Raw genomic sequence first — 114,767 nt, forward strand, 5'->3', positions numbered from 1 at the left:
GAGCCATATGGTTTTGTAACGAGCCTCTGTGCCTAAATCGGAAACCAGGTAATGTTCAATACTAACAGGTCATTTCATGTAAAGTTTCCGTTCTCATACAAGCAAGAAACGCGCGTAGAACACAATGTTATTTGAGAGGTACATTTGATCTCGTATGAAGCTAGACTATGACGATATGGCGCCAAACACGGCACAGGTCTGCAGCATAACGTGGAGTATAAATATATAATTATGTAAATCATGATGCGAATATAAAGTACTGAAATTACCAGTGCATGAAGTCGCTAACAAAATCATCTTTCACTGTTTCTCTGGCACTGATGAAGTTCAACCAGCTTGATTACAACAATTTTGGCTTCACTTACCTGGTTTCAAATTTTGATGCAGACGACGTCCTATGTATGTAGTATGTAAGAGTAGGCCTGGGTTTCCTTAAATAATCTTATCTTCAGAATTTCCTCAAGTCCTGTGTTTTTCCTCAAATTTTCAACTTCATGTGATCTGATTGGTCGAAATTTGATTTGAGGACGGATTTGAGGAAAATCTCAGTTTGAGATATTTATGAAACTGGACCCATAATTATGAATGGCTAAAAAAATATTCTGACGGAAGCGACGAAAATTTTCGAAACACAAGCAGACTCACCGAATGCGGAGGCGCTGTTTTGTCTAAAATACGACACTGACCTCTATCATAGATAAAGCCTAAAATTATATTAAGAAGAAACAGTTAGTTTTAGCTTCAGTCCAACTAGAGAGGTTGCTTCTAGAAACAGATGCCCAAGAGGGTATTTCCATCAATAGCCCACGATACATTGAATAAGTAACGGAACGATAGCGCCGGTCAAGAAGACTGCGCTGGAAAGAGTGTGTCGGGTGACATTCATCAATGCCCTGAGGTGTTCCGATAGACTTTTGATTGACATCTAATTCGGAAGTCTTTATTGTGTATATAGTCCGTTGGTAATATATACTACAACGGTGATAACAGAAAAGCTTCTCAAATTACATCTTAACTCAAAAGGAGGCAAACTTTTAGTTCATAAGATGTGTAAATTTGAACATTTTTTGAGTTTATGGAGATTGTATAGTTAATTTGCTAGGCTAATGAGGGAATTCACCAGTATCAGAATCACACCGACCTCCAAGCTCGTCTTTTTCAAACACAGGAAGAGTGTGGTAAATTCGCCCTATACATAAATAACTGCTACCGAGAATACTACCATGACGACCCATCGGAGTCCCTCGGGAATCAGTAGGGAAGACGATGATAACTCCTGAAAGCGGCGAAAGTGTAGAAAAAAAACGATAATTAATAATTAATAGGAATACTAATTGAGTGTGGTCACTTGCGTCCGTCACTCAACCAGTTCACATCAATGGTAACTTGTTTATTCCCTCACTATTCCTCTAGGAAGTATATATGTACATTGTATCTGTTCGTAGATATCTGGCAGTATTTTTGTAACTGAAATGGACAGCATTTCTATGCCGTTGCAACCAACAGAAATAGCTGTGTTCCTGTTTTCTTTGTTTTGTTTTGTTTTGTTTTGTTTTGTTTTTTTTTTTTGTTTTTTGTTTTTTGTTTTTTGGTTTTTGGTTTTTGGTTTTTTGGTCCAGGTTTTCATATGACTGACATATCTCAGCAACTGTATTTACAAAGGCCAGTTAAAATAGCATTGGTATTGAACACATTACACAAATGGTGAAACAGAAAGGCATGTATGCATGATATATTTTAATTGGTATAATTTAATGGTGTTGATTAGAAGCGTAATTTGATATACTTCAATTTTTGGGATAATTATTCTGTTTCGGGAAAATTCCAAGGCAATATACAGTGGGTTTAGTTCACGTGTTGATTGATTGATTGATTGTTTGTTGGGGTTTAACGCCCAAGCAGCAATATTTCAGATACATTCTTGCGATGAACAAGAAATGGATGATAAAATGAACATAAAATGATGATGAAAAAAAAGGAATGGGACACAAGGATAATCAGGTCGACAAATTTTGATTGCCACTAGAGAAAAGGGAGGGATGGGTAGGGTCGGGCAATTTAGCCTCCTGTGGCGGTACGCAAAGGTTCCTACTCCTATCGAATACCACAGCAGGGTTCCTTAACGTGAGAAGAAAGTGGCACCTTTCCCAACACGGTGCACCACTATGGTTTGCGGTCAGGTTTTCCGTATTATAGCCTGACAACCCCAGCATGTAACACGCCAGGTGTACCCCATTCCACCACCTGGGGCACACAACCCAGTTGCTCAGTGGGCAGAGCGCCTAGCCCCCGGCTAGGTTTCTGAGCACTATTTAGTCGCCTTTTACGACAAGCTTAGCGCTGCTGCAAGCCTATTCATTTGACACCCGGACCTGTGCGGGACATGTGTTGAGAAATGTGTAGTTGTACTTTAACCTTCTTGCACACAATAACAACACCGTCAGCACCATCAGGTTATGGGTGACTACAAGGTATCGACCATTTTATACCGAAGGTGGGATGGGGGCTGGGATTATTTTGAAAAAAATATTCCGAATTTGAGCATTTTTTACATGGATAGAAAATGTTCTTTTATCACTGGCTGCCTATGAAAATAAAATTTTATAAACTTTGATTTAAAAAATGTGTATAATTCTACATAAAATCCCAGGACCCCTCCCCCAACAAAAAAAAAGAGAAATGATCTATGCCTGACGGGTCTTTTTTCCTAGCTGCATCTTAACGTTACATCCCTACATATTTACTATCACTGTGTTTATTTTATTTATTTATTTATTTATTTATTTATTTATTTATTTTTGATTTGATGCTGTTTTTTTTTTCTTCATAAGACTCAGGCAAAATTATAACACTTGGTTTCATATGTTTTAAGAACAGTATCGTAAAAACATGACTGTTTTTGTGCTTTTTGTAATAAATGAAACCGTACGTTTTGGAAAAAAATATAAAAACCATGTTTTTTTTTTTACTATGGGGCGCTGTATTCGACAAAAATTTGTAAATAAAATACGATGTAAAATTACACTCTCAAAATGTTTATTTCGCACTCAAAATTTCTAATTACACACTCAAATTTTCAGTTATGCACTCAACGTTTTTGTTTTCGCGCACTAATGCATGAAATGAAAGAAACATTAACGGCTCTCAAAGATCGGAATAACACAACCGAAATTGTGCGCAGTTTTCACATATTTTGGTTATGTTCTTCATTTGTGAAGCTGGGCGTATCTTTTCATTTTGTATTACTGCTCGGACGTCAAACCACAACAATTAATCAATCAATCAATCAATCAATCAATCAATCATTTTGAATTGTGTTTGCTTGAACATGGAACCTTATAAAGGCACGTGACAATAAGTCATTTGCATATATGAAGACATATATATATATGTAAACATTTCTTTCTTTTCTTATCTTGCTAACTTTAGATATTCAAATACTTACTTCTTTGCCACGATGGTTTTTTGTTGGTAAATCAAATTAATCAATTAGTCTCGGCGATGCCTCAGAACCAATACGTCCGCCTCGACCAATATGACAGGGCCAATATGAAATTACATATTTATTAACATATATTATTATTAACTAACATTCGAATATTGGCCTAAATATGATCAAAACTGCCAATACAATACAAAATACAAAAATGCGCCAATACGGGATATAGCGATCCAATATGGATTTAGCCGTCCAATACGGGATTTAACGGTCCAATACGGATTTTACCCGTCCAATACGTCATATTGGACTGGTTAAAATCCATTTTGGCTTAGCGTATTAGATTAATTAGTCAATAAAGGTATAATTGCGTAAGGTTTTCTATATTGGCTGACCAATTGGTCCCCGGTTAGAAATATTGGACTTCGGCTACGCCTCATTCCAATATAGTTACCCTCGGACCAATAGATCAATAATTAAGCCAACATGGAAAACCTTACGCAATAATACTATAATCTTGACAACAATGTGCTATCCAGAATAATGTTAAATGAATAAGAAAAAATACATAACGTGGAATGGATATGATTTTTTTTAAATCTAAAGATTTTTAATAAAGAAACATTTCTTCTATAAACTGTTTTTTTTTACTTCTAAAATTCCTGATTTTTAATACGATTTTGGGTAGGATCGAAGAGAAGTTAAATTGTGATACATGTATATGTATATAAATATGTAGTTCATAATATCAAATTAGGTAACATGTTTTTTTTCAAAATCCGTAGGGGTTGATGGTATGTAAACAAAACAAAACAAGTAATAATAAAAACGGGACAGAAATAAACATGACATTAGTTAATGAAATGGACGATTTTGTTTTTATATACACTTCATTACTCATCTAGAAAGATCAGATCTAACACAACTTACATTTGTTGAACTGAAGCACTCCTTTTAAAAACAATACAAATAAAACGAAGGCAAAAAACCTAGACACATTGACAGTAGATGATCACTTAAAGCTGGATTAGCTGTCAAATTTGTTCAGTTTTGATTCTACTGAATTTTGCTGATAAAATGAAATAAGTATGTAGTAATGCATTTGAAGCAATAAATGTCGATGATACCTTCAGAATATTGTGAAAACAACCTTTTTTAATCAAAGAAGATCGATAGCTCATATCTAATTTTTTTTCGCCATTACTTCCGAAGATTGCCGACAGGACATTAACCAGGGTTAAAAATACTTTAGCCTTGATAAAAAAAATAAAAATCATAACGGATACACAGGTAAGCATGTGTCTTGTTAACAATATATTTCATCTTTTTTTTATTAGTTTTCAAATAAATAATGACAGTTACTAACAATATGTGTGCCACATTATATCACAATACCTAAATTTTAAAAGGATCCTTGCATTATATACAGGCAAATGTGCCACACATGAGAATCATATGGTTTGCATCATATGATTATAATATAAATCGAGCACCATAATATAATCATATGTTTTGGTATGCATATGATTATCATATGATAATCATGTGTTTTTCACAAACATATGATTGTCATATGTTTTTAAGTCAAAATTACCGTATGAGAATCATATGATAATCATATGACTATCATATGTTAAATATCATAAAATTGTCATATGATTACCATATGATTATCATACGAATCGAGCACCATATGATTATCATATGTGGCACATTTGGTTGTGTATTCGAACTTTTGTCTTTTACGGCTTGCGTCCGTCGGTCTTCCTTGCCACTGATTACCAATTTCGCATTGCAATCAGATTTGTTTTAAAAAAGAGACCCTTTCAGCACATGCGTGGATTAGGGTCACCAGAAGTTACATGCATACGGATTTATCGGGTCGATTTTTTTGTCTTGCAAGACCATAAATATATAGACACCAATTTCATGTATTTAACACATTTTATTTGTGGATATGAAATGAAATTATACAGGAAAAGTACAATTTGGTAGAAGTAATTCAAAGTTAAGGTATATTTCAACAGATCCAAAAATTTACGAAAATGACAGCTAATGCAGCTTTAATACATGTATATGTACTTAACAAATATACCAATGCAACAACAAAATATATTAGCTTGGCCTAAAATGATTAGTGATTTAAATAGGCCGAAATCATTGTTCAGTATACACGTACCCAACTTCGCGCCAATTCCTGTGCACGAGGTCCGTGCGCGGGACAGAATGGAATGTATAAAAGAAGAGATCTCTCCTTCAATAGGAAGTCATTTATACGTGATTGCAGGATGAAGGTATCTGTAGTGCTGGTCGGATTTCTCCTCTTTGTCGGTAAGTCAGCTGTTTAGTATTGCTTGTTTCCTATAAATGGTTAACATATGTTTTTTGCGTTACAGTAAGCAGTTTCCTTAAATCCCGCTGATGCTTTCCCTTTTATAGAATCACAGAAAATATAATTCTATCTTTTTCAACTTTTTTTTGGATTGACTGAAAGTAAGTGTTCATGCGTGAAAGTCGAGTTGTTACTTGGTCAAATGTAATTGTATTTAAAATATATTTTGACGTTCATCAGTTTTATCCCAGCTGTTAAATAGTTATGTTCCAATTAAATAAGCCGCTGGAAAATTCCAGTCTAAAACAGATCGAATTGTTTTTTTTCAATTATTTTTTGAATAAAGTACCTATACTTAATTTCTAAAATTGTTCTGTGAAGTAGTGAAAAGAGAGTAATCATATTTAGTACATTTTTACCAGAAATGTTTTTAATGCAAAACTAGGGTGAATTTTACCGCCAAATTATCATTTCTATAACAATTACTCTTACATGTACATGTCCAAATTTTGGGACACTGTAACCGTTTACACTTCCATGTCCTGTATTGTATTCTGTAAACGACTGTTTTATGAAATGGGACCCAGGTTTATTTGACACGCACGTGAACTTTAAAAGGAACTTATTGAATGACAATGGAATTTTTTTTATTTGTTCAATCCAACACCCCCTCCACTTTTGTAAGTTTTGGCAAAACTGGCTTTGAATTAAGAAAAATCTTATCGAATGTCGATGCTATATTTTATGTTCAGATCTAACCCATAAGTGACTTATTTTGTAGCTGTTCATGGCAGTCGTCCTATTCGAGATAATTGGGACGACAAAGGCGACGATGTGTCGAATTCCATGGACATAGATGACAACGATGACAGTTCCGACAATGATTTGGACAAAGGCTATGAAATTGAAGGTTCGGAAGAAACAAAACCAAGGCGGGGTTACGGTAAAAAAGACAAGGATAGGCCTAAACCAAAACCAACGGAGGATTGCTGGTGGCCAATGCTCGACAAAACAGTAACTAGCTTGAGAGGATTCCCTCTTGATGATAGTGGTAAGTCATAATTGTTATTTCATCTGGTCGCATATCACACCGACATATCACACCGACTTGAATTTTAATATGCTTATTTGTTTAATGGCGTTTTATTTGCTGGTATTTTTTTTTTTTCGTTTATGCGAAATTGTGTCACATTTCACAAACTTTCCAGTGAATGTCGGCAACCGTAGTCAGTTGTACCGCTAAATACTTGTACATGAAACACTATCCCGTAACTTCCAACAGTGTTCGTCCATTTTTTATGAGAATGTTCCATTTACCATATGTGAGTATACAGGCTGTTCAGAAATAGCACGAACTGGTCAATTCTTAACGAATACTCTGACATTACATATTTCGTGAAGAATTTACACTTCATGTTGGCTTAATTTGTTCATCTGGTATTAGTTATGGATGACATGAACTTCGACCTTGCAACATATGAGCCTATGCTAGAGAGCTTCTGGAATAACAAAGATAAGGACAGAAGTGAAGCACAGAAAATGTTCCACACAGAGTTCGTCACCCAGTTACTACAACAAAGATACAAATGCTCTGGTACAAAGTTCAACCAAATTCTCCTATGTAAGTATATATTTAAGAAAAATAATAATAAAATTAGTGAGGCCCTGTGAATGATTTCTTGTGAAGGGGTGTCCCTAAAAGAGGAATTCTGCTGTGTAGTCTGTGAAAGTTGATTTTTTTTTGGGGGGGGGATGTCCGAAAATGATTCCGTCCGGGGCAAGTTAGGGGGAGTGCAGAAGAGGGATTTCTTCAGTAAGATATGTGAAAATTGATTTTTGTCCCGAAATGATTACGTCCTTGGGAGGGTTCCGGGGGCAGGAAGGTGAATTTTTGCATTGAGATATGTAAAAGTTGATTTCTGATGACGGTTGCCCGTAATGGTGACTTCTGGTTGTGTGGTCTAGAGGAGTTCCAGTTTTGGTCTGAAACTTATTATTGTGAATGATATATAATCAATTTAAACAGCATCAAACCTCGCATACACAATATATATGTAAACTTTTTTGGTATTACACCAGTTATGTTATCCGTGTATGAACATAATTAACTTCAGTCCCTTTGGGTTAGTAATGCTGATAAATCTTCATTAATTAGATGTTTTGGAAAAGGAGGGAAGGCCATATATTAACAGAATAGTGTCCGAAACTTTGAAACAAGTGCTAGCGAAGTTACCGGGATTAACAGATCGTGTGAATGGCTTTGTACAGAGGATATTCGATGATGATATACTTGGATTTGTGGAGGAAGAAGAATTCGAAAGTAAGTATTTCATACACAGGCAAATATGCCACAGGAGAATTATATGGTTTGCATCACATATCTAAATATATGTATCGAGCACCATATGACAAGTTCCAGTGTACATATGATTATCATATGCTACATGTAATATGTTTTTCATGAACATATGATCATGTTTTCAAGCCAAAATTAACACGTGAATCGTATGATAATCGTGCAAATATCAGATGATCAATATCATATTTATCATAAAAATCAAACACTAAATGATCATCATATGTGGCAAATTTGGCTGTGATGTTACTACCGAAGTCAATAAGACTTTTCCCATGCACATGCACTTATAATTTTGAAACTTCAGTTTAGTTGGGAAACTATTCTCAGATCAAGTTTTATTACTGAATTTCTTTTTGTTCAATTACTTCTATAGCTGCCACATAATACAAGTGAAACCCGTATTTTAAACCATGACGTATCTCAAAATCTGCAGTAATCCTGAACTTCTAGGTCACTTTTTCAAAAGTCTCTTTCAATCAGTTCGAATGTATTTTAACCTTTGTAAACCGAAAACCTGTCCAACCCGAACCAATTTTGAAGTTCTTAGTGGATCGGTTCAGACATTTACTACATATGTGTATTCTTGTATGCAATTTGATTAAATATGACTTGATGATCATATTCAAGCTGTTGTTACTTTATTGTCCCTCGCCTTTGCGGTTATTTTACTAATATATCCTTTCTTATATATATACATACAAATATCTATAGGTATTGGATGTTTCCTTCGCGAGTTGAAACAGAACGTATTTTCCAAAGACGTTGCCAGCCTCGAGGACTTGAAGTCGAAGTTCAAGGATGCTGCCAATCAGGATGACAATGTATTTACCTGTACTGACCCACAAGAAGTGTTAGACTACTACAAGAACGGCCTAGAAATCCTCAATACCCCAGTGTAAGTAGAGACATAAACCTGCCGAAACTACGTTTGTTGGATTTATTTCACACCAAGTGCATGGTGGTCCAGAAGTTGTGTCCTGGAATTTCTTTTTGGTGCACTACTCAGCCAAAAAATCAAATTGATATCTCCTATGAAAACCTTTCAAATATTTTACGGGTCTATTGTGTTAATTCTAATATAGGAGAAACTAATCCTATATCAATCGATAGTATTGAGTGTGCTACCGACTCTTCACCTGACTTTCGGAGTATGCTCATAGGTTTGAATACAAGTAATGGGGCGCTTTACTCTGTTGTCTTAGGTTTACCCCCGAGATTGACGTTAATATTCTGTAACCATGCCGTTTTAACTTGAATATTTTTTTTGTCTACTTACAGTCGTAAAAACCTCTTTTACCGACACTTGTATAGACTTCTCAAGGGGTTGCTGAAAAAAGCTTCAGGAAAGGAACAAGGCAAATCCCTACTTATTAAGAAACTCGTCAAAACACTGGCATGGAAATTATTCAGTATATTCAAAGAATCGGTGAAACACTTGACACCAGTATTGGACTATGCTTCAGAGAGTGACCTGTTCCAATTCCTCGGAAAGTTTATGTGTAAGTATGAAGTAAAACGTTAAGTCTGTTACTTACCCTACCGGTGCACTTTGTCCATTTTTTTCTCTCATTTTCGTTTTTTCCGTTTTCTTTTTGTATTTTGTTGGTCATACATGTATTTGGATGGATGAGTTACAGTGGTTTTATTAGAACTACATGTATCCAACGTTTTTACGCTGTCTGTTATCTCGTAACAATTTTCTCTGCATCATCTAGTACAATGCAACATTCACTTGATATGTTGCTATATTGGGTATGGCATATCGTGGTCTTTTTCCAGCCCAGTGCTATTGGAATGCTGGGCAATAGCGCAGATTTTTCCTGGATTATTTTTTTCCTTAACATTTTCAGCTGATGAGAAGCTAAGAACAGCCAGAGCCATAATTGAAAAGTTGGACTTGTATAAAGGTTAGTGTTCATAATCTTCACTAAACGAGAAGGGATATGGTGAACATGTCGGACAATCCCAAGTGGATGGAAAATATTACCTAAAGGATACCCATGGGTCTTCAATGAACTCGCACCACAGGGCAGGCTGTAGCTTGCCCCAAAACATACTGGTACAGCGAAATAATTGCCCTTGCGGACTCCAGCAACATAAATGTAAACTGAACAAAACATACAGAAGCCTGAAATTCTGGACTTAGGAATATTAAATATTGTCCAAATGAAACTTGTATTTTTTTTTTAACTTTGATTGTTTATGAGGATTTCAGATCATCTCAAATTTAAAAAATGTTTCATTGTTAGAAAACGATGATGGAAGCGGAAGTATAGAGGACGACGATAGTTTGAATCTAGATGACAATGATATTGATGTTCCTCCGGCCAAACGTGCTATGGATCAAGGTGTGTTCATTAACTTCGTTCCCTATAGTTCTTCTGTATACATAATCAGTTGTAGTGTTTAACTTTTTTTCCGGGTTCAGCGGCATTTTGGATGCGTTTGTCTGTCCGTTCATTTTGTCAACATTCGTTGTAAACGCAGCTCCTCCTAAACGCGGAACGAATTTTGATGACGCTATAGGAAACGTTGGATAATACATTTAATTTTGTATTTGAACTTATGTTGAAAATCGTAAGCACACTAAACACGTATCCCTCGTAAGCAACTGCTTAACCACTAGGTGATTTTTATGCAATTTTATAGGACGGTTGCTTGGTTGTATAAAGGAATATAATTGAACTGGGGTGTTTAGCATTTCAGTTTTGTTCTAACTGATTGGTAGCGGGCAGGCATTTTTGTATTCTATTCTAGTATTTTGCGGCGGTTTATTACTTTTCGGGTCAACTAAACATTCAGTGTGTTTTACTTATAGGTGATGACGATAGTATGGATCAAGATAATGGAAGCGGAAGTTTTGAGGATGAAAACGACGACGGCAGCCTGGATCAAGAGGACGACGACGACGGAAGTATGGACCAAGATTGGGATGATAATGGTTTCCCAAGCACCACACCATCTCCTGTCAGACGTGATTTGATAGAGAAACTTAAACGTGCCCTGGAGCAATTGCGAGAGGTTGGGAATGACGATTTTGATGCTGAAGATCAATACAGACCTACACCAGGAACGGCAAAGCGAGGAATGTGATTTCAGGTAATATAGTAAAATGATCACGTGATCATTCATGGGTCATAGTATGTTTGACCAAATTCTTTACACAGATTTGATACAAATAGATATTGCATTTTAAAATGTGTTTTTATTTATCAATTTACATACTAAAATATCTTTTGTTAACCATTTCAAAATGTGACAAGAGTCTTTGAATGAGCTCTGTCCTTTTATTATGATTATGATTGTCAACAAGTATTTTATGGACAAGCTAAATATCTCATAACAGCTCTGGACAGTTGTCTAAGAAATTATAACCCTTTCAACATTGCATGTACCTCAACCTATTCTTGAACCAATGAATTAAAATGCAACCGAAATAATGCAACTTGATTAGACTAACATCAAAGGTTTTTATTAGGCAGTTGTCCCAGCAATTACATACACATGCAATATATTTTTATATTAATTTTTTTTTTCAGAACTGAACCTGAAAAGATCTGGGAACGTTCAGAGATTTTTTAAATAAAAATGTAAACTAGTAAACCTATTTCGTTATTTATATGACATGAAGTGGTGGTACATACTAATTAAGGTTTGAATGAATTCTAGAAACGTCACACTCCCTGGCAAGTTGTCAAAACATAAGGCACAGACCATTGTTAGAAAAAAAATTCGCAAAAGCGGCGATTTTTTTCTATTTTTTTTTTGTCTACATTTAGTTATTGGAGGTCTAATGAAACATTTTATTCTGTCCATGGCTGAGTAAAAGAATTTTTTGCTCAAAATTTGGAATGTCTAAATTTGTTTTTAAATCCCAGCCTCTCCCCCAGTATAAAAATTGTGATTTTCAAAGATTTATTCTAAAGCGCGCTTGTGATAAACATGATAATTGGCGAACATATAATTTGCCATAATTCATTAATCCAGCTATTTATCACGTACCTGGTCTCTTAGTTACTCAATACACTGATTATGGAAACTTTAATTACCCGTCTTTACACGACAAATTAAAATTCGTCGGTGCCATGTCTTGTTTCGTTACTTCGCCCTGTATTGTGAGGGTTTCCTCATTACTCATTGAATACCCATTGGTAGCCATGAGTTGACTATTTTCATCTCGGTAGTGTTTTTCAAGGTACCATGCTCTTCATATTCCTGTTCAAATTTAATGATTGTCTGGATTCAACCAATTTTGACAATTCTAATGGCATGTTCTGTCAGTTTAATGTGCACACAAGATGGGCGTATTTGAATAATAATGTAAACTCAAATTGTAATCGAAAGTAACCATGCACTGTTCAAGCGTTATCCTGAAATTTAAAAACAATCCGAACAGACATATACACAATGAGCACAATTAAAAAATGACACAAATATGATAACTTGTGAAAACGCATATTGTGGTTATCTGTTTTACACGTATTGAACGTAACTACATGTAGCACAAGTATTATATTGCCCATACATGTAGGAGTGGGTCATAAATGATAACACCGTAGGAACTTGCTCACACTCTCAAATATGCAGCCCCATTAGTATATAATAACGGAAAAGTGATCCCAGGTTTGAGGATGTCTTTTTTTAACTTAAAAAAACGATATCACTACTGCTGAGCAATCACTTGACAAACCATGAATCTAATGAATTAAGACGGGTATCACCATCAATTTTCTTAACTCTACACAATGATTTGACAATTCATATTGCATATTTCTACAATTTGGACCGAAAGTGAAGCTACTGCGATGCCACATCTAGATAATTTAAGTACCATTCTGTACAAGAATCAGGCAAGGCAATGGATGGAACATCATTATTCTTGTTTTTGCTTATATTCAATACATCTAATCATGAACCATCTGCAACTTTTCCTCTATAAACAGTAATAACTACGTATCGGAAAACTTGCCTGCCATTTTTCCATGGTGCATTTCAATTCGATTTGATCTACCAATATTTTACGAAGGCGAAGTTTACAAACTTTGATGGTTATGAGGTATAATTACTTGGACAATGCAATAAAATCATTTTTTTTCCCTTCATGTGCCACACCTTATTCATAATTCAACCGATTCTTATGTATAGAAGTACTTAATCGTGATATTAATATAGGAACACAAGTTTTCCCGCGCTTTCTATTTTCTGTCTAGCGATGTCAATGTCGCAGTAGTTTGCCGTCATGGCAATTGAAGAATTTGAATGTTCAAATCATTGTCTTGAGTTAATTAGAAGTATTTGATGCTTATTTATTCATCATTTGTCAAGCGATTACTAAGCAGTAAATAGTGACATATTCGATTTCACTAGAACAAAAATGAGTTGAAGCGAGGCAACCGCATCCCCGAGATCACTATTTTCGTTATTATAAACTAGTGGGCTGCATTTTTGATAGTTGGAGAAAGCCCCTTTAGTTACACTTCTACTACAAACTAATTGCAGCTCTGGTTTCTGAAGTAACCAATCAAATACGACCAATTACGAACTAATTTTATTGGTAAAAAATTATAAATTAACAATGATATGGATTTACGATCATTTTCTTTAGCGGCTGCATAACAGCAATTGTCAAAAATCACGTGACTATAGTACATTCATGATCAAGAATTAAGACGCCTGTCCCCTGCGTTGTTTTTTTTTTTTTTTTCAGGGATATGGGGAAATTTTCTCTACTGTTTATCAATCATAAAGTTGATTCAGACTAAATCTCTCTTTAAAGACTCTGGAACACATTTGTATACGATAATCTGAAGAAAAATAAAAACAAATTATATAGTAACATCAAAGGTACTTGACTGTAACAACTGAACAAATTTGTAAGCTTATGGAGGTCAGTGATATGTTTGTATCATTCAATTTCACCAAAGGCTATCAAGCTTTCATTTGACACAGAAAGAAAATAATCTCAGTTACTTTGATGCTTACATGACATTGATGTAAAATACCGAATTCAAACGTTCCAATGATTTTTAAGAGTTGTGTCCCTTACACTAGGTCTACCTCCTTGTAGGTTACAATAGGGCAATTATGTCTCCTCGGTATCCAGACCTTTACCCAAACATGCAGCCCAGTGGAAAATACAGAAACGTTCACGATTGGTGGATAATAAAAAAGATATTTTCATGAAAAAATTTTACGAACAGTAAGGAACCAAAAGTATCGAAATTGAAAGCTAGCAGCCCATATGTGTGTATTTTATGGAGCACTTAAAGCTTAGGTGGCTACTGAAAAATTGATGTTTGAAAAAGTATCTCCCTTTTTTTAACCTTAATTTACGGACAGAAACGCCACCTGACATGGTGGTTTTTATTTCAAAATTTAAAAGCTATATGGGTGTATTTTAGCAACATTGCGTTAGATTAGAGAAATTTTACCCGGATCTATTTTTAGATTTTAGTTGAAGTGTGGACACACCCATACGGAAATTGCATTGTGAATAATTGCGCTCTTGTATCCTAAAACAACCAGAGTAAAATATTAATCTACTGGCATTACAGAATTACAAAAAAAACATCAAATTAGTCTATAAAAAAATAATGATATAAAATGCATAGTAAAATATTAAATATTGCGAAACTGTGCACTGTGCTAAGATTTCTCATCTTTACGACTTATAGCAAGTAGAATCTTCACGGAATAGAGTTATCATTACTTCTAGATGAAATATCTTAGGTAGTAAACTGGGCACTTGACATCAAAGATTTCATGCAACATTTTAACTAAAAAGTTTAAATCTCCTTGTCCTGACAACTACCAAACACTTTTCATCCAGTAATGGTCACTCTATCAAGGGAAGACCAAAGCCTGAAGATAACTAATGTACATGCTGCATGGTAAATGTTATAACGACAACATTATATAACTACATACAATAATTTGCAGCGCACCAGTATGCTACTCCTGGTGTCATAATCTTGTATCTAAACTTACATCATCAAGTTGACCTTTGAACCTTGGATAGTTATCACATGCTCCAAAAGTTAAACCTCGCCTTTGTTCAATATATCCTAAAAGAAAAGTTAAAAAATGAATATGAATTTGGTGTGTTATGCATACAATCTAGAGCTTAAATTCATTTCCATGGACTTTAAGAGTCCGAACTTTTTTTCTCGAAAAACCGGAAGGGTATTGTCAATTATAATCAGATATATCATATAACCCCTATCTAGATACTTAGGGGAATTACGTCTGTCCATTCTTCATACAGTATGGCTGACTATTTGTAAACAGGGTGTTTCTGAAAGCAAAATCCAAAGCTCATAATTCAATGAAGTAAAAAAAAATCTAGATGAATAAACTGTGCTCATGGAGCACAAACCAAATCCACAGGTAGGGTAAGTATCCGTCTGTTCATGTCATATACAGTTACACTCATACAACGCATGGACCAATCCTTTTAACAAGTGAAAGTTTTTGTAAGAATCGGACACAAAGGGAAAACTCAGACACATGCATGTCGAAAACCTACCAATCTCACCATAAAATTTCACTAAAGGATTCTCTCTTTATTTCAAAAGATCATTATTTGACATCTGCATTCATTGATTTGCACAGAATTTTTTCAATAGAATGTAAGAAAAATGAGGAGTTATCTGCCCATGAAATTTTCATTTTCAGAGCATTTCAATGAAACTATAACAACTCAATTTACGGAAATGATATGGGAAATCTTGTTTGATGGTGTTTTTCATAATACCCCGATTCATCCACTGCCTAATTCTTATAGAGACTGACACTTACATTTATACCTATAAAAGGTAGTAAGATAATATATTTATACCTGAGAGGGGTGTCTTTCTATGCTGTTTTCCCTGCCAGTTCTGTACCAAACCGTGCATGTTCTTTCCATCGTATGCCATTGTTACTTCGTTCCATCCCTGCGTCTGAAAAAAAAATCACAAGAGTATGTACATAGGCTGTTCAAGCTATTTTAACCAATTTTGGGGGTATCACTCCCTCCCCCTTCAAGTCAAAGTACACTCTATATTTGGGTGAAATTGCTATTTGGTAAAGTCCATATTCCAAGAAACTTTAAGTACAAAGTACGGCTATTTTGAAATGTTAAGTCCTTGTTAAGTTAACTTGTGTGCCTAAGTCTAAAGTACACTCTTCAAATGACCAAAATCACAAGTTCAAAAAGGAGTTGATACCATCAATTTTAATAGAATGATGTTAGATCGAAATTCAAAGTGACAAAAACAAAGCAAAGTTACTAGAGACATACATCAAATGGCAAAAAAGTCTTGACTTATTTTGTACATGAACGGAATAAGACGACACATAAATTAAGTTTACAAATGAAGGGTTATAACAGAATTACCGAAGTGATAAAATCTAGACAGTAAGTCAAGAGGAATGGTCAAAAGGAAAGTCCGTATATCAAATAGCAATATATCGGTAAAAACCATAAAGTTGGAAACACCCGCATTGGTCCTGACTTGGTACAGGTATTTCATAATGAAAGGTATGTTAAACCACTACGTAGTTTATCATTTACTTGCTGTACATGTACGTACGTTAATAAAAATGAAACCGAAACACTCTTAACGCCGTATGTTTTTCAACAGGGATTTTTATATTTGCTTCACGTTATGAGTTAGACGTGTATCTAGTAAAATACGAACCAGCGGAACTTCCAACTCTGTTGGCTTCCGACCCTGAACAGTAAGTGACAGCTTGACATTTTTCTCATTTGCGGTGACGGAAACAGACGGCTTGACATTGTTGTTATTACAATTTGACAGTAGAGCAACGTGAGCCATCTTGTCAATGACAGCTCTCTTTGACCTTGTCCTTAATGATCGTTTCTTCCTAGAGAAACCGCCATCAAAGTCCCATTCAACAGGCCAGAAAAAGTCACTCCCGCCGGAACTGCTACCGCCATAGCCATAACTTCCGGAAGATGATGTCCCGCCACCACCACCAAGACTATTTAAAATAGCGTCCAAAGATTCGGATGATGTGCCACCAGTTGTTGCAATGCCTCCTTGAAAGAGAATGCAATTTTTACAACAGATTTTCCTCCATCATTTGAAAATTCATATTATTTAATAATATGTTAATTAGTAAAAACAAAACGTTTGTATTTTGCTTTTTACCATGTCTGCACGCGTTTCATCTGTAATTAGGAAACCATAAATGTCTCAGACCGAGAACCCGATATTTTCGTTTTGAAAGTATTATGTACAGATGTGGAAGTATTAACAATCAGGATCATACATTAATTTAAGCATGTCTAACTAGTTCATTTTATGGATTGATTTGTGCAACCTTATTACAAAATCAACATTTGACTTCATTTATTGCTGTCAAAAAAGATTTTTTTTTTCTTCCTTGATATTTCTAATTGAAAGGAAAGTCGAAACAACCGGGATTCGAACGGTTATCAAATTACTTATAAAATGTGACGATCAGGGTTGACAAAAAAGAAATCTTTGGTATGACGAATAGTTCGACTCAAATAGTGCAGATGGATACACCATGACGATTCACGAGGTTAATGCCAGTATTGCTCGTTTTTAATAAGTACATTTGAAGATTTTTGCTTGGTAATAAGAAAGAGACAGATCAGCAAATAAATCATAGTTTACCACCATTGAACATTATATAACTACACTGTATTTAGTTATTCGGGTTTACGCAATACTAAACTTACTCACCGCCCCATGAAGCTGTTATGTCATGTCCATGCAGGAAAGCTATCCACTGATTTCTAATGTATTCATCCATCATCAGTACCGTCATTTCGTTGAACAGGTGCAAATATTCCTCTTGATTAAGGGCACCAGGTATGACATTAAGAGTCCACCATAAACTATCGGCCCACTGGCCATAACCCAGATTTCTATCGTACACGAACTGTATCCAGAGATTTGCAAGAATATCAAGAGGAACTGACAATCCGGAACTAATATAGTGCCATAACCAACCACCGGAAGACGATGTACTTGAACCAACATCCAGAATCATTCGGAACCAGTTTAGCCAGACTCCGCCCACATCATGTTGATTGAGGTACCGGAACCACATGTCACGGATTGTGGCGTTTTGGAGAACGCCAACGACTTCGTTAGACCAGTCAATGTATCGATCAGTTCGACCACCACCAAGACTCCATATCAATATTTTTGCCCAGTTTTTCCCTGTCAAATTCAATCCACCAATGAACTTAGTCCAAATATTCATTATAAAAGGGAGTCCGGAATTGTCTGCTGTAGTACCCGTTGTTCCAGTGTCACCGGAAATAACACGGAACCAGTTGATCCATTCGCTGCCTATGTTGTTTGCATTTAGAAAGTTCATCCAATTATTTCTCATTGTTGGATTGCCGAGCAATGCAATTACTTCATATATCCATTCAATATATTCTCCCTCTCCTCCCTGACTACCACTGCCTAAAGTCCAAACCAACATTCCGTTCCATTCCGGACCCAGTCTAAGCTGACGTATGAAATCCCTCCACAATCTAATTATTTTTGTTCTATCAGTAGGGCGTGTAACAGTGGTGTTTCCAGTTCCGGTATAGTCTTTGTGCCGATACAAATACCAGTACACCCAATTTTCATCGAATGGTCCACCTTGATCGGAAAACAAGACTCGTACAAACCATGACGCATCAATTCCATTGTTTGTCAGGAATTTCATCCATTCGCTGTCGATCTTATCATTACCCATTAGAACCGATTTGATTTCATGCAAAAGAGCCTTGACATCGATTTTGGACCCAGGTTTAAACGTTCGGCTCCAGGTAAGGAGCTTATCCCATTGCGGTCCCTTCAGATTCATTTGAGTAATGAAAGTTCTCCAAAGATCTGCAAGCTTGGTAATACCAACTGATGCTTCTCCGCCTGTTCCAGGCTGGGAACTCCCCCCACCTTGTCCAAAAATGAGGTTCCAGAATAGTTCCCCTTTAGGTCCTGGCTTCCATAGTTTGGAATGAGTCTGTCCCGGTCCTCCGTTGGAATAATGGGCTGTAATAAAGTTAAGCCATTTCTGTTTGGTATTGTTATCACCAAGAACGGCTTTAATTTCTTTAAACAGGTCATCTTCAGTAGCATCAGGTCCGCCCAATGTCCATGTCAATTTAGGACCCAATTCTTCAAACGGTAGTTTGGCCTCTTCGACAAACTTTCTCCAAAGATCAGCAATGATGCCTACTGACTGAGCGTTATCGATTCCAGGAATCGCATTTACACTAGATGAAACACCGAAGTATTTCTGCCACCATTTTGCAATTGGGTTAGATGTATCAAAAACGAGATTGATATTCTTGCCTGAAAGGAAATTGTGCCAGTTACGCATAATAGTATCGTTACTACCGAGAACATTCTTCATCTCGTTAATAAAATCGATGTCAAGACGTCCTCCATCTCCGATAATACCAGTACCGAGTGTAATTTTAAGAAGGTCTTGCCAGTCTCGTCCGTCCATACCCATAGTGTGAACAAAGGTGCGCCAGAGATCGGCGATAATTGCTATAGAAGACATAGTTCCGGTACCAATTTGGTCTGTAGGCGTGATCCATTCGATTTGTCCCGTTTTCCAATCACTCTCCGGAATGAGAAGCGATTCTAGGAAACGTTTCCAGTTTCTCATGGTAATTTCGATATTGTCTGAACCAACGTTCTGGATAATCCACGTCCGGAATTCCGGTCTGGACAACATTTCTCGAAGCGTGAGTCTCATGTTGAATGGGGTATTTTGTTTTTCCAAAGCCATGATTATCTGTCTGAGGAAATTGGCGCCATTTCCGTTGATCAAAAGCCGAAGTATTTGCATGCCGTTTGAGGTATCGGGGACAAATCCAAGCTGATATAGGAGAGTTTTAAAGTCAATTGAGTTCGCTATCTTCCACATACTCTGCTGCATCTGTGCTTCCGACTTGGAGTCGATTAAAGTCCGGAAAATTTTCACCAGGTTTCGAATATCCCATCCGCCGCCGACAGTTATATTTCTAGTCCAACCAGATTCGACGTCATACATCCACTGAACGTCGCCACCTTTACCCATGTCGACAATGACACCCCCGTAATCGAAACGGTCTGTCCATCTGTCGAGCTTGAACTTAAACCGGATGACAAACTGGTTGCCGAAATCTAAATTGAGATCCTTCCATAGTTTCATTTCGCTGTTTCCACCATAGAAGTGTGCCGTTCCATACCTAGTTCGTCGTACATCAATGTAAGATGTGGGAACTAAGGCACCGGATTTATCCTTCAAATCCACATCGAAGTTAAAGTGAGCGTCAACTCTGCATTTGTCTACAATGAAGAATACCACAAGCTAATTACAATACAGCAAACAAAATATTTTCATGCTTCTCTTTATCAATATAAATTTTTTCTAACACCCATATTTCAAGGACAGTGCAGCTCTCCGATACACACCTTTGTCATCAGGTATACCAATCCGTAGGTTGCAGACTCTTTGATGCAGTGCATTCAAAAATCCCATGTTTATTTTGAAACCACAAGAAGCCAATATTGTAATGGTTTATATAGTCATTTCATCTTGATCATGTCATGGAATGTTTAATCGTTATTATTGACATCATCAGTGAGGGGAAAACAGAGCCAATGCTTGACAGATAAAGAGACCAGTAGAACAGTAAAAAGCCCATGGACATACCTAAACATTGAAAGGACCCCATTTAATTTAGATATATCAATATCAATGTTAATAGTTAAACAACGTGGACAGTCATATTCCCTCTCAGTCTCAAAATTTGAAGCTAACATTGCATACACCAAGTAAATATTCATGGTTCCTTAAAATAAACCGTAGAACAGTAGTTAAGTACAGTTCGTATAAAAATCAGACACTGTCAATGGTAAATTCATTTCCGTATTCAGATCTGCACTTTTGAGGAAAACATTCATTCATCTCGCACTAAAATCAACCAAATCAAATTAAATAAAGAACGATAACTCTTGCAAAGTACCAATTACATGTACAATCTACATGTATATGATTTTTATCTCAAAGCACAAGGACTAAGTAAAAAGCTAAGTCTGATCATTGTAATCAAAAATGTTTTCTGAACAAAAAGTAAAAGTGAGTACGGTGGGTTTTTGACATGAATGAATCACCTTCTGTCTGATTTGCTGTCTGATGAAGACTGCTACTTAAATGTGTCTTCAAAGAATCAGGCAAAATGGCAAAAAAATAGAAACATGCATGGCAAAAAAATAAAAACATGCATGTCAAAATCCCACGATCTGATTTCACTCAAAGATGATTTCTCTAATTGAAAATACCACTATATGATCTCTGCATCGCCGGATTTGTTCATAAATTTTTCAATAGAAGGTCAGAAAAATGAGGTTTTAGACAGAGTTATCTGCCCTTAAAATGTTCATTGTCAGTGCATTTCAATGAAATTATAACTCAATTTACCAAAATGATATGGAAAATCTTTATTCTAATGGTGCAAATAGTCAACTTACACTTTCAAAACGGTGTTTCATACCATGTTTTATCCACTGCCTGATTCTTACAAAGACTACCACTTGATACAACTTACCTCCAGGGAGAATCGGGAAAAGACCATTTTCATTGACAATACAGGCGCAATATCTTTTGGAATACACTGTGCCTGGTGAACAAGGACGGACAACTTTACCGTATTGAGGAACATTCTCAATGTAGTATCGTTGGTCCCAATGTTCATCTTTGCTACAGTCGGCTGTAAAACACAACATTTTTATTAGTCCCTTTCGTGTTAACTGTGGGACTGTGGGTGAGATCTACTTCCGCAATTAAGATAGAGCTTTGGGTAGAACAAAAGAATTATCCTCACGGAAGTGTATATTAAGCATGCTCGTCCCAAAGTAAAAAATTCAACATACAATTGCATCACGTGATAAGACTCAATTCAATCACAGTTTCAGTATAACATGAATTTATTCTATTCCTCTTTATTTTGTCCTTTTTGTTTTTGCTTTCAGATTCTTATTAATGAAATGTGTGTAAACAAAGAAGAAACATTATCTTTTCTAATTTAAGTAGGTTTTTTAGCAATTACAATATTTATAGTTACATCTAAACCTGAAAGTCCCTTATTACAATGTATTTGAGGAAAATTATTCCTGAAACAGTTGACTGGTCCAACTTCAAAGGAACTCCTGTTTTATTAAAAAAAAAGACATTCTTACGTGTTACGAGAATACCGCCATCTGGTGGACATGGTTGCTTGCATGCCATGCCTCTCATACAACCCATTCCTTCAACGTAGTAGGTACCAGTAGCACAACAAGAGCCAACGCTGTGGCCATTAACACACAACCAGTACGATCTGCATCCCTGGCCTGGCATACCATACGTAAACCCGTCAGGTGAATGTCGACATTTGTCTGAAAGAATTTTCAAAATTATAACAATATAAAAAGATTGGGAAACCATCACGTACCGTATAGTTCCCATACATGAAAAATTTTAAATTTAAGTTTATGGTTAAAGGTTATAGACAAAAAAATATCCAGTGATCATCATAGGTTTTATTTTCATCGATTCTTAAATCTTTTGTTTTGCGTGGCCTTTTATTTTCTTTTTAGAATTTGTTTGATGGGTTATAGTCATCATGTCCATCAGCAGATTCAAAGAGCAAAACAAATTTCCTTTGCACCAAGAGTTAAGTGGGGACGGGGTGTCAACGACGTACTATAATGCTGAAGCATGGCTACAATCGTTCTGTCGGAAATGGCGCGTGTAATTCGTAATTCCGAAGTGATTGTTTGAACTTTTAAGGCAGATGCAGTGTGGTGCATTATCTAGGAAGTCTCGCTTATCCCCGTTGGTCGCGTCATCACCCATCAACACAAAAAAGCAAAGCAAAGCCTACGATTCATGTTATTGTACAAGTATAGCAGGGGCGGATTCAGGCGGGGGCGTGGCGGGCGTGCGCCCCTCCCTATAATTTGCCAAACATGGGTTGTCAGGGGTAGATTTAGGCGGTTTTAGGTTGAAACTTTAATTTCTCGCTAATTTTATCACAAACGATATCTACATTGCACCCCCTCTAGAAGAATATTTCAAAAATTTAACCTCAAAAATATTTTCGCCTCTCTCCGCTCGGCGAAATTTTAACTGCGCGCCCTCCCACCCCAATCTAAAATCCTGGATCTGCCCCTGGATAGAACCAAATCTCACCGGCAGGACACTGAACATTGAGAGAAGGTTTACAGGCCATAGCATTCCTGTCCCAGAACTGTCCAAAGGCACACGATTTTATGGCTCCCATTACTCTATTTTGCTCCTTCCAGCACTGGACGTACTTAGTACAGTCTCCGGGGTAGGGGTTGAATCCAGAACCCTTGTCTACCAGACATCCTGAACATAGCTCTGAAATTAAAAAGAATGTACTGGTATGTCAGTCGTCAATGTCTCTGAATACATCAAGACTTTTTATCTTTCTGTCTGAGTATTGGATAAATGACACAAGATACATTTCCAAGGCTCTTGGTGTAACTTGTAAGTTTTATTACTACATGCTGAAATTGAATTTTTCATTCCATGACCAAGTTTTCTGTGAGACTTTTAAACAAAACATTTGTTCAGACATGGTATTAAATTCTAACTTAATCATTCATATGTGATTATACATGTAGTTACCTGTAAAATCTGTTGGTCTTGTAATAACTGAAACAAAAATATAAAAAAATATTTATCTAACATGTTCTTGTAAATATAACCTACAGTTTAACATTCGATTAAAAAAAAATGAATTTAGACAAAAGCAATAATACCATTATAGGAGTGGTCTTGGATATTCGTACTTTAATATTTTTTTCCAAACATCCTGAAAAGCAGAAAATAACTTGTATTGTACCAAGTTCCAGCGGTCCTTTTCACAAAAAATCTTAAGTGTAAAATTTTAGTCGTAAGTTACGATGTCATAATAGCGTTAAGTATTGTGACGTCACAACTTACGACTAATTTTACTCTTACGATTTTTTGTGAAAAGGGCTGCAGGCGTCGATTTCACAAAAAGTCGGAAGTGTGAAATTGATCGTGAATTATGACATCACAATGATATTTTAGGTTGTGACGTCATTACTTACGATCAACTTTACACTTACGACTTTTTGTGAAATCGAATAAGCCCTGGAAGGCCCCGACAACAAAAGTAATACAACCCACGGTAACAGAACGATGAAAATTCTTCAAAATCAAACTAAAAAGTAACAGAATGACACAAAGACACATTAATGCCCAACATCTCCTGTCTGTGGACACACGCATGGAATCTGCCGTGTAGTTGAACTAATTTAATAAGGCCTAAACCATACCCAATTGATATTAGGTCAAATCAAAATAATCATGTTCTGAATCAATTTATATCGATCGTTTGAATTTTGACGTCTCAAATAATCGTCAAAGTGCAAAAATATAGAATAAAAGGAAAGTACGGGGATCGAACTCGAACGTATCTCAACACAAGCTTGATGTTATAAATGGTTAATATTGAACTCTTCGTTTTATTTTTAAATTCACTATTCTGATGACGAAGGACATTAAAACACACACACACACACACACACACACACATACACCAAAATTCATAATGTCTGTTAAATCATTCAAACTTAAGCCACAATCATTGAAATAAATCATATTCTTAGACACATGATCCCCTCAACTAGCTACATATCTCAGTTGGTAAGTTTTATAGCTCAAGTGCTACTAGTTATTCCATAGACACCTATGTGTCATGAAAAAGCGCTTATTTTTTAGACTCATAGTTCCAAAGACACGTGTATTTACATACTCGTAAACAATAAAGTCTTGGAATATAATTTAAACAATTGTGCCTAGAACAGGAACAGTAGCCATGCACCTACAGCTTTATGATAATAACATACACATGGCAAAAATAGACAAATAGATTTAGAATTATTAAGAAAAAACAATAACACCAGCCAAAATAATGACACAATTTCCGGGAAATGCATTATCGGAATTCCTATGCTATCGTCTATGCATAGTTTCATTTTTATTTGTCAACTCCGGACTACTGATGTCCGATGCGGTTACCGTAATGAAAATACACGATATAGTGCATGGGTGATACGTGAGGATGGTTTCGGGGGTTACGTGTATATGCTATTCCCCTTTTAAAAAATTGCCAAAATATGAGCGGAAAATAATACCGTGAAACCCTTTTTTATACAAGTTTCTTGATCGGAACCTACTACTCTTTTAACCGCCAGGGCCTGCATGAAATATTTGAGGACAGCTATTCCAACTAGTACTCAGCATTCCTTTTTATATTTCAATTCTATATTTGATAACAATTTATAATCCCGCTGGGTTTCATTTATATCTTAACATCAAATTATTTATTATGCGTCTAAAAATAAATAGGCAACTTTGATTATCGACACTGAACGACTGGTTTAGTCGAGTAAATGCATAAACATGTACTGATAAGAGGTTAGAGGTAAACTATTTTCACTTGAATGGTTGTTAATTCAAACCATAGTAATTAGCATATTTAGTTCGCAGTAAAAGATGTTTCTTGGGTTTGTTTATAGCCGTAAATAACACAGAGTTGAATTTGATATATTAGAAATACCTACAAAGGTGACCTTTCTGCATTTGAATCTTAACAGGGTATGCCAACGGGACTATTTTCCTGTGGTAGTGTAAGATAATTGCAGATGCTATCAGGCTTTACAAATTCAAAAGCTCTGGCGACTGCTATATCAATTCTGATCTTCGATCTAAATTGATAAAACGATCTGAAACCACAGACAAACACGCCATAAAATTCACTCAATAATCCAATAATCTCGATGGAATACCTCAACATACACCATATAGACAAAATGAAATATCCAATGAAAGAACGCTCGCACTTACTGAAAGCAAGTTCAGGTCATATTAAAGAATGGCAATACCATCAAAATCACTAGCATTATAAACATAATCGGTCACTACAATTCCAGTGGACTGGATTTGGAATAGTAGCGTCAGGCACTAAATAGGTAAGATTCGATGTACATGTAGTGCAGTAACTAGACTTAGTTGTTTACGTAGGGATGCAGTTAGGGATCGAATATCTCTGTCTGTGAAGATAATGCTCAAATTAAACAGCACATAACAATTGAAAATAATACTAATAAATCTACTAAGGGCAGTCGATAAATTCATCAGATTATGATTATAAGAATGTATTTGACGCACCTTCACATATCACACCACAAACATTCACAAATATAGCCACATAATTACATACCTTCACATATCACACCACAAACATTCACACATATAGCCACATAATTACATACCTTCACATATCACACCACAAACATTCACACATATAGCCACATAATTACATACCTTCACATATCGCACCACAAACATTCACACATAAAGCCACATAATTACATACCTTCACATATCGCACCACAAACATTCACACATATAGCCACATGATTACATACTTCACATATCACACCACAAACATTCACACATATAGCCACATAATTACATACCTTCACATATCACACCACAAACATTCACACATAAAGCCACATAATTACATACCTTCACATATCAGTTGTCTAACTTGTGGCATCAGTGCCTCCAGACCATCAAAGGAACTGACTCGGCTGATGAACCGCTCACCAGACGATAACGTCTGCAACTCACGTGGGTTGATACCGTTGCCAATGCCAACCGATAACAAATGAATGCCATCATTCTTGGCTTGTTCTGCTTCCCTCTTGGTAGCTTCTGTATCAGTTGATGTTTGGTCAGTGATAACAATACCTATATGACAAAATATAGGGAAAATGTCATGAATGTGAGGCAGGTGTAACCTCAGTGTAAGAGATCGAAACCTTAAGTTAGAATGCCCGATCAAAAAGATAGGTCACTTTATTTCAAAAGTAAATCATAAAATATTCAAAATATATTTGTTTGTTTCTTACTAACCAAAATGTGAGCTTTCAACCCTAACGCAAACAATTGTGAGCAAAGGTCCCTAAAAAGTCCTCCGGGGCTCCACCCGAACAAACATGTCCTCAAAATATACATAAAGTTGTCAAACTCAAAGTTTGTTTTGCTTCAGTCTAAAACCGTATTATCCAATATTGCGTTACTATGTAAAACTTTTGTCAATTATCAAGACTTAGTGGTTGTGAAAAGTAGGTTCGAAAAGGTTATGAACGAACAAACGAACGGACGGACACCATGATCACTACATTCCTCTCACAGAGCTAATGGTATAATAATGGTGTAATCACATACTTTCCTGATTTATTTAACCAGTTTGATCATACATTTTGCGTTGATTCAAGCTAACAGAATTTTAGAATTGTACTGTACCTATTCTAGGTGCATTAGTTCTCCCCTGAGTATTGAATACTTGTCTCAGTTTCTTTAGTCCTGTGAAAGAAAATTAACAATTATTGATCAAATAGTTCGTACGGTTTGTAAGAACTAAAGGACATATGTAATTTTATATACTAGTATTTTTTTTTTTAATTACAGCTTCATGTAGTAATCTATTTGTCTAATATTACAAATTTCCTAGATTTTGACAAATATCGCAGTGCTTTATAACATAACAGCTATTTAATGTTCTCATGGAAATAGCATACTTCTATGTACATCAATAATGATCGAAAATGACAAAAAAATTAAAGTATAGCGTGGTACCTTTCTCTAAAGTACTATATCATAACTTTCTAAGAGGAATAAACGTAACCTAGCAATCACGATAAGATTCTAACCATTCGTTTCTATGACAACAGTCTCTTACCTATTGCAGTATTTGCGCCGTCTCCAGGATGGATCAGACCATTAGCAAAATTGGTCAGATCAAACGAATCTTTGTACGGATCGAGACCAATCGAGTCACCGACACTTGTGCTGTATACTACATATCCCACGTGGTGCTCCTGGCGCCCAACAAACAGATTCCGAACGAGGTTGGTGAGGAAATCCTTGTTTTTATTCCAATTGTAATCGTTGATGTTCTCCGATCCGTGAGTGAGGAACATGATCTCGGCTGGGACGTCACAGCCGGGTACTTAAAGTATAATTACAAAACTTTACAACTTTTCAAAGAATTTATCTAAATAGCCTAAAACATTCTGTAAGTTAATTCCTGTTTTGAAATGATAGAATGATTCACTTCATAGCAATAGCAAAATCACTACAATTATACACTATACGTTGCTTGTTTTTTTTAATAAAATATGTCCAGAAATCCTCAGTTTTTGTAGTTTTTTTTCATGTTTTTGCCCCCCCCCAAAAAAAAACAAAAACAAAACAAAAACAAAAATGATTTTTAAACAACAGTAAAATTATTCATTTTACATTTAAATCACAAACTAAATTAACTATACCTTACTTGTAGAACTTTTTCATGAAATATTTTCAAAAATCCTCAATTATTGAAGGTTTTTCATGTTTTTTTTTCTTTGTCCCGAAATGAGAAAAAAATTAAAAGGACTTAAAAATGCCATTATATACCAGAGTGATTTTATTTATACCAGATTACCTCAAAATACAAGTTTTTGAGATTGGGCCAAAGACGGCCCGTATTGCCATTCATCATTTGTGTTTGTACCTATAAATGAATTTCAAATTTGTTCTTTAATTTCACTGAAATTGTCTTGTAGGGGAAAAATTTCATTTTTTTTTAAATAAGCTGTAAGTGATTGGTTATAGCTTTTATTGCTCGAGCTTAAAACCGTTTCACATATACCTACATATAGCTTTTGCACATAAATGTCTATTTGTGACTTATTTATTTTTTTTTTTTATTTTTATTTTTTTTTTGTTTGTTTGATAAGGTAGACTATCTTTCTAAAATGACTATCAAAAGATATCTTACTTGGCGGTAGAACTGGTGGAAGCGGTGGAGTGGTCGTCGGTGCTGGCTGAGTTGTAGTTATCACTGAAAAAAAGTGTTTAATCCTTGAAAAAAACACAAATTAAAATTTAGTAGATACTTGTCCTTAAACGACAAAAATCCGGTTAGTTCTTGAATTTTAGCAGTTCTCTCAAGCTTTGTTTGCGTGTACGTATGTCTTACGAGTGCTTAACGTGCCTTAATTGCTAATAAATGTACTTAACATATATGTTCAAATGTACAATAAGAATTTGATGTTCAATTCTCGTATGTTGTATGCGAACCTTAATTTACCCAAGTGTATACAGATCTAAAAAATAAACAGTGTATACATTTTGGTTCTTTTGTGAGCAGTTTTTTTAAGCTAAGAATTTGACTATCTTCATAGATTTTGACACCTGCAATATTCCACTAAGGCCCAAAAAATAATAATATGTGTGCTTCCGGTCACCAAAAAAAACAAAATTTTTAATTTTTGGTACGTTTTGTCTTCTTGCGGTCGTAATTACGTCGTGGTTATTTGTTGGATCTTAAAACGTGGTTCCAAAAGCGCTTTATAGAAGCAAACTTGATATCATTATTGTAAAGCGGAAGAGCGATTCTGATTTACTCCGAACGATTTTTACCTCATTGCGTTGGTAAAGTCAAGAGAATCTCGAATATAAAAACTACGATGGCCTGCGTAAAAGTGTCAAGCTCGGTCATCGCTATTAAAATAGCGAAATGTCATCACATGGACGCAAACAACACATTATCGTGCTTGCGAAATAAAATATATTTGACTCTATAGATATGGAAGGCTAAAGTACCTGATGAGGATGTACGGCCTTGGTCATCTTGACCTAAGTGATATCCGAAACACAAGGTGAACAGATAAAAATATTAGTTCCTACTGACTAAATATAAAAAGAAAGGTAACTGCTACCTTTTATCAGTAAACTGAACATTACAGAGGGAATAACATTATTAAAAAAATCGTGTGTAGAGAAAATTAATAAATAAAAACAGACAATCAACTCCTAAAACTTAATGGAAATATGCAGCAAATAGCGAACTCGAAACTCTGTTGAACCCAACAAGTGAAAATAAATATTATGAAACAATATAAGAATCACAATAAACATAAATATGTTACAGTTCAATACTTAATCCTAGGAGGAATAAGACAGGATGTTTATCTATTTAAATAAATGCAAATCATGTTGAAAGGTATTGGTATTGAATTCTACTGGGATAGGAATATGGATACCTTTTATTACTGCAGTTTATATAATTAAATAACTGCAACGCATTTCGAAAGGCATTGGTTTTGAGTTTTGCTGGCATAGGAATATGGACATGTTTATTCTTTAAAAAAAATATAACATTTTATTGAAGATGATAAATAATATAATAACTGAAAATTTACAATATAAATGAGAAAATTCAGTAAATTTAAAACGGGTAACTAATTTTTTATTGATATTATATAAAACACACAATTCTGACACAAAACTTCTAGTTTCAGCTACAGACCACACTTAAATTACATCTTGAGATGATTTTATGTCTTAAGAATTGTCTAAGACAAGGTGTTTGTCTTTATTGAAGACTTTACTTAAACATATGAAATTGTATCAAGATGTCTTTGGAAACTGTAGATCATTTGCTATCCAAACATGAGGATCAGGGAACTTAAACCATTAAAAAAGCATTATACAAGAAAAAAGTGTTTTTTGTAAAATAAAAACTTTTTCCGACCTACCTACCTACAGTCAAAATATTTAGGTGATAGGAAACACACATATCATTTTTTTTTTTTTGGCCTAATGATTCTAACTCGTTGAATACGCTAGATATTGGACCACCTCAGATTACGGTCCACGGGCTTCCATATTTACATACTGGTCCAGTGACCTGATTGTGTTCGATTTAGTTCCCGTTTGGTATGTTTAAGAATAGGTTATATACAGTTAAATGTGAATCCTATAATTACATTAATTACAGGTCTATGATGTGGATAAATATTCCGTTGACAAAATGAAGTAAATAATAATGATTGAATTCAAAACCATTAAATAATGCTTGCCTATTGAAAAAGTCACACATTATTATTATTTTTTTTTTTTTTATATATATATATATAGAAATTTTGAAAGTATAACACACACATGTACATAATTTTATCTACAAGGCATTCCCAACGCAATTATTCAATTTGACATTTTTTATTCCGAGCATTGAAATAGTTTAGCCTTTCACGACGTTAATCATAGATGCCCTCCGAGAAGACGAAAACAAGTACGAGATTTGATTGTAATTTACTGAGTTCCTGTGATCATGTGACACAATATCAATTTATTTAGGTGTGTCTTGTACACAGAATATTGTCAGTATAATTCTCACAGGTGATTCAGGAGAAATGTATCTACCTTTCAGGGATCAAATCCACATCGTATAACATCTATTATATAACTGAACACGTGTTCTCCTAATTTGTTACATCCTCATACAAAATAAAATATATTAGGGTTTTATAGAAGGTCACATTTTGAGTAATGGTTTAAACAATGTACGATGTGAGTTAATTATTTTTGGTGAAGTTAAAATTAATACCCATGATGTTATTAGGAAACATAATAACTTTAATTATGAGCGCATTAAAACTGAGTGTATTATCACTTGCTCCGTGTTAAAACTGAGTGAATTATCACTTTCTCCGCGGAGCCGATTTTGGAGTATTCACACACAAACATTGCACGCATAGTAATCACTTTTGCATGCGTTGTCGACACGATTGTCAATATTTGTTTTAAGTTAAGTATGCTCCTCATTCATTAATTTGATTCCGGAATTTTGCCTGTTTTTGCAAACACGTAAATCGCGTAAAATAGCACGTATTGATCATAAATTTTACAAGATTATGTACAAACGGGACAAATGAGTTTAACTATCAAGCACTCACAAAATCTTTGTGTTCATTTCAATAGAAAAAACGTAAAGAAAATATCCACTGCATGTATAATATATCTAGTTAGTTATGGTCTCAAAGTAGGTCGTATTTAATAAAACTCTTCCATGATGTGAAACTAAGAATGTAGAAACTAGCCTGAGTTTATATACACTACACGCATTATATGAACATACATATCATGTTGCGTTTTATGTTTATGATGACAGAACCAAAAAATATGTAAATCATTGTACCAGAAAAATGAATACTTACCGCTGCAAATCAAATCTCGAAGTTGTTGAATAATTTGTGTTAATGATTGGTAGTCAGCCACTTCAAAAGCTTTCCCATTCGTAGCAATGGTGTTAATCTCGTCCTTAAATAGATGTGTACCGCCGATACCAACAGTGATAATGGTAGCACCTTCGGCCTTCGCCCTCAATGCTTGGTCTTTAGTGTCCTGTGGGTTTGTCGATTTGCCATCGGTAATGATAATCATGACTTTAGGAGCGTTTGGACGACTTCCGGAACTTCGGAACATTTGTCGCATCGTATCGATACCAAGAGCAGTGTTAGTTCCTTGTCTCGGTTGTTTTAGGCTTTGAGTCAAAGCCACCAACAATGGTTTGGGTTTAAACGGCGCTAATGGGACCGTGGCTGAAACCAGCGTGCTGTATACAACTATTCCGACGTGTATGGCATGTGGTGTAATGAATAGGTTGTTGATTAGATTTGAAATAAAATTTAATCCTTTAGGCCAATCAGCAGGAGATATGCTTTTGGAACCATCGATAATAAACCCGACATCAGCAGGTACATCACATACTAGACCTTAAAGAGAGAATAAAACGCTGCAGTGCCTTTTTCTCTACATATATACGAGACCGTCATACGAAACCTGCCTGAAAGTCCAAACGAAAACGTACTAAATAAAGTGAATAATTTGATCCGAGAAAGAAGAAAAAGAACCTTGAAAGATTCTCGAAATTTCAAAGATATATTTATCTCCAAAAGCACTGAGTATCATCAATTCGAATATCCGGCATATTGTGAATGTTATCGGAAATAACAAGCTTGAGATGAAACGGTGTGCATATAAATCTCCAAAAATACATCGAATACTCCTGAAATACAACACGACCCCTAAAACAACGAATAAACAAGTGCTGGTTTGAAACGGCCGAAATTTTATCGAAGTGCGGGCCGCGGAAACCGTATAAATCGAGAAAACGGTAATCGTGGAGGTGGATCGAGGTCGAGGTCGCAATTATGTTGGATGTGGATGTGGGAATATAAATGGTTGGTATAGTGATGTAAATAGTGACAAATATAATATTTTAGTGTCAAGTATTAATCAAAGTGGATATATTGGGCATAGCGGGATCGCATTTAATCAAATAAATAGTTATAGATATAAAAAAAAAAGATTTAGATGGTACGGTTATAATAGAAGAAATGTTCAGATTCGAGCTTTATTGCGGATCAGACGGCGCGGTATTCTGATGCGAAACAAATTATTTATGGATTATAACGTAAAGATAATAAACAACAGAATATTTTGAATTTTGTGGATTCAGTTTGAAGACAAACAGTGCGTATCAAACGTATTCTGTGTATGAGTCGTTTATTTTACGCCGAAAAATTCCACCCGAGCTGTCAATATACATGACTTCTTGGATACTATATTTACACAAATCTATACTATTTCAAAGATTTTATCTCTGTGGTGACTGGAATATACGTTGTTCGGGCCTTCCAGAATATATTGAAGGAGTCGATATTCTTCAAGAGGGAAACGTTGTAGACTTCCAGCACAACTCATATGGAACCATTTTCTGTGACTTCTTGATTGAGATTGGTTGCTGTCTGGTAACCGTAATAAGTCTCTGCGTCATGCATAATTATGTAGGAATCGGGAAAGATCTCGATCGACAAACTTGTAAACAGGGCAAAGCGTCAACATTGGTAAACAGTGCAGGAGGATCTTGTGAATTCGACGGATAATCCTTAGGAATTTTGGCGTAAAATAGGAAAGAGAGATGACGGCAGTGAAAGTTGAAATAAAATTCCATTGGAAGTAAAATTGAGTGATGGGTCAATATCATGTGATAAAAATATTGTTATGAAGAAACGAAAAAGATGATTTCTGTAATATGTTGAAACAAAATCACAATAGGGATAATGTGAATTTAAATAACAGTTTGTGATGAGATTATAAATAATGAAATAAAAAGTGAAGAGGTATTTAATGTGTTGAATATTTCTAAGAGCAGCAAATCTCCAGGTGTAGACGATATTTACGTTGAACTGTACTAACATCCCACTCCACTTCACGCTTTGACTCGTATATTTAACATATGTTATGATACTGGTAAACGTCCAGATATGTGGAGCAATGGTAACATCACACCAATACCTAAGTAACCCACTTCTGATCCAAGAGACCCAATGTCATACTGTGAAATGAATCTGGCTCCAACGTCATACAAAATGTACTGTGGCATGTTAAACACTAGATTAACTAATAAACTTGAAGAACTTGACTTTACAAACGATGAGCAGAATGGCTTTAGAAACAAGATGCTCCAAAAAGCCTGAATCGCTCACCTGTTTCATTTTTGCGTTTTAAGGGCAATAACTCTAACAAGGAGTTGTCTGACAATTTTAACTTGAAAGAAGACTAATGTAGGACATAACATAAGGACCATTTCATCAATTGAAAGTTTCTTCCTGTCCATTATAGTTTCCAAGATAATGCCTGAAAGCTGCTAAAATACATCATTTTTCACCTTTCAAGGGCAATAACTCTTCACAAGGAGTTTTCGGACATTTTTGATCTACATTGTAATGCAGGCTTCTGTAGGCCTTATCATAAGGATCATTTCAGCGATTGAAAGTTTCTTTCTATTACAATTTTCAAGATATTGGCTAAAAACTCTTAAAAAATCGTCATTGTTTGCCTTTCAAGGGAAATAACAAGGAGTCGTCCGACATATTTGATCCAAGGAAGACTTTTGTAGGTCTAATTATAAGGATCATTTCGGCAATTGAAATAAATTGGCTACACCTAACGGTTTTGTAGATGCATTGTATATGAGAAAACTTCTGTCTGACCCTTATATTCTATTTTTAGTAACGGCGGCCATGTTTTTCTCCGGATCGAAAATCCCCATATTAGTTCTATACAGTAGACCCCAAGAAACATTTATATTGAGTTTGGTTTCTATTGCATTATTCCAATAGTTTCAGGGGAGAAGAGTTTAAAAAATTGCTAGCGACTACGGCGACGGACCCTAAATGATGGCAATAGCTCACATGGCCTATGGCCAGTTGAGCTAAAAAGCTAAATACCAAAGACCATGTGTCTACTTTAACATCCATTATAGACAAAAAATGTGAAAAGGCTCTTTTTTTAGACTTTAAGCAAGCATATGGCTGAGTAAATAGAACCATGTTGTCCTCTAAGCTGGAATATATTGAAATTAGCAGTAAAATATTAAATGCATTGTATTCTATTTACAATAATGTTTACTCGTGTGTCAAATTAAATCGTACTTGAAGTAACCTCTGGTTTAAAGACAGATTGTATACTGTAACCGCTTTTATTAAGTCACCGACCATAAAGTGACGGTGACTTGTTTTTTATTCCGTTTTTTATAATTATTATTATCAGTTCACCAACCACGACGTGTTGGTGACTAATATGTATTATTATTATTATTATTATTATTATTATTATTATTATTATTATTGTAATTATAATATTTTTATTATTATTAAAACAACCAGCCACGAACTGTCGGTGACTTAGCAGTGGCGGATTCGGAGGGGTTTTGGAAATTATGCCATTTTTGTGGGTTTTTTTTTTGTGCTTTTTTTTAATATCTTTATTAGGTCGTCGCCCACGAAGTGTCGGTGACTTATTATTTTTACTCCGTTCTTCTTCTACATATTAAAAATAATAATAATAATAATAATATTTCCGGAGAAATTCTGAAAAACCGCAAGACATTACAAAACTTTGCACGCATATCCAGTACAATCTGCAGTTGTACCTTAACTTTTCAATACTCCGGAAAAGGCGGCAATTTTGAAATGACTGCCAAATTAGGAAAAATAGATTAAAATGTAGAACATGGAAATATCTCGGATTAGTACAGGTGTAGAGTATGGCATGCTGAACAATATTATGCAAACGAAATGGAAATGTTGCCAGTTGCCATGACGACTGATTTTTCCTGCCAAAATTTCAAATTGCTCCGATTTGGATGAAATTTGTTGATTAAGGTGAATATGATACCAAATCTAAATTTTTAGGTTTCAAGACCATTTGAAATTTTCTGTTGCCATGGCGACTGATTTTCCCGCCGTAAACTTTAATTTTTTTTTATTATTACTAGTCTCATGGGTGACATCAAACGTTTAAATTATTGGTGTTAAATTTGACGGTGATATTATTTCTATACCTTTATATTCAGATGATGTGGTATTTTTAGCAGAAAATGAAAACGATCTGCAAAGTTTATTAGACAGTCTGAATGTATGCTGTGTCACTGTTACCAATAATCTGGTTGTGCATTAAAAAAATAACTTTCAGTTTTGTATTTAATGATAAAATCTTAGATCCATGTATTGTAGATAAATATACCTACTTAGGATTAGAACTGAATGTCAAAACTGTGGCAAATCCACAAGTCTGTCACTTGGTTTGTTAATAGCAAGGTATAAATCTAATGATTGTATGAATATTCTGTTTTTTACGACGTTATTTGATACACTTGTTATCATCCTCCCAAGTCAGGGTTTCGAGTCCACGGTGGACTCAAAACCCTGACTTGGGAGGATGACTTGTTATATCAGTAATAGAATATGATGCATCATATTTGGGGTGTAAAAGATTTACATGTACAAATGCTATTAAAAATAAAGCCATGATATTTGTATGGGAGTTGGAAAAATTAATATACTCCAAACTTATCATTATATGGAGATATGGACTGGATGCCAATGGTCTTTTAAGGACTTGGTCGAGGTATGCAAAAAATGTGTAACAATAGAATCAATAAAAATGTATTTTTATGGTCTAATAAATGTTGTAAAACTGGAATTTAAGAATTCGCAGTAAATTTAGAGAGCTTGATATACCTCATTTAAGTAATACAGAGTATTTTTAAAATAAAAATGTTTTAAAATATATTAAAAATTAATCTTTCGTTTTATATCAACAAAATTGGTATAACAAAGTAATGTCGAATGACCATAGTAAACTTAAAACATATAGATTGTTGAATATGAGTAAGGTAAAGAGAAATGCATGTATTTAGGCACAAATATGGCGGGAAAATATAGAAGTGCATATGTTAAATTTAGATATGATGTGGCACCCATAAAAATGAAAACTGGTAGATATGAGGGTTTATCAGTGGAGAATAGAGTGTGTTTTATGATGAATTTGATTTAAATAATTGTATAGAGAATTAAAAACATGTTCTACATGTATGCACTTTATATGCCAAATTACGTAATAAGCTATTTAAAAAGGAAGATGACTTTTTATATGTTTTTACACTGCCAAAAAATGATATTTTAATTGATAGAGAGAATGTTTAATATAAATAGTGTAAATACTTATGATGTATGTACAATCTTCACGTTGACGTACTCCAGTTAGAGTTGGAAAACGCTCTCGGGCCCACGTATTGTCTGGGAGCAGGCCAGAGCATCAACAGAACATCCCAGCCGCTAGTAGGACATACTCTGACTGAGTTCTTCTGTCAGGTAACCCGAAGGCTGGGCTCCACTACCTCCAACTACTCCAACAGACATTTACTAACACAATCCCCACAAGGGGCGGTCGTGCGAGATCCGCAAGAATAGTCAATACCGTAAAAACCACCAATCGGGCTGATGTATATAGATTTATCTCTCAGAACTCTTTATATTTATGACTTATGACGTCAAATTGCCGTGATAATATCAAATTGATAATGATTAGCTGTGTGCTATTATTTAATTAAAACACTGCACCCGGTAATGATATGACTGTCTGGAGATTTAACGGAGTACCGTAAAGTGTATTACATGTATGAATGAAACATCACCACAACACAATGTTTAACAGATACACAAAATGTAGTGATTTCTATTCTCCTTACATTTCCAATATTTTTATTTCTTTAAGCACTCTTTATTTTCATGAAATTTATATCAATGTAGTATGCAGTAACGAAAAAACCATGCCGTAATTTATAGCGATAAATAAAACTGACATATTATGATGAATTTTTCAATGAAAGGAAGTGACTTTATCTATACTCACCAGGTGGATACGTTACAGTAATGAGAGGTGCTGGTGTCGTTGTTGTTGTCGTCGTCGATGTCGTGGTGGTGATAGCTACAAAACAAAATATGCTTTAGTAAAAGAAGCATGTTTTCAGTAACGCGTTTTTTACCAGTGGACTGTTGAAAAAAAGTGAACGCTACTCTGTTTTAGTGTATCACGGGGAAATGTGATTATTAACTCAATATCATTAAAATTGGACTAGCTACATGTTTAAATATTAGCTTAAAATGTGCGAAATTACCACACCAAAACTATTACATCGTGTCACAAAGTACCGCATTAAGGAAATAACATTTAATCAGAGTCTATTAAAATATACCTCGGCTCTTAAGAATGTAGTGAATCACACACTAGAATGCAAAATTTTAGACAAAACCAAAAAGACTAAAATGTCTTACACTGGCAGATAAGATCTCTTATAGAGTTGATGATGAGCTCTAAATCTTTGAAATTTGTTACTTGGAATATCTTGCTTTCGTCACTGGCTATGTTTTGTAATTCTTTTTTGAAAATGGCACTTCCGACGCCAATGGCTACCAGAATATATCCTTCTGCTTTGGCTAGTTTTGCCTGCAAGGCAGTCATAGCAGGAGACGACGATTTACCGTCTGTGATAACAACAATGATTTTTGGCGCGAAAGAACGACCTTCTGCTCTCATCATCTTCCGGACATGCTCAATGCCTAAAGCAGTGTTTGTACCGACTTTCGGATGTCTTAAATTTTTTGTGAGAATTTTAAGTAAATCCTTTGATCTCGTTGGCAGTAAACGAACTTCATCTCCAATCATTGTACTAAAAACGACAATACCAGCATGAATATACTCTTTGCCAATTTCAAAATTGTCAATCATGTTGGCTACGAAATTTTTCTGTCTTCTGAAGTCCATATCATTGATACTGTCGGATCCGTCAATCAAAAACACAACATCTCCTGGTACGGCACAGATCTTTCCTAAACATAAAAAAATAAGGTTAGTTAACAATCAAATAACCACAAACATTGGCCACAACGGCGCACTGTTTTAAGCTGAAGCTGTACGGTCGATCATCGAAAGTACTTAATGTACATATGAGACGGCAGTTCCAGAACTGCTACTGAAGCAAGCTCCACGCATCGGCAGACATTCGGTTCCTCACTTACTGGAGTAAATTTCGAACGTCAGACGCGGTTCCTAGCTTGCTACCCAAGGACATAAAAACGACGGGAATTTTAAAGTCTTCCGCCTTGTCCTTGCGTAAATCGAAAAATATTTACCTAAATCTTACTATTTAGCTCCCTTTTTAATTCCTGCTGTAACTTATTCTGTATCGGATAATTGATTTATTATCGTCGTGTAATGACGTATGTTTGTAAATTTTTAATTTTTTTTTTGTGCTTTTCCGGTCACGCAACAAGACTTACACCTCACCTTCAGCAACAGGCACGTGGATATTTGGCTGTGTCGGCATTGGCATGGCTGTTGTTGATGTTGTTGTCGTCGTAATAACTAGAAATAAATTTGGCCAATACTGATTATTATTATTGCAAAGTGTAATATGTACATGTAACGTAAATCCAAACTAATAAAACAAAAACAAAAATCGTGGTTGAGCACCTATGGGTGTTGGTATATAGTCTGAAAAATAAATTTAGATATACCCTCATTATCTGGCTTTGCTTGATAATGATAACCTATTTATATGGTTCATGTGTAATGAAGACATTGCATTTAATTCCAAGATGAATGAGTTTATATAACACTTTTATTATTTAAGAAATTCTACGTACTAAACGATAACTTAATTAATTGAATTTTGAATAAATGTTACAGAGTTATCTCTCTTTACCGGTACACAGTGGGTTGACTCTCTCCCAGTTTTTAGTGGAGTCCGAGTTGCTCATTTGCTTTTGTTACTTTGTATGTATGATTTTAATTACTTTATATTCTTTGTGTATGTCTGTTTTCCATGTCTGGTCTTTGTCCCTGGATTACATTGTTTTGATTACCGCTATAACCTTGGTTCCCTTGGTTACTCTTTCTACTTCTCCATACAAGTTATTGTTTTGTATTACCGCACATTTCTTTATATGTTTAGTATGCTTGAGATAAGCGATGTTCATTTTGTTTGTGAGATAAATCTAAATTTATTGTATATCATTTAAAGAATTTTAAATTTTAAAATTTCAAATTGATCACGATGACAAAAAAAAAGAAACAAGATATAATTAAAAAAAGAAAGAGAAGTTAATCATTTCACAGAAACCTATAACAAATGACGTTTGTTGAAAAGAAAAATATGTTTTACCTCCAACCTCTTCCCTCCCTTACTTTGGATATTACATATGAGTGTGTTTCACTGATTGACCGAAAAATACACAGTAAACTAACTTCAAAATGAATACCGCTCCTATCATGTATTGTATGTCAGGAAATTAATCGAGCACGCCGAGACGTCATTGATAATTGATACAGTTTATAAAACATAAAATAAAGTTGTAAAATGTCTTTTATGGTGACGTCTAGCAAACGCCTCGGTTAATATTTGAATAAATTCAGCTGTTAGTTCACATAATAAAGTTACACATGAACATGAAATCAACATGCCACACGTGAAACGCTGTTTTATGTTATTGCATAATAAACACTATATTTCTTCATGCATCGTCAGAATATTCATTTATTATATTTATCAATTTTAAATAGAATTTCCTGCCTTTCAGCTGTTTGTACTCCTTTTGTCTTCCGATTGAATCAAACGGTTTGGGTAAAGTCTTTGACGGGGCATAGAAAAGTCTTCAGAATTTTTTTTTTCTTTGGCGTAAGTTAAGATCGGGCTTTGTAACGATTTTGTCGACTTTACCTTAGTTTTTTAACCGTATAAAAACCTATTTAAACTATAAAAGGGTCATTGGTAAACACCCTAGAATAGTGTATTGAACATATTTAAAAAGGCCCAGTTTCATTGTCGCTTGTGCTATTTTTTCTATGTAAACTTTTTTGTTCTTTCGTGTTTTACGATTTTTTTCTTTGTTGTCCTATTGGTGTCCCCCGTGTTGTCTTGTCCAGGGATTACTCGTGTTGTCTTGTCCAGGGATTCCCCATGTTGTCTTGTCCATGTGCAGGGAATTCCCATCATTTGTTCCCGTATTGCCTTGTCCAGGGATTTCCCCTAATGTGTTCTCCGTGTTGTCTTTTCCAGGGATTTCCCCTAATGTGTTATCCATGTTGTCTTTTCCAGGGATTCCCCTCATATGTTCCCCTGTTGTCTTGTTCAGGTATTCCCCCTCATGTTTCTCCCGTGTTGTCCCCTGATTTGCTCATTCGATATCATTCTTTTTTAAATAAAGTTGAATATATCTTACCTTGGCACACCATATTTCTGATTTCGTTTACCAGACCCTGTAGAGTAATGAAAGACGTTGCTGTATAAACTTTTCTGGGACTAGAAGCAATTTGTCTCAACTCATCTTTGAACGTATGTCCTCCCACACCAACAGCCAACACACGAACACCTTCAATCTTAGCTAGTTCCGCTTGACTGCGTGTATTTCTTGGAGAATCTGAACTACCGTCTGTGATAACTATCAGAATTTTTGGCACTCCAGGTCGACCAGACGTTTTAAATTGTGTTCGTGCAAACTCAATGCCTTTGGCAGTATTAGTCGACTGTTTAGGATGTCGTAGAGCACCGGAAATTATTTTCAGCATGTTTTTCTGTTTGAATGGTTTAAAACTAATATGGTCCCCAATATTGGAGCTGTATACAATAATGCCCATGTGTATTGCATCCTGAGCGATGTCAAACTTATTCACAAGATTTTTCACGAAAGATTTAGCGCTTGTCCAGTCTCGGTCTTGTATACTATCTGATCCATCAAGAAGAATTAAAATATCGGCGGGAACATAACAGTTAAGACCTACAAAAATAAAACACGATCAACTTACAAGAAGAGAAATAAAACACGATCAACTTACAAGGAGAGAAATAAAATACGGTCAACTTAAAAGGAGAGAAATAAAACACGATCAACTTACAAGGAGAGAAATAAAACACGATCAACTTACAAGGAGAAAGAAAGAGGGTCGTATTGATTTATCAGTTTATTGGCAATGATTTACAATTACAATATATTTAATCCACAAGGCAAGTAGCAAACTTTATTAAGGAAAACCTTGTCTGACACCTTTGAAATAAAATTTACGTCGTTGGTGCTATCAGCATTAAGAGAGAATTAAAACGTTAAGAAACAAATGAATGATAAATTGCATGTTGTGGAAATTTCAAGACCAAAATTGTATACTCAGCAAATTTAAACTTTTTCTATTCTAAAGTATTATAAATGTATCCTGTGAATACTGCATGTGTGTTCATAAACTTCCTCTTTTCGAAGAAAACATCATGAATCATTTTACCTAAATTTAATGTTTGATGTCATCAAATGTTGTTGCTTTGATTTTAATGTGACCTTTATTCACGATAAAACTTGTCAAGGGAAATCATATAACTTTAATGTTTGGTTCATCTCATTTTAAATTTGGCAAATAGTACGTACTTCAATTTTGGTATCTGTTGTGAATGTTCGTTTGAATTTGCTTATTATTTAATTTCGATTTTAACCCGCATTCGAGAAACGAACCAACGATTTAATGTATAAGTAATACAATTGTATATTGAAAGATTCGTTTCGTGCCTATTTCGGTCTTTTATAAAAAGCCTTTTACGACATTATGCCACCAATTTTTTTTTTCGGAAATCGTCGGAATCAAGTCCGTTGAAGCCTAGGAATAGATCTGCAAAAATTTTCGAAATCGGAATTCTAAATTCACGTGTACTTTATAAATATATGTAAAGTCGTCCATATTTTTGATTGGCATGTTGGTTGGTTAGGTGGTTAATTAGGGCCTTTAATTACTTATCCGTGTATCCATCTTATTCCATGTCAAAGACAGGGTAGGAGTTCATGTTCGGACATTTTTGGCTTTTCCTTCGGACATTTTTAAGGAAGTTTAATGAAAGCTTTACATTTCTTTGAGTATACTGGTACGAAAGCTTTATACATACCTTGTAGATGAGCATTCTTAATGATGAGACACAGTAATAAAATGACTATAGGAATCTTCATCTGAAAAGAAGATACGGAAATTACAATATCAAAATTAGAATTTAAAAAATTATGTGCCTGCTTGGTGAGAGCTCTGATCATGGTGTAGATACTACGGGATAATGAGTCCATATAATGAAGTATTTCATCAAAACGGAGATAAGAATTTGTATCATTGTGATGATGAGTTCTTTACGTGGCATGCATTTTCTATCTATTATAGGAGGCAAAGACTGTGATTTGCAGCATAGCAGCAATCTAAGTAATAGAACGAGTTACTTCTATCAAAAGTATTTTAAAAATGATTATTTTAATGCTTGATATTGGATTTTCATGAAATTTAAAATGTCTATGTATAACAAAAACCTACTTTAATAAATCAGGATAATTCTTTTTTCTTCGGTGTTCTTCAAAGGTTTTCTTATATACAAGCTTTCTGTAAATACTTTACTATATAGATCTTTTCATTTTATTGCGAAAAATATTTTTATCACTATTGTGAATAAAAACGGTTTGAGGAAAAATGTTTATTCCCTTTAAGCTTTTTGTACTTTTTTTAAATCAATAGACATTTTCAAACCAAATGACGATAAAAAAAAAAACATAAGTTTTTCTTACCTCGAAAAAGCGTTTATTCCCTGTCAGCTTCTCATGATAACTACACGCTATCTGCCTCTTCAACACCACTTTGACCAATAACTACTCAATCATTGTGTATCCACAAGGACAATCACGAACTACTTTGATGCGGAGCTGCTCAAGGCATGACAAATTTGTCGTCTTGTCGAGATGCTATTTAGCCAAAAGCAACAGGACAAGATTTTTCTCCGTTTTTATTGTGAAAGGCAGTAGGGCATAAGAGGTTGATTGTAAATTTGTTTGAACTTGTTAAGAACGATGTTCATATGTATACATCATAAATGTACTGGGACAAATTGACGTTCTTAGATGAAAGTGCTTGAAATATATGTAGACATTCATAGAAATTTTTCAAAATATACAATTGTTACAATAACCTCGACATTACTGATCATTAATATTAAAATGTGAATGACATTAAGGTCGTGTCGCATGCCTTGCGTAACGGAGAAATAGAGGGTCATTGTGCATGGCATGTTTACATTGGTCGTTATTTCACTTACATTGCAATAGCCTGTTTTCTATACATGTGTGCTTTAATGATATCAACATTATAATGGATAACCTTGGCACATTCCTTTACTTTTTACTTATTTTGTATCATACATGTATAAAAATTTCCTGAAGATACATCCCTCGACCACTTCTAAAACTCCAATTCAAATTCTGAAACAAAATATACGTTTGGCTGTATTAAAGACATAAGGCGGAAGTATAAGAAAGGGCGGTACAATGGATAACCTTGTCTCATACCTTACTTAAATGTTTTGAACTTTGTCATTATTAGAAAATCTTTGTTTCCTGAAGACAGATTGTCGTAGTTTTAACATAAAACATGTTGCGAAGTGTTTTCAATACTATTTATTGGTTGATTTTTTTTTTTGTTTTTGTTTTTGTTTTGTTACCAAACGATCAGTGAGTGGTAATAGGTACATAGTTTAATCGATTTTTCATGACTTTTAAGTAAGTAGTACATACATTGTCTAACTGGTCTGGAAAGTTATTGGTTAATTTATAAAAGCACACATATTTTTAGACATTAAGAATACAAAATGCATGTGACCATTGTATTAATATTGATGTGAATTTTGTGTAATTTAAAGTAAAAGTAAATAATATTTGACGTGATTCAGAGCTTCCCTTACTGTTGCACCTCGTCCATGCGCCCAGTTTTCATTTTAGTGGAGTCCGATTTGCTCATTTTTTTTTTTTTTTTTCTTTGTACGTATTATTTTGGTCATTTATGTTCTTTGATGTGCAAGTCTGCTTTCCATGTTCCATGTTTGGTCTTTGCCCCTGGATTCCATTCTTACAATTTTCCCTAGAATCTTGGTTTCCTTGATTACTCTCACAGAGCAATGCGGAAACTGAATCTTTTTTTTTGTTTTTGTTTTTGTTTTGTTTGTTTGTTTTTTTGTTTTGTTTTGTTTTGTTTTTTGCTTTTTTGTTTTATTATTATTATTATTATTATTATTATTATTATTATTATTATGCCTTTTTTGTTGAATTAGATAATACATTGATTTCATAAGATGTCTAGTGTGTTCACTTAAATATATCATTAAACTCGTACTGGATGCTTCATATTTCAGCAGCGTTGTCATGAGTAATGAACGTTCGATTTTTTAAAAGGTTTTTATTGATATAATCTCGCCAACCATAAAATAATGCTATAAAACCGGCCCGGTTCCCTTTCATGTAATTAATCACGTAAACCCATGCGTTGATACAAAAGTATCACCTGGAATGCAATTTGTCAATGCTAAAAAAAAAACATCGTTGATATTTCTAAAGAATTGCTATTTTTTGCATAAGTGTAAAAAATTGCACTTAAACTTCGTTGAGTTTAGAGTGATTAAGAAAGCGGTTGTAAGTACATGTTCTATTACATAATGTTTAGTTTCTGTGTATTGAATCATACAAGTAATCTTATATGTGGTTGTATTGACGTCCAAAACATTTAAATGTGGTACAAGGCAAGGTTATCCGTTGAATCGCCTTTTGTTGTACTTCGTCTTGTGCTATTACATGTAATACAGCCACATGTATATTTTGTTTCAGAAATAGAATTTTAAGTTAAAAGTGATTGAAGGGGTAAGATTTATAACATGTATGAATCAGTTTTATAACATGTATGAATTAGTTTAAGCAAAAGTCAAAGATTTTCTACTCAATTCTAAGTTGACTACACGAATTTCTACAGGAACCTTGGATAGCTATATTAGCATGGGTTCTCTTTTCAACTGAATTTTTAGTATATGATTTTAAGGAGACAGATTTTATATGTGTGATAAGCCTTTACAAACTATCCATAACTATGATTCACGTGAGTAATGCGGAGGTTGCTACTAAAATCTGAATTACGCAGTTAATAAATTTCACATTTATATTTTTGGTGCAGCTTCCCCTGGGGATAAGGTGTAGTACACACACAATAACGACTGACAATTATATGACAAATGTACATGTATTATGTGATTATTAATATGTCTCTCGCGAAGATGATGTTATCCATGTAACGGTCAACCGTGGGAGTTCATGCGGTATTACAGGTAAAAAATAATGAAATATTTCAGAGTATTCAATGGTGTTAGACTTAGTGCTAAGTGTTTTTGGTTCCAAGTTACTGTTCTTAATCCCCCTAAAAACCAATACAAAGCAAACATACAAAAACAAATATTCTCCTGGAGCGACTTAATTCACTCGTGCCAAGAACGCATTAAGATTTAACTCGTGCACACTCGTTAAATCTAGGCGTTCTTCGGCACTCGTGATCATAGGATCAGAGGAAATTTGCCGTCCTGTCAAAAATGTGAATTTATGTGTGTGAAATGCCCAAGAAAGGCATAAAAAGGACAAAACAACAAAATATCAGTGACAATAGTGTATCAAATGACTCTCAAGATCAAAATAATTCACGGAAGAAGTCAAAAAAGAAGAAAAAGTGTGTATCGACAGGTGATCATACAGGTGTAAATAAAAACGTAAACAAACCCACTGACACTACTCAATATGAACAGTGTACCGATTATCTGAACTTTACATCTATAAACAATAATAGTCAACTGGACACATACAATTTATCACAATACAGTCCATTTCCTAACAATATGTTCCCGATGCAAAGCCAGCAATTTTGTTCCACTCCAAATAACGGAATGATGACCCCACAATGTCCATGCCTATGCCTATGCAACATGTATCACCGCCAGTTCAGCCCCCTCAATCAAACTTTCAAAGCAAACCCCCTTGGGTAGATGAACTTTTTCGGAGAATGGACACTTTTGAAACGAAATTGAATAAGATTAACCAAATCGACGCAATAGTCACAAAATTAAATGAAAAGGTTTCAAGACTTGAAAAAAACACGGAAAAATTAGATCAGATTGAGCGTAGTACACAAATAATGAGTCACGAGTTTGAAGCCCAGAAAAATTCAATTGCCGATTTTAAACGCGATATTGACAAGCTCACAAAACAGTTTAAAGGTATGGATTCTGAATTTGAGGGGGAAATGAAGGAAACGGTAAATGAATTAAAAAGGGATAATGACAAACTTAAAGAAGAACTCATTAATGTCAACATGAATTCAATGAGAAATAACTTACTCTTTTATAACCTTCCTGAAACACAAGATGAAAACTGTGAAAATGTAGTAACTGCGTTCTGCGGCGAAATGTTAAAAATTGAAGAACCAGAAACAAAAATTAAAATATCCGAATCATATCGCCTTGGTAAAGCTGGTGACAATATTAGACCTATTTTAGTAAAATTTCATTCTCCTGACATCCGCGATTTAGTGAAAAAGAATGCCAAAGAACTGAAGGGACCAAACTTTGGTATCTCTGAACAGCTTCCCATTGAAATACAAAAGCGCAGACGTGAAAAGCTACCTTTGCTCAAGCAACTGAGAGACAGGGAAATAAAAGCTTACTTTGTGAGGGACAAAATTTATGTCGGAGGTAAAGAGTATACAGAATAGGGTGTGTGCAGGGACCAATCTATTAACTTGAAATGTTTATCATGAAATACACATGGACTGCTATCTATTCATGAAGACAATAATTTTTTGAATTTAGTAAACAATTTTGATATCTTATTTTTGAGTGAAACATGGTTGAAAAATACCAATGAAACTGATAATGAGGTTGATGGTGATGTTGATATAAAAATTGAAGGTTTTGTAATTTTAAATAGAGATTTTAATATTGGTACTAGAAACGAGGGTGGCATTGCCATATTTTGTAGGGATTTTTTAGTAGAGGGTATTAAGGTTGAAAAACAAATGAAGTGTGGTATTGTTGTTGTTAGATTTTGTTAAATTATTATGAAATCTCCAATATAGACTTTCACGATACTATCGAAAAAATTGTTTTAGAGTATAGTGATATTAACTCAGTTTTTGTTTGTGGTGACCTGAATAGTCGAGTTGGAAATGTTAGTGATATATTAGCGAATGACAATCTAGACAGATTCGTTCCAAGTGCAGAACATTTGGAAAACCTCATAATCCCGAAGCGAAAATCGTTAGACAATATAACAAATGCATTCGGTCGTAAACTTATACAGATGTGTTATAATACTGGGCTTACGATAGCTAACGGTAGACTAGGAAATGACACGACCGGAAGGTTTACATTTTGTTCAAACCGAGGTAGAAGCGTAAATGACTATCTGTTATTATCACCAGAAAACTACCATCTTATTTCGTACTTCGATGTTTTAGATTTTTCAGAACTATCTGACCACGCACCTTTAAGTTTTGAGTTTGATTTTGATAATGTACAGCCTAGAAATGTGACACCAACTGTACGTAAACATTTGAAATGGGATGTCAATAAAACTCATGTGTTTGTTGAGAGAATTCAGACGCAAATAGATTCTTTGTATGAATTAGTAGATAATATTTCAAACATAGACGAAATGAATAATGCTGTGAAGGAAATTACTGAAATATTGTATGATAATGCATTCAAAGTCTTTGGTCGATCAATTCTGATTCGTGATAATTGTGTTACAGATAGACCGGACAATGACTGGTTTGATGCTGCGTGTAAGACAGCTCGTCAAAAATTTAACAACGTGCGCAATTTCTATTTTCGCCATCCATCCGATATAAACAGACAATCGTACATAAAAGAACGGAATAATTACAACACGGCGATACGAAAAGCAAAAATAAACTTCAATCGACGGAAGGGAAAAGAACTGTGTAATTTAGCGAAAACCGAACCGAAAAAAATTTGGTCAGCCGTTCGAAACTACAAGAAAAGTACAAGTTCTAAAGTTGACAATGAAGCAATGTTCAATCATTTTGAGTCAATATTAGGGGACAACCCGCCGAATTTGTGTGAAGAAGTTTTAGATTTAATAAACAATACCAATTTCGATGACATTAATATAAATGACTTAGACACTGAAATCACTGAAGAAGAAATTTTACGAACAATAAAAAAACTCAGGTTGGGTAAAAGTGCTGGTAATGACGGTATAATTAGTGAAATGCTAACTTCGTGTCAAAATTTATTAACACCAGTGTTGAAAAAACTATTTAACTTTATTTTTACATCCGGGATATATCCAAATCATTGGACAGAGTGTCTTGTAATCGCAGTTCCTAAGTCCGGTGACTTGTCAAATCCAAACAATTACCGTCCGATAGTATTGGTCAGCGTGCTATCTAAACTTTTCACTTCTATATTGACAAATCGTTTATTATTATGGGCTGAAGAAGAGGGAAAATTAATTGAAAATCAGTTCGGCTTTAGACCCGGGCGATCTACAACCGATGCTATATTTGTGCTTCATGGGATTATATGTCATACGCTTCAAAACAAGGGAAAACTTTATAGCGCTTTCGTTGATTTCCGCAAGGCGTTTGACAAGCTGGATAGACGAATTTTGATATATAAACTCTTAAAAGATGGAATTAGTTCAAAATTTATATCAATTGTGAAGTCCGTGTACTCATCAATCAAAATGCGATTGAGATCTGGTGATACTTTATCCGATTCATTTAATAATCTGATGGGAGTTAACCAGGGTGAACCTTTATCCCCTTTTCTTTTCCTGTTCTTTATAAATGACCAGATCGAGGATATTAACTTAAACAATCAAACTGATGTCGTAAATATCAACAGCTTTTTGATGTATTTGATTCTGTTTGCGGATGACACAGCACTTTTTGGAAAATCACCAGAAATTTTGCAGGAACTTTTAGATAAACTACTGATTTACTGTAATAAATGGAGTATCGAAGTTAATACTGATAAAACGAAAATAGTAGTGTTTCGGAATGGATGGCAACCGATTGACAATAGTTTTTTCTACAATGATAACGAAATTGAAATTGTGGATTCTTATGTATATCTAGGAATGTTGTTACATAAAAATGGGAAGTTTCAACATACACAAAAACGACTGTGTCAACAAGGATCGAGAGCGTTATCCGCAATGTTTAATTCAATCAAAGATTTATATTTGACTAAAAAGAAACAAGTAGAACTATTTGATATTATGGTGTCATCTGTTTTGTGTTACGCTTCGGAGATATGGGGTTTCCATCGTGGAAATGATATTGAAATATTACATAATAAGTTTTGCCGTCGTATCTTAAAAGTAGGTAGAACCACACCAAACTGTTTTCTTTACGGGGAACTAGGTCACCTTCCAATGTATATAATTAGACAATTTAGAGTTATGAAGTATTGGTCTAACATTCTAAAAAAGAAACAACCTATTGTAGTTGACATTTATAATGTATTGTTAGAAGATGCCAACAATGGCAAGGTAAACTGGGTTTCAAGAGTTCGTGATTTGTTGTCTAATTTGGGCTTAAATTATATCTGGTATCAACAATTTGATGTAAATTTTGATACACCTATAGACACTATTATTGCTAGAATTAGGGATAACTTTATACAAAACTGGTATGCATCTATAGAGAATTGTGAAAAGCTTATTATATACAAGGACTTAAAGCTAGAATTTGGTTTTGAGGATTATTTAGATGTTAGTTTTAACTCACATTTTTTGACAAGATTGAGAAGTGGTACACTGAAGTTGAACATTGAAACTGGGCAATATATTGATACTGATAGGCACATGCGTATCTGTAAATGTTGTACCATGAATTGTGTTAAAAATGAGTACCATTTTTTACTGGTTTGTCCTGCTTATAGAATTTTTCGTACTCATAACTTACCAAAATATTATTGTTCCTGGCCAAATACAACAAAGCTTAAAACACTGTTGAAATCAACGTCTGTTACTGTCATAAGGAACTTATGTAATTTTATCAAATCTGCTTGGTCAACTAGGTCACATATTGTTTCATAATTATACTTAATTGTGTATTGTTCTCTGCAATTTGTCATTATGTCACATTGTAATATATGTTTATGTTGCTATAGCATAATTATGCTTTTTTGCAATAAAGTATTCAAGTATTCATATTTTGGTTATTCAAGCTTTCCAATTAATTATTCTATTATTATAGTGACTTTTCTGTAATTTATGGATAAGAAGGAGTTCAGTATATTGACGATTGCCAACGTATGCTCATCAATCTTGTGAGAAACACATCCACGTCAACTGTGATTTATTAAGGTGCTATATTTTACTGTGCATAGAAAATAACTATACGTTCTCCTACCCACGGTTTTACTATACGTCCTCCTACCCACGGTTTTACTATACGTTCTCCTACCCACGGGTTTTACTATACGTCCTCCTACCCACGGTTTTACTATACGTTCTCCTACCCACGGGTTTTACTATACGTCCTCCTACCCACGGTTTTACTATACGTTCTCCTACCCACGGGCTTTACTACATGTCCTCCTACCCACGGGTTTTACTACATGTCCTCCTACCCACTGGTTTTGTTGAAAAAAAAATTGTAAAAACAAAAAGGATAGTAACTATAGCCACAGATGAAGTCATAAACAGATTACAACGATGTTTTGCTTTGTTTTGATAGAGCTTTTGCGTGGAGAATATAAAAAGAAAGTGAACGTACCGTAACATACACTGCTTCTTTTATCTGGTTTGACATGATATAGAACTGAGCCCGGCAAGACTCCTCACTCTATTGGAACTAGCCCTCTCCCTCTCCCTCTATGATAAATGCACGTGTACGATTTGAAGGAAAATTCGGTTGTTCAACGTGCAGACGGTTTCATAAAAAAAAATCATGTTGAGATTTTCCTCAAATCTTTAATTTCAGGTGATCTGGTTGTTTGTAAGGATTAATTTGGAGAAAACTTCAATTTGAGATTTTGGTCCTGTTATTCTTGAAGTCGCGCCTGTTGCAGTGGATTTGGTGGTGTTTTTTTTTTTTTATTGTCGGGGCATTTCAGATCTTACTTGAAGGTGTGTTTACACTTATTGAAGACCTTTTGATGACCTCTGTAAGTATTTACTATTTGTATAAAGGTTAAACCATGGTGCATTTGTTGCCTTTCACCATATTTGTTCCTTTTTCTATTTTATCTTCATGGACCATAATGGTTTTCATCTGTTATACATCATGATTAAACAGAGACAGAGATTGGCTTATCTTTTGTTCTTGAAGAATGAATGAAAATCGATTAAACATAAATTGTCTTAAGTTGTCTTGATGCAATAACCTTTTTATGGTTGGAATATAGGAAATGTTGAAGCATGTTGTCAAAATCTCCTGCAATGAAAAGGTTTATGAAATCAGAGACTTTTTATATACACTCCCCGATGAAATCAAATGTTTGTCATCTTCCTTCCATCTGTGACAACATCCCTTCAGCACCTACGCAGACTTTTTGTACCGTGCTAGCTAGACTTCTTACAATTAGGCTTCTGGAACAGGGTTATGTTGCTACAAGATAAAAGTCATCACTACTATTCTAACCAATCCGTTAGGTTTATCCAAATTATTTCAATTGCTGAAATGATCCATATTATAAGGCCTACACAAGTCTGCGAGAGACCAATGTTATCAGACCACTCCTTTTAAGAGTTATTGCCATTGAATGGTGAAAAGTGACGTTTTTTCTGCCAGTATTTTGTAAACCATGGTAAAAAGAAACTTTCATTGAAAGGCAAATATTTAACCGGATGAGTAATTCAGGCTCCTGGGAGCCTCTTGTTTAAAGGTACATAAAGTATGATTTGTCATTGAATGTTCGTGAAAACTATTGCATTTATTAGGATGAAATTAATATTAAACAAAAGAAAAAAAATCTGCTGAATGGCAATGGCTATTTCTAATAAGTGTGCTTTGAATAACAATAAAATGATATCTATATGAATGAAATGAATGTACCTATAGCTATGTATTCAGAAATAAATATCATTTTTTTTATTTTCCTTGTTAATCATCGTGTCTTTCTGTTCATTTGTTTATGAATTTACTACCAATTATTAGATTAAAGAATTTATTTAATTTTTATTACATAATAATGAGTTTGAAATACTTAATCAACAGTTAGAAGTTGATCAATTTCACTAATTTTCCCTCTGTCAATTACTGACAAATAATAATTATTGATTTTTACAGGTAAATTTTGATATTTTTATTATATTTTAGTGTTTTAAGAATACACCCTTCCTCAGTATTTTCACCATAACTTTGTCATTATCCATTTGTCAAATTTATTATAACTGATACAACTAAAAGCCTGAATAATTTATCTCCCTACTGTCCATATATCAAATGTAAATCATATAGGCTTTAACTTTAACCAGTATAAAGACCGGTGAGGCACAATTATTTCTACACGTTATATAGACTTTGTAAGGAGCGACCCAGTAGTATAAAGTCCCCGTTTGTACGTATCAATTTGGTTATTTTATGTTCTTTATTGTTTGTATCTGTTTTCCATGTTTGGTCTTTGTCCCTGGATTACATTCTCTTGATTACCACTATAACCTTGGTTGCCTTGGTTACTCTTAAGTCTTTTCAAACGGAATTTTACACATTTTGGCTCAACTTTGTCAAGGATCTTTATAGTAGATAGAAACTCTTTAAATTTGTACTTAAATTTTTACGGGGGTGAAAAGCAGAAATGTTTTGTTGCCAAAGTAGGCCAACATTTTAACTAATTTCTTGGCACTGCCAAATTTGATATATTAAAACCGAATACACCCCTTTTGTTTGGAAATGATACACGTAAGGGTCGAGAGTGTTGTGTGATGACCTAACCTTAATGTAACTTCGACCGTCTGGTTCCCCTGTACAAAACAAACTCTTGAATAAATAAAATATTCTTATAGGGCTTCGGTAAGATCGTTATTTTGTTCGTAAAAAGCATGAACTATCTCCGAAATCTTAACACAGGGAATTCATAAAGTCTCTTCCAAACTTTTGATCCGTTTATTTTGACGAATAGGTTGGGACGCATTCAACTAGACACTGTGTTATATCTGTTATGGCTCTAGGCTCTACGCCTCTAGCCTACTGAATCTAGCACTGTGGTCAATATTAAAATTCACAATTATTAAATGAAAAGTCGCAGTTGGTAACTAATAACCTTAATAATTCGCCTCTTTCATCATTCAAATGTTCACACAGATCTTAAGACAGTTTATCACACGTGCATGATCATCCTCCCAAGTCAGGTTTTTGAGTCCACCCTCGCTCCCTCAAACCCCTGACATCACTCATTCATATTTAGTGGGTATTGTCCAGCCAATTCCGATTGGTTGCTTCTCCGGGTGAGAAGCACCAATGAAAACTGATTTAATATAAAATGTCGGTGGAAAGGTAAACAATAATACGAAGTAATGGACGATCCGATATAGTAACTGGAAGTTGTATGATGCCACAAATGATGCAATATGAGCAAAAATGATAACTGTGGATTCTTTTTACGAGTCTTTACTAAAAAAAATGACGTTATGTGTAGCCACTTTGTAAGTTAATTTGAAAGAGTTTCTATTACGAGTGATTTGATTGGATTTTGGATCCGGGTTAAATTTAAGTAACTCACTGGATGGCACTGGACGATACCCGCTAAATATGAATGAGTGATGTCAGGGGTTTGAGGGAGCGAGGGTGGACTCAAAACCCTGGCTTGGGAGGATGATGTATGATGTACTGCTTATCAATTACAAATTTTAAAAAAATGAATTGACTACATAAATGATAAAATGTGATGCACACACATACATTAAAAGCACTACACAACTGTCAACACAAATAAATTTTAATTTCTCCACTCTCCATAGTGGAGACATTTTGAGTGGAATCACAGTGTCTTCACTCTCCAAAGTAGAGTCACCATTTCAAACATTGTCTGTAATTAACTTATCCTGTCTTTATACCAAAGTATATTTAATGGGTCTAGCAGTTAAATAACATTTCAGTAAAGGAAAGAAAAAAAATATTTGAAAACTATTGAAATGGATCAATTTTATCCAAGTTTTTACTTTGGTGGAGACACAGTGGAGGACCTGAGTGATTCCACTGTGAAGAGCAGAGAAATTAAAATGTGTACCTTAATTCATACCAGGGAACACCTTGAAGAAAATTTGTATTTTACATTGATTTATGTCGGAATTATGTGATTGCCAGCTATGTTTTTTCACTGGAGTAAAGATTTGCTTGGTTTTTATCTTAATTTAGTTGATTATCTGACATATGCATGTACACTATAAACACAAACATATTTTGACTTAAAAATGGAAAGTTGTGTATGTCCAATTTGCTTTTATATGTTTATTTTGTAGAGTAGTATGTATACAGTTACAGTTTACATACATGTAATGTAACATTGCAGTGAAAGACTTGAGTAAAAATTACTTTTTAATGTGACATGATTTAAATACTGCACACTTTCAATGAGAGGTTAAATTGACAGATCTAAGATGGCCACAGTTGCCACAAGTGTGGACTCCTTGGTAACTTTGAATGATGGAACATCTATGCCTTTATTTGGACTTGGTACAGCTTGGACAACAGACTGTGAAGAAGCAGTTCTGTATGCTATTCAGCAAGGATATAGAATGATTGACACTGCTCAGAGATATGGGTACGATTAGGCCATTACTGTGATTTGAGGGGTATAATGCAAAATTTAACACATTCTAGCAGAAAATGTCTTATAAAAATTAGAGATAATAACAAAAAAGTTAGAAAATGAAAAACCAAAATCTGGGTATCATTTAGAATGATAGAGTCTTGAATTTTAAACCTGATCACTACAATAACCAAGAAGCTTTACACTTATCAATACACTTTTCCTTTTTTAACCCCTGAAAAATATTTTTATCAATCAAGTTTTGTCCTGTGAGATTTTCACATTGGCTCATATATTGTATAAACAATATGTATTGCACAAAAATATTTTCTTCTTTTAAAATATGCATGGCTAATGACAAAATGTAATACTTGTATGAATCTGAGTTTGAAAGGTACATGTAATTTATGTCCTACAGTCAAACATGTATGTCATAACCATGTTAATCACAAAAGATTTTTAAGAACAACATGAACATTTATTTCATTAAAAAATGATAGAAATGAACTTAAAATTGATTGAGCACGTTTGAAGTTTGGAAATTTTGTACAAATAACTCCCTTTTTGAACCCCCTTTTGAATTACTTTTTACAGTATAGTGGTAAATATTGTTGGTCTTGAAATATTTACTTCATCTTTATCAGAAACGAAGAAGATGTAGGCAGAGCAGTAAGTAGAAGTGGAGTTGATAGAAAAGACCTTTTTATTGTAACCAAACAATGGCAGAATGGATATGATGCCTGTATACAAGGGCTACAGAGAAGTTTAAATAAGTATGAAATGCTCTCTATCTTCCTTATTATTGTTCTTTATTTATTTTGGACACTGAAATAATCAGTCCCACTGTTCTCAATTTCTGCTTCTGTTGGACAAGTAGACAATGATAGTGTATTAACTTAAAATAAAAACAATATGCAGATGAGACTTAGAATCAGGGTAAAATTCGAGCTTTTTTTTTTCAGATTCATGCCGAATTTACATATTGTATTTATTTCAGGTCAATACATTGTTATTGTCTTTTTATATGAAGTATTTATTTCATTTCCTCTCTACTGTGGGCCCTGATAGTCACACTACGATAAACAGGTAGTTCATGCATGGGTAGGAAAGTAGGCGGAGCAAAAGTGTCATATACTATGAAAATTGGAGATGTGGTATGATTGCCAGTTTAGATAGTACCCAGTACACCTTATACACTACTGTCAACACAAATTTTAATGTCACCACTCTCCACAGTGGAGATAATATGAGTGGAGTCACAGTGTCTCCACTCTCCACAGTGGAGATAATATGAGTGGAGTCACGATTTCAAAAATTGTCTAAAGTTTGCTTTTCCTATCTTTCTACCAAGGTATATTTATGTTTGTAGCACTTTGTAACATTTCTCAGTTATGGACAGAAAAATGAATTGAAAAGTAATTCAATGGAATAATTTTATCCTGTTTTCCACCTTGGTGGAGACACAGTGAAGTTACAGTAGAGGACATGAGGGATTCTGCTGTGAAGAATGGAGAAAGTAAAATTCACAGGTGCATAATTCAGTGGAATTCACAGTTACGTAAGTCAGTGGAATCCGTAGGTATGTTATTAATGTTATGAATAAAAGTATATTTAATGAGAATACTGACCTATCAGTAATGAATTATCTCCCTTTACAGATTAGATACAGATTTCATAGACTTATTTCTAATACATGGACCAAGAGATGGGAGAAATATAGAGACATATAAAGCGATGTTAGAACTGAAGAAACAGGGTCTAGTCAGGTGATTCCTTATGTGCTGGTCTTTCCTCATGAGTTTCATAGACCAGCCAGATTAATTTATTTCTGAACTCCTGTATTATTTTCAGTAAAACATCAGTGAGATATTTGTAAGCCTTTTATGATATTTAGGTAGTCATTTATCGCTGTATTTGAAACTACTCACTGGGATCTGATGGAATCTTGTGGCAGTGTCAGATATGAAGCTGTGTGTAATATAAGAAATTAGGTTTTGAAATTTATTGATTTTGGCAGATTTCAAAAAAGTTGTGTTTTTGGTGGCAGAATGCTTTTTAGAGAATTTGACTGAGTTTGTGCAGAGCTCTGTTTGCTGTCTTACTAATGTCTATAACCTTACTAAAGGGATTCTCACATAACGTAATGATGTAAATGGGAGATGCATCTCACCAAGCAAAATAAGGTGAAAATATTTCTTGATTAATTGCCCTACTTCCTTCATTTTAACATTGCTTATTTTATGGAAGGGCAGACACCTGCCTATATCCCTCCATACCAACCTGTGCAACCCATTGTTTTATACTTTAATTACAGATCTGTTGGTGTATCTAACTTCAATGTTCAGCATCTTGATGGTTTGAGAAAATCAGGCCTACCAATGCCTTCTGTGAATCAGATTGAACTGCATCCATGGTTACAGCCAAGGGAGATAATAGATTATTGCAATAAGCATGAAATTAGCATCATGGGTTATTCCCCTTTAGTTAAAAGTCAAATGTTAGATGATAAACATATTTGTGATCTTGCCAAGAAGTAAGTATATAAATTTTAATAACAGGTTAACAAGGTTCAACTGATTCACTTTATACATCTTGTATTATGTTTCATATAGGGGGGGGGGCATTTTTTAACCTGCCTTTACAATAGTCTTGCCAGATTTACTGTTGTAATTAAAGACCACTTTTTGATGTTGTAGTGTTAAAGGTGTGTGTTTTTTTATGAAAGCATAATGCAATATTTCTGTCTTTGGGTCAATTTCTCTGTCCTGTGGTAAAAATAAATATTGTAACACTAAAAATTAGTATGGAATTTAACTATTTTTTTTTCATAGAATTTATGTTTTAAGTAGGAGGATTTTCATATTTTTCTGCTTTCTGTAATGAACTTAAAGTTTTTTAACACCAGAAGGGACAGTCATACTGTTTGAGTTTATTGAGTATTTGTGAATTACAATAATTCATAGTAAGACTGTTAAGATTTGTTTGTTAAGTAGACCTAGGATAAGGGACATAACTCTTGAAATCAGTGAAATGTTTGTATCATATTCAATTTCACCAAAGCCTTTCAAGCTTTCATTTGAAACAGAATAAAGTCAATCTATGTTATTTAGATGCTTACTTGAGATTTGATGGTAAAATGCTGAATACAAACCCAGTGATTTGTAAGAGTTGCGTCCTTTACCCTAGGTCTACCTCCTAAAATCCAGCAAGAATGAATATTTTATGAATAAATAAGTTATTTAGGAAATACTAATATTATAACTTAGTTGAAAGATCTGCCTAGAACGAAAGGGGATAATTTGCTTTGATAACTGAACTGACTTGATAAAAGGAAGATAATATGTCCATACAAATAGATTGCCTTCAACAAAGAGATGTAACTGGCTGAACTACCAATCAGAACTACTCAGTTTTCACAGATCAAGAATCTTGATGCAGTGGTTTGAAGAATCTGTTGGGAATTTGTCAAATTCGATTCTAAAATTATAGCTGAACTGGTTGAACTTCTTAACTGCTCTCCTTGGAAGGCTTACTTTCTTTATTTCTAGAGAAATTTAAATAAAATTCTTAGCTCCACCTAGTGGATGGAAATACTTTGACCTGCGTATCATTAATAGAATTTCTTGTTTGCATCTGAGGTATTTATTTTAATGTAGTGGAAATGGCTGAGAATTGCGGAATGACAATATAACTGCCTTAATCAAAGGGGGAAAATTTGCTGAGACAACTGAACTCCTTTGATCAAAGGGAGATAATTTGATTATGTCTTTTTTATAGGTACAATAAAACTTCAGCCCAAATATTAATAAAATGGAGTGTTCAACATGGATTCATAACGATACCTAAGTCATCTAAAGCCTCCAGAATCAAGGAAAATATGCAGGTTTTTGATTGGTCACTGAATGATGAAGATATGGAACTACTGGTACATGTATAAGATTATCACTTGACAATGTTCTTATTACATTTAATATAAGATTAAGTTTTGCAGTTTTTAAAGAAATATTGTGCTTTGTTTAAAAAATGATTTTTCACTTTCCATTCAAAAACATGTCCTTACATGTATTGGCTTTTTACCAGAAAATTTATTTTTTATATAGAACAAAACACAAATGCTTTTCCCATAATTCATACAACTTTAACTTAATGAAGATTTTTAATTTTCATTTGACTTATATCATTATGGTAGATCATACCTAATATTTCAAGTAGACAAATTTTCCTATTTTATCTCAAAGATGACCATGAACGAACATTCTTTAGAATTTAGTGTAAAAAAACAAAGGCAGTTGAACTTGATTCTGAGGTCATTTAGCAAAATGTAATAAAAATAACAATAATTGTCATATCGCTATAAATATTTGATTGTTTAGCACTGAGCGACAGCGAGGTGTAAAATGAGAATATAAATGCCGTACCATGTTAAAATGAGTACAAATCTACCCCCTCCATGAATTATTTCTTCAATAACCAAAATAACATTGACAGAGACACAGTAGTAAATGAGTAACCTTCACTCCACTAAAAGACATGGAGTAGGTGCACAAGTAGTGTAACAGCATTCTAGGATTTTTGAAAATGTTTGCGTTTCATGTATAAACTCCAAATGAAGATTAACTTTCATACAATTAAAGTCTGCTTTCCAAATTAATCAGATCCTTATTTTAACTTGCCAAAGGGAATGTATAGTATTATAAACAACATTCCTGCACCAAAATTGTACTTGCCCCAGGTGATGGAAAAGTGGAATCCTAGAACAGTGGGTAAGTGTCCTCTGCTTTTCCTGAAACACCCACTGAGTTGCTCATAAACTGTCATATCTAGGGTAGACTAAAGGGGAATAACTGACACTGTCAACCAGTTTGTTCCCATGAGGCAGATGGGCACTCATAACGATCCAATAACTTGTTATAAAGTTCTTATGGATGCAGTGGAGGACTACACAAGAAAATGGATAAAACGTGAACAAGAAGACATTGATTCTCTGTCAGATTGGGTAAAGGCTGTGAAGTCTTAAATTTTGAAACATATGAAAGTTTTAAGTAGGTCAATGAATGCCAAGGCTACATCAGTTTTTAAAGCAAAAACATTGTCTATTATTCATGACAAATATGTTGTTGTACCAGCAGACAAAGCCAAAACAACATGGTTTTAGTCTGCAAAATGTAACACATCCAATGTTTATTATCAGAAGTTGACGTAGAAATAATAGCAGTGTTAATATCTATACTGCCACTACTCTCTCCAAAGAAGAGATTGTAGAAAATCATAAATCTGTGCTATCCTCTTTTGGTCTCTCTACCAAAGATGATGATTGTGATTTACTGTCTATACACTGGTTAGAATCCATACAAACAACGCTACATCTGCAAAATGTACCACCAAACCTCTTTAAAAACATTTAACTTCTATACCCACAGCAGTCAAAGAGGGTCTCCAGTCCTTCTGCAACACTTGTTACACCCATAGTGGTATTAATTCAATGTGGATCCTGAAAAATTTGAAAGATCTTCTGGAGACCCTCAATTCAAGATTATTGTCGACTTTAATAGCATTGAAACCTATGATTTTTCAACACTTTATACTTCTATCTCCCATACTCAATACTCAGTTAAAATCCAGACTAAAAAAAATTATACATCGTTGTTACTCTAAAAAAGGCGGTACCCCTAGATACAAGTATGTAGTTCTTGGTAGGAACTCTTCATTATTTGCAAAAAATTATTCTAAATCATCTTTCCAAATATACCGAAGATCTTTTCAAAATACTGGAATTTTTTATTGACAACATATTTGTCCAGAGTGTGATGGACATGTTTTTCAACAAACAGTAGGCATTCCAATGGGAACAAATTGTGCTTCTCCACTTGCTGATCAGATCCTGAAGAAAGAATGTTTAGCTAGATCCTTTAATCTCAGTTTGCTCTATATAGGTGACATATCATTAAACAATCCTAATTTTGAGAATGTGATATATTGCCTCTACCCCAAAAAACTTGAGATAATGTATGCTACAGACACTGTGAATTCAGCTTAATATCTTGACCTACACTTAAAGATTGATGGTAAAGGAAAACTATTGACTAAATTATACGACAAATGTGATGACTTTTCATTCAGTATTGTCAACTTCCCTTTCATCTGTGGCAACATCCCTTCAGCACCTGCTTATGGAGTAAATCATACTTTATGTCTTAACTATGCAGACTTTTTGTATCACGCTAGACTTCTTATAATTAGGCTTCTCTGGAACAGGGTTATGTTACTGCAAGATTGAAGTTATCACTACAGAAGTTTTATGCTTGTCATCATGAACTCGTGGATTGTTACAGTGTATCCGTATGCACCATGAAAACTGATTTGTTCAACTTATTATAGTTTTCCTTTCCTCTTTCGTCTACACCAGACTTTTGTTGTTTTTGTTTTGTTTTAACAACTCAGTGCGTGTTTCTAGAAAAGCAGAGGACACTTACCCTACCGGTGAACCTGGTCCATGCTTCCAGTTTTTAGTGGAGTCCTGTTGCTCATTTATTTTTGTTACTTAGCAAGTAATATTTGGGTTATTTTATGTTCTTTGTGTTTTTATGTTTTCCATATCTGGTCTTTGTCCCTGGATTACATTCTTTTAATTTCCGCTAGAATCTTGGTTTCCTTGATTACTCTTCAAAATTCGTTGAAAATGACATAACAAAGATGATTTATGAAACTTTCTCTATCACACGATGTCATAGTGTGTCCTATTTTGTTTTTCCATCTGAATGACTTATGGAGTTTCCAGTATGGTTTCTAGGGATAAGAGGAAGGGGTATCACTGAATGAGCTTTGCTCACAACTTTTATAGTTTTGATAAACATCGTCTATTTCTCCACAGGATGGCAATAGAACAGAAGAACTAAGGTGTGCCTGGAATGTTATTAACTCTGAGTGGCTAGGATGATGGACTCATTGGACTGGTTTGATAAAGTATGTATTTTTTCCTATAAAAGAAATCATGCGATTAGTAACATTTCCTAGGTAAAGAAATTTAATGATTTGTTGTAACAGTAGAATAAAGGAGATTACTCCATAGTATAAACATCATTTGTTACATTCAGATGGCATGATGAGTAAATGCTATTTACTCTGATGGACTTGTTGATGAAGTATGTGTTTTACCATAAGAAGCATGGTATTTATATTGAAGACTTAATTAGTTCTATTATTGGTATGGATGTCACAAAGAGCTGAAATTTTTTTAATCATTATTTATGTCGCCATTATACTGTAATCATAATAATTTTTACACTGACAACTTTTTTTGTGAAATCAACCATAACTACAAAAGTGTAAAAAATATACCTAGGTACAATACCATAGCTAATGTGAGATTCTGGTATTATAAATGTCAATTTACATTATTTTTTGGACTTAATTTACAGAGCTTTGAAAGTTAAAGTGATGAGGAATAGAAAAGACTGTTCAGTATGTGGTGGAATGGAGAATTGAAATACCACATGTGGAAAGCAAACAGAATGATATACAATAAGATTCTTTAATACCTGTATTTCAACAAGAGTCCATAATCCTTATTGTGACAATGTCATTTAGTCATTTGTATAATGTCATTCAATCATTATGACAATGTCATTCAATCATTATGACAATGTCGTTTAGTGTTTGTGACTATGTCATTCAGTGTTCCATTTATTGAAAGATATGCTAAGCATATGTAATAAGTTACCATGTTATCCTTGGTGCATGTACAATATTTTTTCCCTGTATTGTAAGTTTTTCTCTAGAAACATGAACATTTTTGTTCATTTTAATGACAAAACTATTTCATTGGTTGTATTGTGAATCCTTGTCTATATCTGTTAGAATGATGTAATACATTAAATGTTTTTTATACATTGTAAGATGGTTGTAGTGAGAATGAGGTTTTTAATCAATACATGTATTTTATCATGGTTTGATTGGTATTTATACATGTGCCCCCATTCAGCAAGGGAGTACCTTGTCCATTTATCTAATTTCCATCACAAAAATTTTGTCTCCAATTGGACAGATTCATTCCAAATTTAGTATACATCTGTATATAGATGGGGCATATGTTGCAAGTGATATAAGGTTGTAGACCTAGGGTAAGGGATACAACTCTTAAAAATCATTGGAACGTTTGTATTCAGCATTTTACATCAATTTTATGTAAACTTGGATTCATTTTATTCTGCATCAAACGAAAGCTTGAGAGGCATTGGTGAAATTGAATATAATACAAACCTATCACTGATTTCACAAGTTATGTCCCTTACCCTAGGTCTACCTCCTTAAGTTGCTGTCTGATATTAACTTCCTGTTTTGTTGTACTTCATCATTTTCTCCTATATTCATTGAATAGAAAAATTTTAGACACAAAAAACTCGCCTCCCACTGGGCGGATTCTTTTTAAAGTTGGTATATGGCTTTATACAAATTTGGCATATGTTTTACGCCATTTTGGTTACTGTCTGATATAAATTTTCTGTATAATTTGTGGTTAACCTAACACGGTAACATGTGGAACTTCATGACTTTATGTGCCCCAAATATTTCAATGATTCGGTTGTAAATTATCACCTTGCAATGTAATGAAGAACAAAGAAAAGATATGAAAATAATGAATTGAGAAATACCATAATAACTGGTAAATAATTACAGTATATTACAATATTTTATGTAATCTGAGTTGCATATTTAAGCAGCAATCTTTATAACACCTTTGGCCAGGTGAGCTAAAAATTGGCCAGGTGATTCATGCATGAATTCACTTTTATTTCTTAATTAGAAACAGATTCAGACTATATAACCAGTCTTAGTTTGTCATTCAAATGTTGTACTTCTGAGATAAAATTATATAGATTGTATATAAAATTGGCAGTTTGCAGGAGTTATTGTTCTTGGTTTGCTTAGATTTGGTTGATTTGAACTGAAGATGAATGAATTGTCATTACATAAAAATACAGCAGATGTAGACCAAAAATGCATTGTTTTCTACACCCTGAATCACCTCTTCCATAGGCAGTGTCTGAATTTTATATGGACTGGTACTTCAGTATATCTCTGCTTTAAAGCTAGGCATAAGGTAATGATTAGTGATTCATGCATTTCTCAATCCCAACATTTTGTTGATTGGAAATACTTAAGCAGTCTTCATAGAAATTGTATTCAACAATAAGAGTTCAATTGAATGTTGGTCAATGCACATTTTAACACTTAAAATTTGGTCGCATTTTACAACGTAAATGTAAGAGAAAATTTCTGCCAGAATTTTTACTCTATATCCAGTCAAAAAATATTTCAAGATGTATAGCAGATCCAAGGAAATAGTTCATTTCCGACTTTATTCAACCAAGAATGACAATTAACACAGCACGCCAATAAACAATCTATATAAATTTTGAATTAAAAAGTTCTACAATCAAATGACAAACTGAATTCAGATTACATGTAATATGGTTTGTAAATATTTTTGAGTTACACAGGCAAATATTTTTCACATGAAATTCATGTTAATCGAGCTTCACATGAAATTCATGTGAAATTCACATGAAATTAACATGATTTTCATGAGAAATTCACTAAACACGAATTTCATGTGAACATTTTGTGTGAATTTCACTTGAAGGCTCCATTCACCCGAATTTCACAAGAACTCTGTCACTTAGTTTATTTGCTCAATTCAGGTGAAATTCATGTGAAATTCGTGTGAAAATCATGCGAAATTTTGCCTGTGTAGAAATAAAAGTATCACCGTGATCACTCCCTGACTGATATTTATAAAGACTGATACTTTTAAGAAAACCATTGAAAACATTAGACTTAGTTTATTTCTTGAATAAATATAAACAAATCTTTGTTATAAATGGGTTAAAAGAGGTCTTGGTTAAAACTGAAAAGCATATTAATATTCTATGAACACATTTGATAAGACAGATTCACTGTTGGGCAAATATAAATCCAGAAAGGATTCCATTTACATTGGTTAAGGTCATGTTACAACAGAACTAAACATTCATCAATGAATCAGCTACTGTCTGATTTATATAAAGACTGACACTTAATTAAATACTGTTTAAAAATGTAGAAAAAAAATAATAAGAGTAAATTATACAAAAGACAAGAGAACTAACTTTATAAACTGTACACAGTATTTAAGGAATGATTATAATATTGTTTAGTCTATGAAGAAATAACCTCTTAATGATTTGCATAGTGACGCATGCGTTGAGGTTATTTAAAATAGACTAAAATTATTACAATCATTCCTTGCAATTTAATTATCAATTTATGATTACACAAGTAATTCAGCAAACATCATTATAATGACACACAGCACATGGTAAAATAATAAACAAAAAAGGTGTCAATCAATCAGAAGAGACCTTACATCCAAACTTAATTATTAAATAATAATATAACATATTAATTTTCAGCACATAAAGTTTAACAACCAAGGCCATCATAAAAAATCCCTAGCTCCTCATCCAACACTTTCAAAATTGGGGACAGACGGGCAAATTTTATTTTTTTTAATTCTTATTTATTTAAGTGAAAAATGCTGTCAATTTGAGAGAAACTGACCTAAATTGAGAAAAAAAAATCATAGTAAAATGAATAATGTAATTTTATCCTAAGTACATTTATACTGAAAAATATATTTTATCAAGATGGGACTTCATAATCTTCTTTTTTCATGTTCCTGCCATTATCAATTGATAAGTTTATTGTGGTAATTTAAATAGATATTGTTTAAAAAGTGCTTTTAAAGTATCTGTAAAAATGAGAAAACAGTTTTGGAAAACAGGGAGCCAAATATTGTCCCTTCCAAAACAGGGAGCCAAATATTGTCTCTTCCAAAACAGGGAGCCAAATATTGTCCCTTCCAAAACAGGGAGCCAAATATTGTCCCTTCCAAAACAGGCAGCCAAATATTGTCTCTTCCAAAACAGGCAGCCAAATATTGTCTCTTCCAAAACAGGCAGCCAAATATTGTCTCTTCCAAAACAGGCAGCCAAATATTGTCTCTTCCAAAACAGGCAGCCAAATATTGTCCCTTCCAAAACAGGCAGCCAAATATTGTCTCTTCCAAAACAGGCAGCCAAATATTGTCTCTTCCAAAACAGGCAGCCAAATATTGTCTCTTCCAAAACAGGCAGCCAAATATTGTCCCTTCCAAAACAGGCAGCCAAATATTGTCTCTTCCAAAACAGGCAGCCAAATATTGTCTCTTCCAAAATAGTTTAAATTGATTGTTTATTTCTCATCTATGCAATATTTCACATTAAACCAACTTGGTACTGTGACCTCATTAACCACTGTAATCTGCAATTTGAATAATTCCAAACTACATCAGAATTTTGATGAGAGGACAAATCTTTTTGACTTTAATCAATAAGAAACTAAATTATAAGAATTGTTTTTAATAAGTTATGCTCGCATAACCAATTTTGGGGCAGTTTTTGCATGTTCATGAAACACTTCATGATTCATGAAGATTAAACTGCCCCAAAATTTATTTTGCATAATCTAGTCAAAAATTAAAAACAATCCTTAATAGGATAAAAAAAATAAAAAAATATATATATAATTTGATTGATTTTTCTCATATGTTTTTGATTTTATAAGCTTGTAAGCAAATATGAAAGTTTAAACAAAATTTAGAACTTAAATGCTGAACAGAAAGAATAATAATCAGACCCCATTTGTTATTAAGAGAGAAATCAAGGCAACCGGAATTAGAATACTGTAGTAAAATGGGTAAAAGATAGAAATGGCTGTGTTTTGTTAAACAAGATGTTGACAGGTCTAAAATCATATCCCAGGATTTTGTATCTGATATCAAGAGGCTGTGATTAATAGTTGCACCACACTAAAACCCAAGTTTTACTCTGTGAAATAAAAAGTATGATCCAGACTTAACCACTAAGACTAAGAAAATAGACATCCAGTAAATCTAGAAAAATTTTACCCTTAATCTAAAAAACAGAAGATATTTAAGTTTATGCCCAAAGAAACAGAAAAAAGTGTAACGAATTTAACATGCTTATTATAAGTTTAATGATTTTTTTTTACTTTTTTCTGTGTATATATGGGGAATGGTTCTATATATTTGAATCGAAATATTTTCTATTGCAATGTGTTTAAATTTAAAATTTATTTTGAATGGACTGACACACACGACAAAGACCATAAAAATACCAAAAGTACATCCACATACTGGTAGAAACAAAAGTATAAAATCAATAAAAATGATATTGTCACAATTCTTTAAGTCGTAGTCTTGGTAACAATCATGTAAATTCTGTAATATGTGATACACACCAAAAAATGTCTACACATTTTTATTTTTGTTATTAAGTTACTTTACAGATCTTTATGATGAAATGTATAATTATTCACTCCAATTGGTTTGCTCTTAGGAGATAATTCACACTGAAAATCCAACAGTTTGTATCGTATTTCACAGAGTTAATTTCCCTTAATTTTGAACTCTACAGTAGATACTGTATTATTTTTATCTCTAAGAACAAGGGTTATTAGAAAAGCCAAATGTTAATTCCAGTTTTCTGTTTCATTTTAAACAAAACATCAGAAATAAAAATATATAAGCTTTCCAACTTAGCATGATTCTTAGCTGGAGTACTACGTAATTGAATGCTCAGATCTACAATCCAGGAACTAAAAGATGAATGTCACAAAAGGAGCCATGCTATAACAAAAATGCTACAGTATATGTTTGGTGATGACTCCTAAAAAAGGGCTTTACCGCGACCATTCCTATTTCATAGTGATTTCTGTGCCATTTTGTATTTTATATCTTTCAACCTAAAATATGAACATATATCTATGCAGTAGAAACTATTGAACAAAGATATTTGAAAGTATGTGCTCAATATTCACAGTTTAGACAGAAGCCTAACTTTAACACTATGTCCATTCCTCGATAGTTTCTCCGCTGCCTCAACACCTTTACAGATCTGATCCAGAACATTGAAAGGGACAGACTTATTAATAGGGAGGTAGATCACATGATCAATCAGGTAACGTGCCTCATGTGGATAGTAGTTGACCAACGGGGCAAAGAAATCAAGATGTGGATTCCATTTCTCTGGTTCAATAATGTTCAGCTGTGTCGCACCTCGGTATGCATCTATACCCATTGCATTTAGAATCTTTACAAAGTTATCAGGATTGTCCTAAAAATAGAAAAATGTTGACAAATGTATCTGGATTGTCCTAAAATATATTTATGTTAAAAAAGATAACTGCATATATCTTAAAATAGATATATATTTATAATAAAGTAAAATACAACAGGAAAAAACACTTTAATCTGAAGATACATTTTTGTATTTGTAATTGCACTCCAAAAAAATCAAAACAGAACAAGATAAGATCTGATAATCCCTAAGGTTGTAAGCTGCTATTCTACTAAATGAGCTGAGAAAGTACTCGGCTTGTGCAACTATTGAGTATAACATTTAAATCAATCAGTGAGATGAAGCCACATCAATTTTATATTCATGGCTAGTCATAATCTTTGATTTGTTAAATAATGATGTTTCCCTACTGATACCACCATCTGAATCTCTGCTGCAATTTCTCATACATTAAAAAATTATAATTCTTTGAATGTGCTAAATTGTTCATACCACTAAAATTGGAAACAACCAGTAATTATTGACCTCAGCCTGGTCTCCAACCAAAGACACACTCTCTGGCAGCCTCTCCTTCACATATTCTCCCTTAATACGTGAGAGCTCGAAATCATGTTTGTCAAAGTTAGAAAGACGTTTGTTCATGGTTTGCAAAAGGGCACTTGATGGCTGCTGCCTGATCCGCTCAATCATTTTATCAGGAAAACCTCGAAGATACTTTATCACAATTTTTTTATGGTCGATGTTAAATGTCCTTGTCAAGTACATCAAGGGATGAATGATACTTGGGCAATCCAAGAAAATGTAAACAAAAGAGTACTTTAAAATTTTAGTCAAATATCCCCGCTGAGTCTGTACTGGATACTTTGAATAGAGATTGCACATGTCTTGATAAATCTTTTGATCCTTCACTTTAGCAATTGCACCTCCGAAAGACGTGTAGTATTTAATTACACCAAAGCTAAACAAAGAGATATCACAGTCAGCATGACCCAAACGGTCAAGGCCACAGAATGTCTCAGCACAATCTTCAATGATATGTAGATTTTTCCGACGAGCGGTGCTGACTATTGAGTCTATTTCCGACCACTTCCCATACAGATGAGCAACCAAGATGGCCACAGTTTTATCAGTAATTAGAGATTCCATTTGTTCTGCCTTTGGTGAAGTGGTGTCAATATCTACATCTAAAGGCACTACCTACAATATATAATGAAAATTACAAATAAAACATTTAATCTCCTGCACAGAGGATATATTACCTACTGTATCAATTTTTCGATTATTAATTTTCGGGGATTCCGCCAAGTGAACATATTCAAGGGTATCAATTTTCATGGATTAAAAAAATGATTATGTTTTATGACGTTCAAAATGAATTTCATGAGTATAGTATTTTGGTGCATATAACAGGCATTTACACAAGCAAATGTGCTACACATGAGAATCATATGGTTTGCATCATATGATTATCATATGTTTCAGTTTACATATGATAATTGCATGTTCACCATATGATAATCATGTTTTTCACAAACATATGATAGTCATATGTTTTCAAGCCAAAATTAACAATATCAGAGTCATATGACTATCATATGTTAAATATCATGATTGTCATATGATTACCATATGATTATCATATGAATCGAGCACCATATGATTATCATATGTGGCACATTTGCCTGTGTATGTATTGTCCAGAGTGCAATTTGAGGGTCAAAACATATGACAAAGATTAGCAAAAAAAAAGCAAAAATTAGTACACTGAGAAATTGATATGTTAACTGTATTGGTGAGGTAGAACTATCAGGTTTAAAAAAATGCCTCAGCAAACGTCGTGATTTTCTAGACTTTACCATAGTTAGTATATAAACCCTGCCTCTTTAAGCATATTAATACAGTGTTTTTAGTGCTAATGTCTTATATTTCTCACATCATGGATAGCACAGCTGACTTCTATATAGTGCCATAGGCCTGTTAGTTAAAAGGGTGTAAAAATTTTGAAATTTAGAAGCAAAAAGGTATATGAAAAATTTTGTCATTTCTTATACTGGAAGATGCTAAATTTCCTAAGACCAGAATAAAAATTTTGTTAAAGACTGTCAGGGTTTGACACTAACTTCATTTGGTTTGGTGATCAACAGGACTTCTTCAGACATAAAATAGGTAGTCCGCAGATGGTATTGATGGTTCTGTTCTTAGATTTTATGAAAAATAAGGCAAAATTTAGATAATCCATAGGACTACCATGGAAAATTTTAAAAGGAGTTCTCTCCAAAATTAGGGTGGCACAGGACAACAACACTACTGTTAGTGTCGATCCCTGACTGTTTAGGCATTGTGTGAAGTATGTCAAAATTAGCATTAGCAAATATAACGCACTACAGTGTTCTAGGATTTTTCAGAAATTGAGGTTTCCTCGGGAAAAATCCATATAAAATCAACTTTCCCACAGTCAATGACTGCTTTCCTAACAAAACAAATCCTTACAGCATATGAAGTTTTCAACTTGCCACGAGAAAGTGTAACTAAGTACCTAACTTTCCCTGACCCAAATTTCACTTGCCCTGGGAAACAGGAAATAGGAATCCTAGAACACTGCACTATAATTAGAAATACAGAATCTTACACTGAATTGTGTGTCAAATTACATACCTACAGTCTTGATGGTTTAGTTTAAATTATTAATCTCACATTTATTTCTTTTGTATCTTTTTTATATTTAAAAAAAAAAAATAAAAATGGGACAGACGGAAATGGCGAGGTTGCCATAAAGTTGAAAAATACACTCACAAAGTCTGTAAACAGAAAGTAGAAGTGCAACAGACCTGAAATCCTATCCCACAATAGGGGACCTCATACAGAAGTTGGGTAGCAAGTAACTTGTTGCTATAATTCATAGTTGCTGACAAACATATCTTCCCCGCCTGTAAACCGGGCCAGTTAGTAAAAGTCTGAGTAATCAATGTATTTACATTTATAATATATGCGTATACGTATAATGCAGAGTCTTATTTTGTGAAATGAAGAAAATAAATTTTATAAGCTGTTTTGAATGAGACAGACCTAAAAGTATAAATAAAAAAAATATGCGGAAGTCTGATATACTGACTGGTATACTGGTACAGCTGTGCTCAAATTTATGATACTTTGTCTCCTACATAACATAAGGACATTTTAAGTCACTTTTTTAACTCTAAACAGCCCAATATGATGAAAAACCTTTTTTAACTCTAAACAGCCCAATATGATGGAAAAAAAAAAGTACATATCATCCTTAATCACTCTTCACAGCCAAGGTAAGGAAGTGAACGTGGCCAAAAAACCATGGATGGATACACCGAGATATACTATAAAGTACATGTAAAGACTTCCTATTTTGTTTAAAGTCCTTATACAGTTTTTGCATTATTGTGTAATAAAAATAATTCTAATATGAAGTATTCATATCAATTCATGTTGAACAGTCGGTACAACCCCCATCTTTAGCACCTGCGCACTGTCCCTTTTCTTTTGCTGTCGCTGCGAGACAAAACACTCATTTAAAAACGTTTATGCAATGATTTAACAGCTGAGAGGTTATCTAATTGAAATCAATTATATAAATACACACATTTAACACATACGATGACATAAATATACAAATTTAATCCAACTTCCATACGGGGGAGGTTAAACAGAACAGCCTAGGGAAATTTTTGACACAAAAATTACCGTATTTGTCATATTAGAAAAGAAATAATTCGTGGAGGGGGTATATTTGCACTCAACTGAAGATTTAACAAAAGGTTCCCAGGAGCCTGAATGGCTCATATGGTTAAATTTTTGCGTTCCAAGGCCAAAATTTTCTACGAGTAGTTGTCCTTCAATTTTTAACTTATAGAAGACTTTGGTAGGACTGATCATAAGGATCATTTCATCATTGAAAGTTTCTATCAATTATAGTTTTCAAGATATTGGCTGAAACAAAACAGTAAAAAAAAACGTCATTTATCACCTTTCAAGGGCAATAACTCTTACACGGAGTATGCTGACAACTTTGATCCCTAAGGACTTTTGTATGCCTAATAATAAGGATCATTTCAGTTCTATTTTTAGTAATTGCAGCCATGTTTTTATAACAATCATAAATCCCCACATCAGTTCTATGCAGGATACCCCAATAACGATGACGATGGACACCAAATGATGGCAATAGATCACATGGCCTTTGGCCTGGTAAGCTAAATTACCTTAAGGCCATGATGCCTGACAATATATACCATATCTGGAATATTTATAGCTGACATTATGACCTCTGACCCTGGAGGGTAATTCATCACAGTCAAAAACAAATCTAAACCAGTCCTGACTGATAGGCAAGGCAACACATAATTCTGATTGGACGGATTCTTCCACATGGTCTTTAACTGACCAATAATATGCTCTCTTCCTTGATGGCATTTGACACATTGTGCTATGCTGTAAGCTATGTCCTTCCAACGGGCATCTAAAAAAAAATCAATATTTGGGATATTTATGTAATCAATTATGTTCTTTCCAACATAACTGTACCCCTTTTATAAAATAGCTGCTTTAAAGCACATGATTAGTACATGTAATAATAAAGTACATGTATATGTGACCTATTTTTGTTTAAAGTTACAAGTCCTATAACTCAAAAATGGACTAGAAATACTTGGGGAAAGCTTGCAAAAAGAATTTACAGGGTCATTATAAGTGTAATATAATGTCTCTTAAGTTAGCAAAAAGGCTGACTTAGTTATCTCCAAGTACATTCTAAAGGTTGGTCTTAACTACCATGGCAACACCAATCAAAGTCTTAAAAACTGATGATGTCACAAACACTTTTTTTAATATTGTGCTGCTGCATGGTGCCTGATAAATTCTGGACTTAGATCATATTTGATTTATATAACAGTAGATTCATGTGTATACATGCGTGATGTACCTTACAGTTATTAAAATGAAATAAAATACAATTACAAGGCATAACAACAATCATTCCAAATTTCCTCTTCCTGCCCAGAATTTTACTAGTTATATGTATATGCATATAGGTACACGATCACAATTTATTCACCTCGACTTTTCGTTGTATAATTCCCCTTGACTTATACGAATATAGTTCCTTTTTTTCAGTGTGTTTCTTCCTGATTTTTTTTCTTTGCTGTCCTAAACTTTATTGCTTAGTATTTGCTGTAGAAATGTAGGGCAATGATCAAATTTACATGGGATTTTTTTTCATTCTGTAATTTATGTGGAAGTTGTGATTTGGTTCTATGAAAGAAGGTCAAACTTTAGGATATCTGACAGTGGTCAGTTTTCATGTCAATGAGGTCTCTGAAGCAAAGGTGCTAAAAATGAAAAAAATGATTTTGAATTTTTCTGGCACTCTTATAGAAATCTGCTTTTACTCATGTTTCCATATTGGTGAAGTTTTATTGAGTTTGAAGTGGTGGAATTTTTTTATATGTCAAAATGGGTCTGTTGAAATTCACTACAAAATTAATTGCGTTCTAGTACCTATAAGCATACAGGGTCCATTAAGAAATTTTAACTGCTAGAAAATGAATTAAAACTATGAATAATATATTGTAATATACTAGTACATGTATATAAGTAATGCTCAAATGAAAACTTACTATATACTATGTGCATTTATAATTTTAACATGATAAAGGTATCTAAAGCAAAGAATTCCTGAAAACATGATCATTGATTGGAAACAGATAAATTAAATAGTGCATGAACTGGCAAAATCCAAGATAAACTTGAAAAATGAGCCACTACTGTTTCATGATTATAATCATATCTTGAAAAATCCCCTATCCCATACATGCAAGTCTTTATCATCAAATTGTGCAAAGTGAGGGGTCCCAGTGTTTCATATTACAATGATTTTTTTTAACTCCTTAGCTTTAAGTATATTTTCTTACCTATATAAACACATGTGTATGGGAGAATTGATGATTCCATTTCCTGTATTTTCTCATTCTGTAACCATCTACTGTCTCTATTCAATCATCAGTATGAATCTACCTGGCAAGTAAAAGTCTTACTTTAACATGTTCAATAGTAGTTATATAGTACATGTATTATTAAAATAACCTGTATTTGTATTTTAAACAAAAAATTAAATGACTTGAAGTTTACATTAGAAAGGTTATCAGTAGGTAATATATCTATAGTTAAGAAATAAATAATTTTGATCAATAAAATTGACAGATCTGGTCTCAATTACATGCAAAAGTAATTAATTACAACCCAATGACTTGATAAATTCTTCAATGTAATTACAATTTAAGTTACAACAAATTTATAAAGTAATTAATTAAATTACAATTACTCTGGTAAGGTAATTCATTGCTTTTCAATTACTTTGGCTACATAATAAATAAGTAAAAAATAAAATACAACATTTATACAGAAATCTGACTTTACAATTTATAGTCAATGAAGACGTTATGCCCTAAAATTTCCACATTCTTCTTTGGTCGATCAAAATTATCCAGAATATTAGAATTCAAGTTGACTTGAAATTGTCTAAATATAAAATGAATCTACACAGTGATTATACATGTATGTTTATTTTATTCTTTACATATTAATTGTAATCATTCTGTTAGTCAACAGCTATCAACTTGAAGTAGTTAAATGGGTCTGTCAATTGAAAATGGTCATTTTTGTCCATTTTTTTACCATTTTTGCTAGATGTGGGGTTCATCAGGAGCAAGACAGGAAACAAACCACATTAATCCCACAGCTTGTGAAGGCCACTGAAGAAAAATAAGGTTCACTACATTCGTGAGGTCAGGAGTCCCCTGAAGTGTTACTTGCCTCATTTTGGCATAAAAAAGGAAGTATTTAATACAAGGGATTGACACAGGAATGGTGGCGAGAGCCATCACTCTTTATTTAAATTCCAGGCTAAATAAAGCACTATAGATTATTCTGCTGTGGCAAGGGGCCAAGAAATGAGCCCTACTCATAAAAAAATCTCGCATTTTTGAGCAGCAGAAACTCATGACTTCTTTTTTCAACTATCAAGTCATTATTTTTAACACTCTATATAAGATACCCTTATTTTAAAGCACAATTACACTGCTTGCAGATGGAAACAAATTGTGCTTTCTTGAACTAAGATTAAAACTGCCAGAACCAATAAAATGGAAACAGGGCCAAGTCCGGATAAGTCTGGGCTCAGCACAACAAGGGTTAAGCAGTAAATATTTTCCTTGTGTATGAATGGATGAGTGTATGAAGTAAAGTGGGAGTGTCTTGTCATGTCTTTATTTTTTTTGTTTTTTTTTTTCAATATTATGTAATATCCCTGTAAGATATGACACACTTGTCTACATTTAAATCTGATAACTTTGCACCACTAACAAGTAAAGATATGATACACTTGTCTACATTTAAAATTGATAACTTTGCACCGCTAATATGTCCTACATACATGTACCTTGTTTTTTTTATTTTCCTAGCATTTAGCAGGATCTTGCAAAAGGACCCTTTCCTAAAGAAAATTACATTAAAATCTTTCAATATTTAAATAAATTTGACTTTACCTCCCTAATTTTTACTCCTAAAAGGCAAATTTGTCAATATTTTTCCCTAACAAGCCTGAACTAGGCATTTCCCAAAATTCCCAGATAAACCTCCATTTAAGGACCTGACACAATGTAATTGCATATAATTGAAAAGTGATTAGTAATTACATGCAAAAATATTGAAAGTAATGCATAAATTTCAATTAGACTTTAGATTAATATTTAGTCAACAGTGTGATCGTAACAAAGTAGCAATTTTAGTCCTGGAAGTTTCAACATGCTGAATAGTTCTAGAGCACAGTAAAACTCACAAAACAAAACTGGTACAAACTTTAAAAATGATAATTTTTTTTCCATTCTTTAACCCTGTGTCACTATGAATATATAAGCTGCACATCCGAATGCAATGCCTTTTGATATAAGATTAAGATAACAAAATGCCAATATTGACAAATACATTTATGTTCTTTAAATTTACTAGTAAGCTTTTATTTAAACAGTTACAAGGTATTTGCATTTTTTCTGGGAATAAACAACCATATGAAAATAAAAGATGTGGTATGATTGCCAATGAGACAGTCATCTACAAAAAGCCATGCAACAAGCAATAAAACTTCTACAGGGCACCACATGGTCTTTGACGATGGGCAAATCCCATACCTTAAAGGAAGTTGTAAAAGGACCCAAAATAAATGAAGTTCTATTCATAAAAGCAAAAATCATCCTAATCTATTGAAAAAAATGTATCATGAATAACAATAAAAAAAAACAAAAAAAAAACAATGACAACCAGTGGGCCACAGGCTCCTTTAAGTGACATGACCATTAACATTAAAAAATGTAACTTGATAGATTACCACATGACAGAGAAGTTGGAACTGTAACAGACACAGGAATATAGATACAAATGTACCTCATTGATAGCACAGAGCCAATTATACAAATATACAGTGAAATCAGGCTTAACCAAACCCAATGCTGAAGTTAGACATTTACAAAGGTTCAAAATATATGTACATTAAAATTGTAGAAGTGTCAAGTATTGAAAGTTTTCATATTTATTAAGATTTTGTTTATATACAGTTGAAATTAACAAGTCAGCTCAAAATAAATAAGGTGTACATTCTTAAAATAGTTGTAATTTTATTATTTTACAGAATATTCAGGTCTTGCATCAGTTTAAAATTTATAAAATTCTGGAATTATCTTTTTCAGGTCTCCTGTGCTTGATTTAATTTATTTGTTAACTCTTTGTGGTAGAATTTTAATAATAACATTCTCCAAATGGCTCACATGTTTAAAACCTAAATATGTTGGAGACAAGATTTAATTTTTATCCCAGCTATCAATGGAAAGTCAACAGAAATGTTACAAATGGAAGAAACATTATAGAATTTTATACCCGGCACTTGTTCTTAAGTGAATAAATGATAGATATTCATTCCACAAGAAACATACATAGATAATGGATTCATCTACATGTATGTAAAAAGTTAAAAAAGGAACATCTGTTACCTATTACACTGAGCATTTATTTCTGCCATCTTGCAAAATAGGAAAATCTCAATTTGAGAATTCTTTATGAAACCGGGCCCTGGACTGATTTCAAATAAAAAGCCCACCTGATGTAAACCCAGGGCCTCATTAGAGATTCAATGTAATGTAATGAAAATTTGGGACCTATTTTAATGAAATTTTAAAAGTCCCTGCCAGAAATGAAAGGTCAGGGACCTCAAACCAGCACTAACTTAAACCATTGTTATTCTCACATTGATAAGGTATTTTGATACCATTTCAGAGTCTTTGGAGCAAAATATTAAGTATGCATGAACTGGAGTATTCATAATGGTTGTAAGGCCTAATATATTATACAAATGTTTCTGTTTAGAAAGGTCAGGTGTAATTTATTTTTTTTACTGTAAATAGTATCGCTAAACTGTTGTCATTACACATGTCACTATAACAAATAATCTACTTACTCTGTTTCCTGGTGCCCTACCTACCCATTTTTTGTGCTTACCATAAATTTGACTCAACCACCAATTAAGTTTGCATTATTTCCACATTAATTCAATGTAAAATGTCTTTAAAAAATAAAATAACTTCCCTACCCTATGTTTCCTTGTTGTTAGCGGGAAACAAGACTTTGGCCTAATGGGTTATCACATTATATTTCAACAAAGCACATACCTTCAACTTAAGTTGTTCAACAATAATAAAAATCCAATTTAAGGTCCCTATACCTATAATTATAACAGTTAAAACACTAAATATAACAATTGAAGATAAATATCGTTAATTATCTATGTCCTAAAGCTTATGGTCGGCATTTAATAATCAGTAGAATTGTAGGAGATTAAACTTCTGGCAACAAAAGATTAGCCTACATAAATTCCAATTAAATGACAGGTGACAATATTGAAATTTAAAAATAATTTAAACAACTTAAGATTGTTGAAAATACATGTACATGTTAGATCACTGATGAAAGCAATATTAATGCCTGACATGTGAGATATTTTGATAGGGTGTACATGTAATTTAAGTGCAACATCCACAATAATCAGTATAGTGACCTTTATTACTCAGCTTTTTAGCCCATGAACAGTTACTTAATTACATTTTAATAGGAAGTCAGAATTCACTTAATGGTTACCACAAGTTACATGTAGTTTAAATGGATTGTACATGTACATGTTACCCTAGATTTGTTAAAGCAAATTACAGGCAGGCAAAAGTAAGCAATGTCGGTGAGTAATATGGATAATGTTCATGACTGTTGAACATGTAAAAGTTCCAAAACTTATTTAAAGAACAGAAAGAAAAGTGTTGTGAGAACTTGTGACATAGGTAAGTGGCTGCACATCAGGTATTATTTTATTGTTTGCCATTTTTAGATGCCAGTAATAATAGAGGATTGATACTCCACCATGTTAAATTGGAAAAAGGTTCATGGCAAATTGTTTAAAACTAGAAAACTACATTTTGGATTTTGCTGAAAATTGATCTTAAAACAAGGTATTATTTGAATAAGTTATTATTTTGGAGTTTAGAAAAATGACAAAAAATAATTTGTAAAACTAACACTTGCTATGGGGATTAGTCATGATGGCATGACCAAAAGAATGTTTTGCCAAAATATTCATATGGAATATTAATTAAGTTATGAAAACTGTATGTAATTTGCAAAAGTCTATTTCAATTCATCCCAAGTTCAAGTCAAGAAAATAACAGATATTCACATATATTTTTTGTTTGACCAGTTTTCTGTTTTCAAAAGGTAAAGGTGAAAAAAGTCAAAGGAAGAGAAGTCACAATTTTGGTAGGAAAATAGTCACAAGAATAAAAGAATAGCTTCCCAATGTCCCCTGTGTAAAAAAAAGTGCAAAAAACTTTAAATTCACTGAAATTTTCTAAATCCAAGGGCCATAACTTCTGTAAAAAACATTCAGCCATAACTATAGTAAGACTATATACAAAAGATAAAATCAATTGGTAAAAGCGTTACAAAAAAAGTGCGAAAAACTGTAAATTCACTGAAATTTTCTAATTCCAAGGGCCGCAACTTCCATAAAAAATCAATCAACCTTAACCAAAGTCAAAATAATTCAAAGGGTCATATTACTTCTGTACAATTTATTCAACTGCAACCAAAGTCGAACTTAATCAGTAACTTTTCATAATAAGGCTAAATACAAAAAAAAACAGACTCATTTGGTAGGGGCATTACAGAAAAAAGTATGAAAAATGCGAATGGAACGAACGCCCGGCATTTCCATGTCCCACCACGACATTAGCTAGAGACAAAAAAGGTCACAATATGAGCTACATAAAAAAAGTCATAGGAAAAATATTGATGTGTTAACTTGCTTGAACTCATACATGTACATAATCCTCAAAAACATCATAAATCCTAGTAGGTAAGGTTTCATGTACTTGTCAATTATAGCCAATATATGTTTACTCCTAGTTATTTTCATTGCACTCATTAATTATAGTTGTAAAATTAACAAATTGTGATGAGCAGATCAAGCCCTGGGTATTGTCACTTTTGTTCTGATAGATGTTTCCCTTTAAAACACATGTACATGTAGTAAGTAATTTAAGAAAAAAAATAAATGGCTTCCTGTCCAAAATTTTAAAAATGCTTATTTTTAAACTGTTTTGCTCTCATACATGTCATTTTTTTTCTTTTTCCATTATTTTTTTAATAAAATTTGACCTTTCAACTTATCAGATTATAATATAAAATTATTCATATAAATGAATGTTAAAAATACAAATTAAGAAAAAAATTACAAAAGCCATTTACAGATATTTTCCATAATGACTACATAGTACAATAAATATATAAACTGTCACTTTATTTTCTGTGACTTCTTTTCCCGTGATTTTTTTTCCTATGATATTATTTATATGACTTTTTCTGTTACTTTTATCTTGTGACTTTTTTCCCTACAATCTTTCAAAAGTTACAAAATGCTGAGGCTTCACAGCCCAAAATTGATTGGTACTGCAGAATGAGTAAAATATGTTTTGTACAGTTTTTACAGAAATTTAAGGTACTGCATGCCATACTTAAAAATGCATGAAAATTATTGGTAGTGTTCTAACAGTACCTGTCATACTAAGCTAAGCCCCTGAAATGTAACCAGAAGTTACATTTTGTACCACACCAAACTAATAATTGTCTATTTCTCAATTTCCTGTCCAAATTTTATGTGATTCTGAAAATATTCATAGATTTAATCTTCAATTTAAGATTTTGTGTTCAGTTTTGAAAGAAATGTCAGAGTTTGAATTCCGTACCATACAAAGAGACATACCATGACTAATCACTGACATTGGGATGTACCACTTAAGAGTGGCAGTTACATACATGTATTTTTATTCTTTGAAGACATTTTTATTATTTTTCCACATTTTATGTGGTAGATCTTACATTTTGTAAAAATACAATGGAACATGGAAGAAAGTAACAAAAAGTCTCTTATAGATAAAAGCCTATGAGTAAACAGTAAATGATGATGTTTCTACATGTATCTCGCCTATGGCAAGCCGTTGTTGAATTTAATATCATTATATCATTTATTGATATCAATAAATGAATTATTGATATTTAGGATAAATTATTGATATTAATACATAGGTGAATTATTAACATGTAAATAAAGAGGATGCCACTATTGGTGGTTTAATAATTGTTATCGGAAAAGTGTTTGTAATTGCATATTCTATTGAATATTGCCCAGCATGCATAATCCAGAATAAGATTTACTAACACGTTACTACATATTCATTAACATGTTAATAATTCATTCAATTTATTGATATCAATAAATTATTTATCAACATGTTCATCTATTTAATTTATTGATATCAAAAAATCATTTATGCACATGTTGTGATACATATTCATTAACATGTTATTAAATATTTATTAACATGCTGTTAAATATTTATTAATATCAATTAATGGGGAATAAATTCCACAACCGCCTGCCACTGTGCCATACACGCCGATTCAAGGATTTTTACAGTACGTCAGTAGACTGGTACTATGAAAATCATTGTTTCTATGAAGATAATATGTTAAGAATTTATGGAATGCTCAAGAAAAGTTTCTGTATGAATATGGTTAATTACACTATTTTACCTTTTAACCTTTCCAAGCTCGAAAGTGAAAAGACCCTTCAAGGAAATTTTACTTTACAGGGTGAAAGTACTGTAGGGAAATGAAACAAACCTTTGTGTACACTTCGGTAAGTTCCGGAATAAACTTTTTTCGGAAAATGCAATTGACCTACTTTCGATTTACGTATCGGATAATCCGTCTTGTAACTAGAACAGAACGAACATTACAGAAGACAGGCTGCTTTTTGATTGGTAATTTTCTTTGTTTTTGATGTTTATCTTATCAGTAAGTCAACAAAAGATGTTGGAGTAACAATTTATTCGTGGGCTGAAGGCAAAAGTGAAAGTAGAAAATGTGCAGATATTGATGTTTGTTTTGTTTGTTTGTTGGGGTTTAACGTCCGAGCAGCAATATTTCAGCTAATTCAGACGATGAACATGAAATTGATGACAAAATGAACACGAAATGATGATGAAATGAAAAAGGGATGGGACACAAGGACAATTGGGTCGACAAACCCCGATTGCCACCGGAAATAGGGAGAGGTGGGTAGGGTCGGGCAATTTAGCCTCCTGTGGTGGAGCCCTATGGTTCCTACTCCGGGAGAATACTACAGTAGGGTTCTTTAACGTGCGTGGAACGTGGCATCTTTACCAACACGGTGCACCACTATGGTTTGCGGTCAGGTTTTCCGTATTATAGCCTGACAACCCCAGCATGTAACACACCAGGGGTACCCCATTCCACCACCTGGGGCACACATCCCAGTTGCTATGTGGGCAAAGCGCCTAAGCCCCCGGCTAGGGTTCTGAGCACTATTTAGTCGCCTTTTACAACAAGCTTAGCACTGCTGCAGGTCTATTCTTTTGACACCCGGACCCAAATAGAAGCACTACATGCAAGTGGGCACATAAAGTATTTGTTTTAAGAAATAAGGGTGAAAAGGACAAACAAATTTAGAACTGATTTTTTTCTATTATTATATTAGAAACTAAAAAGTGGAAATACAACCAACTGGTATTTAATTTAGATTGGCTAGAAGACGGGGAGGGTTCTTATTTATTGTCAGAAAAAAAAGGTTTTATGTATAAGAGCACTTTTGTTATGATGTGTTTCATTTTGGTCAATTATATATACTTAACTGGAGATCAATAAATGTATATAGTGTTTTGCACGTGGTTTAATTTGTAGTGAATAACTAATGTGATCACATTTAAAACACAACACACAGACATATAGCAAATACTACATTTATAAGTGATATCCATAAGAAAATGTAGCTGCTTTAGTCTAGCACTTTGGTAGTATATGGCATCTTGTGGTCACAATATCAAAGAGATTTATTCATCTTGTATGGAAAGTGCCCCGACCAATTCAACTAAAAGTACCCAATCACATGTTCAGTCTTCAGACCATATATTCCAGTACAAAAATTCTGACTATTTCAAAATTATCAAACTATGTTCCATCACTTTAAATGATATATTTGACTACAACGATGACGAACCGCATTGTACCATATCAAAATTTGGAATTAAAAATGGCAAAACATGCAACATTCTTATAGCAGACTCTTACTTCTTCAGTTCCCTTACAAACAAAACCTTCCATACAAGAAGTCACAATGACTTAAGTTGCAAATCAACAAACTTAATATGGATTAGAATGCAACTTACGTGGTTTAGTATATGTCGGAGATATGCAAGAACAAACAAAAGAATGTGCGGTCATCGTTCGGGAATTTACACCACCAAATTCCCGACAGTTTATCAACACTTTAAACAACAAGATCATTCAATCCTCTCTATGAAAGTTCATATTTTAGAAAAAAATTTACCATCCTACAAACAGTTCCGTTCTAAGTAAAAACTATCGTAGGGAAAGTGATGAGTACTGGATACACAGACTAGGCACTGCAATACCTTATGGATGCAGTGACAACATCAAAAGTATAGGAAACTTTTCAAGCCAATATAACAATAGCTTAAATTTGATGAATTTATTTGACAAAAATCTAAGACGGGAAGGGAGTCATGGCCATCACTATACGTCACCTAAGTTACATGATGTCTCCATAGATGGTCTCCTTCCTTTCATACAAAAACCTCTTGGACTTTATCACATTAGAACCAAACTTTATTCTATACCTCTCGCTCTACTACACTCCCTTTACAAAGCAAGTCTTGACACTCCTGTTTCTGACCCCACCTCATCATTATATAGGCTCATTGCCATCATTTTGGATATTTATTTCCACAGACTCTTTAAATCAGTTTGTGTGAAAAGTCAAGATGAAGAAAAATGATCATTTCTTCCACTACCATTTGTCAACAAAGGTATAGATGCAATTAATTTGGCTAACATCCTCCATCACAAAATTGTCACCGACAAAATTCCCCCATATTTTCAAGACAAATCCATACCAGTTATTTCATATTCCTATACTTCACCCATTGCATCCAAAATTTTCAATTATAAAAGGCTATTGCAGAACCTCGAGATTGAGGACTTCAAGTCTAAACCATCTGACTGTTCTTGCAAAAACTTTCCTTTCAAATATGGTCCTTCTGGTCAGGTGGTTATGGGAGATTTAACCATCATTGAAAACGAATTTCTGTGTAGTATCCTTTCGAAAGGTCCCAAGTACCGTGAACCACGCTCCATAAATTGGAATTATAACTTTAAAGTTCTTATGGATGCCATCGACGACTATGCAAGAAAATGGATAAAACAAGAACAAGAAGACATTGATTTTCTGTCAGAGTGGTTAAAGGCCGTGTGGTCTTTAATTTTGAAATGAAAAAAAAGCATTAAGTAGGTCAATGAGTGCCAAAGCTACATCAGTTTTCAAAGTCTTGATGTAGCAAAAACATTGTCTACTATACATGACAAATAAGTTGTTGTACCAGCAGACAAAACCCAAAACAACATTGCTTTTGTCTGCAAAACTTTTTACATCAAATGTTTATTATCAGAGGTAGACGTAGAAAATAATAGCAGTGACAAGACCTATACTGCTGCCACACTCTCCAAAGAATAGATTGTGGAAAACCATACAGTTTTCAAAGTCCTGATGTAGCAAAAACATTGTCTACTATACATGACAAATAAGTTGTTGTACCAGCAGACAAAACCCAAAACAACATTGCTTTTGTCTGCAAAACTTTTTACATCAAATGTTTATTATCAGAGGTAGACGTAGAAAATAATAGCAGTGACAAGACCTATACTGCTGCCACACTCTCCAAAGAATAGATTGTGGAAAACCATACAGTTTTTAAAGTCCTGATGTAGCAAAAACATTGTCTACTATACATGACAAATAAGTTGTTGTACCAGCAGACAAAACCAAAAACAACATTGTTTTTGTCTGCAAAACGTTTTACATCAAATGTTTATTATCAGAGGTAGACGTAGAAAATAATAGCAGTGACAAAACCTATACTGCTGCCACACTCTCCAAAGAATAGATTGTGGAAAACCATAAATCTGTGCTATCCTCTTTTGGTCTCTCTACCAAGGACGATGATTGTGATTTACCGTCTATGTACTGGATTCCTAAACTCCACAAAAATCCATACATGCGTTTCATAGTTGGATCTGCAAAATGTACAACCAAATCTCTTTCAAATAGTAAATTCTATACTTACAACTGTCAAAGAGGGTCTGCAGTCCTACCACAACACTTGTTACTCCCGTAGTAGTATTAATTCAATGTGGATCCTGAAAAATTTGAAAGATCTTTTGGAGACAATCAGTTCCAGACTATTATCTGAATACAATACCATTAAAACCTATGATTTTTTAACACTGTATACTTCTATTCCCCATACTCAGTTAAAATCCAGACTTAAAAATATTATACATCATTGTTTTTTTCGAAGAAAGATGGTACACCTAGATACAAATATATAGTTCTTGGTAGAGATTCCTCATACATTGTAAGAAATAATTCCAAATCATCTTCCAAATATACTGAGGAAGATGTTTACAAAATACTGGAATTTTTAATCGACAACATATTTGTCCAGTGTGGTAGACGTGTTTTTCAACAAACGGTAGGCATTCCAATGGGAACAAATTGTGCTCCTTTACTTGCTGACCTATTCCTTCACTCTTATGAGGCTGACTTTATAGCTGATTTGATCCATAAGAAAGGATATCGTTTGGCTAGATCCTTTAATCTCAGTTTCCACTATATAGATGACGTATTATCTTTAAACAGTCCTAATTTCATGGATTTGATACATCGCATTTACCCCAAAGAACTTGAGAAAAAGGATACTACAGACACTGTAAGGTCAGCCTCATATCTTGACTTACACTTAGAAATTGATGGTAAATGAAAACTATTGACCAAACTTTACAACAAACATGATGACTTTTCATTCAGAATTATCAGCTTTCCTTTCATCTGTGGCAACATCCCTTCAGCACCTGCGTATGGAGTGTTCATATCACAACTCATACATTATGCCAGAGCTTGCCGAAACTTTGCAGACTTTTTGTATCGCGCTAGAACTCTAACAAATAGGCTTCTGGAACAGGGTTATGTTGCTACAAAATTGAAGTCAATACTACAGAAGTTTTATGGTCGTCTTGAACTCGTGGATCATTATGGTGCATCCATCTGCACCATGAAAACTGATTTATTCAACAGGTCATAATTTTCCTTTCCTCCTTTGTCTACCCCAGACTTTACTTTTTATGAGCAACTCGGCAGGTGTTTCTAGAAAACAGAGGATGCTTACCCTACCGGTGCACCTGGTCCATGCTCCCAGTTTTTAGTGAGTCCAAATTGCTCATTTGCTTTTGTTACTTTGTATGTATGATTTTAGTTACTTTATGTTCTTTGTTGTGTATGTCTGTTTTCCATGTCTGGTCTTTGTCCCTGGATTGCATTCTTTTGATTACCGCTATAACTTTGGTTCTCTTGATTACTCATTCACTAAACATTCTTGAAGTCAAGTTACATATATTGTCCAGATAACAGGAAAATGATTGTTTTTGGCCCCTTATTTTGCCCCTAATTCCTAAATGATTCAAGTCACAACTCCCAAAATCAATATCAGCTTCTTTTGGGGTATGGCACAGTAGTACAATTTTAATAAGTTGTATTCACATTTACTCAAGTTATTATGGCAAGCCAAAGTGCACAAAAATAAGTATTTTCTATTATTAAAAAAATATTTTTTAATATTACAAATTCATTTTCTAATATTACAAATTAGATTTCTAATATTACAAAACTCTTTTTTAATATTACAAAATCAATTGAATTTCTAATATTAAAAAACGATTTTTTGATATTAGAAATTTATTTTCTAATATTAGAAAATGGATTTCTTGTATTCAATTACGATTTTTTAATATTAGAAAATCATTTTGTAATATTAAAAAATGTGACTGATTTTGCAATATTGCAAAGTGATTTTCTAATATTACAAAGTCATTTTCTAATATTACAAATTAAATTTCTAATATCACATAACTCCTTTTCAGTATTAAAAAATCAACTGAATTTCTACTATTAAAAAGCGACTTTTTAATATTAGAAATTGATTTTCTGATATTAGAAAATGGATTTGTCGTATTCAATTATGATTTTTAATATTAGAAAATCATTTGTAATATTAAAAAATGTGACTGACTCTGCAATATTGCAAAGTACTTTTCTAATATATATTCAATTTGTAATATTACAAAATATCTGATGATTTATAATATCACTAAATCAGGAATTTGTAATATTAGAAATGAATTTTTAATATTACAAAATGAATTTCTAATATTAAAAAATCTTTTCTAATATTAAAAAATGATTTTGTAATAATACAAATTCATTTTCTAATATTACAAAATATTGATTTTTGTCAACTCTGGCTTGCCATATGTTATTGTTTGTGTATCATGGAAATGCCTGTTTCTGGCCCCTTTTAGTCCCCTAATTCCTAATTGTTTCAAGTCAATTTATCCCCAAATTCAATCCTAGGCTTCTTTTTATGGCATGGCATCTTGTAGTATATTTTTATAAAGATCTGTGTACTTCTACACAATTAAGTTATTGAAGGGAATTGGATTAGTGTTCATGGACGATGACGACATACCGTTATATGACTGCAAAATTTTGCTGTCATTTAAAAAGTACGTAAAATCAAGAAGTGATTTGAAACTGTTGAATGGGTACACCAACAAGTGGTTTTAAAAACAATTAAAAATATAGCTGCAACGAACTATGCATGCAGGCATTATTGGGTGTTAACAAGTGTCAATGAAAGGTTATTAGCTATCAAAAATAGTACTGAACTTGGAAGTGTCTCAGCAGGTTAATTATTCTGTACAGTACTTTTGATCCACTATAGTTTGTCATTTAACAGACAGACACCAAGTGAGACTGCTAACTCCATGAATCCTCTTCTTCAGGACAGACAGCCAGATTATTAAATTAATGTCAGTGATCCTGGATACATATATTTATTATATGTTCCTGTGTTTTTGTCTATTAATTCTTTAGGAGACAAAGTATATGTCTTAGTAAAATACATGTACATATTAAAAGTTATTCAACATCATACATAAAATTAAATATTAAATATGTTCCAAATCTCCATTGCACATTGAAAGAAATGTTCTTTTTTTTATATCATCTTGATATATCAAGTCATAACCGTTTCCTGTAAATGTGTTAGTGCTAATAAATAAACAATTTTATACCCCTCTTAACTCTACTACCACAATGTACGCCCATCAATGATGGTATTGGATATGGATGCTCAATCTATATTTATCAGTGTGTTCCTAATAGTGGCAGTAGAACTTTTGACTTCTGCAGGTAACATATCCTTATCCTAGAAATTAAAGTGTCAGTCTCTGAGCTCTCTTTAGGAAAACAAAACTTCCTTATATAACTTTTTTAAACCCCACAGATTTCATGCACCTGTTCACTATCAGTGTTTTGGTGTCATTATATATATGTACATTGTTTTTCATGAGTTGGATTTAGTAGAATTGTCATTGTTCAGTTGTGATGGATTTTATTTTTTGTTGTTGTTGTTGAGGCCTTTCAGAATTTAAAGGTGTTTTACACTTGTTAGAGACCTTTAGCTCTGAAAGTATTTACTATGTTGGTTTTAGGTTATATGCTAGTGCATTTTTTTGTGTTTCATTATACCCATTTTTTTCTATTTTAGTTGATGCTACTAATTTCTTTTTTTTTCCAGATGTTATAAAATGAATAAGAACTTTATTGATTGTGATGACCTACTTAAAATACTTCTCTTCCTGATTGGTGGATGTTTATCAGCTGGTAGTTTACAGCCAGATCAGTGCTCAACATCAGGGCATGTCAAACTCTGCCCGATGTTCTTGCGGAATGTGTATACTGAGTACGAATCAATGATTTTATATTGTGAGGTACTGCCGAAGAATGCAGATATCACATGGTGGAAAAATGATATACAGCTTCACCAGGATAATCAACAATATCCTTATATGTATTAGAACAGGTCATTTCAGTTTAATGAGTGATTGGCTTGATTCAGTTTTGTGGCAACCAGGGCTGTTATGAATTCTAGGGATAGAATCAATCCAATGTGTGTCAAGCTTGGGTAAATTTTATATTGGTTTAGCTGCTAGAGTTTGGCTGAGATTAACTTCATGAGGTTGGGGTTATGGACAGTCTTTTGTGAACTATTCCAAGGGGATTGAGTAAGGTCAGATCAATTTATTTTATAGCCAATCTTAAAAACACTTATTTTTTAGCATTTATTGAAAGAGTAATCAAGGGACCAAGGTTATAGCGGTAATCAAAAGAATGTAATCCAGGGACAAAGACCAGACATGGAGAACAGACGTATAAAACAAAGAACATAAGTAACTGAAGTCATACATACAAAGTAACAAAAGCAAATGAGCAACTCGGACTCCACTAAAAACTGGGAGCATGGACCAGGTGCGCCGGTAGGGTAAGCGTTCTCTGATTTTCTAGAAACACCCGCCTCACTGCTGCACTGGATACTTTGAAAATTTCTGCGTCTTATAAATTACATTATATAATATGATATCTGGTCAAATATACCATGTAAATACAAAATTCTTTAGAAGAAATCATTGACATAGTGACATAATTTCTTCTTTATAGCTGAAAAAAAATACTTACCTCCCTTTATAAATATATCTATACTTTTTTAACTATTATTATTGCCTTAACTATCAGTACTAGCATTAAATTTGAACCACAGCTTGGAGTTAGTTCCCTTATTATTAACGATCTGAAGACAGTAGATAGTGGAAAATATAATTGCAGCACGACCTTGCACAACAATTCAGTATCATATGGTGAATACATTATTGTCAATGGTAAGTATGAGGAGAGGTCATTTAAAACAAGTTCAATTTAAATTTGTAGACAACAGTTGGTTGTACCATAGACCTGTAATTAAATTTAATTAACGGTTTGTAGTTGTACATACAAGATTATTAATAGAATGCCTTACACCATTTACAAGTAAATTTCTTGGGACTCAGTCAGACCTTCCATTTCTATTTTAAGATTGCCACATTACCTTTTTTTATCACCACTACTTATTTGATGCTGAAGTTCATATTTATTCAAAACCTTGAAAAAAAAATAGGAAGGCTTTTACACTGAAATAAATGATCAGATAAAGCTCTTTCTAAAGAGATGTGGTATGATTGCCAATGAGACAGTCTTCCACCAAAAGTCAAGCAATGAATAACTGAATTTCTTCTGATTACTACACAGTCTTCAATGATGGGCAATTCCCATAATATAAAGCTTGTGTTGATAAAATTGTTCAACTTAATAATGGTGATGTTAATTGAAGGTCAGCTTCTAACATGGAGCAAATCCTACGGGTGTTTTAGCCAATGTTTGGATTTAAAATAGATGTACTAATATGACCTGTTTTATTTATAGAGGCCATTCCAGTAACCCATCCAAGGATTGTAGATACAGTACCAAAGAGCCTACAGCAAACAGTTAGACTGGGAACCAGTATTAATATAAGTTGTACTTTTGATGTTGGATCCAGTCAATCAGAGGTATGTATACCTGAGGAGGATCCAGTCAGTCAGAGGTATGTAGAACTGAGAAAGGATCCAGTCAGTCAGAGGTATGTAAACCTGAGAAGGATCCAGTCAGTCAGCGGTATGTAAACCTGAGAAGGATCAAGTCAGTCAGAGGTATGTAAACCTGAAAATTTTCATAACAGTTTTATTTTTGTCATTTTTGCAGTTTTATCTTCAACACATGATTACAAATTAGAATCCACATTTAAAAAAAAATTGTATGGCTGAAAGACAGCATGAAATTTCCAAATTTTGCAGCTGGCTGGGGACAATGTTGAATTGATTTTTATTGCAATGGTTTTGTGGCTATTTCAAAAATGGAAATTTAAAGCGTGTAACAGGAAAATCTATCATAACTTTTTGATACAAAAGTGTAGTTTATAAATTCAACAGGAAAAAGAGTACCAACACTCAAAATGAAGTTAAAAATATTTTGGGAACTTAGTTGTGTATTTTTATCAAACTACAAAAAAAACCATTAGATTGTGTACCAAATCAAAATATGGAAAGGGGGGTGTCGTGGGTCATTTTAACTTTACAGCTTTTCAACTTTGATTATGTGATGTTTCAAAAAACTTTAAAAATGACACCATGAAGTTTCGAGTTATTTGACAAATGATCCCTTAAACCTGACTTCACAATTACTGTATAAACAATAGTCTTATAAAAAAAGTACTCATTAGAATTCATTCTCTACAAACTTGGATAGAAGAATGAAATGTTTATCTGCCACTAGATAAGCTTTTATAATGATGATTGTGCTTTCTTCAAATTAAATACTGAGACAGTAAAAACTCATTTGATGGGGTATCAATTTTTGTAGCTTACCAAATTTCATTAGTTTATGGGTTTTTTTAATTGTTGATTGGAGTATGGTAGTTTCACATTTTTTTCCATTCCTTGAAAAACCATGAATATTGGTACTCTGCAAACAATGGCTCTTCTACAGTTAACATATTTGGTAGTTATATTGTCCTACTCTTACCTATTTCTCCCTCTTTTTCACAATAAATGTGGCATGTAAATTGATCTCCTTCCGTTTTACGGTAAATGTGGCATGTAAATTGATCTCCTTCCATTTTACAGTAAATGGGGCATGTAAATTGATCTCCCTCTATTTTACAGCTAAGTATTATGCAGTGGAGAAGGAATGGCAGTATGTTGGAGGATACTACAAAGACAGAATATAACAACTACCCACTAGGGAATCAGATGGTCTATACTCTACTAGTTAGGAATATATCCGTATGTTTATAGAGTCATGAAATAGTCTTCTTTTGTAAAAATGTGTTGATAAGGTTTTAGGGAAGGGACTTCTACCAATAAAATTTTCTATTTGTGGAACATTTTTACTTGTTACAGTTGGGTTTATTTTGAATTTTAAGTTCTTTCCCCTGATCACAAGAAATTACCTAATTTATTAATGAAAAGAATGTCTAGTGCCTGTGTTCTGACTTCCCAGCTCTTGTAGCACATTGTTTTTTTTACCAGGGGTTCAGATTTACCTTCAAGAATAGAAGATCCTGGACTTTTCCCAGCTTGAAATTAATGGTCCACTTTAGTAAATACAAAAGACCTAAATAAAGTGTCAGTGAAAACAGTTGAAGGTCCAGGAATTAGATAAAGGAAATTTCTAAGGTCCTAAATCAGAAATGAGAGTCCACGACCTAACAGACCACTACTAATTTGAATTCCTGTTTATTGTTCACAGAAAGATGACCTTGGAAATTATGAATGTTATGGTGAAAATGGCTATGGAAATGATTCTCGTCACCTTAAGCTCTTGGAGGAAGAATTTCCTGGAGATGGGGAGAGATTGCAATGGACTATTATTGCTATTGGTTGTGGAGCTGGGTTTGTTGTCATAGTTTTGTTTACATCTGTTGTCATAGTAACTTGCAGGCGAAAAAAAGAAAACATTGACTGGGAGGCACCTGACCTTGAACATTATGAAGGTGAGTTGGAAGTCTTATTCTTAATAAAAAAAAATAATCACAAAATATTTAAATAATGTTTAATGAAGAAAGATTAACACCATATACCATACAGCAGAATAATAATAAAAAAAAACAAGAGATGAAGATGTATTAGTTATTATAAGACAATGCTCTATAGTATTGATATCATTTAGTAAAAAAGAAATAAAAAATCTTTGGAATGAAGAAACCACTTCATTTTGAGTACTGTGAAAGTACTTTTGTTTGTTGGGTACCAATTTTCATGGTTTCGTGAGTAGGCTAGACCATGAAATTTGGTTCCCTTACAAAAAGGAAATTTCCATTTATTTGTACATTGTATACTGAAAACTTCAAAACCACAAATTCAAGAATCCACAAACTTGTGTTTTCCTAGTCAACAAAAATTGGTATCCATGAATAAAAGCATTTTCATAGTATGTACATCATTTTATGAGAAATGTCTTTAAATGGTAAATAGAGAAAATGTTTAAGGTTCTTGATCACCCTGCCTTTTACTCCTGCCTGGATAAGTGATTTTTCTAGGTTCTTGCCCACCCTGCCTTTTACTCCTGCCTGGATGAGTGATTTTTCAAGGTTCCTGCCCACCCTGCCTTTTACTCCTGCCTGGATAAGTGATTTGTTTAGGTTCCTGCCCACCCTGCCTTTTACTTCTGCCTGGATAAGTGAATTTTCAAGGTTCCTGCCCACCCTGCCTTTTACTCCTGCCTGGGTTAGTGAATTTTCAAGGTTCCTGCCCACCCTGCCTTTTACTCCTGCCTGGATAAGTGATTTTTTTAGGTTCCTGTCCACCCTGCCTTTTACTTCTGCCTGGATAAGTGAATTTTCAAGGTTCCTGCCCACCCTGCCTTTTACTCCTGCCTGGGTTAGTGAATTTTCAAGGTTCCTGCCCACCCTGCCTTTTACTCCTGCCTGGATGAGTGATTTCTCTAGGTTCCTGCCCACCCTGCCTTTTACATCTGCCTGGATTAGTGATTTTCTAGGTTCCTGCCTACCCTGCCTTTTACTCCTGCCTGGTTGAGTGATTTTTCTAGCTTCCTGCCCACCCTGCCTTTTACTCCTGCCTGGATGAGTGATTTTTCTAGCTTCCTGCCCACCCTGCGTTTTACTCCTGCCTAGATAAGTGATTTTTCAAGGTTCCTGCCCACCCTGCCTTTTACTCCTGCCTGGATAAGTGATTTTTCAAGGTTCCTGCTCACCCTGCCTTTTTACTCCTGCCTGGATAAGTGATTTTTCTCTTGTTTTTAAAAGTTGCCTGTGTCTTTCAGTTTGGGAAAAAATATCAATATATAACATATTGGGAATTGTGTATGACACTTATATATCTTCATGCAGCTGGTTACATGAGTCCCAATATTGACACAAGATTAGAAATGAATTTTGGGGTTAAAATAGAAAATTTATCCTTTTATTTGTCAATTAAGATCACCATGGATGACAGCAAAAATTTAGAGGAAAAAAAATAAACATTAAAATCCACCTCCCTAAAATTTTGAAAAAGATGAATGATTGTCTTAAGATTTTTGCATAGACAGTGACTGTAAACACCTAACAGCAAACATAGGAAATTGTTTAATAGATAGAATTACCTCCACTTGAAAAAAAATATGTGCATTATTTTGCCAAGTTTAGTTCAACATGAATTATTATTCACAGTGTTCAGCATATATAACATTTTTATATGCTTCTGTAAATGATAAAAAAATTATGAAATGCTTTTCCAGCAAAATTACTATGTTTTACTTTGCTTAAGCTGCTATTAGATTTGCTTAAAAGAGTCTGTGTCAGTGGTCTCCCCTATCCCTCTGTTTATCTTCTAGTTGGTGTTCAACCATTCCTAAATTGTTCTATAGATTTTTATGAAACTTAACTTAGAGGTTGGGTATATGTAGATGTGTGTCCCTATGAAGATGATTGTTATTGGCAGATGTTTTCAAGGGGAAAGAAAATCTAACTTGTAATCTACTTTTGAAAGTACTGAGTAAGGTTGTCCTTTTGTGAGTACTCACAGTTCTAATTAATAACTTGCATCTTTATCCTACAAACTGAAATTTTTTTACAGTTCAATTCATTTTTTTACAGTCATTCCTGTTATGCAAAAATTGAACTAATGAATATTTCCTTCAAAGTACGTTATATTAAGATTTTGGGAATGATTTTGAATTAAAAGCTGCCCAAAAGTACATTGATTGCGGAAATCATTGGGAAAAGGCATCTGGCAAAACTTTCTTTTCGTATTACAGTAGTTTATTTTTTATCTTACAGTACCAGATCATCCGTTAGAATATGATGTGTTTATATCATATAGCAGTGAGGACCAACATTGGGTCAAGGACATATTGTTTGAGGAACTGACCAAAGCAGGGTACCAGGTCAATATAGACTTTAAAGATTTTATGCCAGGTATGGTTAACTATTTTTGTCAATTTTGACTCTTAATTTGATTTTGTGTCCTTGAAATGCTAATAAAAACCCAACTTTTTTTTACCAGGTAAGCTAATCAGACTTTCTAGAGCCTCAAGTAAGGTATGACTGTAGCAGAAATCTTGCTTTTATAACCAGTATGAATTCAATCTACAGGTGGGCGGTATGATTTCATATTTAGGGGTTTGACTGAAGCAGACAATCTTATTTTATTACTCAGTATGGATTCTATTTTTAGGTATGGCCATAGCAGAAAATATTATGGATTCAATCTACAAGAGCAGAAAGACTGTAGTTATCATGTCAAAGAATTTCCTCAAGTCAATGTGGGCTCAGTTTGAACTCCAACAGGCTCATAACAGAGCTATCGCACAGGTACAGGACTTAGTACAATTCAAATAAGATAACTTATTAGAAAGAGTAAATAACCAAATTATGATCACCAGTGCTGAACAATGTCAAGACAATTTTGTAAGAAAAAATCTAAGACTGAAGTTATACAGAATTTATTATTTCTGTGAAATATCAGAATTTTTCCCATTCTAAGCCATTTTTTAAAAATTTACATGATTTTTTACCTGCATCACCGAAGGTGGAAGCAGGTCTACCAGATGGGTCATTTTGTCTGTCCGTCCGTCCATCCATCCTTAACACTTCAGCTTGTCATTACAAACTGCTGAACTGAATTTCATTAAACTTGGTATGAAGCAAGAACACCATAAGTGGTTATGCAAATTATCAGGAAATTTTGATTCTCTAATTTTTATGGGAGTTATGTCCCTTGAACTTAGATATTTACTGAAAAACAACATGTATTATCTTGTCATTGCAATTCCTCTCTATCTACTGAACAGAATTTCATAAAACTGGGTATGTAACAAGAAAATAATATGTTGTTATACATGTTTTCTGGAAACTTTGATTCTCTAATTTTAATGGGAATTATGTTCAGTAGTTCTGTATATCCGTCTGTAACACTTTTTTCATCTCATTTCCTCAGCAACTATAAATTACAACTGCATTGCGCTGTAGGTCCAGACATCTGTTTTTCTAGCTTGTTAAGCACTGGATGAAAGATATCAATTCTTCGCCAGCCTTTTCTTGATTTAGATTATTCCTCCTTTCTTATGCTAAAGTTAAAGCTAGCTTGTTGAAAATCTTAATTTTACCATCTTGAGTGGAGAAATAATTTGAACCACTCATTACTGAAATAGAACTTATATTTATTACACAGGGAATTTTTGATAAGTCACTGACATTAATGTATATAAATAGTATTTGATATTAGTCCATTATGTGAACATGCATTGATAAATGAAATAAATTTGACGAGGGGAGATAACTCCACATTTTATCTCTTTGTAGATGGTAAATTTGAATTAAATAATAACAATGGGTTATACAGATGTATAAATATTATGATGATAAACAATGACGGCACAATAAAATTAAACCATTTCTTAGATTATTTTTTATCATTCAAATGTTTTACAGTTAGGGTTAAAGGTCTGTATATTATTTTCTTTGATATAGAAAAGCTTGCTTTTGGTCTTACAAGCAATATATTGTTTTATAAAAAAGAATACAAAACTTTCAGTGGTAGAAATACCTTGTCTGTAGTTTTTGGTTCTTTGCTTTGGATTTTAAAACAAATTGTTTTTTTAAATGTATACTTCTGACAATGTATATCTAGCAGGTACATGTAATTGTACTGGATTTTTATGGGTTTTTTTTTTTTTTTTTTTTTTTAAAGTATTGTGTTAGAAATGTTCCACTCTTTACTGTACAGTTATACAATTTAATTAGATGTGAGTTCCTGTAATTTATACCTTGGTTTATGCCCTCTGCACAAAGATCCTGACATCAGCTTAAGATATGTACATCATATAATGCTTGAAAGCCACAAATTACCACAATAAGCTTGAAACAATGCATTGATTTAAATCCTTCAACTTTGAAATTTTAATGAAACCTCCAGAAAAGCGAAATGATTCAAATGATTTTGTGTTAGTTCTTAAAATCCTTATTCTGAGGAACTTTTGATGTAAACTGTCAACTTTTATTAGTGGGTACCAAATTTTGTGGTTTAGGGGAAAATGATTAATTCGTAGATTCTTGAATTTGTGTTTTCAACAACTCCATCATACAAACGAATGAAAAATTTCCTTTTTATCGGGAACCAAATTTCGTGGTTTATCAAACCCTCAAATTCCACGAAAACTGGTATCTAACGAACAATAATACTTTCACAGTATCCTAAATTAATAAAACACAAAGTGCTGATGAATTTATATTATACCCCTTGCTAATGAAATAGTAAAGGGAATATTGTAAGGTTAAAGGTCAATCTGTAACATTCTTGTGATGTTTATTTATTGTATGGAAGAAAAATGTGTTTATCAAATCATGTTGTTTAGACCACCATTTTATTCTATTTTTAGAGGAAGGATGTTCTGATTCTGATCAAGTATGGAAAATGTAAAGTCCCTGCCAAACTGCTTGGTAAAACTTTCCTTGATTTCACAGACCAAGATATAAAACCACATTTCTGGAAAAGGTTCTATGAATCGATTGGTGAACCAGGGAAAGACCTGGTAAAAGTGGACAAAGAGAAGAACGAAAATGGCATGGGAAAAGAAGGAAAGAATAGTGAAAAGGAAGGTGGAGAGATGGTAGAAGTTGGGGGAGATAATCACGAAAAAGGTGGAGGAAAAGAAGATTCTGGTATAGTTGGAGATGCGTATGAAGAACTAGATAAGATCATGGAGAATAAACTCTATGAAGTGACGAAAATTGGAGACCGCAGTACACACATGGTTAGTTGTCCCTATGAGGATGAGGTTTCTATGAGGCACAAAGGTACTGATAGGAACCAACGATTGGCTAGTACAGAGTCATGTGGTAGTCAGGATTCTTGTATTGGTCGAAGAATAAGTTTTGAGGAAAGGAAACCTTTGTTAACTTGATTTACATTAAATACAGGGACTTATTGAATTTTTAGTCATTAAAAATCCAACTGGCCATTCTTAAAAAGCTTTGGTTTGTTGTTTTTCTACTGTAACTTTGAATGTGGATAGAAGATTAAAATTAAACAATTTTTTTTTTAATGAACAGAATTTAGTGTGAATGTTTGAAGATATATTTTGTTAAAAGATTGGCTTATTTTTTCAGTTGGTTGACAAACAGGTTACTAATTTTTTTCTATATAATAATGCCTTTAACATTACATCATAATTTTTATGATTTACCAGTATTCAATTCTCTATGTTTTGAGAGCTTTTCATCGATAGCTTAAATAAAAGTTTTCATTAAAAGTTGGGGAGATTGAGGGAATTATAATTTCATGATTGAACATGTGAAAAAACGAAAAATTAGTACTCCACCATCAATGATACTTGCCATTACCAGTTAACTCTGTTACATTTGGGGAGTCTCCCACAAAATCAATAAAAAAATTATAATCTCCCACATGAAAATGTGAGATTTGGGGGAGGTTTAAGGTTGAAATTTCTGTATTAGTTTGACTGTAAAAGTACTAAATAATTAAAAATACACATAACAAATTTGCTTTTACATAAAAATCTCTCATATGAACTGTTCATAAAGTTAACAGGTATGCATTGTGCTTTTGATTATTTGGAAGAGTAATCAAGGGGACCAAGGTTCTATCGATAATCAACAGAATGTAATCCAGGGACAAAGACCAGTCATGGAAAACAGACATACACATCAAAGAACAGGAAGTAATGAAAATCATACAAAGTAACAAAAGCAAATGAGCAATTCGGACTCCACTAAAAACCGGGAGCATGGACCAGGTGCACCGGTAGGGTAAGTGTCCTCTGCTTTTCTAGAAACTGGAAGGAATTATGGTATTGATATATACCGGTAGTTTACTGTCAATTTTGCTGTTGTTATTTTGGTATAGATTGCTGTCAATTTTGCAGTTGTTATTTTGGTATAGATTACTGTCAATTTTGCAGTTGTTATTTTGGTATAGATTACTGTCAATTTTGCTGTTGTTATTTTGGTATAGATTATTGTCAATTTTGCAGTTGTTATAATTATTTTAGCATAGATTTTTTAATTGATTTTGCATTTTCCAGGACATTATTTTCATATTGGAATCACCATGTCATCTGTTGGCCATTGGTCCATATACTGGTACTTTGTATGTGCATCTCCTCTTGAAGACTTCAATGGGCTTTAATGAAACTTTATATGTAGGATAGGTATTTTTTGTGGATGTGCATCAGCCATTTGTCCACATACTTTGTAAGCCCAACTTCTCCTGAACAATTCAATGGATTTTGCTGAAACTTTATATGAACAGAAGATTGAGTTGCTTGAAACAAGAGGCTTCCAGGATTCGCTCACCTTGTTGAATTTTGCCTTTCAAAGGCAATAAATTAAACAAGAAGTTGTCTAACAATTTTGACTCAAGAAGTCTTTGGTAGGACTATTACAAGATCTTTTCAACAATTGAAAGTTTCTTTTAATATATCATAGTTTTCAAGATATTGACTGAAAACTATTTTAAAAAAAAAGTAATTTTTCCCCTTTCAAGGGCAATAAATCTTACAAGGAGTCTGAAGACTTTTGTAGTCCTAATAATATGGATCATTTCAGCTATTGAAAGAATTTGGATAAACCTAACGGTTTTGGAGATATATGTTAAAAACTACTGTCTGACCCCTGTGTTTTTTTTAGTAATGACGGCCATGTTTCTTTCGACGAATCGAAAATCCCCACATTAGTTCTATACAGGATACCCCAAGGAACATTCATACCATGTTTGATTTCAATTGGTCAAGTAGTGTCAGAGGACATTTTTGAAAGAAATAACATTAAAAATAGCAAAAATAGGTGAAAAAGGGCAATAACTCCAACATGGCTTAACGGATTAAAACCAAAATTTGACCAGAGATAGATCTCATCATGCTGAACACTTTTACCCATGTCAGAATTCAGCTAATCCAAATGGTTTAGGAGATATATGTGAAAAACTACTGTCTGACCCCTATATTCTATTTTTAGTAATGGTGGCCATGTTTTTTGACATATCAAAAATTCCCACATCAGTTCTATGCAGGATTCCTCAAGGAACATTCATACCAAGTTTGGTTTTAATTAGTCAAGTAGTTTCAGAGGAGAAGAGTTTTGTATAATTGTTAATGACGACATGATGGCAATAGCTCACATGGCCTTGGCCATGGGAGCTAAAAAGAGATAATCCAACTTATAGGTTTAGATAAGGATTAACATGATCTAGAGTTTGTAAGTGTGAACTGATCTATGGATTTTGATCAAATTTTATGTCTGCAGAATATTGGTGTCCCAGAAACAATAGCCCTTTCATAGTAAAACAACTTAATAGTCTTCTCTTAGATTGTAACTTTAGAGTGGCATATTTGCACGTCACCTTTTTCAAAATACCAGTAGTACAGAGTAACCTTCCAGCCCTTTACTTTTGATCTCCATCTGATAAGTCATAAACCATTTTCTTCTCAAGGCGGGGCCTTGGATTTTTTTTTCAGCAGCAGCTTGAGTTCGAAATTTTTATTTATAAAATCTGCATTGTTTAGTAATAGGGGAAATATTGAATCATATTTTGTGTCTGTCCACGACTTAGTAAAAAAAATGCTCAAATGTGGAATACTTGAACCTTCCTTTGATGGAAAATCTTGTTGATTTTGCACAAAATAGGGGCAAATATAAGCAGATAAAAGTCATACCCCTTTTAATTTTTGGGGGTATCAAAACCCCCTTTAAATATTTATGGATCCACTTCTGTTATGTATTATATAAATTCTTTGGTTGCTTTTCATACTGTGCATTTGATTTCAGAATTGGACATTTATGTGTATTGCCACATGGTACTTGTAAGAGTAGTCAAGAATATTAAAAAACAGTCATACATGTGTATTTGTGTCATTCTTTCTAATATACAAACTAGACTTTATTATTCATGTTGAAATGCACTAGCCATTGTTTTAATACACCTACAATATCAAAATAATGTGCAGATAGAATGTTTATGCCATGACAACAAAGCTTGAGAAAGGATCACTGATACATGTATCTACTACAAAATATAATGTATATTAATCTAATCAATATGTCTCTCTATTGTTCCAGGTTTTCGTTCCCCTTTTAGTTCTTTGATATAATGCATGACATTTTTTAGCATTGAACTGCAGTCAGTTAATATTTGTATCCTCCACATTTATTTGGTTCTCAAATCCTAAACAGGATGCATTTACATGAGAGACCTGACAAAAATATGTCTACTCTAATTTTGGTGAATTCTTTAGGAAACTTGGTTCATGTTTTGGTGAAGTGGTTAGGAAACTTGGTGCAAATGTTTTGGTGGAGTGGTTACAAAACTTGGTACAAATGTTTTGGTGAAGTTGTTAGGAAACCTGGTACAAATGTTTTGGTGAAGTCTTCAGGAAACTTGGTACAAACGTTTTGGTAAGGTCATTAGGAAACTTTGTATAAATGTTTTGGTGAAGTGTTCAGGAAACTTGGTACAAATGTTTTGGTGAAGTTGTTAGGAAACCTGGTACAAATGTTTTGGTGAAGTCTTCAGGAAACTTGGTACAAATGTTTTGGTAAGGTCATTAGGAAACTTGGTATAAATGTTTTGGTGAAGTGTTCAGGAAACTTGGTACAAATGTTTTGGTGAAGTCGTTAGGAAACTTGGTACAAATGTTTTGGTGAAGTCTTAGGAAAGCGTGGTACAAATGTTTTGGTGAGGTCATTAGGAAACTTATTACAAATGTTTTTGGTGAGGCAGGTAGAAAACTTGGTACAAATGTTTTGGTGAAGTCTTTAGGAAACTTGGCGCAAATGTTTTTGGTGAAGTGGTTAGGAAACTTGGTACTAATGTTTTTGTGAAGTCTTTAGGAAACTTAGTTCAAATGATAAGGTGAAGTGGTTAGGAAACTTGGTACTAATGTTTTGGTGAAGTCGTTAGGAAACTTGGTACAAATGTTTTGGTGAAGTCTTTAAATCATTAGGAAACTTGATACAAAAGTTTTGGTGAAGTCATTAGGAAACTTGATACAAAAGTTTTGGTGAAGTCGTTAGGAAACTTGGTACAAATGTTTTGGTGAAGTCGTTAGGAAACTTGGTACAAATGTTTTGGTGAAGTCGTTAGGAAACTTGGTACAAATGTTTTGAAAGATATGAAAGAATATGGTTGTAAGAGGATAAGGCTACTCAACAGAAGTACATGTAGTAGCAATACTGAAGATACAAACTATACACAGGAAAAATTGTAACATATGTTTTCTCATGCTTTAAAACATACGGAACATATGTTTAGGACCATTATATTAAAAATATTTGTTTGTGCTGTTAAAAAAAAACATGAATTCATATATTTTCAAGTGAAACCAAACATACTTAAACATACATTGTACATATACCATATGATTTTTATCTAATTTATTTGCTAGTCAGAAACATGTTTTTTATGGCAATCCTGAAAACATAAACATGTTGATTTTTTTTCTGTGTAGGTGAAATCCATGGGCAAACAATACAGGAAATCAGGAAATATTTAAAAAAAAAAAAAAAAAAAAAAAAAAAAAGAAACGTGTGTGAAACACCACAACAAGAACAAGTCACATAACACAAAGGAACACTTAAAACAACACAGAAACAGAAAACAGAAATTTAGATACATTTATTTATTGAGTGGAGGTAAATTTTGGTGGGAAATTAATCCCTACTTTGGAAATAGCCAATAACATAAAAAACCAACATGGACATGTAAGATAAATAACTTGTTATCTTTAATACTTCGGAGCATGTACAAGTTACTGTGATATGAGCACCATTATCCACATTTCTGGCATTGCTTTTTTGTACAAATAGGTGTCTGTCTGTCCTTCCAAGTTTTTTTTTTATTTAATATGTGTATGCACTTCATTGACAAATACACTTTTCAGTTTAGAATGATCCCATATCTGTTAATTCTAGCACATTAGAGGGACTCCTATCAAAAGAAATGAAAAAAATAAAATCTCTCACATTAAAATGTAAAGTTTGAGGGAGGTTTTTTTTTTTTTGGTTAAAATTACTATATTTTCTGTGAAAATACTTTTTACTTTAAAAATTTGTTTTTACAAAAAATCGCCCACATGAGACAGTGTAAGTGGGATAATCTCCCAAATGACCTGTTCTGAAGGTTAACAGTTTGATGTTCCAGGCTATTAGTAGTCAATTAAAACACAAAAATTTCATGAAACAGAAATATTTTCAACAAAATTGGGGGTGGGTGGGATTGGAGGTCCTACCCCCAGACCTGTCATTGCATGACCATGACATGTCCCATTCTTTGGGATTGGTTTTACACAATCTCCTGCACATTATGGCCCAGTAAAAAATATTTTTTTGTGATCAACTTTTTCTGTCATCCAATACAGGCAACCAGAGTCGGTGACCTTTGGGAAAAATTGTTCGTGTGTGCGTGTTTTCTTTTTCAATGTAGCAAGTTGTGTACTTAACCATCAATAAGTTTTTAATAATTGGCTTTTGGAAGACCATTCTGTATACCATGGTTGGTGACCTTTGACCTTGAGGTAAAATTACTGCTTTTTAACTTCATCTAGATTGCATTTTTTTATCATTAATAGTCATCAAACTTTTCAACAGAATTCACTTTTTGTTAAGTTGGGCCCACAGGAAAAGAAGTTCATCTCATGATATCTAGTTGTTCTAACGCCAATATTTTTTGGTAACTTTTAAGAAAAGATTATAATTAAGATATGTATGACATAATGTTATTCTATAGGCTAAGCATCACCACTTCAGTGTTGACATCCTGTGTCATTTCAATATTTTTCAATTGAAAAAAAGAAGTACAATATGTACCAATAAATAAAACATTTATTTCTTCAATCTTGTAACACTTTTTTAAAAAAAATTAAGGAAATGTACTTAATAAACTATTGCAAATCAATTTTCTGAGGTGAAATGTAGAATCCATCACCCTGCCTACTTATACCCATCTCACAGAGAAAAATATTGTCTACTATTTGGCTTCCAAAGTCTATATCCTGTGAATTTGAATACAGCCAGGGGGCAATATATTTTTTGCCTGTTGCTCTTGCAACTGTACGGGTTATTTTCATAATGGTCATGTGAGGCACAAACTCATGATTGTCACGAATGTCAATTCCTTCCTCTTTGAGGCAGAGTCTTAAATGTGCGACCACGTCAAAGAATTCTTGAGGGCACTCACATTTAGCATAAAGAACACGGTTGAAGAAATTCTGCATTCCCTTAAAAACGATTTTACTGTCTTTATTTATCATGTCTTTTAACTCTCCCTGAATTTTTTTCAGAACTTGACATGCATGAGCGACTTGTTCATGTGTATCTAGTCCTACTGTACATAATGTAAGATGTAAGGCATTCAGTGGTATACAGCATTGTTCATATGTAGGCTCATGTTCTATAATAGAGTCCTGGATTCCTTCAATTACATTCTTTACTTCATCACTGGTGATCCTGAGAGCGAGGAAATGATTTGGTCTCATCTTGTCCCTCCAATATTTGTCATACTCGTCTTCCTGATCGTCAACACATTCTTTCTCCTCTTCTTCATCTTGTACACCACACACATTGCCTATGGATACTGTGATGCCATCATCATCACTGGAGTCATCATCTTTGTCGTCATTGAAATAGGTATTATTTTCAACAGTCCCATCGTCACCATCATTCTCTGCTTTTTTATTATTATACTGCTCAATTACATCATATATAGTGAGTTTACTACCAGCGGAACCAAAGACATTATCTAATCGACGATTTTTGTCCCATACTGTGATATCTCTGTATTTAAAGTATTGAATTCTATGTTTTGGTACTGCCAGAACATTGTAATCTACTGAAGCTATATCTTCCCAGCTAAATGATGTGAAATATTTTTCCTGTATACCTAGAAACCTGTCAATGTAACCTACTAAGAATTCATCAGTAGGGAGATTGCCATCCCAGAGAATTCTTTTCACAACATCATCTGCTGTTTTCATAGACGGTTTCTTCTCATCTACAGTTTCCTCCTTTTCAATTTTCTCCTTTTTTGACTTTCTCTGTTGTTTTCTCAATGAAACTTGATTAATGGCTTTTTCCTTGCTTGAATTTTTAGGCTTTACTTTTGCATCCCAGTTGATTTTTCTCCGGTTTATCCAAAGGTTTGCCTTGTCTAGAAGTTTTTGAATCATATGTGAACCCACACTGGCATCAGAGAGATCTTCCATTTCTTCAGTAAGCTTCTCAATATCCTCCTCAGCCAGTATACTGGATCGTATGATTATGTTGGGTTTGGTCGAGGGATATGAACCTGTAAATGAAGAAAATTCTTGCATTAAAATTATTGAATTTAATTATTATCTCCTAAGCCAGAAAATTTGCAAATTTGACCAATTTGAATATTTGATATAAACAAAATTAAAATTACTACATGTATAGTTGTTAAATATACAACAAAATAAACAATTGTCAATTTCATGATTAGAATTCCAATTTTCAAAACTTTATAAGCTTGTTATTTTTATATCCAATTTTGGTTCTGTAAAGTGTTTCATTTAGATAAAAAAAGTCATATTTTGTATTTTCATATAAAATTACAATTTAAATCTTATGCTTGTATATACTCTCACTACTGAATATTTATTTACAAATTCCATGGATAAAAAGAATTTTATTTGCAATTTTGGGAACCAAAAGAATTTTTCAATTATCTTAAAAAATGAAAAAGTTATGATAATTTAAACGCAAGTCCCCATGCCACTCAATGGATCCTTTGCCAACCAAAACCATATCACAGGTAAGTGATGACATCATGAAGAACTCAGGGGCGGATCCAGGATTTTAGATAAGGGGGGCGCAGAGTTAAAATTTTGCCGAGCAGAGCGAGTCGAAAAATTTTTCGAGGTTAAATTTTTGAAATATTCTTCTAGAGTGAGTGGAATGTAGATATCTTTTGTGGTAAAATCAGTGAGAAATTAAAATTTCAATCTAAAACCACCTAAATCTATCCCTGACAACCCAAGCTTGGCAAATTTTTGGGAGGCACACGCCCGCCACAGCCCACCCCCGCCTGAATCCGCCCCTTGAACTCTCCTATATTAGAATACTACATCTTTTATTTTCCACTACATTGTAAATAATGGATTCTTACCTTTAAGCTGAAATTTATATATTATGTCTCTGTCTTTAGGTTGAAGGGTCATTACATGGGTAAATTCTCCAACATCAGTCATCACCCTGCACTGTCCATTAAAGTTAAGTTTCACTGCTGCAGCCTCTTCAGCTTGAGCTTTGGTATTGTCAGTAGTCGCCATGATATTTTGGGGTTGGCAAACCTGAAAATATATTGGAAAATAATATCTGTTTCTTGCGTTCACTGGTACATGCAGGTCATATATCATGAAACAAAAAATTCTTCGATCACCCTTTTTTTCGTCTGTACTCACATCATTCCTTGCTGGTAGGAGATTCACTCAAATTTCTATTGAGTGTAACATCGGAACGAGTTGTTGATATAGAGATATGAATAAAGCCGAAATTTAATCTTGACTGAAAAAAATAAACCGAAGTGCTTTAATACATCAGGCACTATATATACAAGTAGTAATATAAAGTCCCTGAATACATGTAGTTTAATCAAATCATCTATCATTTTAATTTACTAACCTTTTAAACAAAAAAAAAACAGTGTCTGAATGTCACAATAACAGCTACACACCCCTTTTATACTACATGGACAACACTGTTGTTAGTTGGTGGTGCAATACTTTATGACTTAATTACTAAAAATAGAAGCAATTTCTAAAATAACCACGACCGGAACTCCTCAGGCTTTCTCCTTACACAAAATTGTTTTAGTGTAGCGGAAATGACCGAGTAGTTCCGATTGAAAATACATTCTATATTTAAAAACGTAAAATAAAGGTAACTAAAAATGGACCGGTCAAAATTTATCGCCACATAGGACCAGTGCAAATAGCAGTAGGACACACACTTTTTTGATGTACATAAAGCTTTTGTTGGGACACCACTTTTTTTACTGATAATTTCCATAGGACACGTTTTTTTTTGTGAACAAATACTTTGAACTAAATTTTTCATTACTTAAAAAAAACAAACAAACTATTATAACAAAAATAGTCTACAACTTTTTTCTTACCAAGTTGACCTAGGACATTTTTTTCAAGTCAGATAGCCATAGGATTGCAACTTTTATCTAGGCTCTTATTATTTATTTATTTATTTATTTATTGCACCGGTCCTATACAAGTGGCGATACATTTTGACCGGTGCCTAAGACGGCCCATATTCTCCAGCGCCGAATCCCTTAAGGGATTAGACTGAGAACTAATAGTGACTTTAATTAGCAGCTCGGTGAAATGAGTAATAAAGGGGACCAAGATTCTAGCAGAAATCAAAAGAATGTAATCCAGGGACAAAGGCCAGACACGGAAGAGCAACCAAGGGAACCAAGACTCAAGTGGAAATCTGAAGAATGGTATCCAGTGACAAAGACCAAATATGGAAAACAGACCGACACAACGAAGAACATAAAATAACAAAAATAATGCATACAAAGGAACAAAAGTATATATGCACTAAAAGCTGGGAGCGAGGACCATGTGCACTTGTAGGGTAAGCGTCCTCTGCTTTTCTTGAAACATCTGCCGAGTTGCTCATATAATGTCAAGTCCAGGGTAGACGAATGATGGATGGGAATACTATGACACGTTGAACAAATCATTTTCATGGTGCAGGTGGATACAACGTAACGATCCATGAGTTCATGATGACGACCATAAAACTTCTATAGTGATGACTTTATAATCTTGTATCGATTAACATAATCCTGTTCCAGAAGCCTAATTGTAAGTAGTCTGGCGCGATATAAAAAGTCTGCGTAGTTACGGCAAGCTCTGGCATAACGTATGAGTTATGACATGAACACTCCATACGTAGGTGCTGAAGCGTTGACAATACGGAATGAAAAGTAATTGCGTTTGTCGTATAGTTTGGTCAATAGTTTTCCATTCCCATCCCCGAAACTAGGATTGTTTAACAATAATACGTCACCTTTATAGCGGAAACTGAGATTAAAGGATCTAATTAAACGACGTTTCTTCTTTTGGATCAGATCAGCTATTAAGCCAGCTTCATAAATGTGAAGAAATAGGTCAGCAAGCAGAGGAGCACAATTTGTTCCCATTGGAATGTCGACCGTTTGTTGAAAAACGCGTCCGCCACACAGGAAAAATATGTTGTCGATCAAATATATTCCAGCATTTTGAAAACTTCTTCTACTGTATGTTTGAAAGATGATTTGGAATTGTTTTTTAACAAAGTATGAGGAATCTCTACCAAGAACTACATGTTTGTATCTAGGTGTACCGTCTTTTTTGGAGTACTAACGATGTATAACGTTTTTGAGTCGGGATTTTAACTGAGTATGGGGAATAGAAGTAAAAAGAGTTAAAAAATCACAGGTTTTAATGCTATGGCATTCTGATGATAATCTTGAATTGAGGGTTTCCAGAAGATCTTTCGAATTTCAGGATCCACATTGAATTAATACCACTATCGTGGTAGGACTCGAGACCCGTTTTAACAGCTGTGAGTATAGAAGCTGAAAGTTTTGAAAGCGATTTGGTGGTACATTTTGCAGATACAGCTATGTAGCTTTGTTTGTATGGATTATTTTGCAGTTTAGGAATCCAGTACATAGACGGTAGATCACAATCATCGTCTTTGGTAGAGGGACCAAAAGAGTATTGCACGGATTTATGGTTTTCCATTATCTCTTCTTTGGAGAGTGTGGTACGTAGGTATTATTACTGCTATTATTTTCTACGTCTTTCTCCAATAATAAACATGGCATGGATGTAATACGTTAAAATAATGTTGTTTTGTCTACTGGTACGATAACATATTGTTGTGTATTTATCGTGATGCCTAATCTTGCATGTGAGGCATCCACAGTGGGGGCATCATCTGTGTCCCCTGGACTCAATCTGATTAAAATTAGACCTATCAGTGGGGTACAGGGGGTTGGTCATGTGGTATCAACCGTCGACCTATATCACACTGCAGGCCGGTTGCCGTTGGGATGATATAAGAGTCTCGGGTTGATACGTCAATGGGATACAGATTTCATATACATATACCTTGATATTACTTATTATATGTATTTTTTTAAGATGACAATGGCAATACATTAATTCTCATCTTCAGTGCCCGATCTCACCGGACTAGTACAAGACAAGACCAAGGGCCCTTGGATAGAGCATAGAATAACATACAAGTGCTTGATATTATTAATTAATACATAATAGACCAGTTAATTTTTCACTTCTTATTGTCAACTATCCGTGTTTATATGGTGACGTCCCCATGTCACCATTATATGGTGTTTACATATCACAATTGGTTCGATTTGCTCGAATTTGTATCAATGCTTCGGATTTTAACGAAAGGAATCTTTATATAACCGACAAATTACTACATCAAGGTTTTCGATATCACAAGCTCCTAAAAACATCCACAAAATTTTACAACTAATACAAGGAACTCGAATACTGATGCACATGTAAAGGATTAATACCCGCGGGTATCTCTCACCCTTTGTTTTTACGTTAATTTTCTATACATAGCACGGAAAGCTAGACACTCGCCAAATACGTTAACTTAACTGTTGACTAGACTCATCCGTAAGGGATATAGTTATGATATTGTTATCAAATCGTTGGGGATAGCATTTTTGGTATTAACATTGATTCGCTCATAGCTAGGGTCTTTATATACATTGAAATTAAAACACTTTTACAGCAGTTTTTTGGCAGGTTATGTCCTTCTGTAGTGTATGACTTATGATGTACCGTGATTCTCAACAAGAATTGGGATTGATTTTACATAAGATGGGGACCATTTTTGTAGGTTTTAATGTACTGGAGCTGGTATGTCAGTTAACTGCTAGTAGTCCTTCGTGTGTACATTTGTTTAATATATATATTCAGTTTCTTTTTTTCCGTTGTAACAAGGACTCAGACCTTCAGTTTGAACTGACTTTCATGTGTTTAATTGTGTAATATTTCGTCCACAGTGGCCAGATTTTAAAGGGAGGTTGTGATCACGCCAAAGTACTCTAACCCCACCGTATTTTTTGCGCCTGTCCGCAGTCAGGAATTTCTGGCCTCTGTATGTCGTGTTTCGTTTTCACCTTTAGTTTATTTTTTTATGTTACTTGAGTATATAGAGGCAACTCTTTCGCTGTACCTGTGTGTAATGGTGTTTTGGGGCATCTGCAGTCTGCCTTGTGGTATGATGATTTCCTCGTCGTTCATTGAAGACCAATAGGTGGCCTTGAGCTGACATTTTCATCCCGGTGGGGTTATCGTCTCTTTGACATATACACCATACCTATTCTCGTTATAGGGCAATTAACAAAATGAAAGCTAATCCGTACATGTTCCAGGCTATTGCCATTGGGAAACAATCTCAAAATTGGTTATATCAAATTAAAAACTGGATGGGATTGAAATTGTTTGTGAACATGCATTTAAGCTCCTTTGGGTATGACAATACATAGTTAATTAAAATTTTAAACACAAGCATATTTCACTGCAGATATATTTGTAAAAAAAATTAAATGAATTGGGAAGCACTTGTTATCCTCGAATATGGCTCAACCAACTTTAATCCAGCTTTATGACAGCTACATATGTCCAGATCACATACAATCGTTTACGGTGGAAAGTATTCCGACAGACTGTCGTATGTAGCATCATACATAGGCGCGCATTGTAACAGAAAGGAATATATTTCAAAATCTTTCAAAATTCGTTATTTAGTATATTATTGCTACAATGAAAATAATTCGGTTCCTAAAAGGTTCCACTTTTTAAGGGGTATATGGGCCCCGGTTTTGTCCCACCTTTTGCAAATAATTATTTGGATCCGCCAATGATCATATTAAAGTGTACTATGTTTTGTCCACGTGACCTGAATTTCATTTCTATTGACTATGTTGACTTCGACAAGGTATGTTCAAGGAATTAAACATTTGTTTACATAAAAATAGGAGATGCTGTATGATTGTCGATGAGATTGCCAAGCAATGAACAATTAAACTTCTACAGTTCACCAAACGTCTTCAATATTACTTGTTTCCTGGAGCCCCGTGCAGGTCCGGGTGTCGAATGAATAGGCCTGCAGCAGCGCTAAGCTTGTCGTAAAATGCGACTAAATAGAGCTCAGAAACCTAGCCGGGGGCTAGGCGCTTTGCCCACAGAGCAACTGGGTTGTGTACCCAAGATGGTGGAATGGGGTACCCCTGGCGTGTAACATGCTGGGGTTGTCAGGCTATAATACGGAAAACCATAGTGGTGCACCGTGTTGGGAAAGATGCCACGTTCATCGCACGTTAAAGAACACTGCTGTGGTATTCGATAGGTTTAGGATCCTTTGCGCTCCGCCACAGGAGGCTAAATTGACCGACCTTACCCATCCCTCTCTTTTTCTAGTGGCAATCAAAATTTATCGTCCCCATTATCCCTGTGTCCCATCCCTTTTTTCATTTCATCATCATCCATTTCATGTTGATCGCCTGAATATAGCTGAAATATTGCTGCTCGGGCGTTAAACCCCAACAATCAATCAATCATTGTTTCCTGGACCTTTGGATAATTTAAGATACGAATTTAAAAAGGCCGAGAATATAAAGCCGGTTATTTCTTATATCCTAATTGTCAAGTACTATATAAAAGATAAAATAACCTTGTCATGAAATTAGGGAACGATCATTTGATATCGAGGGAGGGGTGCTTTGTCGATCAAAATATTTGTTTTCACTATATGAATTGTTAAAATATTTATTTTTAGCTTACATCGAATCAAATTATTCATTTTTACATGAAAAAGAATAATATTTGTTGGATCAAAGTGATTTGAAAGAACAAATTATATTTTTTCTCTCATCGTCAAGATTCTTCCAAAGCTCCCATCAAAATCAAATTGTCGTCCCCTAAAACGAATAGTATAGAGACCGGAAGAGAGAATTCAGTGCAGACAGAAAACTGAAGTTTTCTCGTGTAGCCTAGCTTACTAATGGTGTGAGGAAAGTTGCAAACATGCTTTAATTGTAGGTTTTGAGAAAAGTGTACATTCGCTTAAATTCATCGTCCAATATGTCAAAACCCATAGAATGTATGTTTTATTAAAAAAAATAACTGATTTGATATTTTTTCTGTACGTTTTCTCACATTTGATTCTTTTGCTATTTTTTATGATTTTCATTCACAATTTATCAAAATTGGTAAGATGTATTGTTTCCCCAAGTAAGTCGCAAAAACTCGACACTACAAGTTTTGTGGTATCACTTTGTAGATAATTCTATTTTTCTGTAAAATCACAGGAAAACTGATTTCAAAGAAAATGAGAAATATTACTTCTACAACAGGGACGGATACAAATACTTTGAAATATAGGGGTGGCAGCTGCATGGGGTTCCTCGGAAAAAGGGGTGCTTGCACATTTGCTATTATGTCCATTTTACACATGACAATTATAACTTTTCCATTAGAAAGGAGGAGTGCCAACCCCTTGCACCCTCCCCTGGATCTGCAACTGTACAATGAAACAAAACGCTCATTCACTGCATAGTAAAACATGTATTTTGGGTATTTAGAACAAACATTACGTTGAGTGGTGAAACCTGTCTAAACCCGGCCTCTTCCGGATTTGGTTCAGTTTAGATTAAGGCTAAAAACCACTAATTCCACTTTCCATAGGCTTCTATGCTAATTTCACAATATTCAATGGCTTCTCTGGACTTTACCTTAACTTTAACCTGCAGAGGACTATATATCAGCATAATTCTACATACGTCAGCTCACAATCCTCAGAATGGCATGTGGGGTTAGCAGACTTGCAGTGCAGTACTGGTCACCGGAAGTGAAGGGTCTATAAATAGCATAGGAAATCCCAGTGTTTTCACAAGATAGGGGTATATTTAAAAATCATTATGGAGATTAGGCTTCACATCACAAGAAGCAAAATGCACCTATAAAATGTACAGAAATGTTTTTCCTTTCAGAAACTGTTTAAATTTTTTAGATAAGATGAGAACTTTTTTCACAGCACTATGAGGAACAGGGGTAATTTCTGCGTAGGACTATTTTTGCGTACGTTCCAAATGCTCATTGGTTGAATTGGTGGTCTGTAACCTTAGACAATCGTTAGATTTAACTAGGTTCAAATTTAAAGGGATTTTGAAAAAGTTGCCTGGTTTAGACAGTTTTTCGGATTTGGCAGGTTTTATTGCGTCCTTCATGTCCGCTTAATTCATGTCTATAATTAGGTTAAATTCTGTGATCATAACAATTTTGATATAATTGTAAAAAAGAGGATTTTTGAGAATTTCAGTTTCTCTAATTATTTTCCCGTTATTGGCAACTTTATTATACAATAGTCCAAACAAGATTTTATATATGACAGAGACCATTGAAAAAGTGTCTTGTCTTTCCGAGGCGCCCAAATAATAAAATTTTTTTAAAAAGTTCAAGGCCATTTAGGTGAAAATGCTACCGCTATCCACGGGTACGTGAGGACAGGACCTTGTATGGGGTGCCCCCCCAAAGCCCCACTCTCTCATTATCATATTTTTATATTCTAATTTTTTTTACTATTTATCGCTTTTTTTCTATCATACAATAATTTATTGTTACCTGTGGGCCCATGCTTGGTTGGTAATGGGAATGGTGCTTGACGTACCTACTGGCGCAACTGACTGGCCCGTATACTCCCAGAGTAGTGTCAGGCATGTAG

General features: G+C 33.8%; 7 protein-coding genes across 21 annotated transcripts; 4 read left to right on the plus strand and 3 right to left on the minus strand.

Annotated features, from left to right (window-relative positions):
- Window positions 1-5,643: 5,643 nt before the first annotated feature.
- Window positions 5,644-11,733, plus strand: LOC148599208 (uncharacterized). Its single transcript, XM_088559142.1, has 10 exons — window positions 5,644-5,770; window positions 6,553-6,822; window positions 7,216-7,392; window positions 7,927-8,091; window positions 8,842-9,025; window positions 9,409-9,629; window positions 9,981-10,037; window positions 10,380-10,478; window positions 10,949-11,229; window positions 11,670-11,733. The coding sequence occupies exons 1-9, from the start codon at window positions 5,671-5,673 to the stop codon at window positions 11,221-11,223; spliced, it is 1,548 nt and encodes a 515-aa protein (XP_088415268.1). The 5' UTR covers window positions 5,644-5,670; the 3' UTR covers window positions 11,224-11,229; window positions 11,670-11,733.
- Window positions 11,734-13,665: 1,932 nt separating this feature from the next.
- On the minus strand, window positions 13,666-43,430 carry LOC148599209 (uncharacterized). Its single transcript, XM_088559108.1, has 19 exons — window positions 43,370-43,430; window positions 41,670-42,224; window positions 39,736-39,813; window positions 38,724-39,278; window positions 38,302-38,376; window positions 32,256-32,813; window positions 29,033-29,095; window positions 27,953-28,222; window positions 27,517-27,576; window positions 26,734-26,958; window positions 23,797-23,823; window positions 23,335-23,526; window positions 22,341-22,538; window positions 21,710-21,871; window positions 17,847-20,447; window positions 16,812-17,173; window positions 15,968-16,070; window positions 15,118-15,194; window positions 13,666-13,934 (listed from the first exon to the last, which is right to left on the minus strand). Exons 1-19 carry the CDS (start codon window positions 43,428-43,430, stop codon window positions 13,884-13,886), a joined length of 6,273 nt encoding a protein of 2,090 aa, XP_088415234.1. The 3' UTR covers window positions 13,666-13,883.
- A 3,411-nt stretch (window positions 43,431-46,841) lies between these two features.
- On the plus strand, window positions 46,842-49,080 carry LOC148599210 (uncharacterized). Its single transcript, XM_088557172.1, has 2 exons — window positions 46,842-47,069; window positions 47,204-49,080. The coding sequence occupies exons 1-2, from the start codon at window positions 46,880-46,882 to the stop codon at window positions 48,028-48,030; spliced, it is 1,017 nt and encodes a 338-aa protein (XP_088413298.1). The 5' UTR covers window positions 46,842-46,879; the 3' UTR covers window positions 48,031-49,080.
- Window positions 49,081-54,243: 5,163 nt separating this feature from the next.
- Window positions 54,244-63,991, plus strand: LOC148599211 (uncharacterized). 2 transcript variants are annotated; one of them, XM_088559002.1, is made up of 8 exons: window positions 54,244-54,306; window positions 55,755-56,056; window positions 56,689-56,817; window positions 57,703-57,810; window positions 58,359-58,577; window positions 59,822-59,969; window positions 62,916-63,007; window positions 63,463-63,991. In XM_088559002.1, exons 2-7 carry the CDS (start codon window positions 55,893-55,895, stop codon window positions 62,979-62,981), a joined length of 834 nt encoding a protein of 277 aa, XP_088415128.1. In that variant the 5' UTR covers window positions 54,244-54,306; window positions 55,755-55,892; the 3' UTR covers window positions 62,982-63,007; window positions 63,463-63,991. The 2 variants fall into 2 exon arrangements, with proteins under 2 accessions (XP_088415128.1, XP_088415129.1); XM_088559003.1 differs by having other exon boundaries at window positions 54,255-54,306; window positions 55,886-56,056.
- Window positions 63,992-65,871: 1,880 nt separating this feature from the next.
- Window positions 65,872-82,558, minus strand: LOC148599212 (uncharacterized). 11 transcript variants are annotated; one of them, XM_088559001.1, is made up of 6 exons: window positions 82,432-82,542; window positions 75,162-75,264; window positions 73,455-73,711; window positions 69,715-70,419; window positions 69,112-69,258; window positions 65,872-67,384 (listed from the first exon to the last, which is right to left on the minus strand). In XM_088559001.1, the coding sequence occupies exons 2-6, from the start codon at window positions 75,199-75,201 to the stop codon at window positions 67,316-67,318; spliced, it is 1,218 nt and encodes a 405-aa protein (XP_088415127.1). In that variant the 5' UTR covers window positions 75,202-75,264; window positions 82,432-82,542; the 3' UTR covers window positions 65,872-67,315. The 11 variants fall into 11 exon arrangements, with proteins under 11 accessions (XP_088415127.1, XP_088415118.1, XP_088415117.1 ...); XM_088558992.1 differs by adding an exon at window positions 78,966-79,018 and having other exon boundaries at window positions 65,872-69,258; window positions 82,432-82,484; XM_088558991.1 differs by having other exon boundaries at window positions 65,872-69,258; window positions 75,162-75,260; window positions 82,432-82,558.
- LOC148599213 (interleukin-1 receptor accessory protein-like 1-B) lies at window positions 82,425-101,823 on the plus strand. Of its 3 annotated transcripts, none has more exons than XM_088558987.1 (9): window positions 82,425-82,537; window positions 89,631-89,891; window positions 90,629-90,768; window positions 91,349-91,473; window positions 92,626-92,745; window positions 93,212-93,455; window positions 95,742-95,879; window positions 96,139-96,275; window positions 98,342-101,823. In XM_088558987.1, exons 2-9 carry the CDS (start codon window positions 89,641-89,643, stop codon window positions 98,864-98,866), a joined length of 1,680 nt encoding a protein of 559 aa, XP_088415113.1. In that variant the 5' UTR covers window positions 82,425-82,537; window positions 89,631-89,640; the 3' UTR covers window positions 98,867-101,823. The 3 variants fall into 3 exon arrangements, with proteins under 3 accessions (XP_088415113.1, XP_088415111.1, XP_088415112.1); XM_088558985.1 differs by lacking the exon at window positions 82,425-82,537 and adding an exon at window positions 82,543-82,661; XM_088558986.1 differs by lacking the exon at window positions 82,425-82,537 and adding an exon at window positions 82,716-82,955.
- Window positions 101,824-104,780: 2,957 nt separating this feature from the next.
- Window positions 104,781-107,737, minus strand: LOC148599214 (leukocyte receptor cluster member 9-like). 2 transcript variants are annotated; one of them, XM_088558988.1, is made up of 3 exons: window positions 107,616-107,737; window positions 107,101-107,284; window positions 104,781-106,260 (listed from the first exon to the last, which is right to left on the minus strand). In XM_088558988.1, the coding sequence occupies exons 2-3, from the start codon at window positions 107,261-107,263 to the stop codon at window positions 104,858-104,860; spliced, it is 1,566 nt and encodes a 521-aa protein (XP_088415114.1). In that variant the 5' UTR covers window positions 107,264-107,284; window positions 107,616-107,737; the 3' UTR covers window positions 104,781-104,857. The 2 variants fall into 2 exon arrangements, with proteins under 2 accessions (XP_088415114.1, XP_088415115.1); XM_088558989.1 differs by lacking the exon at window positions 107,616-107,737 and adding an exon at window positions 107,396-107,546.
- Between the last annotated feature and the right edge of the window lie 7,030 nt (window positions 107,738-114,767).

The sequence above is a fragment of the Perna viridis genome, chromosome 13 (genome assembly GCF_037379345.1).
Source record: "Perna viridis isolate PV_CMFRI_1.1 ecotype Kerala chromosome 13, ASM3737934v1, whole genome shotgun sequence".
Lineage (NCBI taxonomy): Eukaryota > Metazoa > Mollusca > Bivalvia > Mytilida > Mytilidae > Perna > Perna viridis.

Bases quoted from the DNA above. Each gene is read 5' to 3' on its own strand.
- LOC148599208 (XM_088559142.1), top strand. From the start codon at position 5,671: ATGTATAAAAGAAGAGATCTCTCCTTCAATAGGAAGTCATTTATACGT. The intron at 6,823-7,215 runs GTAAGTCATAAT...ATCTGGTATTAG, and splicing joins ATTCCCTCTTGATGATAGTG to TTATGGATGACATGAACTTC. The intron at 7,393-7,926 runs GTAAGTATATAT...TTCATTAATTAG, and splicing joins GTTCAACCAAATTCTCCTAT to ATGTTTTGGAAAAGGAGGGA.
- LOC148599209 (XM_088559108.1), bottom strand. From the start codon at position 43,430: ATGAAGATTCCTATAGTCATTTTATTACTGTGTCTCATCATTAAGAAT. The intron at 42,225-43,369 runs GTATGTATAAAG...TTATTTTTGTAG, and splicing joins TAAGAATGCTCATCTACAAG to GTCTTAACTGTTATGTTCCC. The intron at 27,577-27,952 runs GTAAGAGACTGT...TTTCTTTCACAG, and splicing joins CGGCGCAAATACTGCAATAG to GACTAAAGAAACTGAGACAA.
- LOC148599210 (XM_088557172.1), top strand. From the start codon at position 46,880: ATGCCCAAGAAAGGCATAAAAAGGACAAAACAACAAAATATCAGTGAC. The intron at 47,070-47,203 runs GTACCGATTATC...ACTCCAAATAAC, and splicing joins CACTACTCAATATGAACAGT to GGAATGATGACCCCACAATG.
- LOC148599211 (XM_088559002.1), top strand. From the start codon at position 55,893: ATGGCCACAGTTGCCACAAGTGTGGACTCCTTGGTAACTTTGAATGAT. The intron at 57,811-58,358 runs GTGATTCCTTAT...CTTTAATTACAG, and splicing joins AAGAAACAGGGTCTAGTCAG to ATCTGTTGGTGTATCTAACT. The intron at 58,578-59,821 runs GTAAGTATATAA...TCTTTTTTATAG, and splicing joins ATTTGTGATCTTGCCAAGAA to GTACAATAAAACTTCAGCCC.
- LOC148599212 (XM_088558991.1), bottom strand. From the start codon at position 75,201: ATGGAATCATCAATTCTCCCATACACATGTGTTTATATAG. The intron at 73,712-75,161 runs GTAAGAAAATAT...ATTTTTTTTTAG, and splicing joins ATACACATGTGTTTATATAG to ATGCCCGTTGGAAGGACATA. The intron at 70,420-73,454 runs GTAATTTAGCTT...TATATATTGTAG, and splicing joins TCAGGCATCATGGCCTTAAG to GTAGTGCCTTTAGATGTAGA.
- LOC148599213 (XM_088558987.1), top strand. From the start codon at position 89,641: ATGAATAAGAACTTTATTGATTGTGATGACCTACTTAAAATACTTCTC. The intron at 90,769-91,348 runs GTAAGTATGAGG...TTTTATTTATAG, and splicing joins TGAATACATTATTGTCAATG to AGGCCATTCCAGTAACCCAT. The intron at 93,456-95,741 runs GTGAGTTGGAAG...TTTATCTTACAG, and splicing joins TGACCTTGAACATTATGAAG to TACCAGATCATCCGTTAGAA.
- LOC148599214 (XM_088558988.1), bottom strand. From the start codon at position 107,263: ATGGCGACTACTGACAATACCAAAGCTCAAGCTGAAGAGGCTGCAGCA. The intron at 106,261-107,100 runs GTAAGAATCCAT...CTTCATTTACAG, and splicing joins ATATAAATTTCAGCTTAAAG to GTTCATATCCCTCGACCAAA.